The sequence below is a fragment of the Chanos chanos genome, chromosome 1 (genome assembly GCF_902362185.1).
Source record: "Chanos chanos chromosome 1, fChaCha1.1, whole genome shotgun sequence".
NCBI classification, from domain to species: Eukaryota; Metazoa; Chordata; class Actinopteri; order Gonorynchiformes; family Chanidae; genus Chanos; species Chanos chanos.
In genome coordinates this window covers 34,624,205-34,766,117 of record NC_044495.1, presented here as the reverse complement: position 1 = coordinate 34,766,117, position 141,913 = coordinate 34,624,205, and the positions used below count along the sequence as shown (strand labels likewise).

General features: G+C 38.9%; 10 protein-coding genes and 4 non-coding genes across 18 annotated transcripts; 8 read left to right on the top strand and 6 right to left on the bottom strand.

Annotated features, from left to right (window-relative positions):
• The first annotated feature begins 14,284 nt into the window (after positions 1-14,284).
• Positions 14,285-37,988, top strand: tasor2 (transcription activation suppressor family member 2). The gene is made up of 12 exons (XM_030773109.1): positions 14,285-14,310; positions 17,119-17,191; positions 17,330-17,401; positions 17,577-19,730; positions 28,488-29,328; positions 29,851-30,346; positions 31,000-34,008; positions 34,112-34,234; positions 34,313-34,466; positions 36,012-36,117; positions 36,349-36,530; positions 37,513-37,988. Exons 1-12 carry the CDS (start codon positions 14,293-14,295, stop codon positions 37,608-37,610), a joined length of 7,326 nt encoding a protein of 2,441 aa, XP_030628969.1. The 5' UTR covers positions 14,285-14,292; the 3' UTR covers positions 37,611-37,988.
• A 5,617-nt stretch (positions 37,989-43,605) lies between these two features.
• Positions 43,606-53,313, top strand: hal (histidine ammonia-lyase). 2 transcript variants are annotated; one of them, XM_030770073.1, is made up of 20 exons: positions 43,606-43,886; positions 44,155-44,199; positions 44,406-44,446; positions 44,536-44,610; positions 45,394-45,466; positions 45,625-45,691; positions 45,773-45,810; positions 46,619-46,744; positions 46,833-46,972; positions 47,163-47,210; positions 47,697-47,844; positions 48,990-49,085; positions 49,181-49,239; positions 49,315-49,395; positions 49,948-50,013; positions 50,165-50,330; positions 50,432-50,566; positions 51,186-51,294; positions 51,418-51,487; positions 51,579-53,313. In XM_030770073.1, the coding sequence occupies exons 1-20, from the start codon at positions 43,640-43,642 to the stop codon at positions 51,708-51,710; spliced, it is 1,962 nt and encodes a 653-aa protein (XP_030625933.1). In that variant the 5' UTR covers positions 43,606-43,639; the 3' UTR covers positions 51,711-53,313. The 2 variants fall into 2 exon arrangements, with proteins under 2 accessions (XP_030625933.1, XP_030625923.1); XM_030770063.1 differs by having other exon boundaries at positions 44,155-44,215; positions 44,419-44,446.
• A 1,647-nt stretch (positions 53,314-54,960) lies between these two features.
• On the top strand, positions 54,961-65,416 carry metap2b (methionyl aminopeptidase 2b). 3 transcript variants are annotated; one of them, XM_030770052.1, is made up of 11 exons: positions 54,961-55,117; positions 56,900-57,004; positions 60,004-60,063; positions 60,440-60,473; positions 60,765-60,926; positions 61,960-62,141; positions 62,255-62,349; positions 62,597-62,693; positions 63,071-63,174; positions 64,717-64,832; positions 65,066-65,416. In XM_030770052.1, exons 1-11 carry the CDS (start codon positions 54,967-54,969, stop codon positions 65,316-65,318), a joined length of 1,359 nt encoding a protein of 452 aa, XP_030625912.1. In that variant the 5' UTR covers positions 54,961-54,966; the 3' UTR covers positions 65,319-65,416. The 3 variants fall into 3 exon arrangements, with proteins under 3 accessions (XP_030625912.1, XP_030625897.1, XP_030625904.1); XM_030770037.1 differs by having other exon boundaries at positions 60,371-60,473; XM_030770044.1 differs by lacking the exon at positions 60,004-60,063 and having other exon boundaries at positions 60,371-60,473.
• Positions 65,417-74,628: 9,212 nt separating this feature from the next.
• slc25a3b (solute carrier family 25 member 3b) lies at positions 74,629-82,703 on the top strand. Its single transcript, XM_030767613.1, has 8 exons — positions 74,629-74,701; positions 75,018-75,167; positions 77,524-77,651; positions 79,162-79,341; positions 80,055-80,236; positions 80,956-81,128; positions 81,442-81,552; positions 82,328-82,703. Exons 2-8 carry the CDS (start codon positions 75,029-75,031, stop codon positions 82,486-82,488), a joined length of 1,074 nt encoding a protein of 357 aa, XP_030623473.1. The 5' UTR covers positions 74,629-74,701; positions 75,018-75,028; the 3' UTR covers positions 82,489-82,703.
• LOC115827278 (small nucleolar RNA SNORA53) lies at positions 80,461-80,694 on the top strand. Its single transcript, XR_004025932.1, has one exon. It is a non-coding gene; the product is annotated as a small nucleolar RNA SNORA53 (small nucleolar RNA).
• On the top strand, positions 81,828-82,059 carry LOC115827271 (small nucleolar RNA SNORA53). The gene has a single exon (XR_004025931.1). It is a non-coding gene; the product is annotated as a small nucleolar RNA SNORA53 (small nucleolar RNA).
• A 469-nt stretch (positions 82,704-83,172) lies between the features above and the next one.
• Positions 83,173-86,077, bottom strand: zgc:114188 (40S ribosomal protein S17-like). The gene is made up of 5 exons (XM_030771850.1): positions 86,055-86,077; positions 85,297-85,448; positions 85,006-85,111; positions 83,993-84,058; positions 83,173-83,620 (listed from the first exon to the last, which is right to left on the bottom strand). Exons 1-5 carry the CDS (start codon positions 86,055-86,057, stop codon positions 83,543-83,545), a joined length of 405 nt encoding a protein of 134 aa, XP_030627710.1. The 5' UTR covers positions 86,058-86,077; the 3' UTR covers positions 83,173-83,542.
• On the bottom strand, positions 84,302-84,428 carry LOC115827149 (small nucleolar RNA SNORA71). Its single transcript, XR_004025896.1, has one exon. It is a non-coding gene; the product is annotated as a small nucleolar RNA SNORA71 (small nucleolar RNA).
• Positions 85,549-85,682, bottom strand: LOC115827160 (small nucleolar RNA SNORA71). The gene has a single exon (XR_004025907.1). It is a non-coding gene; the product is annotated as a small nucleolar RNA SNORA71 (small nucleolar RNA).
• Positions 86,078-88,459: 2,382 nt separating the features above from the next.
• On the bottom strand, positions 88,460-91,607 carry pclaf (PCNA clamp associated factor). Its single transcript, XM_030771862.1, has 4 exons — positions 91,562-91,607; positions 89,956-90,039; positions 89,471-89,645; positions 88,460-88,496 (listed from the first exon to the last, which is right to left on the bottom strand). The coding sequence occupies exons 1-4, from the start codon at positions 91,605-91,607 to the stop codon at positions 88,460-88,462; spliced, it is 342 nt and encodes a 113-aa protein (XP_030627722.1).
• An 843-nt stretch (positions 91,608-92,450) lies between these two features.
• commd9 (COMM domain containing 9) lies at positions 92,451-94,704 on the top strand. Of its 2 annotated transcripts, XM_030780467.1 has the most exons (6): positions 92,451-92,501; positions 93,113-93,238; positions 93,741-93,880; positions 94,082-94,116; positions 94,258-94,361; positions 94,474-94,704. In XM_030780467.1, the coding sequence occupies exons 1-6, from the start codon at positions 92,451-92,453 to the stop codon at positions 94,609-94,611; spliced, it is 594 nt and encodes a 197-aa protein (XP_030636327.1). In that variant the 3' UTR covers positions 94,612-94,704. The 2 variants fall into 2 exon arrangements, with proteins under 2 accessions (XP_030636327.1, XP_030636335.1); XM_030780475.1 differs by lacking the exon at positions 93,113-93,238.
• Positions 94,705-96,292: 1,588 nt separating this feature from the next.
• fcsk (fucose kinase) lies at positions 96,293-105,835 on the bottom strand. The gene is made up of 23 exons (XM_030784596.1): positions 105,754-105,835; positions 105,338-105,489; positions 105,184-105,234; positions 104,937-105,062; positions 104,069-104,141; positions 103,890-103,987; positions 103,490-103,570; positions 103,134-103,253; positions 102,782-102,953; positions 102,497-102,603; positions 102,196-102,297; positions 101,933-102,103; positions 101,713-101,786; positions 101,142-101,509; positions 100,809-101,025; positions 100,270-100,436; positions 99,655-99,882; positions 99,248-99,391; positions 98,958-99,077; positions 98,189-98,376; positions 97,525-97,624; positions 97,221-97,444; positions 96,293-96,364 (listed from the first exon to the last, which is right to left on the bottom strand). The coding sequence occupies exons 1-23, from the start codon at positions 105,833-105,835 to the stop codon at positions 96,293-96,295; spliced, it is 3,237 nt and encodes a 1,078-aa protein (XP_030640456.1).
• Positions 105,836-111,536: 5,701 nt separating this feature from the next.
• On the bottom strand, positions 111,537-130,294 carry ptdss2 (phosphatidylserine synthase 2). The gene is made up of 12 exons (XM_030776233.1): positions 129,026-130,294; positions 125,567-125,668; positions 123,498-123,580; positions 122,079-122,146; positions 120,852-120,986; positions 119,588-119,638; positions 119,260-119,373; positions 118,318-118,436; positions 117,941-118,055; positions 117,668-117,813; positions 114,153-114,338; positions 111,537-112,976 (listed from the first exon to the last, which is right to left on the bottom strand). Exons 1-12 carry the CDS (start codon positions 129,265-129,267, stop codon positions 112,823-112,825), a joined length of 1,515 nt encoding a protein of 504 aa, XP_030632093.1. The 5' UTR covers positions 129,268-130,294; the 3' UTR covers positions 111,537-112,822.
• Positions 130,295-133,434: 3,140 nt separating this feature from the next.
• Positions 133,435-135,245, top strand: cdkn1cb (cyclin dependent kinase inhibitor 1Cb). Its single transcript, XM_030782626.1, has 3 exons — positions 133,435-134,032; positions 134,193-134,304; positions 134,751-135,245. Exons 1-2 carry the CDS (start codon positions 133,519-133,521, stop codon positions 134,300-134,302), a joined length of 624 nt encoding a protein of 207 aa, XP_030638486.1. The 5' UTR covers positions 133,435-133,518; the 3' UTR covers positions 134,303-134,304; positions 134,751-135,245.
• The last annotated feature ends 6,668 nt before the right edge of the window (positions 135,246-141,913 follow it).

Here is a 141,913-nt window from a genome sequence, read left to right as displayed (position 1 = left end):
GAACAAATGCCTCTAATACTTGTACTGACCAATATTATAGCAAGGCAGTACCTACTTGGGCGTCCCCATGGTGAAGTTGCTTCTGGGACCTCTAAAATATACAGGTAGGGGAGACAGTAAAGCGTTTGATTCTGTTGGAAAGAGAAAAAACATACAATGTTGAATTTTCAGAGTACAGTGAGTAGATGTTTTCAGAATTATGAAATGTTGTAGAAAAAAAGAATAATGTTTTAAGGAAGATAATAAACAGGCTGCAAGTAAAATAATAAAGAAGTGGCTGTTTTATGAGGACGTCGAAGATGTGATACCTGATGTCCTTTGCTGTATATTGATTGGTGGACCTTTATGTCAATCATTAGCCTTCGGCTAGTCAATTCTCGCGAGATCTGGGGACTGTAAACTAACATGAGTGGAGTGTGACAAAATGGACGCAAAGTTCGCTCTCGGTTGTGTTTCATTTTCGGCTAGTAATGTTTCACTTTCAGGAAATCTTCTTAAAGCGGTGGTAGCTTAGAATTATCCGGCCAGATTTCTTCCATAGTTCATTTTTATACTACATCTTCTTTTAAAGACTAATTTGAGTTCCAGCAGTTAGTTACCTAAATGTAGACGACATTATTACATTCTTCCTGGTTTCAGCTCCCTTTCCTTTGGTCTTGGAAGAACAGGCTTAGCTAGATATCAGGAGAGCATAGTTTACGTTCGCATGAGACAGTGAATTGAATAAGAATGGAATACGTTGACGTTGCTGCTGAAAGAAGTGAAAAACACAATGATGGGAATAAACAAACGTGAAGAAGAAGGCAGAATAAACCATGGAGAATGAGACCTGTGTGTCGAAAGGTGACTAATCTCACATTTTACTTAACATAGCCAAGTTATTCATTAAGTGCCTTACATGTATGTTTCGGGATACAGTCCTAATATTTCAACTGATGATGCTTCCCAGTGTATCTTCTGAACTACAGATACAGTTTTGTAGTACTGTTTTAAAGTTTTTTTTTTTCATGCATGCTAGCTCGCAGTTGGTCATGCTGTCTGGTCATATTCGTCTGTTTTCTAACCAACGTTGAGTTATGAGTAAGCTGGTAGTTTCCACATGAATTTGTTCCGTTTTCCACCATTTTGACGCGCAGTCGTAGTCAAATAGCAAAAAACAGCACTGCGCATGAGAACATATATTAATTAGTTGAAGTGAACGTATATTAATTAGTTGAAGTGTGCAAAGTTATTACCGATTACATTCGACGTCACTGAACAAACACATCAGTCCACATTATGGTTTATGCACCTTGTAGAGGGTTTAGTTGTGATCTCTTGGATGACAGCTAGTTTTCAGTAGCGACCAGCCAGTAAATTTTGTATTGCCCCTTTCTACATGGTATCACCTACGTTAAACCCCATTTCTCATTTGAATATGAAGTTTTTCTATCTGCATAATTTACCAGGATAACTTGCCATAGTGTTCCAAACTGTACAATTCAAGACACAGTGATAAAATGCCGTGACTCGCGTGTCGTCAAGGTTGAAGCTTGCACATGGTGTTTAGTATAGTCACTTGAAATACTACATTTTATACATTAAGTGATCGATTTTGACAAGTTGTTAAGGAACATCTGGATGGAGCCACCACTACAAAAGATATTTAAGCCTAATAGTACATGTATTGTTGAGAGGTTATATCTCAGGTTGAAATGATTTTGTATTATACCAAGCCTTATCAAAGGATGGTGCTTTTACTTATTCAAGTACCTGTCTTCTTCCTTTTTGGGTGTCCAGTACATTGACTATTTTTTGCAAAACCTCTCAAAAACACAAATAGCGTTTTGAAATTATTTATTTTGTCCTTTTGCTTTACCTATGAATGCAGTTGAAGTAATAAAAAAAATAAGAAAAAGTTCTATGTCAGGTGGGACTTTGCAAAAACACACCTGAAGTGATGAGAGAGAGAATTTTTGTAGCAAAATAACACCCTGTAAGTTGTCTGTCTGTCATTTAATGTTGTAGTCTCTTTTGTTCCCCCTCCCTTTTGCAGGTCTCCTGGAACCTGTTCTCCCAGGTTCGGTCACTTTTGAGGATAGCATTTTGCCTCTTCTTCGTAATTCCTATTTGTATGAGGAGTCTAAAGATTGTTTCATTTACAATTCTGCCCTCTTGATAAAAAATGAAACTTTAAGAACACGGGTGAGTGGTCTGTTTGAATTTGCTGTTCAAAATTGATCATTGTTTGATCCTATTCAATGAACGTCCCAAAAACTGTTTCTAATCACTATCTAATCTAACAGTATTGTGCATTCCGTGCTGAGAAGAAGGACATGGGATATTCTGAAGAGGAACTTAAGGAATCATTTGGCTTTTTGCTGTTTGATGATGAAAAAAAGGTAGAAATGTCATCATAAATATAATAATATGTCCTTAGGAAAGACTCCACTGGAAGTTAAACCTGTACATATGATGGATGGAAGCTTTTTACTGTCTTATTGTCATGTCAATTTCATTTAAAGGCAAATGAACTTGGTGATACTGGATTAGTCGTGGGACACAGTACATGCACCACACTCGGAGATTCCTCAAAGGGTAAAGTGATATTTTTCGTTGAAGCTTTAATCTAGTGTGAGTTATAGAAACCAGTGCCTGCTCCATCCAAAGGCCTGCTTTATGTAAATAAGAGTAATTTTTTGTATCAGTTTCAGGCTGAAAATTGCCATTGCTGTGTTAGACACAAAAAGAATTAAAAATAAATAAATAAATAAAAAAGACTAGGTTTGGATCAAAGAACATGAGATCAAAACAAGGTGCAATTAACTACTATATTTAAGACAAAGAGAATGTACTCTCTCTTGGTTGCCGTAAACATGCATGTGTCCATGACAGTGTCCCCTATAATGGTTTAATCACATTGTGAAAGGCAAGCTTGTCTGTTGGAAGGAAGACAAGACATGCCAAAACATGTATGAGAACAGGGATTTTGGAGAAAGGGGAGAGGAAGGCTGTGTGTTCCAAAATAATCATGTTGTTAAATACATTGATCCACTTAGATTTTTCTTTCTTATTTCTAATTAAAATCTCACATTACGTCTGGAAAATGGGTAGTACGTTTTGTTGCAGAACTATGTGTCCTTAAATAAAACTGAAAGTCTGTCTGTATGAAAGTTAACTGTCACCAAGAAGTGGGTTGGTGTGCAAGTGGTGGGGCAGACTTGGAAAACTTAGCTTGAACACTTTGGGATGACAGTAACTCAGAGCGTTAGGAATTTATAACAACAAGTGGAGAGTTAATTGTTTGGATTCCAAACAAGGCACCATGTTGACTAACTGGAGTACTGGAGGGCTAACGGTTCAGTCTGGTGGCTGCTGCTGTCATTCCCTTGAGCATGGTGCTTAATCCCACATTACTCTAAGGCAAGGGTGGGCAAATCCAGTCCTGGAGGGCCGGTGTCCTGCCAGTTTTTGTTTTCAACTCTTAGCTACCTGCTGATTTTCACTTTGAAAACAGGTGTGCATGCTCTTCAGCCAATCAGAGACTGTATTTAGTTGGTCGACAAGAAAAACAGCATGACCGTGGCCCTCCAGGACCGGATTTGCCCACCCCTGCTCTAAGGTGTTGTAACGTAGCACTGTCTCTCCTATCCTTCACTTTAGACAGATGGTCCTTAAAACATGAATAGTACGTAGTGGCACTACCATGGTTAAACCTCCAGTTTAAAAAAGACACATGCTAAGGCCCAAATGACATACTGTTTTCAAGCTTCCAAATCAAATGTATTAATTGTTAGCTAAACACTGCTATGAATCTTATTAAAAGGCCATGATCTGATTGCATTAAAATGTTTTAAACATATTTATTGTTGCTCTACATGCTTCAAATCTCCTAAAAATAGTAATAATTTTTTGTGTAAACATTTAAATATTGGTTATCCATATAAAATGTTGAGGAGTGTCACGTACGGCTCATGATCTGTAGGTGTGTGACCCCAACTATAGAGCAATAAATAGAGAAGAAGTGATTTATTTAGATTTATGGTAGAAAATATTACATGGACAACTATGTCTGATTTTCTTTTATGCTTAAAGACTTGACTAAATGGTTAGCATAGTGCTCGCTTAGCTTGCTCATTGGCTTTCTTAGAGGAGTTGGCATAGAAATGGAAATGGAACTGGCATCAGTTTTGATGAAGAAGATGACCTCCATGTTCAGATGTTCCAATGGTACTTTTTGTCATGGCTGTAGATTAGATGGTGAAGATGATATGCAGTTTTGATACTACTATTATAGGGATGTTACTAATTAACCGTTAACCAACTATAAGGATTTTGACCGTTTAATACGATCAGTTAAACAGTTAAAAAAACCCAAATATATATATATATATATATATATATATATAAATAGTTTAAAAAGTGGAGTGGTAGAAGAAAAATAGGCTATACATATCAGTCAACTCATGATTGAGACAGCAAGCCGCTAGCTCTGCGTTCCCGGGACATCGGTAAAATCTGAGCTGAGAAGGAGGTTTTTGTTACAGGAGGATTCAGTGTGTGTTTTCGTTTTGTTAAACTGTTTTGGAAAGACTTGCTACTATTTACTATTTATTTTCAGTTATAAAATATTTTCCTACATGGCAGATCTAGAGAGAGCGATCTATGCTGGTTCTATACATGTAAAAATAAACCCCTTTTTATGAAAAAAAAAAAAACCATTTGGCGTATTGGTATTTTTTTAACAGGTCACAGACAATCATCTGCTCTAAATAGTATATTTTAATCTTGTCGGTTAACAGTTAATGGTCGGTTAATGAGTGTCGGTTATCGGTCAGAGAAAAAATTCAAAATGGGCGTCCCTAGTAATATATATACACCCTGTAGGTGATGGTAGAAAGATTAAGAATTACTTGTTGATCCATAGCAGGGGTGGGGGAGCTCTAATGAATAGACCATATACACAGCTACTTAAAAACGCAACATAAATTGAAAGGTGATATGAGGCAGTGGAGGTTGTTTTGAGAGATATTGTTGTATTCACGTGCATATTTGCTAGCAGTTGATAGTGAGCCTTGTTGGATTTTTTCGAAAGGCTGACCTCTCTTGTAAGAGAAAACTTCTTGCTGAGAACACTGTCCAATATTGTCTTCTCATGGTGTATCTAAAGCAGTTCCTCATGTAGCCATTCACTAAGCAGATGGATTTGCTGCCCAAGGATGTGATGTTATGCTTTAACTCGTGGAGTGACTTTAATCCAGCAGCAACAATTAAAGCATTAACAGTGAACCCCTAGACTACACTTCATTCACTGTTGGTCTTTTTGTGCAAAATTGTGAGCTGCTGATTGCACATCTGTGAAGCATGGTCCTAGTGTCAGTGTTGTGTGGAGAGCTGCCTGAATGTGTACAATATTTAATTGTTGGTCTGCAGTATAATATATTTAATTTACTTGAAGCAGTTGAAGCAGTGAACGTAGTTATTTAAGAAAATGTGCTTTGCTCATAAAAAGCGTTTACCCAGGTATGGTTTGGTTCAGTATGTATTTTTTGTTTTTCAGTTAATATTTAACATTTTTGACAAAATTTCCTCAGTTGATTGTGTTCTTGAAATGCCACATTTCTGTTGATAAGGATAGGTAGATGTATGCAGAATCCTGAAGATTTTTATTGAAAACCACAGGTTTTTTTTTTTTTTTTTTGAGAAACAGCAAAGCAGCTTGACCTTTTTGGATCTTGCTAAAGTTTCCTTCTCTTCTTCCTTTTCTTTCTCTTAATACTACTCTCACTACTACTTTCATTACATAATGGGAGTTTGTGGCTCTCCATATAACTACATAGTCATTTTTTATGAAAGTTTATACACTCATACAAATTGCATTGTTTTCAACCGAATTAGCTATTTTTATAAACTCAATACATTCACAGGATTTTTTAAAATGTAAAATGACAGAATTAACAGGAAACTTAATAGGCTGGAGCCGTTCTCCCTCTCGCTGTTCTCTGGTGGTCAGGTTCCCATGCAGTTGCGGGTATCCGCACACAATCAGCACATTCTGCCAAACATATTATGTCAATTGATTATACTGTGTAGGGTGCAGTGTGAAAAGATGCAGTTGCAAGCTTCACATATGTCAGAGGGGTTGTGTGCCCACCTTACTAGCACTGACTGAGGTAGTTGTCATATGTTTTAAGGCAGGACTGCTGAACTTGCCTGTGAGGATAAGTACAAGTGCATGGTTGAAATCACAACAAAAATCAATATGGGATTGTAATTTCTTCTTCTGACAGGTGTCTATGTTGCGAAGTACTCAGACTGCCTCGACCAGAAACGTTGGTATCATGGAAAGACGGGCTACGTTGCCATCATCAAGCTTACGAAGGTTCCACTTCTCTGTTTTATAATTTGCATAGATTTACGACCTTTCAGTATACAGGTCTTCAAAATGATTTATACTTCAAACAAATATGAAGAGTTGAAATCCTACCCATCAGTTAAAATCCCCAGGTCATCAGTTTGCGTGAGTAAAATAGTTTGTTGTATTTAATGAATTTGGCTTCATAATTTAACTTAATATGGGAGTTTGGTTTTGGCTGCTCCAGGTCATTACATTTTTACTTACTATTTACAGATAAAAAAACATAGAACAAGACTTTATTCAGACAAAGAAATTATGCAAAGTAACACATGTTACAAAGTGTTATATTTGGCACAGAAATGTGTGTCATAGAAATAAGTAAGCCATAGAATATGTTTCAGGAAATAAAGTATTTAATCACATTGAATACACTGTTGAATACAACAGTTTTCGAGTTTAAACTCAGTAAGTTTATGAGGAAGTGATCAAATTCTCACCTGTGTGTTCCATGATGTAATTAAATGCATTAAAATTGTTTTATCAGGAAAGATGTTAATCACTGAAAAAATGGAAAATACTGTCTTCAGAGCATATATGCCTAAATCTTTATGACTCTAAACATTATTTGACCACAGCTTCTTTGCTCTTGTTTTTCCACAATTTGTTTTGTCCCTTTATGCAATCAGGGATTTTTTATTTATGTAGTTATACTTCATGGGGAAGAATGTAAGTACAGCAAGCAGCCTATTCCTGAGAGATATATTCCATAAATGGACTGTCCTTTTTGTGTGTGTCTGTTTTTTATTTTTAAATATAGGGCAGAGTAAGAGAGGTGATAGACAACTACACTCAGAATTTCACCCCTCCAACGGTGGGATTTGATTGCCATGTGTCAGAACAGCTCAGTGCTGTGTCGTCAACTACCAGCTCCTTTCTAGCATTTGAGCGAACTCAGGTAAGATCTCACGTGCTGCATGAGTGCAACAAGTTTTTCGTTGGTTTGTTTTTGTTTTTGTTTTGCTCTTTCCTATGAAATTTTTAATTTCTGTTTTCAGTAACACAATATTGCCTAAACGTGGTCTGCTAAAATGGGTGAAAATAAGAAGAGGACAGTTAAATTGTAATTGATTTTTGTATTGAAGGTAGTTGTAGAAAAGATCATAGTTTACATTTGTTCATGTAGGCGACTAAGTGCCATGTTTTATAAACCCATGTATTGTATTCAGACTGAAGAAGCTTTATCTACATTTAATGAATCTAGTTCTATATCATTAGACATGTATGTCGATGTTTTAAATTGCTAAAGTTGGAGGGGGATGTAGTCAAATTCAACTGAATGTTTTAGGCCTTCAAGATGCTCTTTAATGAAGTTGATAGTCATTAACTCCTGACTGTATAACTAAGGGTACTGCTATTAAATTCTTCTTTAAAGTGTCTACCAACATGCACATACTTATTAGAGCCCGACCAATATAGGATTTTTAAGACCGATACCGATTTTGATATTTGAGGATTTAAAAATCCCATAATGATATGTCAGCTGATATTCTTCTTTTTTTTCAGAAACACATGACAGAAACAAAGATGTTCCCTAGCATTTGTTATGTGTAGTTATTTAAGAGTCTTCACCAACATAACATGACATAATACAGTTCAAAAAAAACTTTTTTTTGCCCCCAATCCTGATCCGAGTAATTTAATATTGAGTATCTGCTAATACCAAGCCCCTATCCGATACTCGTACTTTCCTAGGTAATACAGCTGCACAGTGCACATTTCAAGTAGCCTACACTAAATTTATTAAAGCCAATTCAGTGTATATGCTTGACAGCTGAATAGCAAATGCATTAAGAAAAAAATTGCCTGTGGCCAAGCTGTTCCTTATTTTTTTTTTAAATTTTTTATTTTACAAAATAACAACGTGATCCTTCTTGTAAAGCTCTGATAGAGCAGTGTCTGAAATGTAGTGTCGCGAGGGTAAGGTGTACTGTCGGAGTTATACCAGAAAATATATGTAAGTGTTCGATTTTATTTAATTTTACAATAATTCAAGTGGTTAAATTGTCTAACTGTCACTTACATTGATACTTTTTCTGAAATCCTCTTTTTTTGTATGCTGTAGTTATCAATCCTTAGTGTTAGTTAAGCGACTGTATTGCTCTCTGTGGTTGTTAGTTTAGGCTAACTCGCATACATCACATACAGCTAAAGCAATAGGTGTTTCAATTTTTAAATGAGACCTTGGTTGTTATTAGTAGCCTTGAGGATTAATGTCCTCGGAGTATGCTGACCTAAAAAACGTTCAAATTTAAAAGTTAAAAGAAACCCGTTCGCCTCAGTTTGCTGAATTTGAACGCACCTCTGTATTCGCTACCACATGGGCTGGTCATCCAAAGCGATTAATTCAGTTACCCTCTCGGTAATCTTTTTGGCCTTGTCACATTGCAAACATTACAAGTGGCTGTTGGACTGCTTTTAAAACATAAGCTGATACCGATCAGTTACAAAATGCCTTGATCGGCCCCGATAACTGTCTTTGAGATTGGATCGAGACATCCCTAATTGTCATAAATAGTACAAAAATACAACAACGTATATTGAAGTTTTGATAAATAAGAGTCAAAATGTAAAAAAAGTTAAAAAAAAATCAGATCCATTATCCAACGTAAGCCATGAGAAACTTTTTTTTCGACTACCATTTGGCGCCTTCTAAAACATGCCATCTTAAACTATGCAGTAAACTGATGCAGTGACCTAGAGTAAATGCTGCTGTTAAATGCATCTAATACTACATGACTGTCTGCAATAAGGACTTGCGAGATAAAGTCATAATATTTAAAAAAAAAAGTTGTTATATTGCAAGAATGTAATTTTGTAATTTCATAATATTACGAAATATTGTAAATCATGATATTACAAAAATAAATTGTAAAATTTCAGTGGAAAAAAAACAAACAAACATAATTTTTAGGAAAATATATTACTAGCAACCAACAAAACGGGTGGGAGGACAGTCAATGGCAGCCTGAACCTGCATCTGGCAACTGCTGCTTGTCTCTGACGTCGTTATTTGTGAAACCTATACTAAAGTATAACCACACAAGATGCTCCACGTTCCTCATTTTAACGCAGGCGGCAGACTCCTCTTCTGATAGTTCCCCTCTAAAATAACACGGCTACAATTACGGCTTTATTTTCATAACAGTATGACTTTTTCTCATAGAATTACGACTTTATTCTCGTAATATTATTAGTTTTTCACTTGTAAAATTGCGATTTTATTCCCGTAATATTATGACCTTATTCTCGAAATCTCAGAATTTTTTTCCCTCAGTGTGGCCCTAATACTCCATCGTAAGATAGCATACATTTATTTATGTTCAGCCCATGTTTATTTATGTGTCCCTCTGGTTTAGTAATGTCCAATGCACCGACTGTAACCACAGACATGTGAGTCGCAGATATATTTACCATTGCTTCATTTAGGCAGAATAAGTTAAATGCTATAGTTTAACCGATCATTAACGTCAGCAGTCTTCCACTGATAAACATGGCATTAACTAGCTATCAGTGAACAGCGTTATAAGCTGCTGTAAGCGATGTTGCCAGAGAATTTTTAGAAGTGAGAAGGGAGAAATGATAGGATTGTTGTTTGTTTACTCGCTAGAACTGCCACATGACGACAACACTCATAACATGGTTGAAGGATCCATCTTCCATCTCTCCGTTTCTTTTTAAATGGTCATTTATCGGCCATTATAAACACAGATACAGATTTATCTGCAATTAGATCATACTGGCCAGTAATGCAGTAATGTTGGCACGCTGATTTATCAACTGGGCTCTAATACCTATATAAAAAGCCGCCCCTTTTCATCCCAACTAGGGATTAGACATAAACACATTTAACAGTGCCCTCACAAATCCACCAAAACTGTAGCCATAATGCACAGTCTGGAATTGTGTGATGTTATAGCATAATTTGTTTGGTGAGTATGATGTATATTTTATCCTGCCAAATACTGCTGCAGCGAGCCTACTACCTGCTGCCCTGAATGATTGGATCAGTCTCATACAAATGGAAGTCTCTCACAGAGTGTAGACTCTCAAACCTTCCATCGTAGCCCTGAACAATTAGAGTGGGTGTACGAGAACACACCTGACCTCCACTTTCATTAAGGAACATTTAACATTGTTGAGGCCACCCTGTGCTTATCAAGGCCAATAGTGGAGGCAGGGAAGATGAGATGGCTCTTCAGCCAGTCAAACTGTAGACTCCCTCCAGATTTGCCGTTGCTAAGTATCAGGCCTTGTCTGAGATGCAGCATTGTCAGGCCTTCTAGAGACAGACGCAGGAGGCCAACAGCAAATTACTTAGGTGTGCTTTAGTCAAGGATATACAGGTACTCAGACACACCCAGGCTATACGGATAACATCTTCTCCCTGTTTTCTACATGAGAAGTTTTGGCCCGTAAATTGTCTTATCATTTTATCAGTGCACTCAATCACAGCCGTCTTGACGAGGAATATTATGAAATTCTCAGTGTCTGATCACAGGTCCGCAATCTAGTTTTGAATGATTGCTGTTGTGAGCCATATTCTTTGACTGTTATCAGTGCTATTCAGCATCACAGTTCAAATCAGTAACAATACTGCATTGCTGCTTTGTATAAATGGAATGTCAAAATAAACCTAAGAAGGAAAAAGTTATCAGAAATCGATTGTAAATGAAAACTTAATCATGAAGCCTAACCTCACTGATGTACACTATGTGGTTGTTTGTTTTTTTTTTCTTTTTAACGTCTGTCTTCAGATAACCTCCTTCCTGGTAGAATTTAGTGAATCTCATACTATGCTTTATTTCACAGTATTATATGTATGAGCTGCTCAATGGAGGAGATAACATTGAGAGGTGCCCTAGACACGTTTGCCCATTTGCCATTGTGGCCTTCTCTTATGGGAAGACCACCTCGACCACATCAGAGGTACAGGAAGAGAGGTACTGACATGTCCTTATATTCTGTACAATGAAACCACAGATCATTTTGTTTTTCCACATTATTTTTGATGCTGTTAATCCCAAAAATCAATCAGTCAACAGTTCTAAAGCATATATCTACTTACGTAAGATGTTTATAGCAGGATTGTGCTAGCTATAGCTTCCCTGTTTATTGTAGTGGTGTCAGTTCACAGAATGTATGACAATAAAGCTCCAGAAGATCTGAGACCATCATTCCATCTTACATGATAATTACTTGGATAAATTTAACATCCACAGTGTTTACTGGCATAATACAGCTTTGTAAGGTCTCGTGCTGACAAAAGAAAATGTTGGTTTGGTATATGCACTTTATAGCCTAATTCAGTGTTATGTAAATTATACTTTTCATTTTTAACACCAGGACCTTGTGTGGTAATATTGTTGTGAGAAGTTGAATGTAGTAGCTCCCAAAGTATGTTAGTTTTGCTTTGGGTCAGTAGTAAACACTGTTTTACTGAACAGAGAAGCTAAAGGTAATGCAAAACTACTAGAGTCTGAGCTGTGTTCCATAGCTATACTGAAAATCTGGCTAATTCTGAGGTAATCTACTGCCTTGCCAGTATGTGCAGCATAAAATGCTCGTTATCTGGGTATACTATCATTCAGATTTCCAAGTATGGGAAACTCGAGATGTGTACTGTCATAAATTTTGGGATTTGGGAATTTTTTTGTTTGTTTATTTAGGGCTGGGTGATGGCAAACAATAATTTACACAAGAAATTAGGAGATCATTTATATGAAATAAAATACTTTTCCTTGTGCCTATTCCTCACCCTAATGTAACACAAACATGCAGTCATGCAGCAGAATTGGGCTAGCTTGCTTGCACATTGTTGATATAGACCTCACACCCACTCCAAAAACCACTGCTCCTAAAAGCGAAAGCCACAGTGACAGTGAGGAAACCTCCAAATGTTGAATTTGTGGCAAAAAGTCTGACAAAATCAGGTATCTGGAAGAGGCATTTGATGTGATAATAATGGTACAACAGTTGGTTTCTTATTTCCTGTCCCATTTTGTATTGCTTTGTTTCATTTGTTAATGAGGACTGAGAGAACTGAAACAGATCATATTTCCAGTGCCTGTGTGCAAAAGCTGTGTCACTCATTTTGTTGACTTTCTATTATGGCTTTATAGAGTCATTTTATTACTAACTGCAAGGCTTTGTTTGTTTTGTTGAATGTTTACATGCCAGCTTATTGATTCTGATAAATAGTTTTGTTTCAAGCCAAAATGCATCTTCTGCATCCCAAGACTCTTTTAATTCAGTGCTGTGGAGAATATTGTGATTAATGATACTGATTGGTAAAACATATATATTGCCACATATTTATTGTGATAGCGTTTCTGGCCATATCACCTGGCTCCATGAATAATGGTATCCTTTGTTTATCATCTGAGAGCTTTTTCATTTTCAGTAAAGTCCTTGCTGTATACCATTATACCATTAAAGTTTAAACCCTGTCTCCTTTTATTTTCAGCCATGAAAAAACAGGTGAGCTCAAAATTCATTTTTCTATCAATCAACCATTCATTGATTTATTATAGCAGGATTACCTTACCAGTGGATTTCCATTACAGCATTTCACTACCAACCCTGGAGTGGCCAACTCAAGATTGATTCCCTAGTGTGTCATGTTGGATTGAACTCCACCAGTGGAGCCCTTCCAATAAAACTGTATGTATAGACCTGCTACTCACTGGGTCTTAATGAACTGTCCAACAGATCTCTTAATAAGTAATAATAATTAATTTTCTAATTTCTAGAATTCTGCATGAAGAAAATTTGTTTAGATTTAATAATGTGAATATTTAGAGTCAATACTAACTTAATTTTACTTTACTTAATTTTACCTTACGTAACTTTAATTTTAAATGCTGCTGTGTGTTTCAGTTCAGACACACTGAGAGTTGACCATGTAATTGGAGTTTCACACCTGAAAAAGTTGTTGCCTCAAGCAATCTTTGAAACCCGACATACTGAAGAAGGTATGTTTATATTCATCTGACCATCAATCTAATATCGACTAGTGATTGCCCATTTTGGCTATCAGGGATGCCTGGATTCAATTTATATTTCTCACATAGAGGTGGTGGTGGCCTTGTGCAATAAATTATGTAAGTAAAACCATCAACCAGTGCACTGCCATGATTGGTTACCTGACGGAAGACATAAGTTTAAAGGGATGTTCACAAAAAAGTATGTATGAATACTCACTAGTAGGTGGTGCATAGTATATTTGCCCTCTCTGTTTTAGAGAACAGACAATGTCCTTCTACGCAATGATTTTACATATGGCATTTTTGAATGTTCAGCATCAGATGTTTTGTTACATTGCAATTTTGATCACCAGCTACAATCTTTTATTGAGCGTAGTCTTCAAAACTGAATACATGTTCCCCATAGCCATTTAGACTATTTAAGAAATTCTCAGTCTGTCAACATGCAAAAGACCTGGCATATGCCAAAGAACGACATCATCTGAGAAATGCAACATATGTTTAGATTCGATCTTCATAATATAAGACCAAGCTCCACTAGCAAACCAGATTGGCATTTTTTGTCAGGTTGGGGTTTTTGACAAAATATGTTTTTCTTGAACTGCAGTCTAGTGTAATTAAAATGTATATGCTTATTTTCTGAATAACTCTGGCTGTCTTACTGACCTGTGGTTTGCTCTACGTGAGGCTGAACTGAAAATAGAAAAAAATCTTCCTGAAATATTTTGTACGTTCTATCAGATATAGCTGAAATTGTGTGCTAGTTATGTGATCATTTTTATGGTTTCTATGCATGTGTGTCTGATGAAGCTATTTTTACTTTCAGTGTGTCTTGAGGGCAGATATTTCAGTCTGTACGAAGTTTGTTCCTCTGAAGCTGAAGATACCGTGCTCCCTCGTCTTTCTCAAGAGATGAAAGAGAAAAATCTTGTAAGTCTTGAAAATATATTTACATGCAAAATCAAAGTGTCGTTATGTGTTTGAAGGTTTTAGGACTTCTCTTAAAAACACAAGGTCAGCAGTGTTATTCAGAAATTTGAGGCACTAAACACTGAGTGCAAAGTTAACTGCTTGGGCAGCTATCATGGTTGTCTTGAATAGAGATATCTTAAAAGTAAGTGTTGTTAGAACTATTTAATCACTATAATTGTCCAATGTAATACTTCTAAGGCTGAATGCTGAGAGTTCCAATAACAGCAGCTGATTTGCTTTTATGGAAAAATATAATGTAGCAGAGTTTTCTTATCTGTGAAATTGTATATTAAGTGTAGTACTTGTGCTTAAATCATTCAATGAACCTCTCTGTAAGTCAGCTTCTGTTTTTTTGTTTTTGTTTTTTTGTTTTTTTTACTCACAGCTATACACTAGAGGTCGACAGATATATCAGTTTTGCCAATATATTGGCCACTATTGGCCCCTTTTGACACTTATCGGTACATATTGGTATCAGCCTCCTCATATTGTTTTTTCCGATATTGCAGCTTGGTTCTGCTGAACTGAGATTATTGAAGTTTTATGTGATGCATTAACTAGGGCTGGGTGACATGACCTATTTATATCACTGTATAATTTGAAGCATAGAACGGTAACAGTATATATATAGTGCTATATATAGCACAGAGTACTAGGCCTATATATTCATTTTTCCTAAAATTTCAATATAAATGCTTCTGAAGGAGTAAATCATTGGTACGGAAACTGCATGGTGGCTATTACTGTACTCTTAACTGCATTCTTCTTGTTTTACCTCAAGTAAGGTTTCAGCTACAGCACTCATGCACTCCCTGACAACCCCTCCGTCAGTAAATGTTTTTTTAGGTTGACGCAAAATTCAGGCGACTCCAAGGGAACATTCATTAGCACATTGTTGGGCAGTGAGGATTATGGTGGATCGATCATATTGGGCTCTTAGATCATTTATTTTCTGTGCCCTCAGTTCAGATTTGAGTAGGTATGTTTGCTCAAAAGATATGTGCTTTGTCTCGTAGTGGCACTTCACATTGTCGCTTTTAATAATCACCAAGGTCTCGAAACATATGAGACATTCTGGTTTTGAACTTCTCGTGGGAAGAATGAACACGTAAGAATCTGTCCATTCTTGATTAAAAGCTCTATTTTCGTTGTCTACTTTTCTCTTTTTAGAGCACGGCATGTGAAATTAGGCTACTTTTCTCTCACTCACTTATTTCTCTGAAATTAATCTCTCATGTCGTCTCTCCACTGTGTGTGTGTGTATCTCACTCACTGACTCGAGTCGCAATGCTTAATCGGAATGCACAGATTTGATTGGCTGAATAGCATTGCATGAGATGATTTACAACACATGCAACTGGTCTGTGAGTTACCTGGGCTGTTAAACCAGTGCTGTAAAGGCTAGAGAAGCTGCACTGGTTAACGTAGAAATGCTCCCATCAGAATTTAGTAATTCTCAGTAATTTATCAGTCATAGGTCTGGGTCTGGATAGGACGGCGTCTGGATTTGGACCCGGACCACGGTCCACCTATTAGTGACCTTGGGTTTAGTGCATTGCTGGTGTAGTTACGTCATTGCCACTTTAGATCTGTGAGGGTTCAACCAGTCAGCACAGTATAGTCAAAATCCATACCGTAGGGCAAATTCATATGGGTGTACTTTCTATACCGTTTATACTAGTCTTAACACTTTATCTACTTTCTTAGTTTAAGCAGTGTTCTTTTTTTCAAGTTTTTATCCACATTACATAAACAGATTTTTTCTACTTTTAAGTTTGTAAAAGAATAATTATTTACTCAAAAAAGCAGTATAGATCTGTATATTGCATGTTGTTTCTCATAGAAGGTATTTGCAAACAAACTCATTATGATTCCCTTTTTGTAGTTTTGCTATTGCAACAGTCAAATGTGATAAATGAATATTGGCCCAAAATATCGGCCAAATATTTGCTATTGGCCATCCTAAGCCATTAGATATCGATATCGATATTGACCCTAAAAAATGCATATCGGTCAATGCATACTATACACATGCTGTAGCTTGCCTTTGGCAAGCCGAGGCCAGTAGGCAGTATGAGGGGGGATGCCATACCCTTGTTAGCAAAATGACCAAAATGCACCCTCCTTGTTAACCTGCCATCCTCCCTCTCCATCCCCTAATACACAGTTATAAAAAGATAGTTGTAGTAGGGAGAGAAGGAAGGTAACTGGATAAAATGGATTTGTAGAGTCAGAAATGTCACCGTTATGGTTAAGGCGTCCTGCAACAATGTCCTTTGGGAGGTGTACATGGATGTGTGTGTTGGTTGGTGGTGTGGGAGCAGGGGGGTGCTCACATTGTTTAAGTATTGGGAATGGAAATACAGCTCCCTCCTTGAATTTTGTAACCTTTCCTGACATAGTCTGCAGGCTGGAAAAATCACTGTTGAGCAATACATTTATCCCCAGATTGTATACTTTTTGTTGTGTTATGGCTTCAAAGTGAAACATATTAGAATGTTTTCATTTGTTTTTTATGCATCCCATTCCATGGGAAAAAAAATAAACAGGAAAATTTTGCAAAATTAGAAGTAAAAACTAAAGTAGCTTGGTTGTTCTTCCTGTAATAGCAATACTTGAACAAAATTTTGGACCAGTACAAAACAGGTGTGCTCATTAGCGGATAAAGTTCAGAAATATTGAAAATGGATTCAGTCTTTTGTTATTTCAGTATGCCCCCTACTGAAGTTCTGCTCCTTTTAAGATGATTTTCTTCTTGTCCAACAGGCCCTTGTTGTACAGTTGACAGATAACGGGTTTCTTGTGCTGTTACACTCGTCTTACTTTCTCTCTTATGAAGGTAAGATGTCAGTAGTTCAATAAGTTTTACTCTGTTTCTGTTATTATTTGTTTTTGTCCTCCCACGTGGTTTGTATTTCAAGGTACTTTTAATAGTAGATTATGTGCAACCTGTTTACATGTTTCCATGTTTTTCTAGATGCAAGGTTAAATAAAACTGAGGCACTGCAAGGCATGTTCATATTTCCAGAATCCAGAGCTATACAGAGAGGTAAATGTTGATTTTGTGTTAACTTCCTCAGGTTTCCTAAACACTTCTTTTGAAACTCTGCTTTTGGGGAAGCCACTTTTCCAAACTGTTTGAAATTGGGACCAGTGTTTTATGTTGTTGCTACTCTCGGCCAGTGTAACCAAAGTGTTTAACAAGAGAAATATTTTGTCTGCAGATACCAAGAGCAGATGGACAAAGGTGGATCTGTCACCAGATATCATTCAGGTTCTCCCAGCACTAAACTATGCTGAAACTGAGGTTGCGAAATGTCCTCCCGTTCAGTCAGGGGCTCTCTGCAACACCTTTGAGCAGCATCTGCAGAACTACGCTTCTCTAATTCACCCAGGAATGTCATGCAGTCCTACAAGAGAGGCCAGCATATTTCCAGATCAGTATGATGTGCCTCAAGGTTTCACTCTACTTTTACCATCCCCCAGATGGACGACAGAGGCAAGGTCATGTCTGAAGTCATACCTTGAGCATCCGGGTTCCTTCACAATTCTAATGACAAGAGCATTAGAGCTTCTTGCTGCAGGCCGACAACAACGAAGTGATGATCAAGATGATGACGTGTATTACTGCCTCTCATCTCCTGAAGACATCTCTGCTAGTGTGCAGGAAGAAGATGATGTGAGGGACCAAGTTAATACAGTCCGTGATGAACATAATCACTGTGTACATAGTCCCTCTGAATCAGAGGTGCAGGGAAACCAGGAAGATATGGTCAGTGAAGAGCCTGTACATACAGCTTTGGAGAACTGTGAAACAAGTAATGCAGAAACAGTGACTGAGGTTGATGGTCTCGCAGAGTTGCCTGATTCATCATCCTCTCTCCTACCAAGTGACCTGCCAAAAGAAATCAATGCCAGTTTAACTGGAACTGAAGACGGTGTGTCTCCAAATTTGACGGTGCAAGTTAGTGATACTCACTGTGGGGACTATGAGACAAATCAGAATCCTTTGACAGAAAATCAGACAAAGGTACCTAGTATAATAAATCGGAGATACTCAAAAAGAAGACGGAAAAAGAGACACAAGAAAGGTTTGCATAAACTCTTTCAAAAAGAACCTGTTTTTAAAACAGAAGATTTGTCGTCTAGTTTACCACCATCATCAGCCGAAATTCAAACTCAAACTGGAAATAATGACATAAAAGAAGTAACTCCCCCCAAAAAAGACTGGAGGTCACTCCCAAGACGTAAAAAACATTGGACGTTTGATATTAGTGTGAAGAGGGTCTTGAGATCAGATGTGGGCAGGATAGATGACGGAGAATCCAATGCATTGGAAAGTGAGAGCATCTCTGTCAAAGAAAGTATAGCCGGTGCAACAAAAAGGAAAATGGATGGTTATAATTTGAGGAATCGCTATGGCTTAAAGACAATAATTACAGATTGTGGTCAGATCTTTGTTCCTCATGGCTCAGAGGTCCAGGACATAGAATCATTAAAAGAGAAGCTGACGGCAAAGACCAGTGAAAATGATCTTCAGGAAACAGGTATCGAACTTTCAGAAAATCACTCTCAGTCAACAGAAACAGAAAAGCAGGAAAGCAAATCTACTGAGATGGGAAAGCAAGAGAGCGAATCTGTAGAATACAAGGATTCTCAAGTTGTCCCTGAGCCAGACAAATCCAAAGAAACAATAAGTTGTCAGGGATCCCCAATGGAAACTTCACGTTCTCCACTAATAGAGAAACTAGGTCCTTTTCCTTTACCTGGTGATACATCAGACACACAACACTCTCCATTAAAGACAGAGACAAAAAGCCAGGTCTCTCCTGGGCTAAGCACGGAAATTGCTCAGTTGAGAAAAACAGACGGAGCATTGTTGCCTCAAGGAACTCTCATGGACTATTCTCAAAAAGAAAAGAGAAAAATCTCTCACTCTAATGACACTGTCCTGTGTGTAGACGGAGACTCTAAAATACCATCTCCTAAAAAACGCAAAAAGAAAAAGGATTGTGAATATAAATCAATACCCATAAGTAAACTGAAGACAATTCTCACAAGAAGGAAGAGGTCCGGTGATAATCACACGGAACCAGAATTAAAGAAAAACAAATGTGATGGTGGTCTGGGCAGCACACAGGGAACAGCTGACTCAAATGCTCAAAATGAAGGGCAAGATAAAGATGGGTCTTTCTCCAACAGTTCAGGGCATGTTCTTAGCATGTTAGAGCCTACTGTTGAGGCAGAAAGAAGATCTGATCTCGAGGTACAATTGAAGAAAGATGTTCAAGATTGCAAGAAGTTGACAAGACCTGTGAATTTGGTTAAACCACTGAGAGAACAACAAAGAAATCAGCTTGAAATTGCAAAAGAGAACGGTAAGAGAATTGTAGGATTATACTGAGATTCTTTTATATACAATTGTCTGTTTAATTGTGGGTCTGAATAACTAGTTTTATAATCATTCATTTTTTAAGACCCCGTAAACATATTTTCAATATGGTATTCTTACCGACTTGTTTTTGCCTTTGTTTTTGTCAACTTGCTCACTATAGATTTCAAGGTAGAATCACCAGTCCTGGGTATATAGGTTTAGATGAGGTTGGTTGCTGTGACCCTCCTCTATTTAATACTCCAAGCAGTTTTAAATGACAAACAATTTTGTAATGAAAAAGTTACCAAACGCTTGAATTTACACTTGTAAAATTACCATACACTTAACTAGCAAAACAGGCTAGTAAACAGTTGCCCAATGAAACTCAGACAATTATAGACTACCTCAGTTTATTTATTCATTCAGTTAATTTGCAACATAATAATACAGCAGTTTTCATGTCCAGAAATAAGCGTGATAAAAATTTAGCTGGGTAAAAATTTGATTGCCTTTAGATGTTTTGCTTGGCTTTTTAATACAGATTCTGATTCTGTCTACTCGCTTTGCAACCAGAAAAAAAAGCTAACTTAATGCTCTTTGACCCCTCAAGCTTCTTCACGTCTTAAAAAGACTATTTCTTCTTTGGCTATATGTTGCAATTCACCTCTTCTCTCAGATATCTGGCTAGAAACACAAAAATTGCAAAAACCCTCAGGATATACTGAATTCGGTGTATTCTTCACTATGCCCTGATCTCTTCCTCTTCATGCTTCAGTCTCACCCACAGTCTGTCTGTACAAACTATAACACCTTTTTAAGTTACTCTGCACTTTTTTGTGCAAAACCATCCTCCTGCCCTCTTTTGTTTAGTGTACTTGTTTTTCTTGTGCACAGCCATCCCAAAGTATGTAAGGCAAATATTTTAATAATTAAACCTTGACGTACTGCTCAAGGAAATGCAACCAAAGAAATATATTATTTTTTTAATAGTCAAAACGCTAATCAAATTTTTTTTTTAATAGCCAAAACACTAACAGCCATAGCACTACTTGAAGTACTTTAGAGTACCATTGAAGCACTTCAAGCACTACAGTAAAGAGGCCCTTACAGTGCTTATAGCAATACCAAATGGCTTCCTTAAAATCAGTCAGAAGCAGAGACCTCACTGGATAGATAATGAAATAGCTGAAGCCTTCACTTTGACGAGTATGTTCTATCATGTTCATCACAGAGGTAAATACAATATTATGTTTACAAACTGTTCAAAAGCTTTCATGAACTCTTAGGCAGTTGAATTATAACTAAAGGTCAAATCCCTACATGGCAATATTGTCCTTCAAAAAGGATAGAGTGCCCATTTTCACATCAGTGACGAGGTTCCCATTTACAAATGAGCCCTCCAGAGAAATGGCAAAATATACCAGAGACAGCTGTTGGGTATACGTTATAGGTATCAAATAAAGTCAGAAGATTCTTTTTTTAGATGAAGTAGGGATTTTGGTGCCTTAACTGAAATGATGAATGACTGTTACTTTGAAAATACTGGTGCTGTTGATGGTGCTGTTTGTGTCAAACAGAAGAGGGCCATTAATGGAGTCACTTGAGGGTGTGTGTTCATCATGTCCACCTTCATTAAGGTCCACAACCTTGAAATGAAAGAGCTACAGAAGCTCATAAAATCTTGCTAAAAATGCTCAGGTAGTTAATTAAAATGTACCTAAAAGAGGTGCCCATGTGAACTCTTTTACAGACACTTATCCACATGAAAAAGGTCAAAGAAAGTAAATACCTTGTGTTAAGTCTTCTGTTAGCGCTGACCCCCCCTCTTTGGCTAAGCATTTGTCAGTAGAAGAGCAGATCTTTGCCGCAGTGGACGCAGGGGATGGCTTGACAAAGATGGGATCCTCACACAGTCCTCTGAGTCCTTTAATCATGAATATGTGAATTAGCTCAAAGATATCAACTGAAATAGTGGCAAAGATTAAAGTTATTAGAATTTTGAACACTGAGGGACAAGCAAACAAAACTGAGCACAGACCTCTTAAATTGCCACTTACCCTGTCATGAGCAACAGGTATTACCACCTCCATTCAGCCAAAAACAATGACCTCTGGGTAGAAGTAGTTGGCTAGTAGAGATACATCTTTGTCCCCATAGGTTTTAAACCTCCATAGGTTTTTATTTTGTGTTAAAAAGGGTAATCTTACAGTGTAATACTGCAATAAATGATCATAGAATTATACTGTGTTTGGAATTTTAAGTTAAAATTCAGGGGGACTGATGCAAGAGTGCATTTTTACATTAAATATAAGCATAATAAGCTTGTTGCCTAGACACAGCCTGTGGACTGAAAAGCTAAAAAGCCACAAACACATCCTGGCACTTTGCAAACTGAGTATTTATGCTCTTTTGAGGGTTGCTTATTTATTTGGTTTGAGGTTCTACAAGCATCTTTTAATTTTGTCCATTCAGCTCAAGATGCATGCAAGTCAGTGGTCATAATGTAATGTTGTCCTTTGACTCTCTGACGGAGTCTCTGGGCTTAGAGGTCAAGTTGGACCTGTGCATGGGGGATGCTATCTTTTATGCTGGCATATGGTTATTGTTCCTTGTTGAAATGAATGCTTTGCGAAGCCTTGTCAACTAGAAGTCGACCGATACATCGGTTCTGCCGATATATCAGCCACTATTGGCCCCTTTTTGTGCCATATCTGTATCGGCCTCATATTGGGCTTTTAGGTCATTTATTTTCTGTTCACTCAGTTCAGATTTGAGTGGGTAAGTTTGCTCAAAAGATTTGTGCTTTGTTTTTTTCCACATTACATAAACATATTTTTTCTACTTTTAAGTTTGTAAAAGAATAATTATTTACTCAATAAAGCAGTATAGATCTGTGTATTGCATGTTGTTTCTCATAGAAGGTATTTGCAAACAAATTCATTCTGATTCCCTTTATGTAGTTTTGCTATAGCAACAGTCAAACATGATAAAAGAATATCGGCCCAAATATCGGCCAAATCCTGGCTATCGGCCATCCTAAGCCATTAGATATCCATATCAGTATCGGCCCTAAAAAATGCATATCAGTCGACCCCTATTTTCAACACTAGCAGCATATCACTTGTGTGCGCACGCACACACACACACACACACTGTTGCAATCGGAAATATTCAACCGCCTCACTTCAGAAGACGTTAAAGTGATATGAATCGAGGTTAATGAAAATAAATGACAAAAAGCCTCATTAAAGAACAAAGAATATTTATTGATACATATTTGAGTTATTTGGAGAACATAAATTGACTTTGAGTTCAAATGAAAAATGTGACTCTTCACAAATGTGCATGTGCACTATTATTCAACCCCCAGCTTCAGTACTTTGTGGAGCATCCTTTAGCCTTTTTAACTTCTATTAAGCGTTTTCAGTAAGTGCTGACAAGCTTCTAACACCTCTCTGTTGGAATCTTTGACCATTTCCACGGGCAAAAGCCTGCAGCTCATCGATGCTCGACTGCTTCCATACTGCAACTGCCTTCTTTAAATCCCATGGAAGATTTTCAATGGGATTTGAATCCAGGGACTGAGAAGGCCGCTCCACCACATTCCAGGATCTGTTTCGGAGGTGTGTTTGGGATCACTGTCTTGTTGGAGTGTCCAATGATCACTAAGGTTCAGTTTCCCAGCAGAAGGCATCACGTTCCTCTTTAAAATGGTCTGGTATTTCTGGGAATCCATGATGCTAGTGGGGATGGTGTTCTTCTGGCCATAAGCCTGGCCTTTCGCATGCCAGACATACTGCTGGTCCATGTGTCCAGACAGTTCCAGTTTGGTTTCATCAGTCCATAGAACTGCCTCCCAAAACTCTGCAGTCCTATCCAAATTCCTCCTGGCATATTCTAGTAGTTGTGCGTTTTGGAGTCCGGCCATGAAGTCCTTGTTTATTCAGTGCTCGTCTTATAGCTCCCACTGAAGCACTTGTCCCAGCCTTCATCAGATCATCCTGTAATTGTTTTGCAGTAACACGGGGGATTTTATTAGTTGTCCTGATTAAGTTGTTATGCGCTCTTGATGAAATTTTGGGCTTCCTCTCAATGCCAGGCAGGTTTGCAGCTGTGCTATCATTTTAAAGTTGCTTATAATGCTCCCAGTGGTGTCTCTTGGAATGTTACATTTTTTGGAAATCTTCTTATACTCAGTGCCCTTCAGGTGCAGTGAAATAACTTCCTCTTTCAGCTTTTGCGAAAGCCTTACCCATGATTGCATCTCACCTTGAATAACTTCTTGGGTTTGTATATGCATCACAGCTGAAGCAAATTAAGGATCATTATCGAGTTCCCAAAGTCTTTGTGTTTTAACTCCACTATAAGCCATAACAACTAGCAGAAGATTTTAGAAACAGCAATATTATATAGGGGTTGAATAATTGTGGCTAGATTAACAAAATATCCTGGTACTCACAAATACTACATCATACATTTTCTTTGTTGATTTTATGTATCACTAAATTGAAAAAGCAGTCATCCAAAGCAAAATCTATTTCTTTGAAAAAAAAAAAAACTTTCATTGGTAAATCCTTACAATCTTTTGGGGCTTGAATATTTCCAATTGCAACTACACATACACACAAACACACACACACACATACACATATATATACACACGCACACACACACACACACACACATATATATATATATATATACATACATACATACACACACATACATATATGGTTATGGTTCTAATGAATTTGAAATGAACATGTTCTTGTGCAACCCTCCAGCAACAGGACTGTCCTTTTCTAGTTCTTTTAGTGTGAGCAGTGTGTTGTGTAAATGGTACTCTTCAAGGATATTACTGATGTCTCAAAAGTTAGCCATGTGGTCTTGCAGGCTTGCAAGCTTTGTGGAGCTTTTTGGTTAAGCACAGACTTGTTTCCTTATTCTGTAATTCTGTTTCACCTGTAAATGCCGTGTTTTCTTTGTCGAGTTTTTAAGCATAAGCCTTACCTGCTGAAGCTAAGTGTACACATCCCTTATTTAGCAGGTGTCCAATAAATATGGCCCATGAGCCTAATTAGGATATGTGGCTTAGATAATGAGTGAGTGAGTAATAAAAATGGGTATCCTACAAGAATTATTCTAGCTCACATCAATATATCAGAGTGACGTAGTTGCAATGCACCGTATTTGTTCCAAGGCAGGCACCTCTGCAAGATTGTGTAAGGACACATTCAAGCAGGTTTCACCATTTGTGACCAATGTAATTAACCCCTCTATTGATAAGAGCAGAGTTCAATCTTTAAATACGCCGCTATATAACTAAGGCGGTGAATGAAATGTAGTAACTACGCACTGAAGCTATGAATCAGTTAATCATTGTCTGAGATCTTGACAAAAGTTTTCTGAGCAGATTTAGGACTGTGTCGAAAAAAGGCGCGAGTTGCCGGCCAGATTGAGGAAAATGGCTAACACTTCACATTTATACCTGACAAGCTTTTTAATGAGCAAACTGAAAACTCCGGGTTTATACAGCCGTCTTAGCGGTGTGTTAGATCATATTCATGTGTAGAAACCATGTGGCCAACATTGCTGCCCTAGAACAAAAAGGAATTTGCTGTGGTATGCCACAAACCATTTGGTTTCCTTCCTCTTTTTACTATTCATTATCAACACACACAGTCATTCTGTTCTTGTGATTCTATATGTATCATGTGTGTCTGTTGTAATGTCACAGCTGAAAATATCAAAGCTGTGCAAAAATGGGCAGGAATGGTTAATGTGTGGTATTTTCTTGACCTGTGGTTACAACGTAAAACTTGGTGAAACTTTTTGTTTTTCTCAGTATGGGTAATGATAAATGGACATCGTAAGCAAGATGATAGTCATTTTTAGTAAAAAAAAACAAAAAACAAAAACAGTTTTTAAACAAAATCCTGTAAAATGCCCCCAAATAAGATTGTTAGAGCAGGTCTTAAACTTCAGACATGTACCCACCTTGTTCCTGAGCATTATGAGGCTAGAATAGATTTGGGAGCTTAAGCTTAATATGGTTCATAAAATCAGTCAATGAACATGTCTCAGAAAATGAAACTGAACCACCTGATGTAGTTCTATGTTGTCTGTGTTTTTATTTATTTTGTGGCATGCTGTTACAAGAGGTGCCATGGCAAATATGTTTTTTTCAGCTGTGTGTGTGTATTGAAGCAAGTCCCAAAATGTTTCTTCCTCTGTATGTGAAATATTTCGTTCTTCCTGGTTGATTTTCCTCAGAGAGGTCCCGACAAGAACTGTTTTGTCGGCAGCCTTTTGCTTGTGTTTTTGAGACAAAGTTAGTCATTATTATTAATATCCATAAATACCAGAGAAAAATCAGTGAAAACACTTTGGGCACATTTTCAGTGGGCTGTACAGTGGGCTTGGAGACATGCTGTATTTCCAGAGTTTTGAGATTACCGTTACTTTGAAAGAGGTATTTTAGAAAGTTTTTGGATTTTTTGATGGGCGCTTCAAGATTCAGGAACTTTATTGTCATTGTGCAAGCACAACGAAATTGCAGTTGTGTCAACCTCAACTGGTGCATTTATATAAGACTCGCACATATTTACAAAAAAAAGTAAGAAATATGAAAAATATAAATATGATATAAAATATAATTCAGTGACTAGTCACTCAAACTAGGGATTTCCCGATCAGGTTTTTTTTGCTCCAAATCCCTGTCCGAGTCACTTAATATTGAGTATGTGTTGATACATAGTCCCAGCTCTATCTTGATATTTTCACAGATAATATGCTGCACAGTGACCACTTCAAATAGATCAGTTGCTAAAAAGTTGCTGGGATAGGCTCCAGCACCCCCTCGCGACCCTAATCAGGATAAGCAGCTTAAAAAATGAATGAATGCTTGACTGATGAGAAAGTAGCCTGCATCACAACATTTCTTTAATTGGTTTCATTATTTTAACAAAAAGTAAACATACTAATTTTTTATAAAAAATCTTTTGCAAATAAAAATACTGCCCAAAAACAACACTCCAAAGAATATTTCCACTTATAAGTGATGTAAGTGATGTGCAGCTTAAACATCCACAAAAAATTGAAACAACTTAAACATTCACAAAAATGAATAACATAAAATGCAATTTCATAGATGGTCACGGGGCTTATTGTTAAGCTCAAGTATGTCTGTTCGAGAGCATATGACATACCATGGTGGCAAGAATCAGTATTATTTAACAAAGATAATGGGCTGGTCATCTAGAGCAATAAATTCAGTGACCACCTCTGTGACTTTTTTTCTTATCTTTTTTTTTTTTGGCCATGTTGCTGTTTCAAGGAAAATTTTCTTGTCTTTTGAAAATATCCTCAAGTGTTTGTTTCAGTTTCTTTCTGAGTGACATTTGCAAATTCATTATATTCCTTTAGAGGTTTTACTTTTAGTTGTCTTTTCAAATTGGTGCTGTTGAAAGTAGCTCTACTACCACCTCATGAAACACTGGCATTGCAAATATTGCAAGTGGCTGTTGGAGTGTTTTAATTCTCAACTTTAAAAGTCCTGATTTTTAGCATGAACTTTTTCAAACATGCCTCATTGCGGCTGATTTTAGATGTTGGCAGTTCATATCGCCTCTACGATAGCTGGCATCAACAGAGCACAATAAAGTAATTTAAATGAAAAAAACGGATCAGAGTTTGATGGGGCTTAATGTGGCCAATATCAATCAAGTAATGTATGCCTTTTCGGCTCTGATACTGATCTTTTAGATCGACTCAGATCACTAACTTGGAAACTAAACTAAAAGGAAACTAACAGGCCCAAGTGCTTGCTTGCCACAGTGAAAGGTTCTGATTGTTCTGCAATAATGTGGCATGCGTTTTTTGGCATGGTTTATTTTGATTGGTCAGTTGCATTCCTTGTCCACAATAATACACTTTTTGAATTAGGTTACACTGTTTTTTAATATGCACTTCTGACTACTATGAGAGTAATCCCTAAAGAGAAATACCAATAGCTTCTTCCATTTACCACCACAATCACTAGAGTAGAAGAACATGGATAGGGTTGAAGGAACTGCAGGGAAAGCTGCCTTATCATTATTTAAAATTAGTGAGATGGGGGTGTATTTAGGATTTAGGCAGGTAAAGATTAATTGAATATTTCAGTCACAGATCTGAAGAGATATTTGAATGATTTGGTGTATGTTTTAGTCAGAATTTTTGTAGAATTCTGGTGGAGAGTCAGCTGGCGAAGGACACTTTCCACACTGCATAGCCCATACTGCTTTTTAATGGGTTTTTGTGACCCCCCTGATTTGGTGGATGGACTACAAACACGCCAGCAGTCTTTTTGTTTAAACTAAACATGCGTAGTCCTAAATAAAATACCCTGTTAAGCTTGTCAGTGGAGTGCTGGATTCAGCTTCTAAAACAAGTATGTGTGGAATACATTTGTGGCAACCATTACCTCACCTCCTTGATGTGTGTGCTTGGTTTCTTACGTTTCATTAGACAGAGGTGTATGAAAAATTTCTACTCTTATGAGAGTGATAGCATACAGAGGAAGGAGCGGCCCAGTAAAAACAAAATAATGTGAACACACCTTCAGTGCCCATCTCATAAAAATGCAAAGTAGTCAGCTGGAAAAGAAAATTAAATATTCATAATATGCATGTTGTTTTTCTTTTAATTAGTAGAATTACATTGTTTAACTTTCTGTGCTGTTTCTCAGTCTCTGTTTCTTCTCATTTTGTCTATTTTACAGGATGCCTCAATTTTGATACAACAGCCTCTTGTGAAATAATTAAACAAGCTGATTTCCAACAAATCAATGCTACTCCTGCTAGGGATGGGGTGGGAGGAATATGTATTGGATCTGGTGGGAAGAACTGCAATAAGGAAAGGCATTGTGCACATACAAGTCTGCCCCCAGATGCTCTAACATTACTTGCTGATTTGGCCCTCGATGCAAGTTGTTACAAGCCAGTGCAAAGCTCACCTCTAGAAAGTGAACCTGGCCAAAGTGGAACACACATTAGAGTCAAGGACAGTGGCTCCTCTGAGTCAGTCCTGCATGCTCTGTTGCGGTGCCCCTCTGCCAAAGACAAAACATCTACAAGATCCCCTTTACCTGAGGGTTTTATGGTCACTGGGGAGTTGATTTTGGTCATTTCAAAAGAACATTCTTACTCACAGCCCCGCTCTCTGCCGTTAGGTTTGTCAGGTGTACCCCATCAGATAGCTCCTTCATCTGGATATGCAGAGTCCAATCCCACCTTGAGTCTGGGGCCAACCATACAGCCGGCCACTCACAACAGTGAAGATGGTATGTCACTGCAAATACTGCGGAATCACACCACTGACCTGCTGTGCCATGACGACAGGAGCAAAAATGGGTGGAGAAACCTGTCATCCTTGAACACGTCACTGCCGTCATCTCACATTGTCAAAGCTCGGAAGGCCAAGTTCAACCACATCAGACAGATCACAGAAAAAGAGGGTCTCATTCAAGTAACAAAGCCTTGGAAGGAAAAATATGACTTTAGCTTTGACAGTAAGTTTACCCGTGACCTGAAGGAGAGGACAGTGTCAAGGGCTCTACATGGGTATGTACTAGTCTTTCCTTTGTTGTTGTTGTTGTTTTAAAATCAGTAAGTACACTGCTTAGAGATGAACATAAGCACTGCACAGTATGATCGACGCTTTTTATCATTCTCAGTATATTTTTATATATAAGAATATACAATTCATTAGCACCAGGGAAGATCAGCAATTTCATGAAGCAAAAATGTTTTTATTTATTTGCTTACTTCATTACTTACTTACTTACAATGGGGCCTTTACCTTCATAATGGTCTATCAGGCAAATAAGACCAGCTCAGACTGATTCATTTAAGCAATGTTCCAATTTGGGAAAGCATTGAACTTACTTTTAAAGCTGCATTGGTTTGAGGGTGATTAGTCTGTAACACCGAAATGGAGGTCTCCTACAACTGGTTCGTCCTTTTGTTTTTTAGAATAGGTGATCATTGTCTGTTTCAGCGGTACCAGTGATAATGTGATCTGCCATCCGCAGTTTCAGTTCTTCAGGTGTTTTTTTCTTTTTTTGTCTGCCTCAATTTAAATAGCCAATGGGATTTCAACATTGAAGACACCTATGAAGACGTCCATCTGATCTACCACATGTGGATTGGTCTGTTCTACAGCAAACCCACCTCAAGGTTTTTTCATATTGACGCAGACAATCCGCCACTAGAAGAGCTGGAAACAGTACCATGGATCCAGGAGCTGGAAGTAATCCACTCTCCCATGACAGAACAAAATTTCAAGAAATGTTCCTCGGAGAGGTCTTCAATTGCTGTTCCTGCTTTGCAGCCTCTAGAAACAGGACTTTTAGATTTGAGTGCTGAGCATGACAGAGATGTTCAGACTTTGCATGTTCAGTCTGAGGTGTTGGACCTTTCCTTGAAAACTTGTGAGATCGTGGATGTTGACCTTGACTCAAATAAAAACAGAAACGATCAACATGAAGGATTCCTTTCGGGACCCGAGCACTTACCAAGGAGGAAACATGTTCTCTCTGCACCTCATTCAAAACAAGTCACAAATCGGACAAAGCAGATGGTAAGCCTTGAACCTCTCTATATTAAAATCTGTTATGCGGTGACGATTATTGAAATTTTGTCCTGTGCTCATTGGGTGAACAAATACAGAAACTGCTGAAATCATGTTGTTTTGCTTGCGATTACTTGGGGTCTTATGAAAACATTCCTCTTCCACCTGTTGCTGGTTCTTTGTGAACTTTGGTATCAGATTGGACAGAAAATGGTGCTGTTCTGCCATCACATAGGGCTAAACTGTAAAATTATCAGATGCTTTCTTGCTCGAATCCACATTTATTTCTACCATGCTGGATTTTCCACCAGGATTTTCCCTCTTTTTTCCCCTGCTGCATTGTCGGGCATTGTATTTAATAGGTACAGGATTCAGGGGTACATTAAGTTAAATTTTGATACACAGTAAAGCTGATTTATCCAAGAGAACAAAAAAGTAGTATAGTGCAGACTTCATTGTCCATTTTTACAATGAATATGTATCTTAACAGAAAGTTGTTTTGGATACATGTCTTTTTCACATCTTTTGAGAGGGATCCCAAACTCCAGGTAAGCTCGTGGATGAATAACTGTCAAATATAGGCTCTAATATGTAGGAGAAGAAAGTAAATTTCTTTTATTTTAATCATTCAGATCAATAACTTTTTTTGCCCTCCTATTCAGGATCACAGAGGTAGAGTGGACTCATCAGATGGAAGAACCGATGGTGATAGTGATAACGAAAGCATTTCTGATGACAAAGTTATGAAAGACACTACAAATGATGGAGTCACTGAAAGTTCTTTCACCAAACACTCGGAAAGTGATGCTGATTACATGGAGTTGTGTGAACAGACATCAAACATGTGTATGAAGGAAAAGGATTTCTTGAAAATTCAAAAAGCCATTCACAATGCTGAATGCAAGATTTCACAAGATCCTGAGCAAAAAGAGAGCAGTAGATTTCATCGAGCGCATGAGACCTCCAGCTCTTCAGTGAACTTTGATACCAAAGCAGTAACTGTATTCCATCAGGTGCTGCATACCAGTAAGCCACTGATGCTCAGAAAAGCTACACCTCTGAGCAAGAGAAATAATGCGTCAAAAGCAGGATCTGATGAGAACAAGACACAAGTTGGACAATGCACAGCAGAGCATGATGGAAACGATTTAAGAGCTTCGCCAACAGACAATACGTATAAAGATGATAGCCCCCTGAATTGTGGAAGCAATCAGGAAAACAGAGTTCTCCAAGTGGCGCTTGAAGACAAAGTGCATAGTGGCAGAGACTATGGGAATAATATAGGTGCTGCAGCCGTTGCGGTGCTAGATATTGACATTTCAGATGAGCAAGCATGCAGTGCAGAATCTGACAAGAATAACGCCAGAGAGAAACCATGTACAACTACGCTCGACCAGGTTGATTCTACAATTATGGATGCACAGGATAGTCGTTTAACTGCGGGCAAGAAATCAGCAGAACAAGTTGTTCTTGAATTAGTGACAGTGCCAGAAAAAAATTACATTAAAGAGCCACAGATAGAAGTGCGTGATGGCATTGATTCTGAGGGCAGCAAACATGTGGAGAGACAAGATGAGAATGATTTGGAGAGCAGGGCACAGCAGGATGTTTGTAGTGATAATAAGTCCAAAGATGAGGTATGTTCTGCAGAGCGAGAAGGCGATTCCCTAATCAAGGCTGATAACATACTGGAAGTGAATAATTCTACAGATTTAGAACTTCAACCAATGGGTGACGATCCTGGAAACATAAATATCAGAGAAGAGGATAATTGCTGTGAAGGTGATGTTAACTCTATAAGAAATGACTCTGGAGCTTTTTCCTCAAAAGAGGATCTCACTAGAAATGTTGTAAATGATATGTGTATCCAGACAAGTTTCATGAACAATTCACACTCAGTGGAAAACGAGAACAGTTGTGAAACCCCAATGGTTCAAGGTAAGACTTATTTCAAGACTGAACAAGCTGAGAGTGACAGATTGCTTGTTTTAGATTCTGTCTGTTCAGAAATAAGCAGTGAAGATGCACAAGAAGGGAGAGATATTCGTCAAGCAGACAGTGTCAAAGCTGTTAGTAACATCGACTGGAGCTCAGATGTGTTACCCGCCTCCAGAAAATTCTGCGACTTGGATGAGGAACCTACTTCTAGTCGCACATACTGCACAGAGAATGTCATGGATAAAGGGGACAGTGGCAATAGTAGTTTGGCATCCAAGGAATTTGAGCAGCAAAGCAATGTTGAATCAGTCAACAAAAAATGCTACAATGGGCATCTTCCAGGGCAGTTTCTTAAATCAAAGGATGCAGAGACTTTGTCAGAATCCCATAGCTCTAACCTCCAAGATAAACCAAAAAATACATGTGACACTTGCCTACAAGACAGAGACTCAGAGGATTCATCTCTTGGTGGTATGTCAAAGAATACCTGTGGCATTACAGAAATGGCATCATTACAATCAGAAGGAAAGGGAGGTCACACAATTAATTTGGAGAAAATGAGTCACAAGTCAGTGGCAGTTGTTACTAAGGACCAAACTGATCCTTCTGATTGTCAGACAGGTTCTAGTCCTATGTCTGAAAGTATTCAAGAATCGGAGAATCAAGAACAGTATGTGCCTTATAGTAAAGAACTTCTCTCAAGTGCTGTATCCCTCTGTCCTGATACAGATGATCAAGAATGGGACATTTTAGATTACAGCATGAAAAACACTTGCTCTTTCAGAAGAGATCAAGCTGAGGAATTAGAGGCAAGTACATCTTCACTTTCTGTATCCCATGTAAGAGAGAGCAAGCAAGAATTTGACTGGCACACATACTACAACAGAGTGAAGGCACATAAAACATTGAGCAATTTGAAGGAAGTGGATCGTGTCTCTCATTTTCCTCCCTTATCCCTAGTTACTGTGTTCGATAGGAGAGGTAACAGGTTTACACGGCAAAACTATTCCACTGAGCCCACCAAAAATACATCGATGAGCATGCAAAACCGAACCATGTCAGAAAAAGGCCTTGGAAAGTTTGTCCAAAAATGGGAGGATCGATACCCGTTAACATCCGACGTTACCCAGTCCTCAGTGGATCAAGAGCACCTTATCTTTTCAGAAAAAATGAATCAGATTATCAGACGCAGTCGGACTTTCTCCGGGACCACAGTACAAAGTCACAGAAATGCAGATTCTGCTCATAGTCCAGTGACCATTGATTTCTCCTGTCTGGATGAGGAGAACATTTCAGAGAAATTTGATCTGTCTGTGCCCCAGCTCTCTCAAATTAAGGTGAAAGTGGACATGCCAGAGAGGATGGGAACAAGGAGAGATAAGAATGAAAATATGCCTCTCCGCCTCCGCAGAATATTTTGCGAAGACAACAGCGAGGCAGCACAGTCAGCAATCTCCGCTGTAACAAAAGAATGTGCTTTGTCACACAAGGCTATGATGGATGACGTTTGTGCTGGTAAAGCTTTATCTTGCCAAACTGACAGCACTAAAAATGAATGGGATCAGTCTATTCACACAAGTTGTCAGATGGCTGAAGTCTGTGGTCAACTAAAGAAGGACATGTATGCCAGACTACATGATAATCTTAACTCAGTTGTGAGGCAGGCTTGCAAGATAAAGTATAAGTTCTATATCTTGGAGACATCAGCGGATCCTTTCTTCAAAGAAACCAGGGTAAGAAATTGCCTGAGAGAAATCATATTCAGTTGAGTATAATGTCAAGAACAAAAACTTGAACATGAACACAGGTCAAAAAAGTCTTTTGTGTATATATCAGGACATTCTAGAAGCAGAAGGACACATAGGAGTTGAGCCTCATCAGTTCAACCTTAATAGCAATGCCTCTTCACCTCTTCTCATCATATTGAGAAATGAAGATATTGCTGAGCACATTTGCGAGGTAAGTGGGTGATGAACCAACAGGAATAAATGGTCCTTAAATAGTGCTTGCTAGTAATCGGTAATTTTGTTTCACCAGGTCCCTCACTTGCTTGAATTGAGAAAGTCATCCAGTGTCTTATTTGCTGGCGTTGACCGACCTGATGATGTTGTAAACCTCACTCACCAGGAGCTTTTTGTCAAAGGTGGCTTTGTGGTGTTTGATGGAACAGCACTGGAGACACTAAGTTTGGGTACTTATTAATTAATTGTTCCTCTACCCACTGTTGCATGGTCATTTTGTCTCATGAACCACGTTCTTTTCAAGACAATAACAGTCACAGGTAAACACCTGTGCAATAGCTGATTACATCTAGCACAAAGATGTTAATTCATCCTGATGTTCAAAATGGTAATCTGTAGTTGGGTATTGTGTTGCTAAAATGCAGAGTATGAAAACATTACAGTTCTTTTATTACACAGGTTAGGCTGTTATACAAGGTTTTGGTCCCATCACCCTAGGGGCCACTCCCACAATCTTTGTCAGTTTCATGAAATGCAGAAAATGCGTTGTAGATAGGCTTCACCTCTTCGCCAGCAATAACTCCTTGTTATTTGATTGAACTCCATATTGACCACTTTTAACCATAGCAACGACTCTCTTGAAAGGTAAGATTGGATTTGTTGATTTTAGTGATGAATAACCCATATTAGTCAGACTTACAAGACACAAAAAGAGGATTTTAATGAGTTTCAACACAATTCAAAAACTCAGACATCCCACCGCGACTACCTACAGCACCCCCCAGTCGTCAGCAGGGGTGTGCTCGTAGCCAAATACTTTACTCATAATCACACAAATAGCAACTTCCAAAATGGATAACAGATATTTTAACAGGCAACACCATCTTTACAGCACAGTTTATTTCATTTTCCAAATCCGAGGTGACAGCGTGAAGACAAGGAAGAGAATGAAGGGGGGAGAGTGAATCATTACCAGTGTGTATTTGTGTGTGTGTGTGTACATATGGTCAGCTTTTGGACTGGTTGTATTGTAAACTTAAGTAGCAAAAGCAAGACGGGTGACATTTGTTAAACATTCATTCAAAATTACAACTCACTGATGAATCTGTTTTGATAATGAAATACGATCAGAAGTGTCCCTGCAAATACTCCCTGTTAGAGCCAACAACAGTAACCAAACTTGCCCACAGTGTGCAAATATATCCCGGACAGAGTAGGAAGTTTCTTAGTTTTATTAATGGGATAAGACATACATGATGTCCCACAACTGGCAATGGATTTACATCTAAAATAGGCTTTTCTTTTGGCTTCAAACAACTTGCAGTTCAAACTTCTCTCACTTCCAGTTTACATGGAAGTGCAAATACAAATAATTTAATCAGCAAATACAAATACAGATGCAGATATAAATAGTGGCCTCTCTGCCCCCTAGTGGTCAATGTGGACACAGAGGTTCTTTAGATGGGAAACACTCCCTCATTAGTCATGTGTTCATATAGAAAATGGATGATTGCTCTGAAGTTGAATAAAATAAAAATAAAATAAAATTCAGAAATATACAGTAAAATTGACATGTGACCGTTTTATGGACTAACATATAAACCTTTTTTCTCAAAGTTTATGGACTAATGAGGGATAAATTAGTTGGACAGTATCTAACCATCAACATCTTCACATCTTCTATTCTGACAATGTATTTGAAATGATCAAAATATTATCCTGTGTGCTGTTCTTGATTTGGCAATTGTATTTCATTCTTTTTTAATGCCTTGAAGACAACATGAAAAAGATTGTGAGCTTCTTGGAGGAGTTGAGCAAAAAAGGCAGATGGAAGTGGTTTCTGCACTATAGAGACAGTCGCCGGCTTCGAGAGAGTGCACGGTATGTTCAGTCCTCAGCCTCATGGTGTGTTTGGAAAACACAGAAAAGAAGATGAGGCAACACAGTTTTGAGAAACTGTAATTTGTACTTCATTGTCATATTTCATCATTACTTGTGTTTCATCTTGGTAGTTCTGATTATTTAATCTGGAACAGAGAGTGTTTCCTCTTGTAAATATTTATTAAGTTTTGTTTTAATTGTTCTGGTTTCAAATGTAACTTTGTCCATCAGATCCAATCTAGAGATGGGTAATAGGATGCAGTTTATGGAATGCTGTCAAGAAGCAGGCATTGTGGAGGTTCTGCCCTACCATGAATGTGATGTAATTTCACGACCAGAGCCAGACTACCTCCCCTGTCTAGTGCGTCTCCAGGTCCAAAATGCCTCAGCACGGTTCCCTGTTTTCGTCACAGGTGAAGTACCTCCCCTTCTCATGTTGGTCGTCATCATTATGAACAAGTGCAGACATACACATGTTTATGTAATTTAGCTCACATAAACCACTTTAACTTTTGTGTCGTGGTGAAGGAATGAAGTTCATTATCTGTACTAACCTTAATCTGGCCTTGTTTTTTCCCATTTTACTGTAACTTCTGAAATTATTCATGCTCTTAATGAAGATTAGCAAAGAAAGCCACATGAAATAAACAGTGTTAGTTTTGAGTTCATAATAAAATGCAGTATCATAATTTTCAGTTGATTTTCATGTTTTTCAAAGAACTGTCACGGTTGTTACCACCACAATAATTGTCATATAAAATTTTCCAGAGAAAATCTTGCAATAATGTGCTTCTTTAGGTTCACCTCAATCTTAGGATAGTGTATTGTTGCCTTCAGTGGTTTCCTGTTTCACTGGGACACAGTAATGAAGTAGCATGCATGTAAAACAACCTCATTCCAGTAGTGAATTAGTTTTGTGGATCTGTGATCTTATGGGGTTCCTTCATTAGGGTCAGTACAGTCATGAACACAAATGGAGATGGAAGCAAGACTAAGTAATGTTAGTCATACCTCAGTATCAAAAGTGGTTAACTGACCATAAAATGCCCATTTGTGGTGGCTATTTCAAACTCTTGACTTAAACCCAACAAAGAATTTCTGGTTTTTATTTCAGAGGACAGGATACCATGCAGGCTTAAGAATTTTGAAAAATGTATTTAATAAAATTTGGACATATTCTCATTTTGGTTGATTCTATTGAATCATTATATACATTGAAGGTTTGAAAGGTAAAATATTGCTTAATATTTAAGGTCTCCTTGCACACCCTTTTGTATATATGTTCGTGATGTGAATAATTTAAAATAATTTTTGGTGAACGAGTTCCTTTGATTAACAGCATTTTTATATGACAAACTCCGAATTTTCCCTTGAATTTGTTTTTTTTTTCTACAGATGCACCAACAGAATCTTTTGGAGAGAATGGGATATTGACGATGAATATCAACACTTTCTCAAGGATTCTGTCAAATGACACATGTTGTATTTCTTAAATAGCATAAGTAGAATTTATCAACAGGGATATTTTTCAAAACTGTGTTTTGCAGTTATTCTTTACTCGTTCATATTCCTCCTTTTCTACTGAATGTGCTAGATTTGATATATACATGTTCTGTTTTTTTTTGTTGTTTTTTTTTTCTTTTATTTTGTTTTTTGCCTTAATTTATATACTAACTGCCAACAGATTTCCTGTTGATTTTAAGAGAGTTCAAGACAGCAGATTTTAATAAAATACATCAGTACCTATTTGAAAATTTTGATTTTATAGATAATATTGATTTATACAGATCTTATTAAAGCTGTTCCATATGTGTGGATGTATATGGTACATGACTTTGTTTTAGTCTACGTCAGACACAGGCAGTAATTTTCCTTGAACTGTAACTTAAAGGGATTCATATATATATATGTATAAATGTGTGTGTGTGTGTGTGTGTGTGTGTATGTATGTGTGTATGTATGTATGTGTGCATACATATATGTATATATGTGTGTGTGTGTGTGTGTGTGTGTGTGTGTGTGTATGTATATATATATATATGTGTGTGTGTGTGTGTGTGTGTGTGTGTATATATACACATACATACACACACACACACACACACACACACACACACACATACATACATACATACATGACCAGAATAAAGGGGCTGAATCAATAGTGAACCTTTCATTGTTCATAAAATATGAGAAAAGTAAAAATCTTACACATACATTGAGTTACCAACAAAAATTTTCTTTGATAACTTCAATAAATGTATTGGTTGTTGCTGCTACTTATATTTGTCAAAGATAGAACATTGATTGCAAAAACCCAGCCATTTCTTAAGCTGATGTTACAAAAGCAGTTTCAGACAAGTTAGTCAGGAGTGATTTTGGGAACGGAAATGGTACACACATTTGTCAACATAGCCATAACACTGTTGTTATAATAGATGAAACATGTCATATGAGGCTTATGGACATGATCATAAAGCACTGGTGCCCATCATATATAATGATTTTGTGGAAGATATTGAATCTTCTATTTCAATCAGGATCAGATCTCCAGTATGCTCGTGAACCACAGGACGTCAGGCTAAGAACTGTCAAAGGGGGTCTCCAGAAACGACCAAAAATTTTCAGGGCCTGGATATGTGCTAACTTCAAAGCATATGAATCATTTTTTAAAAGCCAGATCTGAGGATGTTTTTGTTTATTACAGTGCACAATATGTCATTGCTCATATGCCTTCACATTTCTCCTACCTACAGCGTCATATGTGCTAAAAGTATATTACTGTTCAGCTAGTGGGCTTATGATTACAGAGTGCTTAATGTAGTTTAAATATTTTCCACATTTGAACAAGTGTCATCTTTGCCTGGTTTTCTAAGCCTCTCCAACAAAGCAGTCCCTGTAATCTCCTCAGTTACCTTCCTTCCCAGCATGATTCTTGTGTTCATCTACTTTCTCTGTGGAGCTCAACAGAGCACCTAAGACAAATCAAGCATCTGACAGGTCAGTGCATGAGAGAAAAAATGAAAAAGAAGTTAAAAGTCACAGGCCTTCAGTAAGTAAGTATGCATCTAACTCTGCAGTTTGAGAACAGCTAAATGTAAAACAGGATGACAAAAACACATGCCTGCACCCCTCATGTGCTTGAAATCAATGGAAGTCCACAGTTAGTCATTATCTCTTCTCAAGGGCTTGCAAGTGCTTCTGCTTAAGGCTTATTTCTTTTGGAGCTCCATGCAGACCAGGGAACAAAATGTAGCGACTGTTGTCAGTTGGAAGTATATTTTGGGGAAAAAAACCCAAATCAATCTCTGTGTATTCCAGAGATATTGTGACAAAAGTAATTTGCAGACGTCTCAACAGTAAATCCAGGCTAGCTAAATTTTATTTGCTAACAGATTACAAATGAGAAAGTTGTTAACGTGATGCATCAACTCATGTACATATGTTCTAGTTGTGTCCCAAGTTAAATTCATTGCACGGAAGTAAGTGGCTCAGGTACCTGCAATGTGATGACCTGTGGTGACTCAGGGACATCACAAGCAGGATTAACTGTGCTAGCATTGTTGTCTGATTCCTCGTTCTGAGTTATTTGGAAAATGTAGTCCCACCATCATATCAACAGTGGATTAAGAGCATTCTTAAAACCCTTGGAGTGGGATAAATTGTATGCACTGCATGGATTTACCACTGTGTTTTATAAAATGAGCTAATCCATTATTTCATTTGTAGAAATGATAAATATTATTAGCATCTGAGAAGAGTGAGAATAAGTTATTTTCATCAGTTGCAGACTTCAAGAAAAGTCTATGAGGTTGACTTCAGATTGCGCCCTGCAGTGTACATTTGAACCCCTAAATTTCTCACAGTTTTGGTGTACCTTTCAGATAGACTGTTGGAAACATGCTAAAACATAGCTACGATCTGTAGATCAGCACATCTGTGCGAAATGTTATTTTATACAATAATTAGGGCAGCAGCTGCTCTACCCCAGAACAGCAAAGCTAACTAGCACAAATCTCTTGTTTACCTGTAAGATTGATAGTAAGTGGCAGTATTTTTGAGGCGATTGTGTCTAATGTATAAGGATGTGAGCAATAACGATTATGTCATTTTGTGCTTTTTATAAGCCTCTAAATAATTCTTACTTGAAAAAAAAGAGGAGAGAGGATTTGTCTGAAGTACTTTTGATGTATTTTCTTAAGTGATCAGAGAATCAAGAAGCACTCATTTAACAGTTGTTGAACTGAATGAATCAGTTCATTAAGAAATTACACATACACACTCTATTCTCTGAATGCGTTGCATTAATCAGTACACTGTGATATCCATTTTGAACTAATAAACAAATTGAACTGATGAACTTATTTCATAACCATGATTTCTAATCTCATTATGTGAATACTGTGTAGTGATTTACAAAGAATCTGTACACTGTAAATGCTCATGTACCACTTGTCCTTTTTCATCTTTGGATACAACAGCATCATAAGGACAGCATGTGCACATACCAATGTAAAACTCTTTGAATTTGTTCTTGATCTCTAGTGTAGTCACAAGTCTACCCAGAGATACTGTGCACTAGGTGGGACTGACATTAATCTTTTATGTCTGATGTCATCCTTTTTTATTGCAGGCTATTCTATAGGAGAGCAGCAAATTGTATTCATATGTGTTTCAAATGCACTAACATCATTCTGTGTGATTTCTGCACTGAGAAACTGGACTCTACTCCATATACTATACTAGCACTGCGACATATTTTATAAGAGATGCTGCCTATTTAGTACAGAATAAAGGGTCTAAAAATGTTTTTGTCATTGCAACTGACAACATTGTAACTGACACTTCACAGAAATATTTGTTTTGCAACAGTAATGAATGGAATTAATTGTGGTGTGACCTACTTCTCCTCTTGTGTGGAGTCCTGCCTAATTAGACAATATCATCTCCAGCTAATGTGTCATTCCTCAAAATATCTGAATTTTAAAGAGCCATGTAATGTCTTAAAATAAGGACTGATTCCTGAAATTTAATTATGGTTTGACCACTACAAAAATGGAATCCCAAATAATATTATAAATATTATTATATTTAAAAATATTAAAATATTTACCAAACCATTAACATTCCAAGTCATACATACACCACACTCACTAGTCATCACATTACCTACTTCACACTATGAACAATACACTTTATACATTACAACCCACACATACTACACACTCAATACACTATAAACAAGACACTATACACATTAAAACTCACACATACTATGCACTCAGTACACACTATGTACATTATTTTGTTGGTAAGATATAAATGGTGTCCATTTTATCAGGAGGGATATGATCATGAAGTCAGGTAGGACTATCAAGCTATTATTAAGGAGCATATTGGGAGGTCATGTTAGTCCCTGACTAAATTTATCCTCCTAAAATGTTCATGTAAAATTTGATATGTTTAGTTTAACATTAGTACAGCTATTTTTTTCAGTACTGCAGCACTTCATGGCATTTTGCAACAAAGGCCATTTGAAATTGCAAACTGAGTGTAAACAGTCATGACGTATTTCAAATTCCACTTTGGTGAAACAAAGCCATTAGGGTCAAATATTACTTGTGGTTCTCATGGTTGAAAAAAGCTAGGAGCTTGAGCATTTGTGCCAAAAAATACATGAGGATTTGTACTCAAACATACATACGTCACAGCCTCACCCTGTATTTCACAATAAGACAAACACGTACCCAGAACAGAAGTGTATACACACACACACCCACATAGTGGTGATGAGCCAGTCAAATTTTACCCAAACATCTAAGGAGGGTAAAAGCATTGTGCCTATGCTGTTTGATTATCAACAAACCTGCAGGTGTAACATTAGCCACATGATTTGAGTGCCTGACTTTTGACTTGGCACTCCACTCCATACTTCATATTCCATCTTAGTAACTATAAACAAAGCGCCAGTATTGAATGTAGGTCAAGGGTATGAAGATGAACAACTTGTCCTATTGTCAATATTAACAGAGCACGGTGGATTCAATGTGGATAATGACAACACAGCTTTTGCACAATACCCATGGGCAGTGAGCCAAAGGACATGACCTCCCTGGGTCTCCTCCATGGGTTAAAAGGGGGATTTACATAAACTTTGATCAATCTTTCATCAGTATTCAACTCTTCAGCTATACCTTCTGACTAGGTTAAAAAAAGCTATAAATGCACTTGCATTGAACAAGCAGCAGGATATTTGTGTTCTTATTTATTGCTCAAAAATTTCCCATAGTAATTACAAAGTCAAAATAGGCATTACACTGGGTCTCTTGTGATTTTCAGCGCTCATTGTCGATGAAACAGTGCTTCCTAAAATACCATGTGCATAAATTGTTCCATTCCTTCAATACAGCAACATTCATGTTTGTTGATTTAGACTGATACAGTTGAAGTTATTAAACAACATCTCTGCTCTCACAAGTGTAACTATAGTAAGTAATGTTTTGGTAATACAGTGTTTGCTGACACACTGTAGGTTTACTGGTGACAAGTCAGTGTAACCCTTTTGGTAATTTACTGAAGTATGTTATGCTGATGATTTGCTATGTTTGGCATAAACCACAAGTACACTGGCTAATACTACAAGTACTACATACATACACGCATACATATTTACATATATACATACAGACAGACAGGTAGACAGACAGAAAGAAAGAAAAGACACCTGATACCAATCTACCAATATATGAGGAGTGAGAAAAACAGAAATAGAATGGGAATATTCTGAATCCTTATGGTAAGGTGATAATGCTACACTGACTTTATATTCGTACACACAAAGATCCATATTTGGGTTTTTCTGAATGACAGAATTTTTTTAAACATATTGGAAATATTAACATATGTTTTAAATTGCTGTCAGATCAGAGATCTGGTAAACAAAAACGGTAAATGTAAAACCATTAAAAGTTTTTGTTTTTCTCTTATATTTTATTACGGTTATTCTTTCTTTCCACTTTTACTTTGCACTTGTATTGTAACATTTACTATATATAATGCTCACAATTACACTTTTTTCTTGCAAATAGACTTTTGTGGGTTTAAAACACATTTAATGTCCTCATTTTGCACTTAAACACTTAGCATATGTTATACTCCATGGTCTCTTTGAGATGTCTTACAGAGCAAATTACATTCATAAATAAAATTAGCTGACAAAACATATTGTCTTGAGTGTTTACTTGTTTATAAGTTCTCATTAGAAAATAATTTTTCATGCACAGCAACTGCCAAACCAGCTCATACAAGCCTTATCATAAAGATGTACCAAGAAACACATAACACTTACTTAACCACAAAGCCTAGGTTTGCAAGTCAAATACAAATGTATATTTAACAGTGTGTGACAAGGAGGGTGTTCCTTTGACTGCCTTTGATTGGTTAACCAATGCTGAGGTCCCCCTGGGTAGTGCTTTGAATAGTTGCTCTCTGTCATCAGTTTAGTGATTCTAAGCAAAACACGATGCCACGTTTTACTGTTAATGTAAGGGGAGAGTGGTTGACAGTCCCTTGTAAGAAACCCAGTTGCACCATACAGTTGCTGGGTCTTGAGGCTCTTAAACGGTATGTGAAGAATAAACCTGACAATGGGGGAATTGATCCGTTTGACGACATCCACTTTGTGGCGAGGCGTTGTCAAGGGCAAGGAGTGTTGGATGCTGATGACACAGTTGAAGATGTTCTTGAAGATAATGACTTCATTGAACTGGGTAATATCCTATCACAGTTATTTCTTGACAACAAGACAGAAAGGCAAAAGAAATGAATGATAGCTCCAATATAATTTATGAAGGCTGGCTAACTGTAGTTCATGACAAAGTTGTTTGAAGTCTGTGTTTTCAAACGTTTGACTTATATACTCTAACCAAACAGATTTAAATTTAAGTTTTAAATGAAAGATTTCTGTTAGTTAGCTGAGATGAACTGTTAATAGAATGTTTCTGACCTTTAATTTTGAAATGTTTTAAACTTCCCTAGTCATCGAGGGTGACACTATGTCCACTGACTACATGCAAGTCCCATGTGGAATTTCACAACTGTATCCTCAAACTGTAAAATAATGTTGCTGAAAATAGACAGTGTTGATTTGGGAATAACAGTACTGTGTAAGAGTAACCAAAATATTCAGAGTATATTAACTATGGCCTAAAGACTACCATTATGTAATTTCAATCATATACAAAAATCCATCCTTTGTTAAATACATGACCTGATCTATGTATCCTGAGTAAGCATACACAGAACATCAGTATATCGAGAGCCAGAGAATGTAAGTATGCACATTATGAACTTCTTAATGCGCACTGTCCTTAAGAAAGTGGTACCAACACAATGAGTAATGAAATTGTCACTGTTTAGTACATTTCTCTAGACGGCAACAATCTGAGCTCTACAGACCTTGTTAATTTGGGAAAGGGGCTCTATAAGATCAAGGTAAGAAACAGGAGTTGTTTGACTGAAACTTTCTCTCTTTTACATGAACTGATTACAGTTTACATGTAATATCATTAAAATGTGCTTGTAACTATTTCCCACAGAGGTTCTCAAACCAAAAATAAATTTCCACCCCAAAACATCCGTGTACAAACCAATGCATCGCACTTTTTAAATTAAGATTAGTCAGGTTGTTAGTGTGGGAGTTTGACATCTGTTGTCTACACAAAGTGAATTGATGTTTCATGTATAAATTTACAGTGAATACAGATTCTGAGAACTGCCACACTGAAAAGCAAAGTGCGCTAACATTTATTGCTGTTAAAGTTTATTGCTGTTAAGTGGATGAAATTTGCATAAATGCATGTCAAAGGGTCAGAGTTATGTGCTCAAGATCAAACCTAGCAGTGCAGCTCTGCATGAGGGAGTGTTGTATTAAAGTTTGTATATAGAAGTTCTCCCATTCTAATACCATATCAGTAAAGCTTTTGAGCAGCTATTTTGGCACAAACAAGTCCTGACACCTATCTATTCGATTATCTTGAGTTAGCTGCAGATATGCTGAGTTTTGATGGTTAAATTTTGTGCCACTAAATATTAATGTGGAGTAGTAAGAATAGTTTTTCAACAAATAATAGCTAATTTTGTCACAAACTACTGAAAACAACATCAGGAGACAATATCACTTGGATTATTTGACCTTTATTATGAATATGCTATATTATAAATCTGTGAACAACCATTTCAACATTTAAGAGTACATTCTCCTATGGCCTTTTTCAGTTGACTCCTGAGGCTGAAAATAAAGTTTTACAATCAAGGGAACTGTTGGACACAATTGTTAATGAAAACAAAGGTAAGAAATTATGTGAGCACATAAGATCAGTTTTATTTGTTTGTCTGTATGGTGAATTGGTCATTTTGACAGGATGGACTAAACATGCCAATAATACAATGGCTTTTGTAATTAATTGTGAGAATCTCTGATTGTAAAACTTTTTTCTTTTTTCCCAGTTGTGTATGGAATAACTACGGGTTTTGGAAAATTTGCACGGACTGTCATCCCTGTCAGCAAACTGAAGTATTATACTCCATTTCTTTAACACTTTATCTAAACTTTCAAAAGTACAATGATTAAATTTGCATTACTTTTCTGTCATAGGGAATTGCAGGAAAATCTTGTGCGATCACATGCTGCTGGTGAGATATGTTTTATCAGTTTTAAAAATTATTTCTATTTTTATCATTGTTACCTTGATTACTAGTGAAAAAGAGGCAACATAGATAAAAGTAGTGACATGCTAACATTGAGATCAAAGCTATATGCCTTGGCCATCTTCATCAAATTTTGATCGATTTCTATGGCTTTCACTAAATAGACACTAGAAGGCCACGCTTTGAAGTACAGTTTAACCATTGCAACCAATCAAAAATCAACTGGAGATCCATTATGATCTCAGAAAAAAGGAGAATAATTTGGTTGTTCATAAATTTGGTTAAGGTTCCAATTGAATCAATATGACAATTTAAATACATGACCTATTTTTCGTTGCCCCAACAAATTGCTTACTGTTGTAACATAGCTAGTTAACTGATCAGCCATACACTCATGAATTACACATGTGACAAAACACCTTGTTGCAGGACACCAGCAAATGAAAAACCTGGTAGGAAGGCAAACATATAATAAACAATTATTAACCCTTTTGAAATCTTACACACTGCCGGCCAGATATTTCATATCTGCAAAAACTGACAGGATTTATTGTAAGAGGATGCTGGCTTGCTATGTAAAGTTGGTCATAACTCAAATTTGAATTCAGTTGCTAGGAATCAAATTTACTTATGTTGCCATGCCGACTTATTTATTTGGTAGTTTTATGACTTGCATAAATATTGTGAAACAAGAATGAGGCTTGCCTCAAAACACATATGTAAATGTATTCTTGCTGCCAAAATGTTCTACTTTTTATTAGAGTACTGAATATACTATTTTTTGACTGTTTAGGCGTAGGCAGTCCTCTGAGTCCTGAGAGAATCCGAATGCTGCTGGCCTTGAGAATCAATGTCCTGGCCAAAGGGTACAGTGGAATCTCCTTAGAGACCCTTCATAGCATGATTCAAGCCTTCAACGGTAAACATAACAATATATGAATTGTCCATATTGGGAAATTTTGTTGATTGAGCTATATGTTTCAACCATGGCTTCTTTGTTCCTTCAGCATCCTGTCTGTCTTTTGTCCCTGAGAAAGGGACAGTGGGAGCCAGTGGAGATCTTGCTCCTCTCTCTCATCTTGCTCTTGGACTGATAGGAGAAGGCAAGATGTGGTCACCCAAAAGCGGTTGGGCAGACGCCAAATATGTAAACACCCGTTTAAAAAATTGTGGGAATTTTGCATTGAAAATGGGAAGGGAATTATTTTCACTGGCCACCATACCATGTGTGAAGTATCCTCTGCAGTAATCAATTGAAAAGGTGATGGAATACACTATTGCTTGTTTTCTCTCAAGCCTCTAAAATTTAACTTTGTTCTACTTTGCACTAACTGCAGGTGTTGCAGGCTCATGGACTGAAGCCAATATCTCTCAAACCAAAGGAGGTACTGGTCCAATACCTTTTATGGTGTCCCTTATCTGTACCTTTGTACTCTTTTATCTTCATGTAGCTGTATTGACTCAAAGGATTGTTGTTGTTGTTGTTGTTGTTAAGTCACTGATTGTTAGAGCTGCTGAACACACTGAACATAATCAAAATACACACAAAAAGAGTACATTTTGTCTTTTCTGTCAAACATCACTACACCAAAAATTTCATGTTAAGGTTAAGGTGCAACTTTCATGGGACCTCATACCAGCCAAGATTTACTCTCATCTGGAATCACCTATTAACTTACGGCTGAAATGTTCCTTACTTGGTCTTTGTCATTTACATAAATAACACCTTCAGGATTGTTCCTAAATTTTATGTCACAATTTGCCACCTTTCAAACACAGCTGCAACATGAATGTTCACTCTGTTGGGCCATTTGAGCTGGACCAAATATGGTCATGTGGTATTGAGATCTCTATTGCATTTACACTCATAGGGGTTGGCATTAATCAATGGAACACAGATGATCACTTCACTGGGTGCAGAGGCTGTGGAAAGAGCTGAGGCCATCGCTAGACAAGCAGATGTTGTTGCAGCCCTCACACTTGAGGTGCTTAAAGGGACGACCAAAGCCTTTGACAGCGGTAGGGGGAAAGTTTTGTTTTAACAATATCTAAATATTTATGAGCAAAAGGAACTGAGTAACACTTTGTGTTATACAAATTTTGAGTTTGAGTGGGATACTGAACCACTCCTGAAGATGGAAAACCTCCAGATGTTTTAGTACATTGCATGTTCCAGAATGTTCCTTTAAAAGTTGAATGATATTTAGTTCCAATGACTGGAGAAACTAAGGCTCATGTTCCTGTCAGTCTGGTGTTCCTGAGTCTTTTTAGAAGTGTACAGGGCAGTATTATCAGTTTGGAATGTAAACACATTTATATTAATTAGTGGTAATTCTACTATGCGGAGGAATACTAAAGACCAGTGACTCCCATGTGATGGCTGAGGACACAATAACAGATCCACCCTCATTTTTAAAAGATATGAGCAGTTGTGATTTGCAGGCTTCCGTTTGCTTGACCCAGACACAAACACAACCAGAGCCAAGATGATTTATCAGGCAATATTACTTTCATTCTTTCCTCAGAGAACCAGGTTTTGAGCTCATGATATTAAAGTTCTGCGTTGTCACACAACAGTGCAACAAGGAACTCCTGAATGGCAAGCATGAATGTCAGTTCTGACAAACTGTTTTTTCATGAGACTGTCACAGAGCTGTAAATTATAATATATTTTTTTCTATAACAATTTCTGTTGAAAATGCAACACTGATGACATTAAACTAGTAACATTTGTCCATGAACTCATCTTGCCCACTTGATAAGCTACATGGCATGATGGACTAGCAGTTTATGTGGCCATAGACATACAACCTGTGATGATGCTTATTATATGCTGCAGGGGTGGTTGGGATTCAATATTGTCAGTATTGTCATTCTTCAGACTGCATTTTGGATTCTTGGCCTAGAAGCAAAATCTGAAAAATTACCATTTACGTTAACAAGCTGTCCATATTACAGTTTGAACAATATGAAATAGTTTTCTTGGAAAGTGCTCTGATGTTATTTATTTTGAATTAGAAAGTTATTATTTTTAAGTTCATTATTACTCCCCAACCATTAAGACTGCTAAGCCCTTCCCACTTTACAATGGCCCATTATCACTCAAATTACCTATCTAACTTTTTTTTTCTAATATCCACTTGATAAATTCCCCCCTCTCACAGATATCCATGAGTTGCGTCCCCATCCAGGACAAAAAGAGGTTGCCTTGCGCTTCCGTTCACTCCTAGACTCTGATCACCATGCCTCTGAGATTGCCGGTAAGACAACTTTGTCTAATAATCTGTTGTAGGTAGCATACTTTGAATAGTATATTGACTCCTCTTTGTTTTTTTCTATGTTTTCCTCGTGTCAGAGAGCCATCGGTTTTGTGACCGAGTCCAAGATGCATACACTATGCGCTGTTGTCCTCAGGTAAGCATCTTAACAGAATTAAAAGTATTGCTCTGAAGAACTGAACATTTAAAATGACATGCCAATCTTTTCTAGGTCCATGGAGTTGTGAATGACACAATTGCCTTTGTCAAAAACATCATAAATACAGAGATCAACAGTGCCACTGACAACCCAGTATCCTTTTTCATATGAGTCTCACTTGTGTTGCAGGCTGGAATTCCACACTCTAAGCCCATCCTTTACTTCCCTTCCCTCTGCCTTCATTGTTGTGACATGTCGAGTTGATTAAGGGGAGCTACGTTTTATTAGAGATAGTTACTCACAGCATTCCACATATGCAAAAATGACAAAGTAGTCATTTGTAGCAACATTGTAGCAACAGTAAAGAAAAGGACTTAATTGTATCATCCAACTGGCTTACTTACCCTGGAGTTTCTGCTGGCTCCTTAACAGCAAAGTTTATGCTCTTTAAATCCATGTTACTGAGTAGTAACTCAAATGTAATTTTGCTGAAAGAAGTTTTACCCCTAATACAAGCATGTGCAACTTCTTCGTAGCAGTACATCTTTTAGATTAAGCTGAGCCTAGAATAATGTTGTTATTGCACCTAATAAGTTCAGTATAATTAAAAGTTGGTTTCGCGTGGTGTGGGCAAAACCTTAAAGCTATCTTGAATTTTGATGCTCCAACAGTTTAAAACAGTTGCGGCCTTAATTCCTATGTCAGATGGTATTTTCAGAGAGAGGCGAGACAATTTCAGGTGGAAATTTTCATGGGGAATATCCAGCAAAGGTAAAGGTGGACAGTCAGCGTATTTATGAATGAGTGTGTCACTATTTAGACCTAAACAATGCTCTTGCTATGAATCTTGATGCAACAGAATATTTTTTCACCTCAACCTATCATGTCTCCCTCTTTCTCCCTCTTTGTTTCACACTGCAAGGCTCTGGATTATTTGTCCATTGCTGTCCATGAGCTTGCGGCCATTAGTGAAAGGAGAATTGAGCGTCTGTGTAATCCCTCCTTGAGTGAATTGCCAGCCTTTCTTGTTAGTGAGGGCGGCTTGAACTCTGGTTTCATGATAGCACACTGCACTGCTGCAGCCCTAGGTCAGTCACACACTTTTTGACCTTGTGATTTCACTTTCTATCCTTATCAGGTTTACCATGTCTGTCTTCCTTACTGAGTAAAGTTTCTTATCTCCCTGTAGTTTCAGAAAACAAAGTACTCTGTCATCCATCGTCGGTTGACTCTTTGTCCACCAGCGCTGCCACGGAGGATCATGTATCAATGGGAGGATGGGCTGCCAGAAAGGCCCTGCGTGTGATTGAACATGTAGAACAAGGTTCAAAAATGTATTTAAGTATCCTCATATAATGTGATGAACACGATTTGTTGTACAATGAAAAGACATCTTACAGGAATGCTATCATGATATATTAAGAGTCTCTTTGGGGTGGATACCACTGTAAGCTATGATTAAATTCAGATTTCCAAGCAAATTTCTCAAAGAACATTAGACACTGAGTCTTCCTCATCTTGTTATATTATGCTTTGAGAGAAAAGTGTCGGATGTGTCACCAACAATGATATGAAGAAGACTACACTTAGATATAGCTGGCATGAAATACAAAATGCATCGTGGAATCTTTATTTCAAGATTAGTGAGCACATTATAACTGAATATAACACAAGCCGTTTCACAGCACTGTATGGTATTACAATTAGCTCATCCAAACTGAACGCTGTTCTGGTGATCTACCACTGGTGCTCCGCAGTCACTTGATTTTTGTTTGTTCCTTCACCTCTTGATACTTTTCTGTCAAGTCACTCTGGTAATCATGCTGGAATGTAGCTATATCTCCATCATAAAAGAACTTTGCAAAACCTCTGTACTGAAAAACAAAGACGGGAACTCTCACAGTCAGACTTGAGTAAAACTGTTCTCTTTTGTTTACCTTCAGTGCTGGCTATTGAACTGCTGGCTGCATGTCAGGGCATTGAATTTTTACGCCCCCTTCGCACCACAACTCCATTGGAGAGGGTTTATGACCTTGTGCGCACCGTGGTTAAGTAAGTCAAACAGTATTATCCAAACATACAAATGACAGTCTGTAGAAACATTGAATAAGCTGGTTAATATTCTTCTCAGGTTCATTTCCCTTTCATCCTTTCTCTATTTCTCTAAATCTATAGGCCTTGGATTAAAGACAGGTTTATGGCCCCAGACATTGAAGCTGTCCACCGGCTTCTTATAGATCAGAAGGCAAGTGTTCCTTTCACAACTGTCAACATCAGCCATGCAGAATGTTATACCAAATGTGTTGAAAAAGTGATATTTTGCAATCTTTCTTCAGGTGTGGGATGTAGCTAAACCATACATTGAAAAGTACCGTATAGAACACATTCCAGAATCCCGGCCCTCCTCTCCGACGGCCTTCTCTTTAGAGTCTCCACCATCACCCCGAAAACGGATGCGCCTTGAGTGACAGAGAGGTTAAGCTAATATATTGCCTTCTTTCCAAAGCAATCTTCACATGTGAAAGCTTTGGCTGAATACTTTATTTTCGACATCTACCCTGTGAAATTCTTTGTAGCACAGTGGAGTGTAATAAAAGGCAAAAATAATGAAACACATACAATAACTGTTACATACAATACGTACAATAGCTGTTTTTTCATTTAAAAAAAAATAATACAGTGCAAAATAATTCTCTTAATAGTTTACGATGAAATATCCTGAAACTTGGAAAGATTTTGAATAACTGTGCACTGGCACATGAAATCAATATATAATTTTATTTTAAAATCAAAGCATAATTATGTTCCTTCTCCTATTTCATTTATATTAATAAATCCTTCCAATATGCTTTAAAGTCTTACATATATTTTGTAACAAGTTGATTCATTGCATTGATGGTGTCAGACTTTTTATTCAGATCATTGACAAATGAGAACAAAAGATAGTGTCTCCAGTGAATAATACACAGGATGCAGTTTTGCAAAGTGTCCATGCAACAGTCAGTATATTAAACATGAAATATTTGTGTAAACAAAAAATAACATTTTTGAATGTCATTTTCAGTTGCACAAGATATGGTCCACTTTGTAATTTAATAGACTAGAGTTATGATTTCAAAGCTATTTTTTTTTTTTATTTTAAACCAAATTCATTGAGGATAATGTTTTAAGTCATGAACCTGGATCTTGCTGATGTTAGTTATTTAGCATAGCTGCAGTTAGCCTAGTCGAAGCCTCAGTTGACAAAATCATTGTTCCTACCCATCCACACATATGACTGGCTAATGTACAGGACCAGGCAACTCTAGCTGATGCATATGATCAAAAACCAGCTGAAAACAAAAGGTATGCTCAGTTAATATTGACACAAAAGCTTGGGTGCACCGAGCGGAAGAAAGGATAACAGCCTCGGCTGTACAGAGGTAAAAGCTGTGTCTTAGCCTAGTTATCAGGAAAAAGAGCTTTCTGAAGTCGTGATACTTTGCAGCTAGACTGAATCTTTATTCGAGGCTTTCAATACAGTGCATGCTAGTGCCACCCTGTGACCAATTTAGAGTAAGCAAATGGTCATTTAAAGATGATGAGCTACATATGCTATAGCAGAGACAGCTCTTAGCTTTCGATATACAAAAACTTGTACAATAGATGTCGTTCAGCAAAATGGTTCTTCTTTAATCATGACTAGTTTCTGGTGTGGACTTGTTAAATTTTTACTATTTTACCAGTTTTACTGTTATTCCTAGTTTATTCTCTCTCTCCCTGTACATCCTGTTTTTGTTTCCTATGCAAAGCACATTACCACAGTTATCCTGTGTGTATGGTAAATCTTTTACTAACATGCTTACTCCTTAAGGCTGACTTTTAGGGTCCATGTGTCTTCTGCTGATGTGCTGTATGACAAAGGGGGCTGACAGGTCAACAAGTCCTTGAAACTGTTTTACTGTTTAATTGGATCAAGTTACTCATCTGCAATGTGCTAAAATGTCTGCATGCAAACAACTGGTTTGAAAACCTTTATACTTCTTTCTATATCTCTCTTCACACATTGTATTAAACCTTTCTACCTCTTAAGAGAGTGAGTCTTTTGCTTCATCACTTTGGTTTGAGTCCACCGAGAGGGGGAAATTTAAAACAATCATCTGGTAACTATGACTGAGTGATGTGTCAGTTGGCAGTGCACGTATCAGACTCCTGCTGAGATGCACTTTTGACGTTACAAATGGAAGTTGTCACAGTGTTGACAAATATGACAGAACTGGAAACAATGCTGGTAGCACACACAGTTGCCCTACTGCACATGAGACCAGCTGAACCCTGTGTATAACAAATATCATGTAGTGATGTGGTAAGCCCATCAGTTCTGATGGGGGGTGTACCGACAGGCCTGGCGATTCATCACACTCAGGTTTTAAGGGATACATGTAGTTGCCTAGCTTGGGGCAGAACCTGCAGGGTTGGTCTCTATGAGCAGCCAGTGGACTGCAATAACAGTCCAGTATTTCTAAAGGAATTACTCAAATTTTGTTCTCTCCAGGTTCTCGCTCAGGCAAGCGGTTTTTATGTTTTAATGGTAATATACACATGCTTACGACCCAATGATCAGGAGGCACAATGGTTGTTATCCAGTATAGTTACCTCTGTTCCAAATGAATGGCAAAATTACGGAATTACTACTATCATGACCAAAGTCAAAATGGCCATATTGAAATGATGTCCTTGACCATAAATTAAGATCTCATAAATTCTGATTAGTCATAACTGGAATGGTAAATATCCTCAGTGGTACTTGGCAAGCCATATCTAAACTGTAACAGAGTTAAACTGTAGTCATTTCTACAGTTTAATTCTGGCTAGTCACAGTGGCATTTTTAATCTAAGAATTTGACAGTTTTGATGAGGCAGGCAATTGATATCTCAGCATTGTGACTTGCTAAAATAACATTCCTGGTCATACTTCAAGATATGAATAAAATTGTTGTCTTCTCATAATTGTCTTTCTGATATCTGAATCAAAAAGGTACCAGGTGGACATACCAGTGGTTCCATACCTATTGAACCATTGGTACATGGTATACATCACAAGTGTGGTGTGTAGTCCTGGAGGGGGGTCCAGAAAGCGGGTGAAGCCTAGGGGCTCACTACTTACTCTGAGTTAACTAACTGTGAGTTTTCACTAAACCTGTGGCCTGTAGAACGAAGCGAGGTAAAGGTAACTTCTAGTTAAGTTAACTCAGAGTAAGTAGTAAACTACCTAATAGAAGAGCCCTATGGCTTCATTCTCCTAGCAAAACAAAGCCATACTGGCCCCTCTATTAAGATGTTTACCAGTCGTTACCGTGATAAGCCAGTTACCTCGCTTCGTAGTACAGCCTGCTTTCTGGAACATCCCCTGAAGCCCTCAGAATGCAAAACAAATACATAAGCACACATAGGCACGTACATACATACATACATTTTTAAATTAAGCTACATTTTTTGTATTCATGCTGAAAAATATTAATTACTCCACCTTTCTAATTTTTTTTATTCTTTCATTTATTTATTCATTTATTTATTTATTTAATTTGTCGTTCTGACTCCTCCACACGTAGTAACTGAAACAGGACCCGTCAAGTTCTGCGCAGTAGCTGAGTCCTGCGAACGAGGCCCTTACGTTCTGTGTGTTCCCAGAAGTCTCCGCTTCATGCGCACGCCCAGATGCACACTTAGTGCATAAGTGCAATCATGGCGGATGCAGAGCAGAAGGAGCGACAGTGTGAGGAAGAGATCCTTCCGAATGGCGAGGCGCATGATTTAAAAGAAGAGGAAGAACATGCCGAAGAGGCGGCCAAGAAAAAGAAGAAAAAGAAGAAGAAGAGCAAATCAGCCGCCTCAGGTATTTTGCTGTGATATATCAGCCTTACTGACAGTGTTGGAGTTTCTAGCCACTAGCTAGCTATCTAGCTAACTAACAAATTAACAACTCACTTGCTGTCTTGCTTAACTTCAACGGCGAGGTACCCCTGTGCTAAGAAGATAACATGCTGTCTCTTGGCAGCTGTTCCACGCTTCGCTTTGCAGTTCTGCCTCTCGTTTCACCGCCGCAAACCTATTAGCATGCTCCCTTTCAGAAGTGCCAGTCAACTAGTAAAGTCTTACCGATCGAACTTAGAAACTAATAACTGATGCGCAGTGCTTGGAAGATCTGGACATTCAGATATATCGTCCATAAAATTGTAATATTAGCCTGTTTATTGGAATGCGAACCTAGCTATTAAGTAGGACAGTTTGGCCGCCTCGTCATTTTTTGGTTGTCAGAGCACTGTGTAGTGGTGTGGCGGAGTGTTCAGAAGTAGTATCGCCGAATAGTTACACGCTCAGTAACGCATGATTTTTTTAGTTCGAAGGCCCGCTGTGACTACCGCTGAGTTTGGTGAAAATGACGTTACGCAACAGTTCAGAGACAGCGCACATGCATCAGTTTCATCCTTTAAAAAGTATATTTAACCATAACCAAGTTTTCTGTTGTAAGCTGTAACATTTGAAAACAGGATTTTTACAATCTTTTCGCCACAAATATCCCCACCTCTATCGTGAAGTAAAACATGTAGCGAAACGTACAGTACTTGTGTTCTGTAAGTTCGTTTCCAGAACTAACTTGCGTTAGTAAACCTCACACTTCGATTCGGTTTAATCGATGTCATGCCATTGGTTAACAGCAAGATAAATCAACACGAGTTTCGTTAGTCCAGCCACGGCAGCGTTCATGGGCTTAATTGTAAACTGTTTAGATATTTAAATCTGTTAACAAATGTTAAGAGAATTCACTCCCTGCTGCCAGCTGCCCGCGAGGGTGTGTGAAAGAAGTATATCAGACTAAAATCATTTAGTGTTAAATTAAGTAATCTGCTGCTTTAGGAAAAGGCGTCCCATGGGGACTACTGATGTTGTTTCATAATCGATGTAAAACCAAATCATATGTGTAATCATGATTTTTCGTTAAGAATTTAAAAAGTCTTATTTTGTTCACTAACCTATGGATTCCACTTCGTAACACACCCCTCTGATCGGAATTTTTGGTACGGCACATGTACACAATTTTACCACATGTGCAGCACGTGCAGCGGTTAGGCCTGTACCCCCTGACCTGCACATTATAGTCTTTTGGGCTTAAACGTGGGAGGAGGGGGTTCGCAGGTCAAAAACAAATGAGTCATTTCTGCAGTCTATATGTCGCTTTAGTGTTACTTATGTGCCCTGAATTTAATCATAACTAGCTAGCGAAAATGACTACAGGAATAGTGGAATGTTTTGTGACCATATCATTCGCACCTATATTTTAGTTTCACATGATGAATGTGAATTGCTTATCATGAATCTGTATGATGTGGGATAAACCAAAATTTCAAACTCAGTCACCCACACAGGATGAAGTTAGTGTGCTCAGCGTTTTATCTGGAGGGTTAGGTGGAAACACCGAGATTTGGGCTTCTTTTTTCTGGGTGCTCCAAATGAAGAAGGTAAAGAGGATTGAACACCTCAGTCTAGTATTCAAAATGCAGAAATATGACTATTTTTTTGTTACATGTGCCAGTTTCTGTTCATAGCTTTAGTAAGTATATTTACACATGTAAGTCATCACCATTAATGCTAAATATGGCTTTGTTGTCACAATTAGGCAACAAGGAGGCAGACGGAGTTGGCGAAAGTGTTAAAAAAGTGACAGAACAATTGGAGCAGCAAGCCTTGGAGGATCATGATAAAGAAGATGATGCAGAAGATGGTTTGTCCCTTTCTTAACCTATTTTTTCATTGTTTTTACCATCAAATAAAGATTAATATTGGTTGGCCGGACAAGGATAAAGATAAGAAGTCAAGGTGTGCACCAGTGTAACCTGTTTCCAAAAATGATAAGGTAACAGTTAAATGAACTATGATCTCACATTAAATATTCCTGAAAGAGGGAGTTTTGGCAGACTTTTAGTGAAATTAGAGAGCATTTCCTTTTTAGTGCTGATCAATAGAAGTGGTAAATATACTTTTCCCAAATATACTGCAGACATGAAAGCTCACAAATACAGGCAAATATTAAGGCTCTTGGCTGGTGTAGTGGTAAATAAACACTGTGTACCATCGCTGAGATTCAAACCTGTGATACCTGCTGGATCAGTTGTCACAAGAACCTTCCCATGCTATGTTCTGAGAAGGTCAGTTAGACCGTGTACTTGCCCCATCATTGCAATTTAGACATTCCCAGCTCTGATACTGTTGTAAGTGACTTTTAGGGAAATAGCATTGGCCTCCCCATGTTCCCATGGAGGTGCCTCTGAAAATGGATATGTTTAACCAAAAAAATCGGAAAGATTTGGTATGTTAACATGTTGAGAGGGACACGGGGGAACTGCCTTTGACTTGTCTTTGAGGTTGGACAGTCATTGAAATTTATGATAGAGAAAAGAATCCACAATACCAAAGTGGACGTAAAGGTAATAAAAATTCCCTTAAAAAAAAAAAATCGGGCTCATAGTGATAACTGTTGCAGTGTCCTATGCTGCTATGACCTGGTGACAAGCACATTTCTGTCCCGTACGTGAAACAGCTAGTGGCAGCCTCTGGAGCCTGCTGCGGAGTCTTTGGAGGTGCAGCTATAAGCGATGCTTAATGAACTGTACTGTTAGCTTCGTGGTTTCATTCTCCAGGCCACTAAAACCGCACTGTGTAAAGGTACTTGAGTCATACTCTACACTACCCTATTTCATTAAATCATGAGCTTGCTTTATTTTGGGGATGAGCAAATTAGTGATACCAGGTGCTAACAGTCATGGTTTGGGCAAACAGCAGAAAGCGGAGTCCTTAATTATTGGAGTTTGACCCCCGTGGGATAGCTAATACCTGGTGTATAAAATCATATTGCTTTTGAATATTTTGGTTTAAATAATTTGTGGTTAGAAAATATTTTAATAGTTTTTACTCCAGCCTGTTGGCTGTGCCTCCAGGTCCGTTCCCACATGCCTTTCTGTCCTCAGCATTTCTAGTTTAGTCTCACATCAGCGCAGCTGACTCAACTCATCAGCCAGATTTTCCAAGCCCTTGATTAACTTAACCAGGTGCACCAGCAGCAGGCTACGCTAAGCTCCCACTGTCATCAAAGAGCAGCTTGGCCCAGGAGTTTTAATGCGTCTCAGGAAGATCAGCTCTAAAGCTTTAGGACTTATAAACACAATGATTGATTAAATGTTTCTGAAGCATTTAGCAAGTTCATCTGTCTGTAAAATGCACTTTTTACCAAGTGAACCGAAATCCCAAAATTTCAGTAAACCAGCAGAATTCAATGAATCCTGCCTTGTTTCCAGTTTGCAATGTCTGTCAAGCTTTTTAAGCTTATGCTTGTATCAAATTGATCGCCCCCTTTGACTTTGCCATGTGTATGTGAATTGTAGCTAGTTGTCATTAAAATGCAGTTCTGTGAAGTCCAGCTTATTGTGTAGATATGAAATGTCATGAATTACCAGTATGCATAGGCTGACACTGTTAGTATGTTTGGCATCACACACATACCCTCTACTAATACATTGGATGGATGGGAGAAATAAACAGAGGTGTGGACTCGAGTCATATGACTTGGACTTGAGTCAGAATCGAGTCACGATTTTGATGACTTCAGACTCAACAACATTAAAAATGACTTGCAACTCGACTTTGACTTTAATACCAATGACTCTAGACTTCTCTTGGACTTTACCTATTTGACTTGTTATGACTTGACGTAAAAATATTACATTTATTCATCTTATCAAGAAAGTGTGCAGCTATTTCCTGATAATTCTTGCTCACGCGGGACTTCAGCGGAGCCTACAATGAACACTGATGACATTGCATGCACAGCAGAGAAAGAGGCATTGGCGAGCGGACAAGAAAATGATGCATCGCATTTGGTTATTGCATTCGGTTTCAAAGACTACACTGTTGTAAACAGCAAAAGGATGGCAATATGTAAAACATGCGGGACCAAAATTACAAGGGGTGAAGCAGTGGTTTAAGCTAGCAAGATAAGAGCTAGTATGGGTCTACCTAGTTCTAGCTAGATTATCAGCCTAAAAACATTGAGCTCTCGACACGCTCGTTGTGGTAGGATAATCTTGTCTTAAATTGGTTGCCTCCAGTTCTCCTGAGGAGTGTGTGTCCAGCCACCGTGGCATCATGCTACGTCCTCATCGCGCACAAATGTCTACCCACACTTCTGCTTACCCTGAAATCCATATTGTAAAAACAGCTCACTCACACACTTCACTCACTCACTCATTCGCTTACCCACACACACTTCACTCACTCACTCATTCATCAGGCAGAAATGCAAGAGCAATAAGTTAGTCGAAGAGTGCACAATGACTTGATTAGGACTTGAATAAGGTTAAGCACTTGGACTTTACTTTGGACTTGGTAATCCTCGACTTGGGACTTGCTGGGGACTTCTGTCTTGACTTGGGACTTCTTTGTTAGGACTTGAGACTGACTTGTTACTTGCCAAACAGTGACTTTGTCCCACCTCTGGAAATAAATATTTAAAACATGAAGAAAATTTTTAAGAATTTTGTTGTTTATTCAGTTCCCAGTTAATCCAGTTTCGGATAGTTTTAGGTTTTTGATAGTGCCATCAGGATATTATCCAATCACTTTTGCCCTTTTTTACAGATTTCATCCATTACCTACTGAAATAAGACAGCTTTTTCACCAGCTGGGAAGCTTGTAACACAAGCTAAATCCTCTTTTATTTATTTGCAGATGGAGAGGAAGGTGACTCCGCAGGTAAAAAGAAGAAGAAGAAGAAGAAGAAGAAAGGACGTGAGTTTTATTTATGAATTTTTTCCTCCGCAGTGTTTCAGATGCTAAGTGTATAACTGGTACATTCCTTGATGCATTCTAAATCCTACTAGTTCACACTGAACTACAGTGGGTTAACATAAGTTGTTGCCACTTTTGTTTTTTTGCCCATGGGAATTTTGTGCATTACCTCCAGGAGTGGACCGTGTACAACATTAATATGCAAATGCATTTGCCTTTTTGAAGTGTGGACTGGTCGGCACTTTGGGAATGTCTTTGGGAGTCACAATGGTTCTTAATCTTTTTTTTTTTTCGGTCTGTCTCACAGCTAAGGTGCAAACCGATCCTCCCTCAGTTCCCATTGCTGAGCTGTACCCAAATGGCGTTTTCCCCAACGGGCAAGAATGTGAATACCCACCCTCACAAGATGGGTACAGACTTTTTTTTTTTTTTGCTTGTTAGAACTCTAGTCAGAGCAGAGCATATGTTCAGGTCTGTGAGTTGCATAGTTCATGATGTACATGTTAAGATTACACTTACAATGACTAGGGCCAGTTAGAACCTAACTGTATCTGTGTCTTACAGTATAATGTCTCAAGCTGTATTCATCACATTTATTGTTCATTTTTAATTTGAATGTCTAGATAGATAACACTTTCTAAAGCTTCTTTTTAGAGATGATTTCCATAAAATGGAGAGATTTTCGTTTGTCTTTGTTTCAGGCGAAGTGCTGCCTGGCGGACGAGTAGTGAGGAGAAGCGAGTCCTGGATAAAGCCAGTGAAGAAATTTGGAATGACTTCCGGCAGGCGGCTGAGGCACATCGGCAGGTCAGACGCTACGTCATGAGTTGGATCAAACCTGGAATGACCATGATTGAAATCTGGTAATTTCTTTCTTTCCCTTTGAGGCAGCCTCTTGATCTTGAAAGAATATCTTGATTATGAAATATACTGAGTAGTGAATTCAGTTTAAGTGACGCCTGGTTTTTATCCATTGTAAATTTGCCTTTTATTTAAAAAAAAAAAAAGCACTCTGGTCTATTTATGTTATGTAATGTGATGTTTTGTAAAACACAAAATTGGGCCTTTATTCTGTTCACATTACTCAGTGTTATTACATAATTCTGTTTGTTTTTTCAGCTAAATTTATATTTTCTCTGTACATTAGCATACAATAGTCTTTGAGAATAATGATAATAATTATTATTATTATTATTATTATTATTATTATTATAATAATAATTATTATTATTATTATAATAATAATAATAATAATAATTATTATTATTATTATTATTATTATTATTTACTGTGGGTTTTAACCTTCAGGAGCTTATCGTTTTTGTTATTGAACATCAGTGGTTCATGTTTTATAAGCAACAACCTGAATGCAGGGTAACACCAGTGCAAATAAGACAAGTACAGAATCTTTTTAAATCAAGTTAATAATGATGTCTGCGTTAGCAGGGCGTCCACACATTCCACTATATTCAAAGCTGAATTTTGTATTGCTTTTCACATTGTCATGGTTGTGAACTGACTTGTACCATCCACTTAATACCACTATTAAATTAGTACTCCTATATTCTTGCACCACATTTGCTGTTAAGACTTGTCTCTTGGCTGCCAGAGAAATGTGAGCATTTAGCGTGAAATGTGCTCTCCGCCTGCAGAGTAACTTGTTTCAGGACCAACGCACGTGCGTGTGTGTGTGTGTGTGTGTGTGCAGTCAGTAGTAGGTTACTTGCACATCTGGTCGCTAGCAGGATACTCTGTCAATGTCAGGTTGATACTTGCAAAGCTCATGGCTATTCACACTTATTCTGTCTTTTACATCAACAGACTAGAGCAATTAGTAGATCTAAATGTTTTGCTCTGTCCTTTCAACCCTTACATGTTGGTTTTTGTCCCCTGCAGTGAGAAACTGGAGGATTGCTCAAGAAAGCTGATCAAAGAGAATGGCTTAAACGCTGGTCTGGCTTTCCCCACGGGTTGTTCTCTCAACCACTGTGCTGCCCATTACACTCCCAATGCTGGAGATCCTACTGTGCTGCAGTATGACGACGTCTGCAAGATTGACTTTGGCACACACATTAATGGTATGCATCTCTGTATAGAGTGACACACTATGCATTTATTCTTGGACGACCTTTTTTGCTGGCATCATATTTCATCCCATAATGCAGGGTCCATTGATTGGCTGTTCTTGCAGGTCGAATTATTGACTGTGCCTTTACTGTCACCTTCAATCCAAAGTACGACAAACTGCTTGAGGCAGTGAAAGATGCCACTAATACTGGAATCAAGGTACGTCTGTCCCGTGAATCTTGAAACGTGAGCTGTTTGGTTCATTGTGTTGTTTAAGGGATATTACACAACAGTCACTTTGACATTTGATTCAGTTCTTCACTCCTTGGTGCATATAATCTACAGGTCTTCAATTTGATTGCTGTTACCTGTTGAGAGTGGGTTTCTGCATACGCAGTGTTTCTATGTTAGCACACTGCAGAATGTCGTGGTCTGTTCTGATTGGCTGAACTGCTCTCTGTCTCAGTGTGCCGGAATTGATGTTCGTCTGTGTGACATTGGAGAGTCCATACAGGAGGTCATGGAGTCATATGAAGTGGAGTTGGATGGGAAAACGTATCAAGGTATGCAGTCATCGGAGTGACATAGTGTAAAGCTGACACGCCGTGCCATAATTACTTAAAATTTTTCATTGAATTATTTATTGATTTCTGCACCTTGCTGATCAAGTTTGCATGTCAGTCTTCCATATCATATATATTTTTTTATAATGTCATTGTAGTTGTTCTGAGGCCTTAAAATTCAGTAGAGAATGGAGGTCATTTCCTGTTTCTTGGATCTGTGATATTACATCTGGTTCTTCATACCATGTTTTGGTGTTTTGTACTAATGTTATATAGTCAAATACCAGTAACAAGAGGAAGGAATAGCACTAATTCCACATCAGAATTTATTCAAACAACATTGGAAGTCACCTGTCCCCTGTTTACCTTCTCTCCAGTGAAGCCGATTAGAAATCTTAATGGCCACTCCATTGGACAGTACAGGATACATGCTGGCAAGACAGTACCAATTGTGAAGGGTGGTGAGGCAACAAGGATGGAGGTTAGTTCCCAATCAGAGTTCTCTCTGAATGTTTGAGTTTCCTCATTACTGTTCTGTCTGTGTTTCATGTAGTGTCTTGTCTATAATTTTGATCGATTTAATTTGATTTTGATTGGATCTGTGTTTGTCCAGTTTCGGCATATTGTATGTTGGGTTTTTTTTTTTAAACTCCTCCCAAAAAGAAATGTTTTGGAATTCTTGCTGAATTCCAAAATATTCAAATATCTTAATTCAAACTATCTCATGGTTCCAAAAATGCATATTTTGAGGGGTATGGTGTTTCAGATTTTGTTTCTAAGTTTATAGTCTAGTGAGAGATTGTCATTTATTTCTCAAACTGTCCCAGTATAACTTTAGCCCTAGTTTAGCATTTATCGTCAAATTAAAAATGACTTGTGTTTTCAGGAATGAGTGGAACACTGAGCATATGCAAGGTGTGAGTGTGTGTCTGTGGAACAGGTAGAACAGGAGTTGTCACACAACATGAAGAAAAATAGTGTTAAGAAGACTTTTCTGTAGATGAGCAGCAGCTCAAACAGTACCTCTAATTGCTAGATATGATTTAGTTCGTAGTTATGACTGTCACCAAAAAAAAACTATGACTCTGTAGGCAGTTGTCAGATGGAGTAACTTCAGAGTTGACTGACATCTAATTTGCTCACAGAGCTTGCAAGTGGGAGGTGATGTATTTTATTTCCCACCTCATAGCTCTTCTTTTAAAGGTTGCCAGTAAAAGTTAAAAGCCACACTGCAGAAGCAGCCCCTGACAGTCCGTTAACCACGATTTCATGGAAATGTTAGTGTCCCTCAGGATCGGCCATTAGTAATGATAAAAAAAAAAAAAAAACATGGCTCAGTGCTCAGGATTGTCTTTCCCTTCTTTTTTCAAGTCTGGGGTATTCACACACACACACACACACACACACTACTTTGGGCACCTTGGAAGAAGAATTTCATTGAGTTGTTCTCTCACTGAATCAGGTCATAGTCTTCAGCCATGGGGTATCCATTATCCCACTGCAATGTTATTTGATATTTGTGGTTGTCATTTTAGTCAACATGCACTGCACTCCACTTTGAGTCAGCTTCACTGTGAACAGGTGAAAATATGTAGTGTCTTCTTAAAGTATCATTTCATTTATATGAACCGCTTTGGTTCTTTTGAGCTGCCTTGTTTATTCGTGTCTGACTGTTTGACTTTTTCCACCTGCTGTTTTAGTTCCTGGTTAGGGTATATTTTCAGTGATGATTCATGTATCATTAAGAAAATTCTGATGAAAGTTTAAAAGTTCACAAATACTCTGTACCTCTCGTGTGAGCCTCAAAATTCCCAATGGGAATGGAGGCACACAAGTGAATTGTTGTGCAAAAATATTGCTGTATTGTCAAAGTCATATGTGTTAGACTGAACTCATTTCATGTTTTCCCTTGAGTTTTGGAATGTAATCTTACAAATGAAACTTAAGGGCTGTGGTAGGACACAGAAAGGAATGATCGTGATGGAGTCCTGATATGTGTGTTTCTTTGCCCTCTCTTTCACAGGAAGGAGAAGTGTACGCCATTGAGACCTTTGGGAGCACAGGAAAAGGCATGGTCCACGATGACATGGAATGCTCTCATTACATGAAAAACTTTGAAGTAGGACATGTGCCAATAAGGTTGGTACCTGTTTAATTTAAACATCATATGACGTTGTTTTACTGTAAGTGTCTCAATACCATTGATGATAAAATTTCAGGCTGCATAACGTTTATGCTTTTTTAGGCAAGGGCGTGTTTAGTATGCACTTTAAGACTTCAGCAAAGTATTTCACTTGAATGAATATAACAGGCTATCCTTTGTCATCACAATCAGATGACTATTATCCTTACAAGCGTATTCTTTTTTCCAGGCTCCCAAGGGCCAAGCATTTGCTGAATGTCGTAAATGAGAACTTCGGCACATTGGCATTTTGCCGTCGCTGGTTGGACCGCCTGGGTGAGACCAAGTACTTGATGGCATTGAAGAACCTGTGCGACTTGGGCATCATTGACCCATATCCCCCACTGTGTGACACCAAGGGCTGCTATACTGCTCAGTTCGAACACACCATCCTGTTGAGGCCTACGTGCAAGGAGGTGGTCAGCCGAGGAGATGATTATTGAGCATGCCGACTCGTCGCAGGGTTCAGGGACATATGTGGTTAAGCCAAAATATTAGACAACCCAGAAAGATTATTTGGGGTTGGGGTTGGGGTTGGGGGGTGGGGGGCGCTCCAAGCTCCTTTGCTTTTTTGCTGTGAATAGTTTGGCTTCTTCAGCATCCAACTGGTGCTGCTGTTGTTGATTTAACCTTAACCGCAGATGAGCATCAGCACTTGGGGGGGAGGGGGGGGGCGTAAAAAAAACAAACGTTGTTGAAAACCTGAGGATAGTAATGTTTCATGAGATGTATGGGTCATTAAGAAAATACAGACATATAAACACTCAGAAGTGCACTCTTGCCTGTAGGGAGGACACAGTGTAACGCTTTCCTGCACTCAAGATGAAAGCAAGTGATGTATAAACACTTGTATTTAGGCTGAAGCTTTTTCAATTATAGAGGCATGTCCTGAATCTGTTATTTCTCTTTGGATGAAGCACAGTGTTGTGCTTCATTTTGAATTTGAAATAAATTTGTAAGAAATTATTGATTATAACCCATAATTTAATCTGCAATCTTGCTATGGTTGATGCCTTTTGAAAACAGTCCAAAAGAAAATCACGAAATAAAATTACATCAAAATACAATGCAGTACTTTTTCATCTTAAGTGTCGTAGAAGGGTTCAAAGGTCCCAATAGTATGTGTTTTAGGTTCAAGAGACAAACAGGACAAATATCTTTATGCCATACTCTATAGATAAGATATGTTAATGTAAAATGTATACTATTTTCCATGGTAATTCTGGGCAAACCATGATTGGTTTTTATTTGGACTGTGGGAATATGTTTAATGTTTAGATTGCATCCCAATAATCAAACTTTAAGTTAATCGTTGTCTTTGGTAGTCACCAAATAATAATCCTTAGTAGAGAGAACAGGGACAGGTGTAAAAATCTTTACATTTTCCTTGTTTAGTCAAACCTTTTGACTGACTGAGCCTTTTTTCAGACTTGGGTCTTTTTTTTTGTTTGTTTTTGGAGTAAACTCACCTATTTGTGTCAATAAAACATTTCCACAACAACCATATTTAAAAATATCATAAAAAAAATATTAATGCATTTTACTTAAATAATAGTAAGCCCGTTTCTGTAACTAAAACATGTGACACTCAACTATGTGAAAGAGCTTTTGAACCAAAAAAAGTATTCAAATAGTTTTTCTGCGAGTAAACATACCTTAAAGGTCAGAACTGAGGTCATGAGAGGTAGACACCAAGTTTCTCATCGTCTATCCTGGTCTCCTGTCTCAGTCTTTGTGGATCACACATTCTGGATCACACATACCTGAATCTCCTTGTGTCTCTCTCGCTCTTATGCTTTCAGATGTGTCCCCTTTACAGTTTCCATACTGCACAGTTTCAGGGTGGTTCTTTCAGTTTGTTCTGAATCACTGTCCACATCTTGCTGTTTAATTTTTGTTCATTTTTACAAAATGAACATTTACCTTGTTTTCTAATGGTTAATAAAATTTTTCAAAATAAATACTTCATTTTTTTTTTTTGTAAATCAGAAGTTATATGAAGGGCAATGGCTGCAGAGGGCCTTAATTAAATGGTTAAACCTTGAAGCCTATCTCTAATATTGCAGTCTGAAGTTAAGTTTATAGTTGAGATGTATTTATTTAGAGTGGGTGTGGCTAATACATGGCTCAGAACTGTTATGTTTATTTCCCGCTATCCTCTATATTGGAATACACTCAGGCAAAGAGTCAAAAATGCATCAGCCTATGACCAAGCCATTAGCACCCATATGCATGGTGTTAACAATCAATAAAGTTTTAAAAAGTTTCCGCTCCTGTGAAGTGGAGCAGCCAGTGGCCCAGCTGAAGGTTTTTTTGGGGTGGCTATGGACAATGTTCACCTCTGCCTCTGTGTAAAGTAATCCAAAGGGCTCCATTAAAGTTTAAAAGATCGTTTTCAAGTAAATACTGTTTGTAGACGATATATAAAATCATCATATACCCATATTGTATCACACTACAGAAGAGACTTAAATGACAGATTAGTGTGAGGTTATAAGGGTTATATTTTTTCTTCTGTCAAAATAGGAGCATAGTAAGGATCACATTAATTAGGTTCTAAAAAATTGAAATGTGTAGATACAATAAGGCTTTTAATTAGGTATTTATACTCCCTTTAGTTTTCCTTTTCCAAAGTTCCTGTCTTGGTCAGCTGTCAACATCAGTAGTAATTAACTAATGGTATCAGTAGCTATGGCCGGTTATGCTCCTCAGAAAAAGTGTTGACCTCTCTAGCCAAAGTTCCCCCTGTACTTTTGAGACAGGACATCTTCTTGGCTGTCTGTCCTTATGACTTAACAAAGTCCATTTACAACCTCTCACTGTCACTACCACCATCACAAAATTAAAATTCCCTAGAGGGTTTCCATATACGGCCATTTCTGATGTCAGTAGTTAATTTAATAGTCTTCCTTAATGTATACTTTTGCAGTTTCATTTAGAGGGACAATACATCAGATGTACATGGTTATTTCTATTGATTTCTGGAGAAATAAAGGGAACAAGTGGAAAACCTTTTGGACATGAGTAATTTGGGGATTAGCATTGTAGCCTGGACAAAACTCTAGCAAGGGCACCCTCCTCATGGATATTTTTTAATTAGTTAAATACATGAGTCTGGTCAACTTTGAAATGAACATTGATAGATTTGATAAATAGAAAATAATAGCATTGTTTGCTACCAACTTGAGTATTCAAGTTTTTGATTTGTTTATATAGACCAATTCTATTTTTGGCTCAACAAAATACTTATTTGTGATTTAAATCACCCTTGGGATTCCACACTTAGCCTACATTTTCCTCAACATACATTGTCCGTGTTTCCAAACCCATTAGCAATGTAGTGTCATACAGCTGTTCATTTTCCATCTTCTTTCCACCGGTTTCATGAAATTTTGGAAAGATATGCTTCTGAACATGTGGCGATGCAGCTCCTGCTCAGTGATAGTGGGGAGGTGTTTGTCGCCTAATGGGGAGTGGTAGAGTCAACTGTGTTATCAGTGCTATGCAGCAAGACAGTCTTCACTGCAGCACAAAGTTACAGACACACACATACACAAAAATAGGTTAGCTATTGAAGACATGGAGAGCACTCTGAAACAAAACACTTTTTAATAGCTCTGTTGTCAATGACTATGATCAGCTTTTTCTAATATCTTCTCTTTTTTTGGTTAAAGCTATTGTGTTGTCATTTAATGACATTTGAGTGCTTCTCAAATGTCCAGTTACGCTGAAGTTAGGTTTTATCAATATCAGATCGCTTTCACCTAAGGCGTTGCTTGTTAGTGACCTGATCAGTGATCTTAGCCTTGACATGATGGGTTTGTGTGAAACTTGGTTAAAGCCAGACGTTTTTCTACCTTTAAATGGAGCTTCACCCCCTAACTATTCCTTTTCCTGTGCTGCTAGGGCAGCAAAGAGAGGTGGGGGTGTAGCTCTAATCTATAATACTAAATTTACTCCTAACACCCTTAGTTTACCTAATTTTTACTCTTTTGAGTTGCTCTCTGTGAAGCAATATGGTACTGCCTCACCTTTTCTCATAGCAGTGCTGTATCGTCCCCCGGGGCCCTATAGTCAATTTCTAGATGAGTTTTCTGAATTTATCTCTGTTATTCTTACTAGAGTGGATAAAATCCTGATCTTGGGGGACTTTAATATTCACATCAATAACAATTCTGATTCACTTAATAAAGCTTTTACACATATCATAGACACTTTTGGCTTTAACCAATATGTCCACGAACCAACTCATCACAGTGGCAACACTTTAGATCTTATTCTAGCTCGCGGACTAGATATCTCTCATGTTGTCGTCTCTCCTTACTCCGCTGCCCTCTCAGACCATTTTCTCATTACTTTCCAAGTAACTCTTCCGTTGACGCCAATTGTCTCTACCGCGGTTTGTAGCTGCCGTCGTGTTAATGCTTCCACCACTGCTGCGCTCGCTGATCTGCTTCCTACTACTCTCAACTCTTTCAATGATCAGCAGAGATCTTTGAACGACTTGATGGACAGCATAAATTCTACCCTTCGTAATGTACTAGATATGGTAGCACCATTAACTATAAAAAATAGACGTAAACACTTAACACCTTGGTTTAATAAAGAAACCCGCGCACTGAAGCAAGTGTGTAGGAAATTGGAACGAAACTGGCGGGCAACCAAACTAGAGGTTTTTCGCCTTGCATGGCACGACAGCCTGATAGATTATAAACGTGCTCTCTACGCAGCCAGATCCGCGTATTACTCGAAAATAATTAATGTTAACAAAAATAACCCCAGGTTCCTTTTTGATACAATATCTAAACTTACCCAGAATCACTCCCCTCAATCTAGCCCTTTTACCGCAAACGATTTTGTTGAATTTTTCTCGCAAAAAATAGACTTAATTCGTCGTAATATTCAAATTAATTTATCAAATCAGACTGCCTGCACGCTCTCTGTTACTGCGCCTAAGATTATTCAGAATGTGCAGCCTTTAACTCAATTTAACCCTCTCTCTCTAGACGCGCTGTCCAAATTGGTGCACTCTGCTAAACCAGCCTCTTGCCTCCTTGATCCCTTACCTGCTAAACTTTATATGGAGCTTTTCTCGGTTCTTGGCCCAACAATCCTAAACACTCTAAATATGTCACTTAAATCTGGTATTGTACCCTCCTCTTTTAAAACAGCCGTGATCAGGCCTTTACTTAAAAAAACAAATCTTGACCCTGAAGCCTTAAATAATTATAGACCGATCTCTAATCTCCCATTTCTTTCTAAAATACTTGAAAAAATTGTAGCTGCTCAGCTGATAGCCCATATGTCCTCTAACAGTCTGTTTGAAATATTTCAGTCAGGCTTCAGGTGTTTTCACTCTACTAAAACCGCCCTTACTAGAGTAACTAATGATCTTTTATTAGCCATGGATGCTGGTGCTACCTCTGTTCTTATTCTGCTTGATCTGAGTGCAGCATTTGACACGGTCGATCACACTATATTGTTAAAGCACTTGGAGAACCAAATTGGCATTCGTGGCCTGGCGCTCTCTTGGTTTAAATCTTATCTCTCTGAGAGAAAGCAGTGTGTCCACTATAATAATGTGACCTCTGAATACCACAAGCTTAACTATGGTGTTCCTCAGAGATCAGTCCTTGGCCCTCTTCTGTTCTCTATTTACATGCTCCCTTTGGGTGACATTATTCGTAGCTACAACATTAACTTCCATTGTTATGCTGATGATACTCAGATTTTCTTACCTATCCAGCATAATGACCGCTCTGAATTGGCTAACCTTGAGGAATGTCTTTGTGCTATTAAGGGTTGGATGTCTTCAAATTTCCTGATGCTTAACGCAGGCAAGACTGAAATGCTGGTCATTGGTCCCCCTACGCATAAGCATCTTTTTAGTGATCTAACTCTAAATTTTGACAACTGCATCATCTCTCAAAACTCTTCAGTTAAGAACCTTGGTGTGATTTTTGACTCTAGTCTCTCGCTAGTCTCTCATATCAAGAACACAACCAAAACTGACTTTTATCACCTCCGTAACACTGCTAAAATTAGGCCCTTTCTAAGTATGGCTGATCCAGAAACCATTGTTCACGCATTCGTCACATCTCGCCTCGATTACTGCAATGTTCTTTACTCTGGCCTGCCTGCCTCTAGTACCAATAGTCTTCAGCTGGTCCAGAATGCTGCTGCTAGAATTCTGACCCGAACGAAGAAGTTTGATCACATTAGCCCTGTCCTGGCTTCCCTTCATTGGCTCCCAATTCATGCAAGGGCAGATTTTAAGGTCCTCTTATTAACATATAAAATTTTACATGGGCTTGCGCCTTCCTACCTGTCTGGCTTAATTACACCCTATAACCCACCTCGCACCCTGCGCTCTCAAGATTCTGGATAATTAGTCATTCCAAGAGTTAAAAAGAAGTCCGCTGGCAACCGAGCCTTTTCCTACCGCTCTCCCTTCCTTTGGAATGGTTTACCTAAAGAAGTTAGAGAAGCAAACTCTCTCAATACCTTTAAAACAAGACTAAAGACTTATCTATTTTCTCGAATTTATGCGTGATATAATTTTGATTTGACTTTGTTATAGACATGCAAAGGCCTTTGAGACTATAAATAGTGATATTGGGCTCTAAATAAATATTATTATTATTATTCTCAGTTTGTGGTGTGAACATTTTTGTTTCAGCTTTCCCAATTTGTTCTCATGTTATTTTGCAGGGGTTGGGGGCCACTTATTGCTTTGTTCTCGTGTTTTTCGGTCCAAATTTGACAATGAGAAAGTAAATGTGTAAAAGTATCAGGGTCTGGACCACCCTGACAGTGAGTCAGTCCCTCAGGCTGCTGTACATCATCCTGTGCTCCATGATTGTGTGTGTTTTTTTAGAAGTCTCCTGAGTACTGAGTACTCACCTGTCTTCTACATTTTATAAGAATACACTTCATTCCTGTGTAACAGTAATTTTTTCTATCAGATAGCTTGCAATAGCCAATCATGTTCACTGTAATTTTTAAAGAAGAGAGCTAAAAGCAAATCCTAATTTATGTTTTTTTTTCTCTTCTGCCTTTTATATGAGGATCAATCAAGTATCTTTTACTGGAGTTTGTAAGTATCTCTGTTTTCCTTACCAACACAACCAAAGGACTGTTTCATGGTAATAAAAGCTGTTGTGAATTTTACTCCAAGGGATAGTAAGATGAAGAAAGTGCTCCATCTTGTGGTGTTCCTCTACTCTCACCATCACAAGAATCTGAATTACAGAGCTCTGGAGCTGCACATCCTGCTGCAGTCCCTTCCTTCCTCATCTTCTGCTCCTTCCACTTCTCCTCCAAGCACTGCTGTGCTCCTGATGGCATCGACACAATCAAAGCAGATCATGACACAGCCTTTGCAAAAGAAAGTACAGGAAAATATTTGCTTGTGTTTTCTAGACTTCCTCATCAGTTTCATCTTCCAAATGGAAACAACCCTTTCTCAGTCTAGTGGGGCACAAAACAGCTGGAGAAATAAGTCATCATAAATCATATGTTCATCACCAGTGTGCCAAGAAAATGATTTGCTGCTCAAACACTGTGTACATAGGCTCGATACTCCACAAACTCATCTCAGTGCTAGAGAAAGCAGCCTGTGGAACAGCTGATTGAGTGGTATATGAATGTAATTCTCTACAGTGGAATGTCAATGATTGCATTTTACCAGTTCCACTCTATCCAGTCCACTGGTGGAGTGAATGAAATCATTGTTTGCAAGGAATGGAACTGTTTTTCAGTTCATATTTTACATTTGCATCCCAATTTAGTTTGATCTTTATTTCAATCATAGAACTCAAAATATCTGTATTAAGTGTTTTGTATCGATATGTCTCTGACGTATTTGTTTTACAAAACTGTAGTTATTAAGAGCTTAACAGACTGCAGTGTGAAGTACATAATCCTTTGTGACATGGCTTTGGATCACTGGCTTCCTTTTGGACAGGTAGAGACAGTAGGTGCAGTAAGAATGTTGGTCCATTACATCCTATAAACAAATACAGGTCTATACTGATGTATTCATATGTATTAGCTTACAGAAACATTGTAGCAATGAGGCACTGATTAATGAAAAAGTTTGTAAGAGAGAAACAAAAAGCGAGGGAAACCATGATGTGTTTGATTCTTTTGTTTTTTTTCCTTCTCTTCTGCACTCTCCAGCCAGTATAAGAACACTAAGATCTCCAATGCCTCTTTAAAAGCATGATTGCTATGAAGATCCAAAGCAGTTGTGAGCCTCTCCAGTGTCCATACGGACAGTCTAAAACCTTTTTTTTTGTGATGAAACCATGAAGCATCCACCAGAGAGTGACACCAGAGTTCAGGTCATAGAGTGGACTCCTGTCTCTATCTGTCAGTAGAAAAACATGGATTTGTTACTTGTTTCTGTATTTGATATTGTTACTTGAAAAACAAATGCCCGAGTCATCGTAAAGTAAATCTGATCCACTTTACACTGAGGGATATCTAATTACTCAATACTAGCCTATCATTTGGAACCTTGGATTTGTCATTATAACCTCTAATCTATTGAAGGTGGAACTATTGGCCTGCACTTTTTTATTTTTTTACTTTTTATTTACTACATCACTTTTTCATTACATGTTACCCAACTGCTTAGTCCAGTACATGATTTTATAAGTCAAGATACTCTCTTGTTTCTTCAGCACCTCCTTATTTGTTACCTGTCATATTATTATTTTGTTACCCGTCATAGCCGGGTGTAGCAAAACAAAGGCACTGATATGTTCTCTGATATACGTGCATGCCCTCGGTGCTGGAGAAGTGTAGATGAGTTATGGTTCACTGCATTATTGGCTGGCAGTTTTATATCTGATACCACAAATACATTATTATCAAACATACTACAGTGTAATGAATACAATGAATGTGTAATGCACTGTTTGGATATCCAGCTACACTGTCAAATTAAAAGTAGAAAAAGGAGTGACAAAATTTCAGGTGTTCCAAAGCAGGTACACTGCTTTATGATTAACTGTCACATGTGCAGTTCTTGTAGTACAGCAGGATATAATTAGCTGTGTGACAGGCTGTACCAGCATTTCACAGAATGAAGCAGAGAACTCTCTTAAATAATGAGAACTCTCTTAAATACTAGTGTTTTATACTGTCCACATTCTGGTGATCTTACATTTGAATTAGAAAAGGTCCATGAAGACAACTATAATATAAATACAAGCTTTTTATGTTTTGAAATAGACACTTATTAGAGCAAATTGTTTCATTGTCAGCTTGCCATCCTTATTTTCAATTAGCCTCAGAGACGACATCAGTTATGTAGCTTGTGCTGTAGCTAGCTACGCTTCTCTGGAGGATAACTTTCAAGCAGCTGTCATTTGTTTTTGAAGCTGGTGGCTTAGCTTGCAACAATTTTAAGTAGCTTTCTCAACACTGTTCAAAGAGTGTCAGACATATAAAAAATGAAATGCTAAGCTTTTACCCTTGCCTGCTTGAAATCCGTGTGCCTGGATAAAACAAAATAAAAAGTATCACAGATTACATAATCCGTTATAAGGCTTTGGGCTATTTCCTTGGTCGGTTTTGGCCTAATATATTCGCTGTACTTCTCAGCTTTTTGGCACTACCCACACGCGATACCTCGAACTCGTTTCGTAATTCTCTTTGGTAGTTCCGCCTATTGCTCTATTTTGATTGGACAGACTACTGACGCACATAAGTATTTCCTGTAGCCCATGTCTAATACGAGCAGATCGACACTTCCTTCGGTCTCTGTGAACAGCGAGTAACTGAGGACGGAGGCGCCATTTTGAGAGAAGTTCTGAAGGTGAGGGAAGATTTATTTGATATATGTATATTCATACATATACTGTTGTCAGTATATGTTTTCTGTAAAGACAAAATGTTGTTTTCATACAGATTTTTTTAAAAATGCGCCCTGTTTCCTTTTAAATGTCATGTATGAGTCGGTCAGTCTAGCTAGCTAGAACATCGAGTCCCCGTCGGAACCGGTCAGGAAAGGTTAGACGTCATGCTAATGCTAGACATTTTTCTAACTCAGATCTCACTGGACTTGGGCAGCTTTGTCATTAACACATCATCTAAGACATGTCTAAACGTATATGTATCTGTTCTAAATTCAGCTACCATCAAAATGTACCCGTCCACACTGACACAGTTGGCCCGGGTCAATCCCTTCCATGCACCGCTGTTCACTTTGCAAGCAGAGGAACCGAAACAGAACATCAGAGCTACTGGACAGAGCCGCAGGCTAGCGGCCGCTGCGGTAGACGGTAAGTCGGAACACAAAGCTCCCTTTCTAGCTTCTCTGTACATCCCCCTTAATCACCGAAGTCCTGCTACTCAAAGAACCAAGATGCTAACCTGCATCAGATTACCTTTGATCATATGGAACAGAAAGATTTTTTGACGGCTGTATTTACATCTTACCTTCTCTGGAATCACGATGGATTGGATATCCAAGGCAAACGAGGGGAAACCCCGTACACTTCATAAGGTCAGAGTAATCGCAAGCTAGCTAGTCGCTGCTTTACTAGCTTGCCTCCTCTGCTAGAGAGATTTAGCCAGGATTGTAGTTTGGTAGTGCATAAGATTAATTTGAGAAATACTGTCCGTGATTTCTGATCAGTCCATGTAGTACTAGCGAATGTTTTTGATGATATTTGTGGTGCAGTGAAAGAGTATTGTTGCAGCTGTGAATATTAGACGCTAACGCAGGCCTCGTCAGCCTTACGATAGAGGGCACTGAAGGACAAAGATGGGTCAACAGGAGACTTTTAAATTGTTCGAAAAAGCGCGTAATTGAAGGAGCCCGTATTTACCAAGCAAATGCAGTGCTTGAGCAATGAACACGAAACGTTTTGTGGTAAACTTGCCTGTTATTCTTGTAATCTTCTGGAGACACGACCAGTTGCGGTGATCACGCGACGCTGCAAGGTCGTGGAATGTATTTGCTCGAATTTCATGGATATTTTTTTCACAACTAATCAGCAGTTCTGCAACCCCCAGTGGCAGAGGGACTGTAGAAATAAACCTGTTTCACAAGTTAGAAAATTTAACACTTTCACAGCGAACATTTGAATATTGAGTGTAAAACCTTTCCAACGTAGTCTTAACGATACCTATCAAGTCTGTGACATTGAAGTGATAACCCCTATTGTCAGGACTTTTTGCCGATAATTTGTTAGATATTTTCAGACGGGCAAGAAACGGTTTCACAAGAGCCTACTGATTAATATCGTAACAGTTATAGTCCCTCAGTTTAGTCGAATATCTGCTAGATATTATACTAGGAAGTATATGTGGAACTGATACACGCCTAGTATGTCTAGGAGCTAGATCAGAGCAAAGGCTATTCTGATAAATATTTTTACAATAGTGAGGCCTTTTAGCTTGTATAGTAGCTTGCTACATTCAGGGCCAATTGTGGTGAACAGAAATTAAGTCGAAGTTCACATACAAAGTCCTTTTTAGCCTTGATTGTAGGCTGTGGAATGTCTGCATCTCACCCAAGAAACAAAATTCTCTCCATGCTCACAGGGTAGGCTAACTTTAGCTATAAGATCTCTTAAATCTGTCACTCAGTTTTATGAGTTTTGAGCTGACCTTGCTGGTGTGGAGAGAATTTAGTTGTCAAACGATTGTGCACAAACGTACTTTCTCTTCAATTTAACATATTTAGGGAGTTCACTGTTTAAAATAAAAAAATGCATATGATTCTTGCAAGGCTCAGTGTGACTTGGGGTATTGTAGCCTGTACCATCACGTTTCAGATGTTTGTGTGCTATACTGTCTCAGCGTTTGCTTTCAGAGTATCAGTAAAATATCAACTCCTTGCTTAATGAGAACATGATGGTGCATGACTATGGCATAAACAGGACCGCACGTAGAAAACACGCTGCCAAAATTCCGAAGAAAATCAAAAAGAGGCTAAAACGTGTATTGCAGCATTGATTTTTGCATACAAAATCTAATGCCACCACATAAGCGCACAATTGAAATCAAATTTAACCAGAGTTTAAAATATTTGGCCTTGAAATTAATTTGTGGCTACAGGCTTAATCTCCTCTGTTTTTCTTTTGCCAATGTACAATGCCATTTATAGGTTTTTGAGGACCACAAGGTTAGTTTTCTAGCATCAGCCTGTCTTGTGCACTGCAGTCCATGTGAACTCAGAAAAAAGTAGTAGGTGAACTACTGTTAATACTGTGTTATGGAACCACAGACTGAAACAAACATTTGCACAGTATGTTCAAGTAGCACTGCAGTTGGCCCTCAGTGTGCGAAACGGTGCCCTTCAAATGACCCTTTCCGCTTTTCAGTTAAGCCAGCCTGACCTCGTAGTGTGAACCATGCTCCATTTTTCTTTAGAGGGAGACAGTTGTGAGTTTGGCTCACAGAAGTATTTCCTCCTATGTGGCTTCGGTGGAATTCTGAGCTGTGGCACCACACACACGGCAGTGGTGCCCCTTGACTTGGTCAAGTGCCGATTGCAGGTCTGTGTGCTGGTGTGCGTGGAGAATGTGACCCAGCACGAGTGTGTTTGTGTTTGTGTTCGTGTTGTCTTGTTGAGCATGAGCATGAGCATGTGTATGTGTGTGTTTTTGTCCCTGTGTTCCTGTGCAACAGACTCAGATGTCAGCTGTGAGTTTGGCTCTATGAAATACTACGCCCTCTGTGGTTTTGGGGGCATCCTGAGCTGCGGCATCACACATACGGCTGTTGTACCACTCGACTTGGTCAAGTGCCGTCTCCAGGTCTGTACACAAGTGACCAATCCAATGGTTTTTCCAGACAACTTAGAATTAGTGTAGAGTATTAGTACTCAAGCTTTGAAGACGGTAAGAGTTGTTCACTTTTAATCAAAACATTGCTAAATTTATTAATGTTTGATGTTAAAGCATATGAGTGATGAGTGGGTTATTTCAGCTCATTACAATTCATTTAAAATCATATCATTATTTGTACAGACAAGTACATTTGTTTGTATGGTAACAATGTGCTTCAGTTCTCTTTGTGGAACAAATAACTTTCCATTGAGATTTGATTATAGAGCAAAAGTGCAATTCAACGGCACAGAGATGGTTGTGTGACATGCCCGTGACAGCTGCAAGTAATCTTACTGTCTCAAACTGGAGTAGCACAGACCTAGTTAATTCAAAACTCAAATCCCAGTGATGTATTATTTTAAACAATAAGTTGGTGTTTAAGTTTAACAAAGAAGAACCATGACCAAAATATCATGGAACACATTAAACCAGTTTGTTAAAAAAAAAAAAAAGAAAAAAAAAACTGATTTAATTGTGCATCACATGGACTAATGCCAGGGGCTGTGAATCTTCTTAAGAATGAAATCAACTTCTGAGGATTTTGGTTACAGCACCATTACAGAGTTTAAACATATTTCAGAAATGTTTGCAGATTTTAATCTGCTGGAGGACTGGCAGTCGTTTGGCCTATGTTTGAATGGTTGGCATTGGGGCCCAATTAAGATTTACACCCTGATGTCCACTACTGAGACACAAACTCTTGTCATCAGTATGCATCAAGACATTCTTCATTTAATGTTCTGACAGCTTGATATACAGCTTAAGTGTTCTCAAGATGTCGCCCCCAAGTCAATCAACGGAGTAAACAAATCCAAGTGTCCGGATTTCAACTAGAATAAATTTCTAAAGGAGGCTTATGATTCCAAGTCTGGTCCAGGTCTATAGCATGAAACTGATTACCCCCCCCCCTTTTTTTTTAAGTGCCAAACACTGCTCTCAGTCTTATGTTATCAACAGTTTTATAATTGAGTAGTAGAATTTTTCAGATATTTGCAAGCCATTTAAGTTCCCGACCAGAACCATATATGGCCTGTGAATTTGAATATTAGGTTCCCAACCCATGAAAACACAAAGTTAGACTGAAGTTAGAGAAGTGAGAGAATGTGCTGAGACTTCTTGAATTATATTTGTCTAAGAAAACAGTCTAAACATGTTAGAGAACTAAAATGGTTTAATATTTGATTTGTGACTTACTAATGAATAGCTATAGAATTGAAAGTGATGTTTTTGGAATGCAGATGTGTGTTGTGATGGATCTTGTGAGTTGTGATTTTTTTTATTTAAATTGTGCATATATGTAAATATTCCCAGCTTGCTACCCTGCATGTTGGTGTTTTAGTATTTTGATATGGTGCACTAACTGATCCACAGAAGTTCATTCGGTGGCTGTGTTTGCTGTAGTGCTTCTCAATAATAAAAACCAAATCGATGTGTATAGGTGGACCCCAACAAGTACAAGAGCATATTCAATGGCTTCTCAGTGACTGTTAAGGAGGACGGTGTCCGTGGGCTGGCTAAGGGATGGGCTCCAACCTTCATTGGATACTCCATGCAGGGTCTCTGCAAGTTTGGCTTCTATGAGGTGTTCAAGATTCTCTACAGTGATTTTCTTGGAGAGGTGAGGACACAGACCTGAAGCACTGGTATGATGTTCTTATGGACTTCATGACTCTGTTCCACTTGTTTGTACCTGTGTTACAAATGTTACAAATGAACAATGGCTGTGAAGAGTGGTAAAGGAAAAACTTTGGCTTAATTTATATTGATGTTGTGATGATGGATGTCATTCACCTACAACAAGGGTTTTCACTCTGGCATTTGCAGCAGTACTGTAGGGAGTTCATGAGATTGATGGAAATGTCCGTGTCTGATTACATTCACTTAGTTAAAATCTCAAGGGGGTGCTCGAAGATCATTTGGGTTGAAGGGTTTCAGCTAACATGGTAGCCTCTGTGTTGGGCCGGTATACTTGATAGAACTATGTAGATATGTAGACCATATCGCTGTGTTGTATACAGGTATGTACAATGGAATTTGTGATTTTCCCCATTAACTTGTGGCGCTATTTATCATCTTAAATGGTTTTGAAGTGGGTAGCTGTGAAACTGCTCAGCAGTATTGCATTGGTAGTGTCTTACACATTCATTCCAAAGGCACTGCTTCTAGGAATGTGGAAGCTAAAGTGGAGATGAGCTGGTATAATGACAATCAACTGTTTTACCTAGCATTTACAAGGAAACTGTCTTGTGCCCATTAATTACATATCATGGAGCAGTGATTGCTGAGCTTACTCAGTGCAATTTTTTTTTTTTTTTTTTTACATTTTTTTAGGAAAATGCTTACTTGTGGAGGACCTCACTCTACTTGGCAGCATCTGCAAGCGCTGAGTTCTTTGCTGATATAGCACTGGCCCCTATGGAGGCATGTAAAGTGCGTATTCAGACTCAGCCAGGCTATGCCAACACCCTGAGAGAGTGTGCCCCCAAGATGCACGCTGAAGAGGGGCTCTGGGCGTGAGTAAACCCTTCTTGTCTCCTGGAAATTTTGTGCAAGCTGAAACGGTCAGAGTTCTGCACGTGGTCCTCCTCCAGGTTTTTGCCCTTTCACCAAGTTGTTCTGTTGAACCCAGACATTGCTTCATAGGACATGCTATACTTAAACAACCTGTAATGAATCTTAGGTTAATTATAGTTCGTATTTGATGTAGCTCCATGAAAGTGTCCATCTGCACTGGTGAAACACGTCCCTTAGATCCACCTCTGGGGAACTCATGGTTTAGAGCTGTTCTTTCTATCTCTGGAAAGTGCAGCTGAAGTCTTGAGATTCTCAGCAGCTTTTCTGGCTGTACAGTTGGAGGTGCTTGAGTCATTGACGTGTGAGAGCAGTCTACCTGCCACATCCAGCTTCACTGCAGCACTGGCCTCCTCTCAATGGATGACACCCAGTGCAGCAAAGGTGAAGGGCGGACAGCAATTTGAGAAAAGTGTGCTACACTGAAACTGAGGAGGAAAGACAAATTTAATCTAGTTTTTGAATAAAACTGCCATCACTGAATGAAAGATATGCGTCAGAAAGGCAACTGCAGGTCTTTCTGCAATCGTGTACATTAGACAACAAAGTCACTATTCACTCTGACCCGCACATTGCATTGCACTGCACAAAAGATTCTGGCCATGGAAATAGGCATGTATGACTATGAAGTACGAAGGCTGACTCTTGATTTTCTTGGCAGGTTTTATAAGGGTGTGGCACCTCTTTGGATGAGGCAGATTCCATACACCATGATGAAGTTCGCTTGCTTTGAGCGCACTGTGGAGCTGCTCTACAAGTATGTGGTGCCCAAGCCCCGCAGCGAGTGCTCCAAGCCCGAACAGCTGGTGGTCACATTTGTTGCAGGCTACATCGGTAAGTCAATGCAGCGATGACTTAGCAAAAAATAAATTGTGACTTTGGTGAGATGTTTGCTGCCAAAAGTACTGTGTTTCAAAGTAACACATGTAGTCAAAATTAAGGCACGGCATACCACACATTACGCATTAGAGGGAGTATTTTGTGGGTATTCATACTGTGATCTTCATTTTAAACTTCAACATTTATCAAGTTTTGTAGCTTTGGAAATCAAGTTTTGCCTCGGTTTTCTCAGTTGAGCAGCTGACTGTTGTGGGTTTCAGGGGAAAATTGAATTTAACCCATTGTTTACTTCATTACTGTATTACAGCTGGCGTGTTCTGTGCCATCGTGTCCCACCCTGCCGACTCTGTGGTGTCCGTTCTGAACAAGGAGAAGGGAAGCACAGCCATGGAGGTGCTGAAGAGGCTTGGACCTATGGGTGAGTGAGCCTGCCCACACACACTGTTCCCTGTTGTCACAGACAGATGTGGCAGGTAGCTGTCATGTCTGCGTTAAATGCTCCGAGACTTAAACGAAATGGTAACATTTTGACTAAATCTTGGCAGTGTGCACAAACTGTGGATTGTTTGCACATTGTTAAAAATCTCTCATCGGTAGACACAAGTGTTCAAACGAGTAGTTTTAAACCGCTCATAAATCTATCAGTCTTCCTGACAAATCATTCATTTTGATGTCAGTATCATTATCTGATTAGACATGCTCCTTAGATCCATCTCTGGGGAAATGTCCAAGTCTGAAGCTGCTCTCCATCTTTTAGATGTTGTGTAGTTTCAGTCTGGCAGTTCCCAGCAGCTTTTTTGCTGTACAGTTGGAGGTGCTTGAGTCATTGGCATGTCAGAGCAGTCTACCTGCACCTCTAGCCCCACTGCTGCACTGGACCTTCTTATGGATGCCACCAGTGTAGCAATGCTGGAGAGCAGACAAACACACCATCCTCTGCAGGCTCATGGAGTTTGAAATTTGTATTGTGATCAGGGTCAGCTGTGACAGTTCAGTAAGAGTAGTAAGAATGAGTCTGACCATGAAAATCATTCTGACAGTTTTAAGCAAGACAACATTCTTTCCATAAGCATTGAAGGGCATAGAAAAGTCATGAATGTGGGAGAACATGTCTATCTTGGCAAAAGTGATGGCAAAATAATGCCTTGGATTCCTGGCTGATTTCGGGATCTTTTGTGCGTGCTCTCATCCAGGTGTGTGGAAGGGTCTCGTTGCCCGTATCATCATGATCGGTACACTCACAGCCCTGCAGTGGTTCATCTACGACTCTGTAAAGGTCTACTTCCGCTTGCCACGTCCTCCTCCCCCCGAGATGCCCGAGTCTCTGAAGAAGAAGCTGGGTCTCACTGAGTAGAGCTACTTTTTCCAGTCTCCTAGTGTCTGCACCACTTCACACACCTGTTTTATATATTTAAACCAGTACTGCGGACCTTCCAATCATACTGCTCAACGGCCCATCAACTGGAGAGGGTGGAAGGTTTATGGAGGAATCAAGAGATGAATGCTATGTGTGGATTAAACTCTTGGTGTTATTTTGTCAGTAGTAATAATAAAACTAAACCTCCAAGTTATCAGTACATCTGTCTTTATTTAAAGAGAACATTCACCATAACTGGTGTCCTTTTCCATGGTGGTGAAACAGTGAAGGCTGAAGAGGGGTGTGTTTAATTTAAAATAGTTTTGTGAATTTTAAGCAACATTACAAAAAATTGCAGTTAGCAGTTTCATGTACTTTTAAATTATCTAAGCCTTAAGCCATTTGGACATCGCATCCACTTTTTTAAAGGTAATTATGCATTAAATTTACAGATTTAACACTTTACACCATGTCAGTGAGTGTGTAATTATGGATAAAGAACAGCCTAGCTTTTTCAGGTAGGTAAGTTTTGACTTCTGACAGTTTTGGTATCTCAATGTAAAACTTAACCATTTAAATCTAAAGCTTTTAGTCAAGAAAAAAAGTTCCTAAAACAGTACTAGTGAATTTCTCAAGTTTCAAAAATGTGTAAATGAGCCACACATGAAAAGGTAGTACACAACAAAAATTTAATGAGGAAATTTGCACATCACTTATTGCAAATGAATCAGGCAGGTGTTTCCTTACAATTACAACTGAGAATTTCTTTAAACAGAACAAGTAGTCATGTAACATACACATTTAACTTAATTCACCTTCATGCATTTTACACGGAGAACACATTTCTGTAACACTAATCTACAGTTGGCTTGAAAACCACTCATTGTTGAACAGTTTGGTATTCTAAATCTGTTGCTTGATTTTAACTCAACTGTTAAATTTCTTACGCTAAAAGTACAGTTCCAAAGCAACTGTCTAACTGGAAACACACAATGGAAGAAAGCGAACTGAAGAATGATTTTACTTGTTTTTTAAAATATATTAAACGTGTCTAGACTCCCCGGGGTGTTTTGAAGTTCATTCCAACAGGGGGCTGGGTGACCTGAAGGTTGGACAGACTTCCAAAATCCTAAAAGTAAAGGTTAGAGAAAAATTTCCTTGTCATTTGGCTGCACCATGCAGATATAGCTCACTATGTTCTTACTCATCACCAGTTACAGTGCTTAGGCAAGTCTATTTTACCAGATCTATCAATTTTTGAGTTGCACCAGAGCCATGCTTGATGGGTTGGGTTATGTTTTTTTTTTTTTTTTTAAATTTCGACAATTGAACAAAAATTTATATCCCTCATGTAAAACATAAATGGTAGTTGAAACACCTAATAGAAAAAAGGTTCAATGTCAGTTAATCTCTGTACCATTAATGATGTCACATTCAGTCAAGCCTGGTGTGTACTTCAGTTAATAAAGTTAAGACTCATCCCAAAATCTGGCACACTCACCAGCAGTTTCAACATTTCTTTTGTGTCAGGATCCACTTCAATGATCTCTTGGTCCAATGCAGAAACCTGAAACAGAAGATATTCTGATTTACTAATCTGACCAACAACCTCCAAACACAAAAATGATAGATTAAAAAAAAAAAAAGTAAATTCAAAATTTCACCTATGGAGACAAACCAAAATCATTAGTCAACCTAAACGATAAACATAACTAACATACAAACTAAATGATCACAAGATGTAAGGAATCCACAAGTTCTGTCGACAGATCTTCTAAAGGCGACAGCCATCTTAGTTTTCACTGGGGATTGTCTGAAAGATTCAGGGTTTGGCAGGAACAGGCAGTCCAGCAAACACGGGAAAGACTTTCAGTTCATTCTCCCTGTACTATCAATGACCTGGCAACCAAATAACCATAGTCACTTTCGATACAGGGACGTCAAGAGCAGATACACGCAAAACTAACTTGTAGAGATCACTGTACAACATGTATTCTAATTTTAAACACTCAAGCATACAGTGTTGGTTCTTGTTCTGATTGCCAATGGTATGACCAACTTGACAATTTCAAAGTGTAAGGCTGAGAATATACCCTGCTGCGACCAATGAATGTCTAAAATACCAGTCTTCTTGCAAAACTGGGCAGGTAGTAGACCTGTAATTTAAAGATATGTTTCTGGTCTTTGGAAAAATATTTAAAGTAATCCCAAAGTATGCATTTCAAAAGCTAGCAAGAGATTCTCCATAAACTATGGTCAACCTCCATCAATCCAACAAGGCAAAAAGATATTCTACTTGAACAAAGATATTGGTATTTTATTTATTTATGAATTTAGTTGCTATCAGATTTATTGATGTCCAGTATTTGGTAAACTGCTCATTGCATGGATACTTTTACACTGTTTTATTGTTACTGATGCCTGTTAGAAAATCTGATGTCAGATCTTCAGTGGAGGAGTTCAACACTAAAGTAGACCAGGAAGACCGAGTTCTGAACAGTTTTACACACTGACCTCTGGAACATAGTTGTCCCTCCTTTCTCTCTCTTCTTCCTGGAGTTTAATTGAGATTCCTCTGACGGGCCCTCTCTGGATGCGCTTCATAAGGTGGGTTACATAGCTGACAAAATAAAACATCAAGTTCAGATTTGATCGGGTGTTGGAGAGAATATTTTGCATGTGTGGAGACCATCACATACCTGAAAACCACACCATGCCCCAAGGAACATGACTTCTGACAAAGCACTGAGCATCCATCAATGGTTTTGACAGAGTGGCATCACCAAAACAGGCCACCGCACTCACCCTGCAATCTTGTTACGCAGCTTCTTGCTCGGAATGATGGCAATCTCCTCACACACTCTTTTGTTAGTGTGGAAGTCATTGCCTAGTCGAGTGTAGTATTTTTCAATGATTACCCGCGCTGCTTTTTTCACTGTCTTGGTCCTGACCCGTCCCTGGTTAAACAGAGATAATCGATTAACAAGATGTACATCTCCTGTACCTTTTAATGAGGTCAGCATTAACCTGAGGTACAGTAAAGCTATCTTCATGAGATGTCTGAAAGATACAGGGTTACACTGGGCTCAAGTTCCCAGCGAACACGGGAAAGACTCTCAGTGTAAGTTTTTCTACCTGCACTATCAATGACCACTAGCAACAGTCATGCCACAGTCACTTTCGATACAGGAGACCAAATAAATTGAGACTACATGTATGAGGCTTTAAAATCATACCGACGATTGACCACATCGCTCAAAATAATTTAGCTTGTTCAGCTAACTGCCTCTATATCTAAATGGGCACCAACGCATAGTAAAACTAAAAGGTGGCTGGCTGCAGTACCAATGCACGAGGTAACTATCTACGACTGCAGATCGGAAAAGACGTTGGTTTTAATGTAACCACAATGCATTGTAAAACGTTCGTTTTGTAATTCAATACCTTCATATATAAATACGAAACACAAAATCAAACATTTCCATAGAAACCTATCTGTTGGCCAGAATATACAAAATTAGGATTAACGCAGATTTGGAGCAGTAAAAACCTCCAACACTTACCATGGTTGCTGTCTGGGCGAGAGGGGTGCGAAGGGCGGAAAACGGAAGCTAATGGGATTTTATAGCCACGAAAAAGACGCATTACCGCCACCTCCTGCCCTAGAGTGTTTCGACATCGATGCAGCGGCCACTCTCTTAAGGTTTTGACGCACGTCAGTGTCTTGAGTTTATCCTGCAGTCTTTTAAGACATTAAAAATATCGAGTCACTGGCAGTCTTTGGGGCAGACATAGCTTGTCCATTTGCTAACGGACGGACTGCAAACAAGAAAGTAGTGGTGTAGTATAAGAGTGATACGCAGAACATGTCAGGATACGCAACTTGTTGAGAGGAAAAACATGCCTTGGACCAATGAATCTTGGTTCGCGTTGAGTTTTACTGACGGCAGAGTCAGAATGACAAAAACAGCATGAATCCAGGAACCCATCGGGCCCAGTACCCATGGTACAGGCATGATGAGAATGTTTCGATGGTACACACTAGGCCTCTCGATAGAAACAGAACAGCCCTAAATCTCATGAGAACACCGGTGCTGAGCAGATCCATCCCTTCATACAGTTGTTTACCCTTCATCACATCACATAGATGAAGGGTACGCTGTCATAAAAGCATGTTGTCTCGGAATGGTTCCAGGAACATGAAACCAACTTCATTTTGAGTGGCGTGCACAGATTTCAACTTGGCAGAAGCCCAGAATTTGAACGTAAAAACGGATGCAACAACACCCAGTTTGACTGATGCCTCACATCCTGCAAAAGAAAAATATATCTGATCACACTGCAGATTTAGATTTTCTCATACTTACCTGACGAATTTTGCACGTTCAGAAGCACAATAAAAATCTCCTGATCTCTTTAACATGCTTAAAGATAATGCTCATTCAAAAAATGTTTTAAGCCTTCTCAACATAATGTTGAGCCATTAAATGCTGACAATTTAAAGTAAAGCACTATGTTGCACTGGTACCCTCTTTTGGAATACCAAGTCAGCAAAGCTGGGAACAATGGCTCTACCCGTTATTCAGAACATCTCTTTGAAATAGTAGTTGTATGGGAGTAAATCTTCAACTGGCAAATGGTTCAAGTGATCTCACAGCACTTCAAGAATATCATTCTTGCTTTGACAGAACTTCAAAATTTTAGCAAGAACAGCATCTCATATCAAAGACTATATCTTAAACTTCACATCAGGTCCAATCGGTACTCTTCAAGACCAGACAATGCTCAGGTCAGTATTACAATACTGATCAAGGACCTTTTTTTTTTTTTACATTATGGACCTTCCCAATCAGCTACATAACTGAACCAAGAATGCAGTGAGGAGTCCTAATAGTCCAATAGGAGAGTTTTTTTTTTTTTTTAAACTTATTCTATTCATTTCAGAATGTGTTACAGAAAACAAAATGAAGACAAGAACACCTTCCTCACACTGAAACATGGGGGGGTTCAGTGATGTTTGGGAGTTGCCTCGCCACCAAGGTACTGCCTTGAATGTGTGGATGGCATCATAATATCAGAACACCAAGGCTTTTTTTGAGCAATGTCATATCCAGGGTCAAAACTGGGTTTCTGCTGAAGGTCATGGACCTTCCAACACAACAACTCCAAACACCCCTCCAAAAGCTCCCAGGAATGGTTCGAGCCAAAATGCTCAATTGTTTTGAAGCAGCTAGCAATGAATCCAGACCTAGATCCAACTGAAAACTAGTGGAGAGATCTGAAAACAGCAGCTGGGACAAGTAACCCCTCAAATCTGGGAGAACTGGAGCAGTTTGCACAGGAATGGGCCAAACTGCCAGTAGAGAGGTGCAGAGAGCACATGACTGCAGTTCTTTTGACCCAAGGCTGTGCTACCAAATTGTGTAAAGGGTGCAAATTTTTTTTATCAACATCGTTTTTTTCTACATCCTTTTCAATCAGATATGTTTTGAAAAATGTTCTGAATAAAAAACAAAGCTTCTATAATATCAATAGTGAAAAAAAAAGAATTGTAAAGACCAAATTCATTCAAGAGCTTAATCTATATTAATACAGAATACTGAGTTATCTGCAAAAAGTGCAAGGGTGTTTTTGGCCACGACTGTATGGTTATTAAGGTATCCAGCTAACTTGAATGCTGTTTCCTAAAATCATCTTTAATATCATGTTGTGTTAATAAAACACAAAACCAGCACAATATTTCTTAACTAAGAGGTCCTCACAGAGACTGTAAAGGGATCATTCATTTAAATACACTACAAATCAAATTTTGGAAAACATTTTATTAAACTACTGTACAAGAAAAAAATGTTTGTAAAATAATTTATGTACAAAGATTTACAGTCAAATCATTAGGTACCTCTAACACAGAAGACCATGGCTTTTCAATTGATAAATTCATTAAAAAAAAGAAAAAAGAAACAGGGATTCAGTCATCATCTTCGTCTTCAGGCAATGGTCTAGATCTGAAAGATAAAATTGGTAAATACTTAGCATTAACATTTCTGTACCACATCTGTTTTTTGTTTTTTTAAGTTTTGATAATTCCCTTCATGCTCAAGCAAAAGAAACACATGAAAAGGGTTCTGAGTGAGACATTAACTCTGCAAGAGTGAACACACCCATCATCACTTCATATACAGAAAACAACCTGAAAATAAGCCAATCCCAGGGCTAAAAACAAAAAAAAAGCCTTGGAACAAATTTCTTAGCGGACAGACTGCTTATAGATCAAGACATTTCAAAACTGTATGCAACACCAAGACTTGAGCAAAGTCAACCAAACACCACTGTTTTATGTTAGTCAACCAAACAAGGTACTTTGTAACCCAAACTATTTTCATACATTACACACACATGCAAAAAACCAAATACAAAACAAAAAACAAAACAAAAACCCAAGCCTATAAGCATGAGCTTCCATTAAAATTCAAACTGAAATCATCAGTCAGGAATCAAGTGCTATTTTGGCTCTTTCATACACAGACTAATGGTTTAGGCAGAAGAACATGAGACACAACAGTGGAAACCAAAACACACACATGAATATGAACAGATACACATGGCCTCATCTTTATATTCTGCTATTGTATGATCAGCGTCAGTTGTGAAAATGAAACCACTTGAGGCATATACAGAGAGTTGACAGGAAAACACCCTACTTAATATGAATGAAACCATTAAGAATGGCACCAGCTTAAGACCGCCATACACAGTGAATGAGGAATACAGGCAAAATGCAAGTATCAGTCTGGCCCAGAATTTTGAAGTTCTACTACATGTATTGGTTACATTACTGGGTGGGGAAAAGGTTCCTAACATTTTAGAAAAGAGGCTGAACTTTCCCCCCCATTACAGTTGTCTTTATTCAGTCTTAAACTGCATGTGTGCATTTTAAAATTCAGATTAAGCAAGGGTTTATCAGGGTGGTAGTACTTACTTCCGTGGAGCCATTGACAAACCACTGCCTCCAGCCTCTTCCTCATCAGAGACTGGGCACTGATTCTCCTTCTCAGGCTTCCTACTGGGTCCACCAAAGAAATCTCCAATGCCTTTCTGCCAGGAAGGGGTAGGGCGTGGGCAAACTGGATTGCCCCCAGCATACTTATTTTTGGCTGCAAAGACATGCAAACTCCATTTAATTGCAGTTTGAAGAAATTGCAACAATGCAGAGAAATCAAACAATTTGGTCAGTTCAAATGGGGTTAAACTCAACTCAGAATGCAAGCACAGGACCAAACTGGTTTGCTTTGACAATATCCATCAACAATGTCATACCGATACACATTGAGGTGGTCATCTTTATTCATATAATCCACGGCTCCAGGGTTCTGCGTCCGTGTTCACAAATCAGTCACAGAAAGCAAATCTGGTCACGATTTATTCCAATTTAGTGAATTACTCCTAATAAAAGCCCTGCCTTACCTGGGGTCCCTGCTTGAGAATTATTCGGTGAATTTGAAGAACTTGAAGCTCCAAGAGACTTCCTGGGCGCCGATGCAGCAACAGCTGAAACGAATTAAACGTAGTTGGATCGTGTAACCATATTACATCAGATTAGCAGATGTACGAACAAGTTTGTTTTTAGGAGCTGGACTTTTAACGATAGAAACATTCAGAGAAAAGGCTGGCCTCATTCCAAATGAGCTAAAACGAACCTTCTGAACTTCAATAAACTGAAAGTTACTACAAATAAACAATAACTCTTAACTCTTATTTTCGATTAGTTTCTTCAACTGACCACCCATGTTCCTGGTGTATATACCCACACTGCTCAAATATTTCGTGCAAATTCGAAGCGTTACCTCCGCTTCATCGGTACATTTTTAGCAAATTACATTATTCGCTGCAGCTTCAAAGGGTGTTGCAAAGTGCTTTTTGGATGGATTGGGTGCATACATGTCGATATATCTCGAGAGCAAGCGGCTTTGATGGAAAAACATTTCTTCCCGCCAAATGCCCAACATTTTGAGCAAAATTACATTGATCAGGGTCTCTTTAAATTTTTCATAACAAAAGCTGCTCACGAAAAAAATAACTGTTTTTACGGTGACTGGATCCGAGACAATGTGTATACTTTTCTCCGGATTTACGCCATTTGACGTGTTAATATTATTAAGTTTTGATCATTTTGAACAATCGTAACGTTTCATTTGGTTTAAATTAGCTGGTTAGATAAATTCGCAATGGTATAATAACTATAGCACAGTAAGGGCCACTGAAACCATCAGTGAAATCATGTTAACCAGGTAATACGCCTATTTTCGCCTATGTCCACAAACTGAAATAAAAACGGAGATGTCCTTTTTCTTGGCAAAACAAAATCAATGAACTCAAACAGGTAGATTTATTGAAAAGAGTTGGCGCCAAAATTTCAGCAGCAGACATCCTCGTCCGCCTTCATAGAAAAACTGGCGCCACTTTGGCACTTACAACCAAAGCCTTAACCTTAGGTTCACTGATAATTAAAGCGCGTGGGATTTAGATAGTTAGGACTGATCTCCTTAACATGGAATTTACTTCAGAGCGTATGTCTTAAGCAATGCCTGTCAGCAATCCCCGGCTGACCGTTTAACTTCACCAGCGTAGGTCATTTTCCGGTCTATAGACCACACCGGTTATCATTACAAATGGTCAGCCAAGTAAATTAGACGTAAGTTATGCATTTCCACTACATTTTCAAAGGAAACTAGGCTTCAAGCTAACGCTATGATTTCTAGGTGTGCGTCTCAGTTTCACATTGCGGCAGTTTCAGACAGAAGAGCGCGCGCAGACATTAAGCCTGTCCTTAAGTCGTATTACTAGCAAGTTGAGTTTGAATAATGAACTTTTTTCATATCCTTGAATCAGCCGCTGCAAGTCCATAATAGAGGCAAAACAAATAGTATTAAACAGGAAATTGCAAGAAAGCGGAACCATCCACTCACACGGGCTTCGTTATCCGGCGTGCCTGACACTATGTTAAAAAGAAAAAAAGAAAGAAAAAAAGAGTAGACTTTCCATATGATAACATTTATTCTGAAGTACGCACCTTTTCTGTATGTGCTAGGGACGCTGTCTGCCTTTGTCCGAACCATGTTATCAGGGGTGTTCTGTCAGCGTACCTACAATGTTCTCAATCACTCGGTCAAACCAGACTGCCTAGTAAAGATTTTCCCCGCCAGCATTTAAAAATTGATAGAATTACCGCGGCGGGTAGACCATCACTGGCACACCATCGCCACCTAAGGGACTGGAGTACAAACAATTAAATGTGCCTGCCTTTTCAGATAGCGTGACCATGTACACTGGAGACCGATCATCTAAATCAATGGTTCTCAATCCTGCTCCTGAGGGACCACTACTCTACACTTTTTCCGTCTTTCCCTGCTTTACCTACCTGACTGAGCTCGTCTGTGGCACTTTTGATTGGCTAAGCACACCTGATTGAATCTAGAGTACGTTAATCACACGAATCAGTCAGGTAGGTAGAACAGGGAAAGATGGAAAATGTGTAGAGTAGGGGTACCCCAGGAGCAGGATTGAGAAACACTGTTTTAGAATATATGTATGTATTTGCATTCACAACTGATCCGAGGGTTACCCAGAAAGACCTGCAACACAATGTTATACTGCTAGTAATTTATTATAAAATTGTTTAATCATATGAATAGGATTGGTAGATGTATTTCCTTGTTACATTAACTGATGAATACGAACACGGAAATATCTCTAAATTGTCTGACACGGCTTACACGGATGTTAATGCCTGTCCTCAACATAATTTTGCACAGAAGTTAACTCTAACACTTACTAACCTATGTACTAAAAAACTCAGCACAGAATTTGCGTTGACCTAGCCTTACACTGGCAACCGTGAACGAGCCCAATATCTGGTGCATCACGTGAGAGTGTTAAGTGTTTCACTTCCGTTAATCATCATGGCTGTGCTCACGACAGAGTTGTTCGACTGTTTGCAGCTGCTTTTGAAGGTAAGGTGTGATTTTTACAGCCAGACTATCCATTCGTTTCAAGTGCAGTGAGCAGCTGTTACTGGAAAGTACCACTCCAAGCAATCGAAAGAGGTACACCATATGCGTGCATGTAATTGTGAAAGCCAGTAGAGCTCCCCAGTTAGACAGCTTCCTGACATGTCCTTTGGTCAGCTGACTAAATTTACAAACATATTTCTCAAACTATACTGACCAGAATATTTGACACACACAAATAGTTTAAATATCCTTCGTTTTTTGATCATATCAAGGTCAAAATTGTTCAGGGTAATTAAGTCACAGTACTCACTAACTAAGTTCACCTCAGCTGAAAGGATGCATTTTAGCCCTAGCCTAGAATATATAAACTCTAAGGCAAATGGAAAGAAAAGAGGCTACTTTAAGACGTGCCTTACATGAATAAATATTCAGAGCCCATCTGCCATTACTAGTTAGTCTGTCAAAGCCGGCTGTGAGCGGATGTATCAGTAAATAATACCTGTTGTATGAGCAAGAAAAACAAGTGTTCGTGTGCCTTACTTCTTCTGAGGTAGTTACTTTAAAATTGCTTAACTATAGCATATATCTGTTTATACACCTAAACGAAACAGGCACCGTCGAAGGACACAGTGCGACAGCTGTGCACGGACAGTTTTTCGGCCGGAGCGTTGGAATCACAACAGCTTACTGAGAGCACTGCAGAAAACCTGTCAGTGTCAGCCCCCGAAGCAAAGCAGGTGGGATTCACGAAATGACGGAGTGAAACCATCTCCCTTGTGTCTTTTTGGTTTGATTTAGTGGAGTGGAAGCTATCGAAAATGTGTTTTTCTCAGTGTGTTGGAGCGAACGAGAAAGCCTGATGCATTAAAATGGGATCGTGCAAAAGATTCAGTAAGAAGAATACTGAAGTAGAAATTTTTAAATGGTAGATTTATTTATGTCTCAGGCCGTACCGTGTTAAGAGTAGAAAGTTTGCATGCTAGAGGTGTTGACAGGGAGCTGAAGGAATCCTCAGGTGAGTGCTACGAAATGCATCCTGTCACTTTACTGCTGCCAGTTCATACTATAGTATGAACCTGACAAAGTAGAGCACTGAATGTAATAAGTTGATCCAGAGGTACTGCAATGTAATGTCTGTGTCTCTACAAAAGGGAAACTAGTTTTCATTGTAACTTCCACAGTTAAATTACAGGTAAATTTAAAAAATGTAATTAATACTTTTTTTTTTTTGGCTTTCAGCTACTAACAGCATTGCACACACTGTCACGTCATGTCATGTTCCATAATCTGACAACACCTGAGCAGATACTAGGGGTCTTTCCAGACACTTTCCATTCAAACCTAAAGAACCTCATCACCAAAATCTTGCTGGAGAACAGGTAATTTCCAAGCAGCTCTTTAGGATTAGCTCTCTAGGGTGTGCTCTAACTTGATTTACACATGTAAAATTATACTGACTGAAGAGAATATGGGTCATTCATATTCTCACAGACACAGCCTGTCAAATAACCTAGCATTTTTTATGTAAACTATTAAAAGAAAGTACTGTAAATAATTTTTTATTTTCTTTTAATTTGCAGCTCAACTTGGAGAAATGAAATTCTTGCCAATCAAAGTAGGTTTGATACATTCATGTGTATTCTCTTTATTGTTCTGTGGATTTCAGCAATCTCAGAAATCTGCCCTTTCTTAATGTTTACACTATATGGGTTGTTCTACTATTACACTGTGGTGTGTAAATTTGTTTGTCCTGCAGTTTCATTGCCTCAGCTGGTGGAGATGGACTGGAGAGTGGATATGAAGACAGCTTCTGACTCTGTCAGCCGCATGGCTGTACCAACCTGTCTAGTGCAAATGAAGGTAGGGTGATAATGATGCTATCCATATCACATTTGAAAAACATTTGTACATAAAGGAAGAATGGATGAACTGTTTTTTTTTGTTTGTTTGTTTGTTTGTTTTTTAAAATCAGGTTCAGGACCCCCTGTGTGTTGGCAGCAGTGACTCTCTGTCCTCAGTCACCATGGAGCTGAGCAGGGAGACTCTGGACACTATGCTGGATGGCCTAGGTCGTATCCGAGACCAGCTCTCTGCAGTGGCTGGGAAATAGACACTAACCTGCCAGTGACACAAGAATCTCATTCTCTCTCGCACTTCCAAAGGCCCTGTTTTGGAAATGTTTGTCTGCCCATTTCTGAACTGTGATTCTGATATAGCTGAAGATTAGCTCAAACTAAGGAGAGGAGGGTTCTTTGCGTCATTATTGCACTCTACACACATGTAACCACACAGTCTCTTTCAGATGTAACAAGGACTCACAACATGAAGACCCAGATGCTTTATTTGTCAGGACAAAATCTTGTTCATAGTCACTGTTGGCCTTAACAGCTCCTCTGCAAATTCTTTTGTACATGTTGTATATACTGAAATGTATGAGAACTGATGAATATCTGTGGCGGTAGTGGGACTGTTTTAATGCTTTGACTGTTCGGGCGCCAGGTGATATCCACCACCACTTAGAGTAGTTAAAAATAAAATTATGATAATAATGAATAATAATGATGTTGACTTTAGCTGAAGTAAACCAAACACCACAAACACAGCTATTTATTTATCTAAAGAAACACATTCCAGACCGGAAGCTTCAAAAGATGTATTATATTCCATCATTCGGTGCGCGGTAACAAAGTCTCTTTCGGGTTAAACGAAGCGGCCCTCCGCTTTGTGAAAGGAAGATGGAGCGAGACAGGACAAAAAAAAAGAAAGAAAAAAAAACCCTTTTCTTCAAGGTCCGTTTCGACAGCCTGCTTCCAAAAGAAACAATTTCAAACAATTTAAGATAAAAAATTATCATACGCAGGATTCCGACTTTTAGAATTTCCGTTACATAATTACATTAAATATAATTTAATCGCAACAGTAATAGGGCAACCCGGGCGCCATAGGAAAATAAAAAAGAAAATAAAACAAAATTTAAAAAACGAGAAACAAAACAGCTATCCCAAGGTAAAACCCTCCCGGACGAAAACCTCAGCAGTAACCCAAGGTTGCGCTTCCTGTATGAGCGGTCAACTATAGGATCGGATTAAAAAAAAAAAGGAGGAAAAAACACAAAAATTTACCACACCGGTGGCGTGTCACATGCTAAAAAACAATAAACAATTCACAATAGAATCGTAAGCAGAAAATGATCACGGCTTACCGGTGGAAAAATGAAGAATGAAAAGGCCGCAGTATGAAAAGGCCGCTCTCTCTACAACGCTCAAACCAGCTAGCGCGTCTGGACAGCGCAGCAGCCCAGTGTACCAGGAGCGCACAGGTGCGACACACCAGGTAGAGGAAGTGAGGGAGAGAGCGCAATGTTACCTGGGCCGTTATTTATAAACAATGATCATGACTCGTATGCAGACGCCATGTTTTTTTGTTTTTTTTAAATATTTTATTATAAGGAGACATGGCTCTTATCGCCACAAATAAATGTGTGGGGCTTTTTTTTGTTAAAACAGATCAAATGTAACAGCAGCATTTCATTGTAAAAGAACTTTATTGTGAAAAGTCTGATTTGTAGTACAAACATAATGTCTTTTTTTTTTAATCAGCATAAAAATAACTTTTTAATATACTAACCATTATTGATTTTTTAACCATCTGTACAGACACATGTATATGACTGATACATTCAAAGATTCAGTGATATGTTCATTTTATTAAGTAACCCACACCCACTTTACTTTCAAGACCCAGTCAGGCTCAGAGAGTTGTCCCTTAATGAACGAGTTTGTCTCCTGTTTTCATGATGGTTGTGAGAGACAGATCCCTTCCATATCCAGTTCCACTGTGTGGATGCTGAAGTCCCCGAGGCACTGTAAAAAAGTGGGATTTTTTTTCATCTCTTTCCAGGGTTTTCACAGAAATCAGCTTTGAAATTCCACACATCACATGAAGGCAAGAATCTCCCTACTTTTTGGCTTTGATGCCCCTAACAGAAATTCAACACCTTCGGCCAAAGTGGCCACTGGGCCTTGAAAACATGTCCCTTCTCTCCTTGTCTGCCCTAATATTTTGCCCTCCTCTTTCCCTTTCCTTCTGGGCCATGACACAAATATCATATGTAAGACTTGGTACTTGGAAAATATCATTCATTAAACCTGGCATGTATCCTACTCTTAAGTAAATGCTGTTGGAGCAATAACACACCCATGTCAGATACTTCTAGAGCAGATCTACATGTACTTACATTAAGGTTGTGTCACTCTTTTCCATTCACACAAAAGATGTAGGAACTGTTTTTAATGGATGATTTGGTGTTAAATCTAGTAGTGGCTTTTCTGTTGCATCATTTTCCTTTAATAACATATTGTTCAATAAACATTAAATATTAGATATTCTTGAAGGGATAACACGATTTAATAACGGTATAACATGTCATAACCCTATGAACATGACTATGTATTGAAGTGATTCGGTAATGTGCACTGATGATGTTAATTCTTCCTGAAAAATGAACAAAGGATATATGGTTTGTTCTGACCCATTCAGTGACTGGCACAGGTAACCGTAACAGCACTCACACATTACTTAGAGGACAAGCTGCTCACATAAATTTCAGAACTCACATTGAGCTTTTTTCCTATCCCCGTATGCTCGGTGCACATTTTCCCCACGCTCCTGCTGCTCACCTGTGTGTTGTTTGAAACCTGTCTGTCTCTTCCTGCTCACCTGTGTGTTGTTTAAAACATGTCTCACTGTCTCCTCCTGCTGGGCTTCTTTGGTCAGTAAGAGTAGGAAACCTCCACCTCCTGCCCCCGTAAGGCTCTGTCCTAAGGTCAGAGGTCGAAGGGCATTCATCATGATCCGCACAGCCGCTGGCTCACACCCAGGTGCCATTACTTTCTTCTGTTTCCAGTAGTTGTCAAGGCAACGCCCTAGTTTACAGAGGGAACCTGAGGAAAGACAACAGCCATAGATTTAGAAGCTTTACAGTAAGGATCCTGAGTTATTATCCGCTCTACTTGTGGCGTACCCTCTCTGAATGCCAGACCACATTCCTCTGCATTGGACACTAGCTGCTCAGCATTCTCCACAATGGAGGGCAGGCGACCATACCAGCTTCGCACCACGTCCTAGAAAACATCATAAAAAGATTAAACTTTCCAAACTGTATTACACAGAAAAATGAATCTTGAACTCCATTCATATTCATGAAATACTGATGCAGAATTAAGGTTGACAATGAGCATTTCTTTCAGTTTTTCCTAATTGTTTGTACACATTTCCTGAAAGTGTACCACTCTCACTACAGCACATATAACTACACATAACCGTTGTCAAAATGGACCTGTTTTGGAAGTGTTTTCAACACCAAAATCACACTTTGCAACCAAGTAATACAGACAAACTTTATGTCTCATAATGATTACATATAGGTCCCACTTTGAAATGCTTCAGTACATATAGTGGGAGTACTGACTAACAGAATTTGTGCAGAGAGGGAAACTTAAGACACGCCTTAGGAGAGAGGGAGTCAACAGGAAAATGTTTGATTAAAAGAGGTTAACATAATTTTCTAACAGAGAAATTCTGCTTCAGTGATAGGAAAGCTTTGTCTGAAACCATCCAATTGAATAGAGACAACATTCACTCTTAGAGCAGATTATAATGAGAATGAGAGTGAATTGAAATGAGACCTGAAGAAGGTTACGCGCCAGCCGTGTCTTGCCTGTGTACACCAGTAAAAGGTGCTGTTGTAAGGTAGACAGGAAGTCTGTGGAGAGCGAGAGATGCTCCACTTCCACTCTGAGGGGCAGACATGCTTTGGAGCGAGCCACCTTCACTCCCCCCACCAGTCCACCCACCTGGTCCTGCCAGCCACCACCTGAGTCAGAGAAGAGAGAAAACATCTCATTTAAACTCTCAAAGCACATGGAACATGCTGGATGTTTCATTACACTAGGATAACTGTGCAGTTTATACCAACATCACTGAGTGCCTTAATTCCTTCACTATACAGCTGGTTTGTATGTTTCCTTTCATAAACTACATATAATTTGTTAATGTAATTGTGGTGCATGTACCTATTTGATTCCTGTTTTTTTCTGTTTTTCTCATTTCAAAGGTTCTTTTTATCTATTAGAGGTTCCTCTGGAGCAAGAGTTTTGCAAAAAAGGCAAAAAGGTTCAAAGTAACATGTTAATCTAAACTTTGCCTCTCTCAATTAATCGTCATGAAAGTTTCGGAATTCATTTTCCACCCCTAAAGCACTTCATCACCTCAACCCCGTTCATTTTTCTTAGTCTGTGGAATTCTAAAACTGCACTCAGGTCAATATTGTGCTGAGGTCATTTTTGCACTGCCCTAGAATGTCACTGTCAGTTGCCCAGATCTAAATCTGTATTAACAGAGTTGTTAAATAAGTGTTGAGTTTCTTCAAACGGAGGTTTAAAAACCAGTTGTCACCTGTGGTCAAGGTCTGCTCCAGGTGCAGTACTGCATGGATGAGAGAGTCCGTGTCATAGGTCTGTCCAGTGCATCTGTATACAGCAGCCAGGACGGCCCCGGCCAGGATACTGCTCGTACCTGAGTATGAGCAAGAAGAGGCAAAACTAAGTACTGTGGTAACTGCTTCCTGTTCTTCTGTCCATGTAATCTGTGATTGCATTCGTGACAGAATAAGAGAATGATGAGTATAGACTGACGGTTTAAAGGGCAGGCCATATTTCATATCTTATTTCATAAAGGGCGCTTACCCAGACCAGAACCGTGAGGCAACAAGGACCAGCTGTGGATCTCTAGTCCTCCACCCCAGCGCTGTGACAGCTGTTCCTGCAGAGACTGCTGAGAAGGGAGGCTAACCAGACCACTGCACACACACACAGCCTTCAGCAGTGCACCTACAGGTATTTATATCAGATATTTAGAGTGAATGCATATTATTTTTAGTCTTCCCAGTCATTCTAATAGTGTCAATGCTATCCATAAAATATAATTATAATAGCTTTAATGGAAATATTAGAAATGATCTGGGTAATCATAAGTATGAGGAAACATACATTAATCATAATTATGAAAAAAGACCAACGTCTTAAGTATTGATCTGGTATTTTCTTTACTACTAGTCAAAGATTCAAAAGTGTAGACTAAAGTCATTTCCAACCAGGAGCATGGGGTTGACAGTGGTCCTCTAGATCCTCCAGCACTTCACACACTGTTTCCATAGTGACTGTGCAGTCTGGTGCCCCACTGGAACTGACCAAAACTAGACGACATTCTGGAATACGGCGGACCTTGGCTCCAATTGGCCGCTTCCCATCCACCTTTACAGCCACATTCACCACCGTCCCTCCATGTTCAAATGCGATGGGAGGGGTATCACTCCAGCCACCTGTGTTTAAGGAGGTTTTCTGATGTAATTGAGGATACTGACGTTATGTCTGGTGTAATGCAAGCTTGAGGAGAAACAAGAATTGCAAGAATGTTGTGGCTCTATGTATGATTTTTTCCGTTTTGATTGACATTTAAAGCCAGGGCTAAAAGTCTGAGTGTCAATAAGGAGTCAGTTTAAATGTGCAGTTCAAAAAGTTCTATTAAACAAGTTCTACTAGTCCATTAAGAGAAAACCCACAGTAAATGATAAAACAGTTTTTTGAGGCCATTAATGAAGTATGCACATCTATTTTCTAGTGCAAATCTATCATGACAAAAAGAAAGTTGGCATGTAAAGATATTTATGGAATGAAAGGCGGACGCTGTTATATGGAAATGACCTTACCTGAAAGGTCCAGTCTAGCAGGGCACTCCACCTCCTGCCATTCCCCCATAGGGGGCATTATGCCCTGACCGATAAATACAAATTTCTGGGCTGACATCACTGCCTGCCGCAGCAGTATCTGCCCCGCCCCTTCATAATGCCTTGCGGCACGTACCAGAAGATCTGGCCTAAACAAAGCAGGAAGAGCCAGAAACAGTCATGTTCTCATGAGGTCATTTTTTCCAAAATCAAGTGGTCTCGACCACACTCAGACCGATTTTTAGGTGAGTCTCACTACAATCTTTGATTGGGTTGTTTAGGAAAAAGTGACCTAACCCCCTGTGGATGCATCAAATGAGGACATTACATTAACACTAGAGATGAGGGCTCTGCAATTATCAGATAAATGAAAGATAGAGGCACAGGTATACCATCATTTATATAAAACATACATTCAAATTAGCATCCTTAAATGGCCTGAATGCATACATAATCAAAACAGATGAAATTAAGTCAATCAACAGACACAATCTGTATTGACCTCGATAAATCATGCTAACCTGCTCAGCCACTTGAGTCTCTCACTGGCAAGAGCGTGTATGCCAGCCTCCAGTTTGCCCTCTTTCAGAAGGCTAAAGGCTGGAGCCCAGGCAGGATTAGCAGCAGGACCACTCCTCAGACCCCCACTACCCTCTCCAGCAAGACAGCCCAGCACGTCAGCTATACTGGCCAAAGTGCGCGCAGCCACTCCCAGATCCTCACTGCTCCCTGCTGCAACTATTAGCATGAGAGCCAGGAGATGAGGAGAAGAAATGAAGTTGCTTTAGTACGTAGACCCATCGAGTCTTGTGGAAGCAAAGCTTGGAAGAAAACTCAACACCCCCTCTACTCACCAGAGTCTAGCATGCGGAGGAGTTTTTCTTGCTGGCCACCCAGCACTGCTGCTCTGATGCTTGGCAAGAGGCTGAAGTCTAAGTGACCCTTCAACGTGTCTGACACTCTCCTCCGTGCTGCCTCAAAGAACAATTCTTCCCTCCGGCGTAGCTCCCCGTCCTGGTCTGTGAGAGCCAGTACCTCCCTCAGGGAGAGCCTCCAAGCGCTCCTCCAGCTTTCTAGTGATCCTTGCCCTCCCAGGAGCCAGCAAACCCCTTCCAGACCTGCAGCACCCCCTTGTGGCTGGAACACTGGGAAGAGACGGGCATCTAAAAGACAAGGAGCTGTGCTACACTCACTTTTCCAAGATGCCCACAGCTCTTCAGGTCTGACAGAGAGAGAGAGAGAGAGAGAGAGAGAGAATTTTAAAATTCAGTGCAAAACGAAATAATGTATCACAACTGCTAAAGAAACACTGACTTTAATCCGATACCACAGATTTGATGAAGTCTCCATATGATGAAGTCTGTGCAACTACCGTGGTCATTTTCCGACATTAAAACAGTTAAATAAAGGGAGATGAAGTCCTACCGAATCCCTGTACAGCTGTAGAATTCCGTCCATTTTTGATTGAGGAATGTGGCACTGGCATCTTCACTGCGGACCTGAGGGTGTGAGAGAATGTCTTACAAAACAATTGACAATAGTTGATAACAATTCTCTGTTTCAGATTTTTTTTCTTTTTTTATGACTGTTCCATACAAAATTAGAAGGAAGAAGAAAGAACTAATGATAAGACATTTAAAATTACTTCTAGATTGTCATGGGCCCCCAGCACTGTGAAGACAGTTAATTTCAGCTCTCCAAGCTGCACACGATGTCCCTGGATGATGATGTCTTTGGTTAGAGGCAACTGATGAATGTAGGATGAGGTGTTCTCTAAGCCTGAGAATAAGCATCCAGAATTCACTTGGAGTGGTCCCTAAGGAGATAAAATTAGGTTGGTTTATCATTGACTCAGTTCTCAACATATTTGAGTGCCTTTATCAAACTATGTTTTGAGTTCATCCTGACCTGAAGGTGGCAGTGTTGAATTATTGCTCCCTCTGCCACGCTAACGTCTCCTTCCAACACACTGTTGATTACTCGGCCACCTGAACTCACACACTGGCCATTCTGTGGAAGACACAGAGAAAATTAAACACGTTATCCCAGCATATCCCAAAGGGACATCATTTATTAAAAACTTAAATAAGCCTGTTTTCCCACTTGTAAGTCATTTTGGATAAAAGTGTCCGCTACATAAATGTAAGGTAATGTAATGTAAATGCAAATGAAGAATCTTTAAATTCATTTTAGATAATGAAAATCTCACTTGAATATGAGAGAGAGTGTCTCGTTGTCTCCCTTTTTCTGCAAGACGTTTAATGTGCTCCCAGCCTGACAGGGTCAGATAGTCATAGCAACCATCCGGAATGTAAACTGAAAAAATGAGATGACCACCATTTTTGCAATTTAAAAACAAAAAAATAGCACTTTCTGTCAATAAATTTCAGAAGGTATAACATTTTTGTGCTGATCACAAATGTTATATATTCAGATAAACACACATGTTGAAATTTAAGGTATAATTATGTTTCTAGTAAGTGCACTGAAATACCCATGGTGAGAGGAGTCCCTCTCAGTGTCCTCCATAACACAGATCGCGCATTTCTCACAGTGACCCCCTGTGGTCCAACAGGGGAACTGCAGCCTGGACGCTCCTCGTTTACAAACTGAGCCTCACTCACGTCCGTGCAAAGGCACATCAATATATCCAAGAAAAGAGAAATCTTCATAAAAGAACACAAACAAGCAACAGAAATAAGTGAAGAATGAAAATGAGAAGAAAATGACTGACACAGGCCTTTCATTAGAAAAACTGCATAAATACACATGCAACTAAATTTCAAAGAGAAAGTCTGGGTGCAAATACAGACCCTCAGATGGGAAAACAGGATTAGATGACAGACCTGCAGAGAAGGGGCTCCAGAGTCCATACCCAGGTAAGTACATCCATCCAGTGGAGGAGTGACATGTGTTTGAAGGAGACGTTCTGACACCACTTTACACAAGAACACTGGTCCTGACACCTGTGCAGCCAACACAACATGGATCTACTCTACATAATCACCACACAGCGTATCTAATGCCACGAAAAGCTGTTCAGGAACAACGCTGAATGCATTTCTTCGTCTTCAAAACTCTTTCACACACAAATAAGAGGCTGAATGGCTTTGGACCAATATCTCACATCTCAAATCTCCACCTATGATTAGTGTATTTATTCTAAAAATCCCTCCTTTGGCCAATCCCAACCCTGGCATACCAGTGGCACTTTTCCATCAGGCAGAACAGCTTGACGGATCCTTTCTTCTGAGCCTTTGTAGATGATATTACGCACCCCTCCCTGCCAACAGAAATTTGTTTTAAAAACAGTTTGGAAAAAGAGAACTGTCAAATCATTATTTAAGCCAGATCTACTATTCAGAACTTTGATTAAACTAAGTGCTGAAACTAAGTGTTGCATAAATATAGCCACAGTATAAGTAAATGACTGTTTTATGTTCACAAAACTTTTGCAAGCCCTTTTTCTTACTTAACTGATAAGTAATTGAGAAAATCAAACGTTACTTAGAAAATTAAAAAAAAGGAGAGGTGTCCCCAAACTTTGACAGGCAGAGTAAGAATATCAACATAATGTATGTAATACATTTCAGAGCATGTACCTGTCCATCAGTGATATACACTCCATGGCTCACAGCGTAAGGTACATCACCAGGCAGTGCCAAGACACGGACTCCAGAAAATCCCTCCCATGACATCTCTGACAGAGATACAGTAAACCCCTGAGACATGTGTATCAAGCATTCGTGTGAAAGGGTGTATGCTGGCAGGGTGGACTCACCAGGTGTGCTATGGAGTGTTAAGATCATGTCAGTGCTGCACACCCATACTCCTGGAGGAGAGCCAGGACAGATCTGAAACAACACCAAGAGGCAACATATGACATAGTAAGTCACACTCGGCAAAAGACTGAACAGACTGAATAACAGCAGTATTTAGCTAAGGAGGCGCAAGGTTTTACAGTGTGTAATTGCTTTTTAAGCCAGAATCACCATTTCTGTCCCAGAAGGATATTTTTATCACTGACTTGCCTCTTACCACCAGGGTGGCATTTGATTGTAGACTATGAACAAGGCCGGTGGACTTTTGCCAGTTGAACCACCTTTCCCACTGGGTGGAACAACATACATTTGCATCATCTACCAGCAAAGTTTACTGCTGTTTGGAGAGAGTAAATTTTGATTTCTTTAATTGTTACCTTAATAACGGTAAGTGGTATGCTGGGGGGAGGGGGGCGGTTATCCCCCAGTCTGGCTTTTGAAGGTAAACAACTATTCATTTGTAATAATATGTGAGTCTCTCCCCATAATGGATAAAGGCAGATTTTACATATATGTTACCTCATTTTCCACCCCAGTGACAAGAGAACTCATGGAAGATTTTAGTCTAGCTCCTTAACACTGAGACGTACTTAAAAAAAGGACAATGGTAATGCTGACTGTGTAATCAGCATACCTGGCCAAGCTCCTTGAAAATAAAACCAAATGACTTGAATTATGTCCAAGTAAGAACGACTCTGTTTGTTTGAGGGTTCATCTAAAACCAAGGTTATGTTCTCAGGATCTGAGGACTGTGTGTGCATTTAGCACAACATGAGTGTCAAGGTCAGTCCCTTTAACTGTGTGTGTGTGTGTATGTGGGTTTCTAACCTTGCTTGAGAGGCACTCCAGGAGTATATCTAGGCAACAGACAGGACCCTCAACTGTCCCCTTAGGTCCTGTAATTGGCATCCAGCAAAATGCCCTGCTACACCCATCCCAGGGGAAGTCTCTTCCCTAATGAGAGAGAGAGCAAGAATCAGAGTTATTCTAAATAACTTCTTGTGCCGTGAGTACCACAGACGTCTTTAATTTGCCATGTCTCCTTTCCCAGCTCCACCCTGACTTTGCTTCTCACCGTGTGCAAGATGAGAATGCGAGCATCATCCAGGACATCTGCAGTCACCACCTAAACATAGCGTGACTGTTAGTGCCTACATATCATTGATCTATAATCACAGCTTGACATGACAAGTAAGTGATGACTACAGACTAAAAATAATACTGCTTACTGTATGCCCAGCTCTGGCACTGAGGTGTTCTGCAGCCACTAACAGGGCGTTAAGAGTGGCTCCTCCACTGCCCAAACGTTCCTGAGGGTCTGACACAACGAGCAGAAGAGTTCCTGATGGAATAGTTCCACGCTGCTGGCGCACCTCCAGCTCTAAAACGCAACAATTAGAGTGTGTCGGTGATTAAAATTAAATTAAATAACAGTGAGCACTGAAGTATTAAACCTTTCGCCTGGAGTGAGTGCAACACCCATCTTTCAATAATGGATTTTCAGTTCAGAGTGTTTACTTAAAAGAACGAGTTTTCCACCAGTGCACCCTGCACGTGATACAGGAAGTATAAGGAAAAACGTTGTCACACGATCTTTCTATGCAGTTATTGTGCTATTTTAGGCGCTACTGCAATAATATCTCACCCCTCTGGAAAGAATAGACACTGTCTTTATGCTGACAAGTCAGTACGATAACCGTCCAGTTGAAAACCCCGTCCTTAGCCATGCAGATATGTTTCCGATATAACCTAGGTACAGCGAGAATCACAGGACAGCGGATGATACACTGAATGTATGTTAGTGCACCTGAAACTCCAGATAAACGCCAACACGGATCACAGGACACAACAGGAAGGTATGTCTATCGAGAATGACAGCTTCTCTCACGACTTATAGCATTTAATGACCATAGTGCGCAAGGATCCCTAAGCGCCCCTATCTTGTGTATAACCAGCGGCAAATATGGCTAACACGACAGCGACTGACGACAAAATAACTGTATTTTTATTCATTTCCCAGCACATGAGACTTCAACACAAGTTTTTTTTTTTTTATCTGCTTCCGAAGCGTAATCTCCGATGCACCGGGCGCCCAAGGCTTACTGGGTATTGTAGTCTTTGTTTGAAAATAGTCTTAAGTTTGTCATTTTTGGTTCAAGCACGCCTAGCAGAATAGCAGAAACGTTACATTAATCAAACACACAAAGATATTATTAAAGGTTCTTATATTCATATTCATAAAATAATATTACGGATTAAGCAAACACAATAATGATGTAAGGATGAAGCAAACATTTATTTATTTTTAAGGAACGACAAGTCATTTAAAACAATACTTTCCACTTTCCACTATGAGGAGCATTTTGTGATTACTTGGAATTTATAAATTTACGACATAAAAGTTATGGTCATCACACACCAGCATTTACAGTAGTTGTTCTGTATAGCCGCGTACCCTACGCCGTGGCCTGACGCGCACCTCCCCAGAAATGTAACTACACATCACGGCAACGCAGACAACAACAACTGTGATTGGACCAAATCGAGGAGAGGTTAACTGAGAAGTCCGTAAAAACGTACATTTGTACGACTCTTCTTCGCCGTAAAGGGGGGGGGGGTATTCCTGATAATATGTTTAAGACACTTAACTAGAGTAATTTTAATTTTATTTGGAAAAATAGACATCATTATAATAGAAAGGGAGACATTGTTAAACTGCTGGAAGAGGGGGGATTGAGTGCCATTGATTTTGATCCTATGAATGGTACCCTAAAGTTGAAGTGGTTACAAAGTTTTGTAAATCAGAATTAAAGCTTTTTGTTTAACCTACCTTCAAAATTGTTTATGGATTTTGGAGGTTTACAATTCCTGTTGAAATGTGATTCTGAGATTAGTAAACTGCCTGTCAAGTTATCTACATTTCACCAACAAGTCCTCCATTGTTGGAAACTGATCTATAAACATAATGTCTCTCCCCATAACACACCAATCTGGAATAACAGATGTATACTGATAAAGAAAAAGTAATTTTATTGTAAAGAATGGATGGAACATGGGATATGGTCTATTAAACATCTAATGGATGACAGAGGCAGTATGTTGAACTACAATGAGTTCAGTTGTTAATACAATCTAACATATGCTAATAGAGAATACTGTGCTGTGATTAGAGCAATTCTACAAGCCCTTGTAATGTGTGTAATTTATTTTGGGAGGATTTTAACGATTGGATACTGAATAATAATTTAATTATGCCAGCCCTTATGTATAGCAACATTGGATTTGGTTTTATAATGGAGGACAGAAAATTGGAATTCTTGTTCAATAACTTGATAATACTCGCCAAATATTTTTTACACAAACGTAAATTTCTAAAATCCACGCCACGTTTCTCTATATTTTTGAGTTGTCTCGTTATTTAGATTCAATGAAATTGATTAGATCTAAGAATGCCCTGTATCTGTATGAGCTTTTGTCGGTTTTTTCATTTATTTGGACCCCAGACAGAAGTTGAAATAGATTTTTTGTACATTTATTTTTTAATTTATGTACATTTACCAGGCTGAAGTTTAATGCCATGTTGCCACATCCGGCAAGGCACTTTTCTCAAGTCCTCAACATGTTTGCTAAATGTCTTGGAGTAGCATAAGAAAATAGTGGAAAATAGTACTCATCGTGAAGACCCTCCTGACCAGTCTCCATACACCTCTGGAATGCATCTTGGGTGTTAGTGAAGCCAAATGGTATTCGAATCCACTCATATAAACCTCAGGGAGTGCTGAAGGCTGTGACATGTCTTGACCTTTCATCAACAAAGCCTGGATGAGAAGCACTGCCCTGGTCGAGGATGGAGAACCAAGTGAATCCTCCCAGGTTTTCCCGTAGATTCTGTATTCGCGGGAGCGCATGTCGATTTGGAATGGTCTTGTGATTTAACTCTCAGAAGTCGACACACAGCCATAGACTACTGTCTTTTTTTTGCACACAGATGATCGGCGAGGAGTATGACGGCGTGGATTTCTTAATCCAGCCTCTTTCAAGAAGGTTTTAGACATAATCTTTCACCTCTTTCCACAGCGGTTTAGGAATTGAGTCGTAAGCCTTTTGAACCAGAGTTTCGTCTTTCAGATTGATCTTTAGTTGCAAATTTGGAATACAACCTATGTCTGCATCTTCGTTAGCAAAGACATCGGATTCCTCATAAAGCATCTTCCTGACAATCTGTTGCTCATGCTCATGGAGTTGAAGGGTGGATGCCATTTCTTTTTAGTGAAATGAGATTTGTGGTGCTCACTTCTGAGATCTGAGTGTTTCTCACTGTTAGTTGCAGACTGAACTTGTTGAAGAGCACTCTGACACACTGTCTATCACCCATGTAACAAAATCCATACCCCAAAGCATGGCTATGACAGCAGTGTATTTGTAGTGGTAGAGAGAACACTGAGCAGAGCCAAATACAAGCAAATTATTGAGGATAACCTGCTTCACTGTGGAGAAGACCTTACACCTAGGGCAAAAACTTGTATTACAACATCACCCTAACCTAAAGCAACACTGCTGTACTTCAGAAAAGCAATGCGATGTAACTCAAGTGGCCGAACCAGAGCTGAATCCCATTCAGAATCTGAGGCAAAATGTAATTTAGAATTTTATTTTAGTAACTTTTGTATTTTAATTTGGAGCTGACAGTATCTGTGACATTTTTAAGTAAATCACCACAGCTCATTTACTTGATTAAATAGATGGAGATATAGAGTAAAACACAGTGCTCAGAATGATTATATTTAATGGTTATAATATATATATATTTTATCCTAATCTTATCTTAACCACATTTTATGGGCTTATATACTGTATGTGTAAGACATAGACAAAGGCATACAGTTTGACATGATTTTTAAAATCAGATTCAGCACTAATCACAGCTGTGTACTGGTAGTGTTAGCTGTTTGTTACTGTCATTCTCACATTCCCACCCCTATACTCCAAGAAACGATACAGGTGCATTCATATTGTCTTAATCAGTGAGTTGCGAGGTGGTATACCTACTAATAGAGAGTGATTAGTTTTTGTTTTTTTTTTTTAAACAGAATCAACTCTTGCAAATTGTGTCTCTTTTTTTGTTTTATTGAAAACTTAATAAAATATCACATTGTTCTATATTTAACTTGGTTTCCCTCTCCATCACATTCATGATTATCCAAAGAAAGCAGAAAGTTCTCTGTTTTGACAGAGAGACACCTGACAGAGAGAAGCAGACAGACGAGACTTACAGCTCTCATGAGGAGTTGTTAATTGATCTCACTCACATTAGAACACAGTTACATCATCAGTGAATAGCATGGTCCTGTCAGGAGAGCCTGGAGCTTTAGCATGCACAGTCACAGAAACCTAAGGAGTCACATTCCCATAGCAACAAAGACAGGGGTTTCTGAACCTTCCATTAGACAATTATGACACAGGACAAGAAACAACTTTACAGAATGCCAGCTTGATGTTTTAGGAAGCAAAATTTGAAGGAATCGGAGCATCTGTTCAAAATCAAAAACAGAAATTCAGTGCATGACAGTAAACCTTCTGGGCTATTTGCAGTGCAACTTGAAAGCATGGCACAGTCTTCTACTGCAAGTCAGGGTTTCATGAAATGGCAGTAGCATGGGCTTACCCTCACCCTCTTCAAAAATTTCAATAATAAAATAATGTAAACTCTTTTTTCCTTTCTTGGCTTTAATTACTTCAGTCCTAATGATTTCAAAAACACCACTGCCCTTCTTACTTAATCTGAATAATAATAACCAATAAAACTGACCAAGAGCCAGCAAATGTAATACTAGCGGAATGTTCCAGTAATAATGGATGCATATGAGCTGCGGACTGAATCCGAAGATTCTGTTACACATGATTTTCACTAATTTATGCGCACAGACTGTTATTTACTCCCACTCCCCTGGCCACATGACACTGTAATCAAGCTGAGGTGTTTTAGCCTTGATGTCAAAAATTTCATCCAGGAATATGTCCAAACTCAGAATTTGAAACTCTAACTTCAGAACAGAGTTTTCAGTGCACTGCAATAGACCCAAGGTATTTCCAAAGGCAGGTCTGGCGGACAGACATTAAATGAGAGCATGTATTCTGGACATGATTTCTCCTTCTACTCCAATGTTTATACATCACACAAAAGGCCCATTTAATACCTAACACAACACATAACCATATTTTTGAACAGTCAGCAACACATGGCTTTGAGGGAGAACTAGCCCTCATCTGTAAACATTTAGGCTAGATATGCAAATTTCCCTACACAATCAAATTTATATTGGCATGTAGCTGGTACTAGACAGTAGTAGTTTTGGAACAAACAAGTGATCTCTTTGTCTGGGGCAATGACGCTCAAGACAAGAGATTTACTTTGCGTACAACAAGATCTGGCAGAGCGACTGAAATACAAGTACATATTATACAAAGCTTCCAATTTTAACATCCCACAATTACATTGAGTTTGTCCAATGGGGTAGAAAAGCAGAAGCACGATACCCCACTTGCATTGTCATTCAGGCATATACACATTTCCTTTATAAAGTAAAGCCACTGTTCTAACTGTGTGACCTGAATGCAAAAAATAGAAACCACGAAATTAAAACCCAGCCGGTTACTTACATAAACACAAGCTGCATCACAATCAGCACTGGCGCATACATTTGAATTTCTCAGGCTTTTGGATGGCATTTCTATTGGCTAAAAAAAAAAAAACAATTGGGTCAAAAACTAAAGCAAAACAAACACAAAAATAAAAACAAAGAAAAGAGAATGTGTTAAAGGTAACTCTCAGCTTGAGGCTGACTGGCATTGTGTGAGGCAGTCCAACGGACTATGGCTTGAAAAGAGAAAAGAGCTTATCTTTGCATGTTGATGACTCAGTGTGGAGAGGCCAGGGGCATTAGCCTAAGTCCATCTGCCCCTTTTCCTATATACCAGCTGTAGAGGTCACTGTTACATTTTGACAGTCACAGAATATTTGAGATGACTGGACAGGTAATATGGCAAAATAACCACCCAAGGTAAATGTAGAGCCAATTTTTCCGTTTTTTTTTTTTTTTTAACGTCTGTTGGAGGGTTTAGGTAGAAGGCCTATGGCTTAGCTCTGAATAGGGCCTTTGGTATCTTTGCCTTGGCTGAGACAAATGTGATTGTCCATTCATTTAGAATTGTACATGTATGTCAATGTGTTTTTATCCATGTAGCCTGAAGGTCCTAAAGTGTTGTAATGACCACAAAGAGCCTCAGACAACACCTTGTGAGCACTCCCCTGTCTTTGTAAAATATACTTCTTACTTCTAAGCAATAAACTTGATTTGGAAAAAAAAAGAGAGAACATTATACCCCAAATATCATAACTCATTTAACTACTTAGTAAAATGAGATAAAAAATATAATTATATAATTATTACTACACTTTATTACATTATAATTAATTCTACATTTTTGTTCGTAAAAGAAATGCGTGTTGTGGAACACGTTCCTGACTGTTAATATGATTTGGACTGTTTCACGAGTTACATCCTCCCTGTCAGAGCATTACGGCCAAGCCGCACACATTACTCTTATAGACAGCATCTACTAAAACACTCATAACTGACCTATGTGAAAGACTGTAGAACAAACACAATCTCATAGAAAAGTATTACGGTGGAGTTACGGACGACGCTCCAGTCTTACGTTACATATCGTTGGCATTTGTGTCAAGGCCGTGAGACTGTCTGTAAAATATCTTTCCATGTCTGTGTGAATGTAAATGTGGCACAAGCACACGACAGCCACATGATTCGTACTTGACTGAACTGAACTGACCGTTGCGTCAGTGAACAATGTTCTGACTGAGAGTCTGGGTCTCTGTGGCTGAGGTCATGAATAGCACCGCAAAGCAGAAAAACAAAAAAAATGAACTCAAAACCCCTCCCTCTCACCTCCTTAGGGACACATAAACAACTGTATGCAAAACTGCATGTGGCATCTCTAGTGTGAAAAGGAAAAAAAAAAAAAAAAAGATATTCTAGCCAGAAATATCTTAAAAATGCAATGTTTGTGTTAGGTTTTAATAGCAGAGGTGAAGCAAAGATTTCCTTTGCAGCCTCCACAAACAACAAATGTGTTCTGATGGCCCTAGAAACTCTAATTCTCACATTCTTGTTTTCTCACCATCCCAATGGTCAATAGAATTCTCCCAATCCACCCAGTTTTAAAGGATATACACACACACACACACACACACACATATATATACATATATAGACTCAGAGGCACAAATTGCACCATAATGATTTATTTCCCCAAAAACGCTTAAACAAAATAAAGAGGTAATTCACGTGATTTTAATGATTGCCAACTCCCCACCACCCATCTCTCTCTCTCTCTCTCTCTCAGCCCTACTTACTCTGTGACTAATTATAAGAGTGAGTAGCCAGCATAGGAATGTCTGAATCCCATTCAGACAGACTGACAAACACACACACACACACACACACACGCACGCATGCACGCACACTCAGTCATCACAGTACCAGCACTGCGATGTCAGCTCTCGTCTGCATGCGCTCTGACAGCTGCAGGTGCAGAGTTGTGCTTCTACTCCTCTTTACTGCTTGTTTTTTTTTTTTTTTTTGTCCCTTCCCTCATCCCGTACAGACAGGCTGCACTCCCGAAGAGAGTGAGGTTCAGGACTTCCTTTGCCGGACTGATTCCGTGTTGCCGTTGAGTTTGCTCCGGCCCGAGTTGGTCGATGTGTTGCCGCTGCCATTGGTTCTCTCTCTCTCTCCTGCCCCCTCCTGTTTGCGACGACGGGTCTCCTTGTAGCGAAGCGTAATGTCCCTGGAGACACAAGTATGGGTCACTTCAAAAGACAAAAAACACCCCCCCCCCAAAAAAAAACCCCACAAACAAAACTCTCCAAACTCAATCTGCTTGTCCACACTCTTAAGCCAGTGACCTAGAGACAACTGGGCAATGTGGTGGGCATGTCCCTATGTCCCTTTTTCTCTCCAGACCTCATGCAGCAGTTTTCAGCAAAATGACTTCACTTCAAATGATCACTGCTGTGACAGGGGGCACACTCTGATGTGAGAATGAGGCGGCCTTAATGCAGATGACTGTCAAAAGTGGCACATTTCAACATTTGGATATTCAGTCAACTGTTAGAACTTGTTGTTGTGTAGTGACAAGCAAAAGAAGGGCCAGAGAGAACATGCTGACTGACAGGCTGGGGAGGGTGACTACAGCCTAGCTGTTGCAACTGTTGCTTGGTGACCAAAACCTTGTGCTGGGAAGAGAGGCAAAAGTGCTTGAATTCACTTTGCGCAAAAAAAAAAAAAGAAAAGGGAAAAAAAAATGGTGATAGAATCAAATGGAATCAGGAGTAAGTAATAAATAAAATCATTTTAAAAACACCGTGGCAAAAGAGAAAACAACACACACACACACACACACACACAAAAAAAACAAACAAAAAACAAACCAGCATGCAAGGTAGATCCTTTTGGCCATGCAAAAAAATGAGTGGCGATAATACCATAGCAGACATAACTCAAATGGAAAGACAAGCCTTCCACACCTACCTCACTGTACATGGACATTGCCGCTGAAGGAATGGGAAGTTTAGGGGAACAAAGGGGGAGAAAACAGACAAGACGCTTGAGCATGCAGGGCTGTATAACTAAGCACTATCTTGCAGGTTTGCTCCGAGAGGGAAAGAAAATAAAAGAAAAAAGCGAGCTTCGAACAAAAAAAAAACGACAATAATACAACCACGAAGAAAAGCACATATGAAAATCTACACAAATAAAAAAAAACGACATGACACAATAAAGAAAAAAACAGTCACTCTCATCTTGAATTCCATCTTGAGGACACACCAATAAACTGGTGTTGTATAGGTAATGGTAGTCTGTCGACCTAAGCCAAGATGTTACATTTAAACCAGTGAGGCAGTGCCAAAGCACAGAGACTGGCCTCCCGTGACTGTGCGATGATCCTGAAAGAATTGCTTACCGGATGAAAAAACGCCATATCGTCCAGGTGAGGATAAGAACGATGCCCAGGATCCAGAACTGAATGACGAAGACAGGAATAGGAAGCATGATGGTGTTGGGATCGTACTTGACAACTATGAGGAACTCAGTCACGGTTATGGCAGCCACCAACCATGCCTGCTGACCAAGCTTCTTGTGAAACTTCCTGATGGAAAGTAAAAGTAAAGAATCACAAAAAACCCATACTATAAACAGACATGCTGGCTAGCACTATGACTTTGACTGTATTCTGAGTCTAACTTTGACTTAAGTTGGATTCATGGAACCATAGAACACAATCGCTCTCTCGCTCTTTCTCATATATATATGTGAATGTGTGTGAGCGTACTGTGACTTTGAGTGATTTGTATCTGTCTCTGTGCGTGCACACACACAGACACACACACAGAGAGTGGCAAGAAAAAGTATGTGAACCCTTTGGAATTACCTAGTTTTCTGCATTAATTGGTCATAAAATGTGATCTGATCTACATCTAACTTACAAGTATAGACAAAACCAATGTGCTTAACCTACTACCACACAAACAATTTTAATTTTTCATGTCACTACTGAACACATCCATTAGACATTCACAGTGTTAGTGGAAAAAGTAAGTGAGGCCTTGAATTTATTAACCGATCGAACCTCCTTTGGCAGCAGTAACGTCAAACAAGTGCTTATGGTAGCTGCTGATCAGACCTGCACAATGTTCGGGAGGAATTTTAGACCATTCTTCCTTACAGAAGCGCTTCAGCCCAGCCGTATTCTTAGGATGTCTGGTGTGAACAGCTCTCTTGAGGTCATTCCATGGCATCTCTTTTGGATTCAGATCTGGGCTCTGACTGGGCCACCCCAAAAGGCTGATTTTCTTTTTTTGAAGCCATTCCATAGTAGATTTACTTCAGTGTTTAGGGTCATTGTCCTGCTGCATCACCCAGCTTCTCCTGAGCTGCTGCTGGCAGACAGCCACCCTGACATTGTCTTGCAAGATACCTTGATGAACTTGGTAATTCATTTTCCCCTCGATGATGGCAAGCTGTCCAGGCCCCGAGGCAGCAAAGCAGCCCCACATCATGATGCTCCCTCCACTGTACTTCACAGTTGGGACGATGTTTTCATGTTGGTGTGTGGTGCTGTTTTTATGCCATACGTAGCGCTGCGTGTTCTTCCTGAACTATGCATCAGTCTACAAGACAATTTTCCAGTAGCATTGTGGAGTGTCAAGGTGCTCTTTGGCAACCTTGAGGTGTGCAGTGATTTTTTTTGGAAGGCAGCAGCTTCCTGGATGGTGTCCGCCCATGGACACCATGCCTGTTCAATATTTGCATATAGTAAACTCTTGAACAGAGATGTTGACCAGTTCCAATGATTCCTCCAAGCCTTTAGCTGTTACTCTGGGGTTCTTTTTTACCTCATTGAGCATTCTGCATTGTGCCTTGGGAGTCAACTTGGCTGGGTGCCCGCTTCTAGAGAGAGTAGCCACTGTTCTAAATCGTCTCCTTTTGTAGAAAACTTGTCTAACTGTGGACTGGTGAATAGCTAAAGTCTTTGATCATAGGTCTTCGGAGATCTCCTTTTTGCAAGGCATGGTTCACATCAGCAGATCCTTCTTGTGAATAGCAAACTCAAAAAGTTTGAGTGTTCTTTTATAAGTCAAAGTAGCTCTGCACCTCGCTCCAATCTTGTTACTGATTGGACTCCAGGTTTGCTAATTCCTGACTCCAAATAGCTCTGTTGGAGTCATTAGCCTAAGGGTTCACTTACTTTTTCCACCAGAACTGTGAACGTTTAATAGATGTATTCAAAAATTACATGAAAGATTATGATTGTTTGTGTGGTATTAGGTTAAGCACATTGTGTTTATCTATACTTGTGACTTAGATGTAGATTGGATCACATTTTATGACCAATTAATGCAGAAAACTAGGTAATTTCAAAGGGTTCACATATTTTTCTTGCCACTGTACATATATATATATGTGTAGGGGTTGGACAAAATAATGGAAACACGTGGTATTTCAAGACCTATAAATTTGCTGACATTTAGCCATTGACACGATTCCCAGTGATATGTAAATCTTATGTATATGCACTGCAGACTTCCTGTGCTTTATGTATTACCCAAGATTTTTCTTTCTGTAGAGGTCTGTATATTAGTATAAGTCAAAATGTGTGACCTTTCAGACTTCCAAAGAGGGCAAATTGTTGGAGCACGAATGGCTGGCGCTTCAGTAACAAAAACTGCTGAGTTGTTTAATGTATCAAGAGGAACTGTTTCTAAAGTCATGATGGCATACAAAAAAACTAGGGAAAACTAGTTCTGGGAAGCGTAACTCTGGACGGAAGCCAAAACTCTGTGAACGTGACTGCAGAGCACTAAAACGCATTGTGTCAAAAAATCACAGCACCACAGCTACTAAAGTGACTACAGAGCTAAACCAACATCTTACTAACCCAGTATCAACCAAAACAGTTCATCGAGAGCTCAATGCAGCTGGATACCATGGGAGGGCTGCCACTGCCAAACCTTTTCTTTCCCCCATCAATTTTTGAAAACGCCTAAAATGGTGCAATCATCAGAAGTGGACAATGGACCAGTGGAAGAATGTCATCTTCTCTGACGAATTATCCTTCATGCTTTTTCCTTGTTCAGGACGAATTTATGTATGGAGGAAGCCAAAAGAAGCCCTTGATTTCGATTGCCTGACCCCAACCATTAAGCATGGAGGCGGTTCTGTGATGGCTCAGGCCGCAATATCGTGGTTACCTGATGACCAAAATCACCCAATGATCCAAACGGCGGTGCCATCTTTCAAGATGACAATGCACCAGCGCACACTGCTAAAACCATTAAAGACTGGCATGAAGAGCACAACAGAAAAGTTGAACACTTGGATTGGCCCCCACAGTCACCAGATCGTAACATAATCGAAAATCTCTGGTATATTTTGGATCGGCAAGTAAGGAGCCACTTCCCTCCACCATCATCTCTGAAAGACCTGGAACAGGTTTTGCTTCAGGAATGGATTAAAATTCCCTTAGTCACTGTCCAAAAGTTGTATGAATCTATTCCTTGACGTACTGAAGCAGTTATTGCTGCCAAAGAAGAATCAACTCGATATTAAATAATAAAACTGTTGTTTATCATGGTGTTTCCATTATTTTGTCCAACCCCTGTGTACATATATATATATGTGTGTGTGTGTGTGTGTATGTGTATCTATATCTATATCTATATCTATATCTATATATATATATATATATGTGTGTGTGTGTGTGTGTGTGTGTGTGTGTGTGTGTGTGTGTGTGTGTGTGTGTGTGTGTACACACACACACACACACACACACACGCAAAAAACTGCAGCTACACTTCTGAGCAGACAGGGACATTATTTTTTTGTGATAATTGATATTTGCAGAAACAAGCTTTTACTGTGACATAATTATAATAAATGTATAGAGGCCTACATAAAAACAAGGTATGTTGGACTTACGGGTCATCCATGAAGTCATAGATCTCTCTCATTGCTACACCACCCACATTCACAAAGAAGACCAAACGCAGCAACACCAGGTAATGTTCAGGAGGCATCCAAAGCACAAATTTCAGGTAGAATGTGTTCAGCTCAGCCAGCAAGAACTAGGAAGAGAGAAAGTGGGACATGGATGGAGAAACACAGACGGAAATCACGAAATGAAATGCAATAAAATCAGTGTCCTGAGAATGTGAGTGTGTGTGTGTGTGTGTAGGGTTTGACAAAGCTCACCACAAAGATGATGCCAAGTACAGCCAGCCACCTACGCAGGTTGGACGCTGGCCTCCACTCAAACTTCACCCAGCTGTAAGGGGTGAACTGAAATGCAATACGCTTGATCTTCCCCCTAATATCCACAAAGGTAACGATAAATATAACATCTTAATACCACACATGAGCAGCAGTGAATAAACGTTTCAGCCTCTGTGGAGCTCTGTTTTTTAAGAAGTACTAACACACAGATTAAAAGAATTTGAAAGAGTTTAAAGAATACCAACATCTTTGCTTGGAGATACTCTCCTATTTTATGACACATAATCCATGCACATCTATGACGTGCAGGCTGGGTTCCACGTCAACCATGTGATACAGTCTGAAAAGCTACTCACTTGTATGTTGGAATGTTCCAAAGTCCCTGCCACTGATAAGGTTTCATTGAAAGCCAGCCCAAGGTCTTCATGCCACAGTAGATGCCCAAGCCATTACACACTAGTACATCCATTATCCACTGTGACAGACCGACACAGACACAGATACAAGCACACACACACACAGATTGTTTATTAAAACATTTAATTCTGATCTTTTTCTATAGTGGACATGACTTCTGCTATAGAAAGAAGACGATTTCTGTATCATCATATGTATATATGTAAAAAAGTCCATGGAATTGGATATTGTTAGATCCTTTTTTAGTATCACATTCATATGTGATACTAAACCAGGAGAAATCTGATTTCTGCTAATTCATTTTACATCCAATTACCCAGAATGCTTTGAACACCTAACTGAAATGATTTAATGCTGTATATGCCCAAGCAACAACCAATATTTTCCTCCTTGAAAAATCATTTTGCTCTTGGTTGCATTCATGTCGAAATTACCAGCCTGGCTCGACTCCAATCTCCTTTGCTGACTGTTATTCAACAGTGCATTCGGGACATTTAGTCATCTTTAATTAAACGCTATCTAAAGATAAACATGTAGTTAAAACTCAAGCAGTAGGAAGAGTTGCGAAATTTATTTGATAAAATACATGCCTTTCTTAATTTGTAAAAGGTCTTGTGGTTTTTCCAAATAAGTCTGTCTGTGTGAAAGGCATTAATAATCTGTAAATAACTTGAGCCTGTGTGTATCCTATCTCAAGGTCAGTTGGTCAATATGCATGTGAGTTAGTCAGTGTGGGTGTGTTTGTTTTTGTGTGTGTGTATGCGCGCGCGTGTGTGTGTGTTTGTGTATGTGCACATGTGTTGGTGTGTGTGTGTGTGTTTGTGTATGTGGGTGTGTGTGTGTGAGTGTGTGTATGCACTGTAAAAGAATGGGAGACATACATGGTCCCACCAGCACTCTGAGAAGTTGGGCAACTGGTGCTCCAGGCTGTACTCCAGAAACTCAAACATCACACTGATGATCATACACATCCACCAGTCTCTGATCATCAGGGTCTGACAGAGAGAGAGAGAGAACACAGGACAGCCCATCACTGCCTGTTCGTTTATATCAAAACAACTGGATTCAAGTAATATGCCATTTTGGTTTACACACTCTACATTACATACAACTGAGGTGCAGGTAACAGAAATGTCACAGGCATTTAACAGGAATATCACATGGACTATACTGTTTGAAGAATAGAGGACTTTAATATTATGAACCCACCTTTATGTACCAGCCAAGAAAATGAGCAGGAACAAAGCCATCCATCTTGTCCTACAACACAATGTTACTTTTGCAAGAATTAATTATGGATAGACACTGCACAGTATGATTCGAATATAGACCTGTGGGTATGACAACACCATCTCTCTATTCTAGCTCCACTGCCCAGCATTAGGAAAGACAATTTAAATAAATTATAAATACATATTATGCGAATATTACAAAAAAAGAAATAATCAGGATTTTAGGTCAGTCTTAAAGGAGTTCGTACACAGAGCAACAACTGTTACTGGATTTGGAGGACAAGGAGAGGCATTTGAGTAATGGTACTATGTTTAAATGGGTCACATACAGTCCCAGTTTTAAGGGACTGTTTTTTTTATCATGCTTGCCACAGAAGGGGAGAGCTGGGTGGGGCACACACACTTAAGGAGACAGTATGGATGAGGTAAAGATCTCACTTTTGCAGCTGTGGTGAGGATGTCAGCTGGAACAATCTGACTGAAGCTGCTAACTGACGGGTTTTACCATTACACAATAATAATATTGATAACAACAGAAAACGAAAATCAGTAAAGTGGCTTTTTCAAGCCAACTTACTTAACGACTTATGTTAAAGTCTGTCAGAGTTGGGTCTCATTTTATTGTGTGAGACACCCACTCAGACACAGAACGCCACACACTGTGGAAGACAGAACCATGTTGTGGGATCAGTGGGACTGCCAGCAGGGGAGAGTAGGTTCCCACAGGGACTCATCACACCACAGGTAAAAGGTGAAGTGTTCCACAGAGAGCACTGTTGTCATAGAGAATGTCACTGATTGTTGTTGGGGATAAATGACGAGAGCATTCACTTATATCAGTATGGGAATAGGTTGGTTCTTTAAGAAGGTCCGTCATGAACAGTTTTTTGGAACACTTTTTTTTATGTCTTTCACATAAAACAACTGAACTGTTCAAAACAATGACAAGGCTCTCAAGGTTATGTTTTCCCAAATATGGACACGTCTTCCCCTAAAGAAACACTCTTGATCTCCAAAGGACAATAACAAACAAAAGCTTTGTCAAAAAAAAAAAATAGAATAAACATTCCAGTTATACAAAAGGTTACTTTTGTACAACTGAGAAATGAAAACCTCTCACATGTTAAAAGGGAGGAACTTCCACTAGGGAAATTCCTGTCAGCTCACCATTTCCTCCATCTAGTCAACCCTGGCTAACTTGCAACCTTCCCTGATAAATATTGTCTCCTGTAGGACCTTACCCAGATGTTGTGGAAAGGATCTGTCTCATTCCCTGGGTCATAGATGAGGCAGTTTCCTCCATAGTCTCTCTCTGGTAAGGGAACACCCAGCTTGGGATCAATGTACTTCATGAACTTCCGCCCATCCTGTACTGTCTGTCCAATCAGAACACAGAAAAATGCCATATATTCACAAAGGCGTCTAGGAGAAACTAAAGATTATAATACATTTTTTCTCGTCTTGGGAATGCATTGAGACACCGAATCTTTCTCTGTGAAAAACACACCCATTGTTCAACACACCCATAACTTAACAAAGGTTTGGTGATTGATGGATTATTTAATATAAACTGTGTTTGCGAAAGGTTTCATTAATATGTGAAATATTGTTAGTCCCAAAGACAGGGATTTGGAAATTCAGTAAAAAAAGTTGAGACAACATATCAAAAATTTCGTGATTTCACACTTTACAATCATTTGCTGTCCATAAAAGTATGTTTTATATATATATTTTATAATCCTGCACTAATGTCACACACAACTCTTTAATGACTTTATGCTTGGCTTGGAAGTGTCCTTAGATTAAAGTGTCTGCCAAATGAAATGAATGCAAACGTAATTTTTTTTTTAAAGCATTTTTTTATCTTTAACATAAATTCTACTAAGCCAGCAAGCTTTTATTTACACCTAACCTCTTTTGAAGACATGCTTTGGAGGGATCTGTTAAAAAGATTAGTTGTTTCTTTTCTTTTTAAATCATGACTGAGCCTTTTTCAGTGAATGCCCATAGAGACTATGGTACTGCACTCAGTTTCTGATTAGCTTGCCTCCTCTCTCAGCAGAACAACACACCTGATTTATCACTGTGGGTGGACAGAACCATACACAATGAAGCAGAGTGCTGTTTTCCTGCACTTGATAAAGCATTATGCACCGGTCTTTCATATGCCGGCTGCATGTAATTATGAAACAGTGAGCAGCAATATGAACGTGACACCACAAACTGTGGAGCTGTGGTTGAGGAGACAGTGAGCATGTCGTGTGTGTTAGTTATTGTGTGTCTTGCTGCTCCATCATTTACAATTGTTTGCGAGTGTATGTGGCGATCTCATAATATACCCAGAAGCATGTTTGTCAAAGAACATTAAAAAGTACATGCACTGTCTAAAGCGCTTTTTAACAATCTTTTTTTTATTATTTTATATTTGTACGTATGTGTGAAGGAAAGAGAATTACAAATACACTGACCTGGAAGAGGATAAAGATGAGGAAAAGCTCATAAACAACTGAAACACACAGCCAGAAGCGCCAGTACGCTACAAAAGAGGAAGGCAACAGAGTCAGATATCAGCCACAGTAACTGAGTTATTTTGTAAAGGCCATACAGAGCACTCATTGTCAAATAAACAACAGAAGCTCTTTCTCCCAAATAAAGATTGGTGATTGGGGACACATGACAACAGATTCAATGTATGCACGCTCGTAGGCCACAAAGCAAGAAGCGGGAGTGCGCTCAGTGGTGTAAGAAGGAATGCACGTCATTCAGCGTCGTTAGCATAACCCACGTGTCTCAAGCAGACTGAAAGCGAGTATGAACTTTCTATCAAACGCAAGGTCACCTTAGAGCTTACAGTTATTGCAAGACCGAGGGAGCCAAACAGAGGATGTGTCAGTCAACTCCTCGCCAACCGACCATATATGACACTCCCTGTCATTCCCAATCAGACAAGGGTGGGTTGCTGCTCCCAGTTTACCATCAGTACACAGAACCAGTCCCACTTGTCCATGTTAGAAGGCAGGAGGACGAGGTGCACAAACTGGTTCTGCGAGCTGAGCAAGTCTTGTGATATGGTTGCCACACAGTTTTTGACTGATCTGGTTTACATATAGACTGAAAAGATCCAAAAAATGTACACACCTCTAGACAACCACCTCCAGGCTCTTAGTTATCAATGGAGTAAAAACAATGGAGTCTCTCTTTCCCTGTCAAACCCCTTTAATTCTTCTTCAGGCTGCTTCACTAAGAGGCATTTGCTAAAGCCATCCTTATGGAATAAAGAACTGAGTAAAATCTCTACTGCCACCTATTTTTCCTGTTCTCTTCTCTTCTGCCCACACGTGCCACATTCTTTCACATTTTAGGCATTCTGTAACCCACGTCGCTAGTGCTATGCTACAAATACCAACAAAATTGTTAGGCAGTTGTCATTTCTGTATCAGGTGATCTCTGCTAATGCACATTAAGTAGCAGTGGAGGCAGACATGGGTGTGGAAGTGGAGAGGGGCAGACCGTGCTCCACTAACTGACACCATCTGCTTGGTTTGACTGGTAGAAAGGAGGGCTCAAGCAATGTGTGAACTGCATCCATTTTAGCGCAAGGCTGTGTGTGCAACGCAATCAATGATACACTCTTGTGACACAGGAGCATAATTTTTTTCTCTTCTTGTTTTGTGCCCTCGTGGCTGTAAAATGCCCGAGGCAGAGACTGCCTATACGGCTTACACTTAGGGTTGGATCTGACTGTGGAGGTTCCAGTCTTTCCATAAGCCTGAGCCAAAAAGCAAAGAGTACTGGAAGGGATCAATACTTTTACTACAGGGAAACAAGAGCAGTTAAGTGCTTCCATTACCCTGATTCAGAATGAAAATTCTAACACTGCAGCGTACCTGGGTGTGGTCGTGTGAAGGGTCCATCTTTTGCCTGCGTAACTCCAAAGCAAAGGAATACCAGGATACTTGCCACAATCCCTCTGCGGAATGACACATAAACATCCTTTTACTGGTGCATATATACTGAAGAATTAACACATCTGTTATAGATCAAACTAAAATTCTACACAAAACCATCACCATAGAAACTGAACAAATATTTGACATTTTCTCAGAAGGGTGCCTGATGTCTGACCCTGCCAAAAAGCTCCCACCTACAGGTCACATTCAAAATTCGGGGAGCATTAGATTACATCAATAGTGTACAGCTTGATTCTTCAATACTGTGGTCTGTTGTCATTTAAATTTGGTTTATCCCCTCTTGCTGTCTTATCTGAACAAAAAGAATACATCTGTCCATCAGCTGGTCAACAATATTACCTTTAATAGCTTTTGATCTTTTGACTTTTGACTGACATAGTAAATATGTCAATGTTTTGACAAGGTGAAAAATTAAATTTATTAAACAAATAGTTGTATTGCTCAAGCTTCCTAATGTCATTATTAAATATTGCATCTGTACATAAACATGACAAAGCATTGTGCCCCAGAGTATCATTTGCTTCACTGCTTAATTCTCAGTGTTGACCAAAATATTATGGGAAACTTGTGTCTTTCCTGCAAGTGGGTCAATGTTAACTAAAACAAAGGCACAACCTTCATTATCCATTTGTCCATTAAAAACTGATGGCTTTCTGTACATCGCCCCAAATTTAATTTGAAACTAGAACAACTATTGAGCAGCAGACTGATCCAGCAAATCCTCCTTACATTTGGAATGATGTGATTATAAAATAGCATCATAGAACAGCAAACTAGTAAACACTATTCTATTGCTTCTTCTATTGCTAAATTCTTTAGTCAGAGTGCATCGCGAAGACAAGAACGATTTTGACTGGTTTGACAGAAAAACACTCTAAAGAATTTCAAAGGCTCAAAAGAGGCACGGATCAAAAACATATCTCTTGTATTTTTCAACAGATAAGAAAAATTTTCATTTGAGAGTCCAATCTAGATGGAACCAGCTGTTTAGCTAAAGATTATAGAGCACTTTGTATCTCTGTACATAGGTAGGTGTGTGTGTGTGTGTGTGTGTGTGTAAGTGTGTGTGTGTGTGTGCATACTCATTTCCAAAAACGGGACTGAGAGAGAAACAACTCAGACAAGCAGATCAACTATGTCACTCCCAAAACACTCAGACATGTGATTTCTGTCATCATCTCTGTCTCCAGCATTCTCTCACAGGGAAGACAATCACGTGAACTGACTCAAGATGTCACAGTAATACGCAAAGTCACTCAGCGCAGGCAAACAGTCACAGGTGAACTCAAAGCTAGGAGTTCCCCATGAGGTCTGTTCAAATGAAAAAGAGAAGAATGTTGGAAGTTCAGAGATAAGGGGGAAGTTGTCTCGTTGGAACAAAACTGTGATCCAGCCCCTGAACCTACAACGGCAGGGACAGGGGCTGATTCCTGAACATTAAACCAGATCAGACCATGACTATGGCAAATCCTGTTAGCTAAATGTCGAAAGACACGGGTCAGTCCCGCCCACGTGCCTATTTCTGTCTACTGTAACACCCACATCTTTTCTCCTAGTGCACAGTTCTCCTTCTGCTTTCTTTTCTGGTTACACATCCACAGAGGAGGCAACATGTACAGGGAAGAACATTCTGCCAAGGAATATGAGCCATTCTGGGACACTGTTCAAAGACCATTATTTTCAATATGTTTGTAGTCTGTGTTGTTATTGAGGAAGGTGATTCATAAATAAACAGTTGCCGATGTGGAGGCTGAGTTTGTTTGTGTATGTTATCAACATATGTGCTATAACTGTTATCTAAATCAGCCACAAGGACAGCTGTGTCATACAGTTCTATATGGTCTCATGTTATCACTGGACGTTTAAGGACACAGAACACCATCCAGTCTATTTCATACATCTGCACAGCCTAATGTGGTTTATTCCCTACATGTCAGGTCAGCTTCAGCTTCAAAGATGAGGGGGAAGGGGGTAAAATAACAGACCTTTTAGTGTTGAAAGCGGTGTCCTGGGGTGTTTCTTCGAGCAGGGTAACATAGACCAGGGCGCAGGTAAGGATGAACAGTACAGTCAAAGTGTGTGCTCTCCTGCAGAGAAAAATTTTTTTTTAGCTAAATGACATGTCTTCCTGGGGCATGGTTGACTGAGCAAAACAAACAAAGAAAACATAGAACCATTGAACATTGACTTGTTGCGCAGAAATGTCAGTTCTTACTGGGTAGTAATTTTTTTTTTTTTTTCATGTCAGGTAAGTTAGGTAACACTGATGGTTGTCAGTCAGTAAACTAGAATGGTACACAATTACCTAATACAAAGGGCAGAGTGACCGGTGATCGGATAAGATGATGAGCAAAGCAAACTATCTGAGACAAAAAAGTCAGGCCAATTTTACTTTTCCAGGAAGAACTGTTAACCCTTCAGTGCACATTATTAAATTCAAATGCAAAGAGAGTTTAAGATGTCACATTTAATAGCCCAAATCAACATATGACTACAGAGAGAGTTCAAACCTGTACCATATTTAAACAAAAATGTGCTTGGTTATCCCTGTCAATCTTTGAATGACTTTTAACATCAAACATTTCACTCAATCTTTCCTCAGTGGAGTTTGCACTCCAGTGCGGGCAATAGTTTGGTTGCATTTGTGTGTCTCACATTGTAAAACATTCTCAAAGCTAAATGTAAATCCAGAGATGACAAAGTGAATTTTCCTACACACACACGCGCAGACACACGCACAGACGCACACAGAAAGCAGTGCTACTGAGAAGAGCCAGCCCAGCTCTGTGCAGTTTAAGGTTATGACTATAAAGAGCAAAGTGAGGAAGCATAATATACATGAAATGCAATAAACTCAGAGGAATGCAGAGGATAGGCAGGCAATAACTACAGGCTATGCTGTTATGGAAGTTTCCTTTCCAGTAGTGACCTTGAAATCCCGCTGGCATGGTGACTTCAGTCTCTCCTTGCTATCACTACTACTGAACCCTCCTCTAATTAGCAGATAACGAGCTGCGCTTTGGTAACTCTCCACACAGGACACATGACCTCTACTCAAGGCTGATGTGCGTACTACATCTGGGATTCAGGGTTCAAATTCTAGCCCCTAGTCTGAACTCCTCTGGAACCCAACTGTTCACGACCCTTGGGCAGGTGAGCTGATCAGGTGAGTTTGGTACCTCTTGCTTTGCATAGATATGAATGTTTCCGGTAGAGTCAAAGGCACAACATGCTGTTACAAGCAAGTTACCTCACCTGATAATACTATGCAACCTGAAAAAATATACAGCAATAGGCCTGCCATATAATGGAGCAAGGGCCTGTCTCACGCTGCTGCGAAAAATAAAAAGGGTGATCAAAGAGATGGAGAAGACTCACAAGGAGGGGGAAGGAAACAGAACAGGAAACATGGGTCAAAGGATACGTTGGAGTTGTGAAGTTGTCTGATTGCATTCTGTGAGGGGTAAAAGCAAATCACCTAGCTGGTTTCACCAGTATCAGGAGTCCTACACACAAAAACATCTCTAACAGTATTAAAACCACAGAGCTCAGCTCAGATTTTCTTTGCTTATCACAACCAGTTCTGTGACTTGAATCTGAGCTGCTGCCTAACAACAGACAACAACAACAACCACTGAAGCCTCACGAGGGACTGGAAGTCTCAGACCATGAGAAATGCTCAGGTCTTGACAAGCCCCGAGCAATCAAAACACCACACTCAAGGCAATCACAACACCCAGTACCCTTACAAACAGTCATCTACCTCTAAGATCTCTGTAGACAGAACTCTGACCAATCTAGATTTGTTGGTGCATCCTACATCTTGTATTGCACATCTTACATCTTGTATTTATACTTACATTTCTATTTCAATGTTTATATTTTCTACCTCTTTTAATATGCTATCATACTATATTTGCAGTGTTCTCTGTACATTGTACAGCTCCTTGGACTGTTTTTTGATTTTTGTTTGTGTTTCACTACTTGTTACTTGAGTGTTGTATTTGCATGGCGCACCAAAACACCAAGAAAAATTCCTTGTATGGGTAAACCTGCTTGGCAATAAGCCAAATTCTGATTCTGACTGATTCTGGAGGTGCTCTGAGATATTAAAATGAGCTTATTAAAAGCACAGGAATGGTAAATATGTCAGACCTTGAGACTGCAAAACACAACTCTGTTAATGCTTTATGCTACTGAAATGACATGTGACTACGATTGATTACTACAGATGTAAATATTGATTTATTTAGATAATTTTCCATAGCCCTGAATATGTTGATAAATATGCTATAGTGCATTTACTGTGGAGTGGGGATGCTAGCTACCAACCTGAGTCTAGCACAACCCCCACAGAAAACCACATACGCAAAGGGCACAGGTCTCTTATGCTCCAGATTAAGGGTAATTCACACAGCCTAAACATCAAAAGGCTAAGAATAACATTAAATTCACAAAACTATGGTTTTGACACACTGGGCTGGATTACTTATGCTTGGTCTTAGTTATGTATATTGAAAAAAGAAAAAAACTGGACCTGCAGCTCCCGGTATAAGCAAAATTGTCTGTACAAGTGTTTGGTTGATTCACTGTGCGGTAACAGCACTCCCTCCAGCCCTACCTCCTTCTCATCCAGATTAAAGTCTTTAGTGCATCTGAGCTAACCCTTTCCGCTGAGGAGGCACACATGGAGATACAGCCAAGGGAAAAGCCTGACTCAACACATGCTTACAGCAACACTACTTCAACCAGTCAGTGTACAGCAAGTTGGAAAAACAAGATAAAAAACAAACAAATGTGAAACATAACAAACAAGATGAACAAATAAGTTGAACTGCACATATATATCCCCTGCCTTTATTTGTTTTAAGGATTTTTAAGTAATAAATTCCTGTGACACAATGTTCATTATTTCTCAAAGGTCTTTTTTTTCAGTTTACTTCATAGTGGATATGAAGTTACTTCTTTGAACCTATCATTTGTACGTAATGCAAATATGTTCCATAAGCCATAAGTAGCTACACATTCATGGAGAAGTCTGTCACTGCGTTGTAGGGAAAGATGCAGAAGGAACTGCGATACTTGCAAGTAATTCTTGACAGCAGGTCCAAAGCATGTTGTCTAGAAAACAAAATCTGATGTTTATCCGTACCCTTTTTTTATCTAGATAAATATAACACACCATCTAAGGCCCTAACTTGATTCAGATTGTTCTGTTTGTTGAGAGGCCTTGATCAAACACATTTGCATATTTAAAACAATCGCTCAACCACCAAGAACCCCATAACATGTAGGGTTTAACCTTGCTAATCAATATCCAGTGAAGTACTTCGCATGGTGTCTGACCGATAACCAGCTCTGTGATTTTTACAGGTATTCTTCCATAGTACCACAGACTTTGGAAAAAAAGGCCTACGCAATGCATCAAATTAAAAGCTGCTTACCAGAAAAAGGTGTTGGTTCCGTCGTCGAACACCACACTCTCTGTAGTCCGTCGCGGCATGTTCTCGCGCGATGTTTGCTTAGCAGATTTAGATCGGTTTGGTGCAGTTGAGGCGGTTGAGTCGAGGGACCCGGTGGATGGAGACAGGTTGACTGACCCGTTGTTGACCTGTTCCTCTGATGCAGTGGTCGACCGGCTAGTGTTAAGAGGCAGGGCACTTCGTTTCGACTCCGGTTTAGCCATTGTTCTCCGTATCAGAGATTTCTTGTCAAGGGACCGACAGCAATTATTGCCTTGACTACAGCCAAAGTGTTATTTTCAATCATCCAACGCTTTAGCCCCACCCGGTAGCTGCACGCATCCGAGGCCGAATTCAGAGAGTTAGAAGACTGACAGCTCTGAGCATAAGGTAGAGATAAAATATTGCCTCGTTGGTTACAACAAAGCAACGGTCTAATTTCAAAATAGTGTTTTTCAATGTTTGAACAGAATTTCAAACTATTTTCCGCCTAAAATCTATAATATACAACTAACTATCTGATAGGGGTTCGCCTTGGAAATCTTATTTAATCATTTGGCGTTCCATGAACTATGTATGAATATGTCTGACTAACTCTTAACTGACATCCAATGACTGAAACATCGATTAATTAAGTCCACATTTGACAGGTAACTAGACCCTGGACAATGACTACACTGCTACCCCCACCCCGCAGCGACTTGACCTTGTAATCAGTAACTGTTTACAATGTTTTATTACAGTGTCACCCTTACATAGAAAACTGGTTCAATTGAAGTGGTGAATCAGCTGTGTTTCGAATGTTACAAATGATCCAGCTACGTCCCAAGCCGTTTTGATTTTTATTAACTACCACTCTTTATCAGCTAGACCACTGTTTAGCGGGTAGATGTAGACACAATTGCAGTAAGAAGGTATGACTTTGACCTCGCCAGGGTTCAATCACCAGCTAACTACAAAACAGTCATGGTACGTTTACAAAAAGAATAGCCGACTAGTCACGATAACAATACAACATGTCCAGAAAGTGGCTCTCTCACAAATAGCAGATGCATGCAGCGGGCACAGCATTAAATCACGTCACTGTTGTAGCATGTTTCAAAAAACTCAGACGACTGCACAAAGTATGCTTATGATGACTACAACAGCCCTCTCAAATAGGTAATGATATCCACACAAACCGTTTCTCTCTGCGGCAGTCCCGAATTTAAAAATTAAATATCGTCAGTAGTCAGTCCGGTGCATGTGAGGCAGTCATTGCAGTTCCTAAGCGTCGCTTCCACTAGCGTATAAGAACAACATAAGGTCGCGCTAGTTTTCGTCACTTCCTCTAGCCATACAACTCTCATGTGTCTCGCGCATCGTCACAAGGCTTTTGTGTGTATTCGTCATCGGACCATGCTCACGTTATATCAGACTTGAATATTACTTTATTTAAAATATTACTGTTTTTTACAGCGTGTTTTATACTCATATAACGCCACAGCTGTTTTCGGGAAAAATCAACATTCATGCGAAAGCGAGTTTATTGGGGGGGGGGGGGGTATTAATAATGAAGTATTAATTGGTATTCTTAATAATATACTAAATCATACACTGAATCGTTTTTCCATGCAAGTAATACTTCTGCTTGTAAAATTCTGGTAAAAGAATATTACATTTTATTTTTAATTGATTAGTGTGGTATTGATTAGCCCTAATGCTGATATGATGTCAAAATAACTTCCAGCACTCATTTTGTACTCATTTTTTGGACTTTTTGACCAGTTGATGGAAAATAATATAATATGCTCATGTACTTGTCAACATGACAGTTACATTCTCAAAATAACAGCCAGCAGATACACAGATCAAATCAATTGTGTCTTATGAAGGTAGCTGTGACAAGGAGAATATCACAGCTATGTTCCAGCCAGTTTAATCATATTCGTTTTAAGGGTAGGTACATCATGGCTGAGATGAACACATCTGTGAATTTGATTAAAATTCAGTGGGTAAATTAATTGGTTCTTTTGAATAAATATTGTCTTCAGATTGACCTGTTGTGGTAATATGTCTTATGGTGACAAAACAAAATGTATTTGTATTGACATGAGCACCTTAGCAGCTGACACTAGACAATAAACTCACCGCAAAAAGTAAGGCAACAGTGTGTCCAAAGCAATGGACTGAATAATAATTATGAAAAGGTACTAGATCAAGAATGACGGTAAAGTCTGTAGAGGCAGCCCAGACTCCACAGAAAGCCTTCCTTCTAAACTTCATTCTAAACTGGTCTTAGACAGCCCACTCATATGAGACAGCAGGTTTGCATGGTGCTTTGAAGTCAGTCACACCTAGACGAGATGAGCTGGGGACACAGAAGTGTGGGTGCATGTGAATGTCAATGAGTCAGAGGAGTGGAGTTAGGAAAAACTGTTCCACACCCAAAACCTGCTACAAGAGCTGGTTTGTTAATGCTCCAAACAGCTGAAGGTGGCAGACAAAAAGTCCTCATAGTGCTCTTGATTAGAAAGAAAGAAAAAAGAAGAGAATGATCAGGTGTAATGAAGTTTGAGGTTGAATATTACTAGGTTGAATATTACTAGAAACCATTCTGTGAATTAAAACTAGTAAGATATTATATACATACATACATACACACACACACACACACACACACACACACACACACACACATATATATATATATATATATGTATATATACACACACACACACACACAGATACTTGGAAGTGAAATCTTTTTTTAAACTGAAGAAATTTATTTTCATTATCAGTGTTACAAATAAGAAACCCAGAACAATACAGTATGATTATTACAATGATCAGTATATATGTATAGATCTGCATATATGACATCTTAACTGGCATCTTAATTCTTTTCATTCTCTCGGTCTCTCTACATATATATACATGTGTCTGTGTAAAATAGAGAGAATTAAAGCAGATTGGAACTGGAACTGAAACTGGAATAATTTACATTGTTGTATAACATGTCCACCGTAGGCTAGATTATCTGTATGTACCAAAAAGGTAGAGGCAAGGTGCACAATAACTGCTATTATGCTCTATAGTTATTTGAAATAGCTATCTGGGGCAGCAGGTGTGTAACACCCACACTTTCACTCCTGTTTCAGTTATGCTTATTCTCTGTTTGTATAGTTTTTCGAGAGAGATAGCACTGTTTCGTGAGTTTACTTTTCAGATTTAACATGTACACTTTATTACTTAAAATTGTGAATTATTATTGTTAAAAACCATATTATTGCCATATAAATTACAATTGTATGAATATTGGTCTGGTCTACATTCTAGCTTAGAAAACAGAACATTAAGCTCCTTATTTTTTTTTTTTTAGATTATAAATGATAACCTTGTCTGGAGGCATTATTGAGAAACACACCCAATTATACATCGGATTGTTCAACCAACGACAAAATTCGTATAGATTTGAACACAAGGTGGCGATATTGCCTATAGTTATCTATCCCTTACACCTTGGAACCACCGTGTTCGGAGTAAAAGCACCACGCTCTTTGGGCATCAAATCCACCTTTATTGTTTCAAACTTGTTCTGTATTATACAGAGTATGTGTATTGTATTTATACTGACATAAGAACACGATGAAAAATTCAGCGCATGTATTTGAAGAACATCAAAAATTGTTTGTCTTTCTTAGGAAGTTTTATTACGTAGAAATACATTTGGAAGTTGCAAGCTGAAAAGCAGCTTTCCTTGAGGGGTTGGACAGTTGTTTTAGGTTTTTGTGCTATTGCTGAGATCGACAAGTGTCAACTTTTCACTGTCACATAAATTAGCAGTTTTGTCATTTAATATATCCTTTTTAACATTAGCGTAGCTAAATCATAAAGAGGATATTCTTGGTAATCCGCTGCCGCGCGAACGTTATGAAACCATAATTCATTTTTGCTTCTTTGATACTAGCATTTTTCGCCTCTATTCGGTTCTTTTACCATTTTTTAGAATTAGTCTGTTGCTATTGTGGGACGTGGCTGTTCTAATTACGAACCAGAAAGCAGGGTGTGTGTGCATTTGTGGGTGGGGGACAAGGAAAAACTCACAGTAAGCAAAACGTTCCACCTAAAGTGAACTAACATACTACTTGAGTAGAATTTGTCTCCGCCTCTTTCCCACCCCCTGACTTAATGTATAGGTCATTGCTAGCTTGGCGCCAGTCCAAGAAGGCTTCGGACCAATCGAAAGTGAATAAAGGTGGGCTTTTCGGGGAGGGGCGGATGTGTCCTGACCAATGGAAAGGTTGGGCAATGTGCTTTCACAAATCTCCAAAGGAATAGGGCTTTAAAACCTAACCCAAAACTCAACCTGACAATATTTAAAGAGCATCCTCGAGTGGATGGATGTCGGCGACCATTACTGATACACAAAGCAATTTTCATCATCCAGGATTCAGACGCATTTATTTCTGGTTTATTTACTTTTCTTAAATACAATGTCCAACGTTCAGCTTTCTACCAGTGCCTTGGAAAGGCTAGTCGCGAGGAGAACCTTCCCTCTCCATGCACGCACCAGCGTTTGTAGAAATCTCTTTGGACCGGTTGATCACGACGAGTTGAATCGAGAAATAAAATCAAAGCTCCGCGAAATATCTGAAAGGGACCAGCAGAAATGGAACTTTAACTTCGAGACAGGCACACCACTGTCTGGAGACTACGAGTGGGAGGAAACCCAAGGAAAATCTCCAGCCTTTTACCAGGAATCTGTTCAGATCGGGAGAACTAGGGTTGTTTTACCTGTAAAACCATGTGTAGACGTAACTCAAATGGATAGTTCTGTGAAGAATGCACGTGTACATTGCGAGGACCGTCTCTCAACTTCCCAGAGTAACCTAGACTTAAATCAAGAGAACTGCGCAGTCAAACATAACTCAGGGAAACTGACAGGAAAAATCCAACCTTTCACACGACGAAAAAGAACCACGGAATTTACCACAACATATATTACAGGTAAACTTACTTTATCATGTCTGGACTTTAAAGTGCCAGCTGGCTATGAACTTTACTAATTAAAAATGAAGGTTAAACTCTGTATTCCTCACCGTTATGTGTCATTACTTTATCTTTGTGGTATTTATTCCAGACTAAATGTGACACTCTCTTCTTACAGACTTCTACACAAAGCGGAGGAGAACGCCAGGCGTAAAGCAGGGTGAAAGTTGTCTACATCCTTCAACCCCTATTCCAGTTGAACAAACTCCGCGAAAGCGAATGCGTTGAAGGTACGTATTGATTAAATTTTGTTTTGCTTGACATTTACATTTCAGTATGAATCTGAGACACTGCGATAAAGGATCTTCGCAATTGTTTTAGATGCACAGGTAATTTGTAGTATAACACACTGGTAAACCTAAGCTCACGGCGACTCTCGTTACCTGTTTGTGTACGATACAACTCCACACTGATTTGTGGGGAGGTTCAGTAGTGTAGTGATTGGTTGGGGGAGGGGAATGTGCGTCACAGTGGCGGGAAAAGCCTTGACTAAATGATGACGTTTACAGGCGTCGTCTTCTTGCCATGTAAACTGAGTCGTACTTTTTTTTTTTTTTTATCATGAGTGAACGATTATTATAAGTGGACGCCGTATTGTTGTATTGACTGTTGAAGTCGACAACTGTATAATTAATTGAATTTACAAACATTTAACAGATTTTGATTTCTTGTATAGGTTTTTGCACTGTTTGGTGAGGATCACCTCTTGCTGTCCGTGTCTGGTGAAGTCGCCGACAGGGAGTGAAGGCGGACAAAGATCCATCGTCTCTCGTAAGACGATGCAAATCGAGGCTGAGATGCGATGCGAACCGAACCCTGAGACGGTCAGGACTAACGGTTGAGAGAACGTCTTGAAGGACAAATTCTGATAAATGTAGCATAAATGGTTGCTTTCCGTACAGCCACTTGACAGTGTTAAAGTTATTAACAACTGTGCAATTCTAAATTACTTTAAATTGTCTACACTGGCTAAAAGTGTACAGCTTTAAAAAGACATCATTAACGTTTATTACAGTAAAGTTTATCTGGGATTTGTAAATACATAGGCTATTATATTTTAACTTATAATTTATTTATGTTTCTACATCTGCAAATGCTTGGTTGTTCTAGCCAAATCACAGGCTTATTATTTTTGTTCTTAAATGTTTAAAACTTTTTTTTTATTGTGTTTTGCAATCAGTTAGGCTATGTAGAATTCATAGTAGTGAACACTTGAATGATATAGGGCCTCTTATCTCTGAGCCGATGTGTCACAGACGTACACATTGTTACACAAAAATAAAATAATTTTCTTTGTTTACGAAATGTTCTCTTGATTTTTTTTTCGTTGTCATGGTAGGCTATCACTTTCAAAAACCTGGCGGTTCTGGGTTCGCAATTATAAGTCACGGTTATGCGAGGAAAAACTGTGCACAGAGGGGCGAACAAAGGTTTTGGGAACCCCAGACCTTGTAAATCAATAGCGCGACAAGTATGGTCGGTTAAGATTTACAAGAATAGATTCACCAAACCCTGTACTTGCCGATTCGGGAAGTCCTAGAGGACCGCAGTTTGCCATCGCTTACTATGAAACCCTCTGTGTTCTGTGCATATTTCCACATATTTTATATAAATTCAGTATTGACCACTTTAAAGTAAACAATATGAAGTCTGAGTTGTCGCTCAGTACGCAACAGGTTGTGACAGGTTACTGATAAACTGCCGTAATCCGCAAAGCTGTTTTGGAAACTAATGAAAATTGCGGAAAATGTCAACTGGTCTTTCTGGACGTTAAAAATTTATTTATATAGAGACGAACAGCATATTATATATGTGAAATCCTGCATTTATATTTTATTTAGACGTCTGGTCCACTTTCAGGCCATTTATTGTGCAAAAGTAGCTATATTGAAATACAGGCATGTGGAGCGAGGACGGCGTGGCAGCTGTGTGATATAGTCTGGGATTTTAAAGCCCTTTTACTCTTTAAAAGAATTGCAGCAGGTGCCTTTGGAACCATGCATTGTCCTCGGGTACACCCCCACATTCACTGCGCCCTCAACAACTTCTTTTAAGGACCTCTCACTCACTGTTTATCCTGTGGAAATAGTGAGTCTTCCCCCCTTAGCAGTCGCTACCTCCACCATAAGCCACCTGCCCCAAAAAGGGACACCATGTAATTTCACCCAGTTATGAATGTACATAAGAATTATCCAAATTTCAGATTTACTAAAGTAGTTTAATAAATAAATTATTCCCAACCAAAAGACACACTATCCCATGATCAATTGAATCGACACAACAAACTAAAATTCTGTTTCTGTGAATCGTTAAACATCTAAAATAGTTTTAATTTTAGGACACCTTTAGCAAGTTAATATGATGAGTTGAGGACGCTGTTGATGAGAATAACAACCTGACATACACTACAGCCTGCTTCGCAGACGCGAACAGAGAGCCCGTGACGGCCTTGTTCTCATATCCAGCACAATACACTCTCCGTCACCATTCGCTCCTTTTTGTAGCCATATGGCAAATCCATGTAGACATAGCCAAGACCCATTAATTCAGACACATAATGTCCTGCAATGATGAACAATAGAAACTTTGTTTGCTGCTTCTATTGATACGAATGGGCAAAGAAAGAAATCTATAATTACTCAAGCCGATATGCAGGTAATGAAGAGCCAAGTCCACAAAGATATTAGGAGTCAACAAAGGCAGCACTATCCTGTATTTTAAATTCTTACGTTTTTAAATTGACAGATGTTCACTAGTTCTTCTGTAGAAGCAAGGCCCATTTTCATGTTCTTCAACTGTATGGCTATCACCCACACTTGTCCACTGGTAAGCCTATGTGCACCTCCATTTGTGTATTTCACGTTCAACCCTGTAATTTTAAGTGAAGTCAGACGTAACCATTACAATCAATACAGGAAACCATGCCTTCCAAGATATATTTTAACCCAGGTTACTCCTGCAAAATCCACAGTGCCATTTTATTATTTATTTTTAAGACACATAGGCTATTACATATTTGAATGTATGGCAGTGCCTCGAAATTAATCCGGTGTGCCATAAATAAAAATGGGAAAATGCATAAGGTATCAAGATCTGTTAAAGTAAGATTTCCTCTCAGTAATACCGACTGTGCGGACCGATTCATTTACCCTCATCTTTAAATATATGTAACGAAACGAATGGCTGAAATAGGAGTAACAATTGTTTATTACCAACGTCTGAGTAGCCTACCGTTTGAAAATGTATGACCAAAGGCGTCAATAGTGAGATCTAGTTGGGATCGGCGTGGAATGTGAAATTAATTTCGTTTTATATCATTTTAATATTGACTGTAAGCGGTGTGTAGTAGTCAACAGGATATGAAAATGTAAAAATGAATATGAAGGAACACAACACTCCGGGACCGATGAAGACATCAACACACTAATTTCTAAAATAAGGCCCTAAAATTCCAGTTATCTTGAGGAATATCAAATACCAAATCCACATCATCTGGAAAACTTACTTTAATTTTTTTTAACCAAGAGTTTAAATCTCACTGTAAAAGAGCTGATTTTTTTATATCGAATCTATGCCTTTCAGATATAATTTGAAAAGGACACTTTTCTCGCATAGCCCCGTTCCGTCACCTGACAAAGGCTGTCTGTATGTAATGTACCAATACCATGTAAGCTGTACAAATGTTTAATAAGAAAACCACACTTACTTCAGAACAGTACTAAAAGTGTTTATGGTGTGAGTAAAACACATGACCGAAATCATTTAAGTTTGCAATACAGCCTACATGTTATATTGTTTGCCACAAAACGACTTTGTAAAACTACCATGCCTGTGCACGACCATTATAGTGAGAACTTGTCAATCATATGTCAAATCGTCCTGAGGACTCATATTACTATAGTCTATGGGACTAGAAGCGCAGCCGTGGTAAAACTAAGAGGGGAACCCGAATCCTATTTAAAAACCCAACAGACCCATTGGCAAAGAAGGCAATTAAATACCAAAAGGGAAAAAACGAGTCTAGCCAAATTAGCATTTTCCATGGCCATCTGGCATCGATGCAAGCGATGAGGAACAAAGCGGAGCTCGAGTGAGAGAGGAGACGAGTGTGCCATCGCATTGACCTGCAAATGAGCCTTTGTCACCAAATTAAATCTCCCTGACCCTCGTGTTCCCCCCTTTAGCTTGCGTTTTTTTTCTTAGCCAGCATGACGAATGGACGGGTGAGTTCACGTCTGTGCGGTTTAAGACTGTTGTCTGTCTATATCACATGTTCAGTGTGGTAGTCTGCGTACAGGAGCGCATGAACTCGGTGCCTTTATAGCCTAAGGCTCAGTGATCAGAGAAAGGCATCGTGAGAGCCTCCTTAACAGTTTACATCTAAAGAATCTTGCGACTCTGTCGAAAAAGGGAGCTCTCCTCTAAAATGACAACAGTCGCCCGTCTTTGACTAAAATGTAAACGCAGTGGTGTAATTTGCATCCATTTTGGTCATCAGTAACTTCGGTGAAATGAGAGGAAACACCCTTGTTGTAAAACATAATCAGGAAAAAATGTTGGTGCAATATAAAAGGCCCACTCTCATTGATGTGCACAAGAACACCTGTGGATCTCGTCCATGCTGCGAGGGTGTGCCACAGGAGAATGACGCGTGGCTACTGGCTTTGATGAAATTGTTTCATATTGTGTGTGTGTGTGTGTGTGAGAGAGAGAGACGGATTCGTAGTCGCTTTCAGATGAGCTCGTCTTGTAAAGGCTTTTCTGCTCAATATTCATGCGTATGTGCAACAAAGGGAACAGTTCCTTTCACAAAACTGACAGAGAACTCGTGGCAGCCTTTCAGACGTCTTCTTTCTGTCCTCTCTTTTCTTTCCATGTGAGTTAATCTCAGCTGGGGGGCTACGCTACACTGTAAAAAGTTCAACAAAAGTTCAGAGTTTTATTTCAGTTTTATTGGAGGAATAGTGACAACGTTTCAGATCGTTTTTTCCGGGCCTAAATGGTAAATTATTGGGCAAGTAAAAAGTAAATTAGTTGAACCAAAATCAGAATAGGAATCAGAATGAGAATGAACTTTTCGCAAGCGCGTGTGCATCAGTAATCTGTTATAGTTGCAGGCGTCTACATTCAAAACAGAGGACAAGGCATGGGAAGCATAGCACATCAGAGTGCTTATTAAGATTAAGATACAAGAAATAAGACACGACAGAAAACACAGTATAGCAGAAATATGACACAACTTACATGCTAAAAAACAACAGATAAAGCGCAGACTGAACAGAATGTGTCTGTCTGATTTCATCCTTGGCAGTTTTGTCCTGCCCAGTTCAGGGTACCCTTTTTTCAGAATGATACAGATAAACAAATAAACTGTGTAAATGATAACTGACAAAAACATTTAACTGACCTGCATTCAAACAATGAGTACAAGCTGCACTATGTCAATACACCTTTGTCCATAGAGGTTTTACGTAATGCTGTAGGTACCTCGTCCAAAATACATTAAAAAATACATAGGCGACTCCATATTTAGTTCAGCTTCATATTTAGTTGGTTGTCCTTGTCCAACATCATAACAAAAAGTGAACCCACCACGCTTTCCCGTCCTGTTCGGATTTTAAGTGTCAAATTCGCAGGACGAAAAGGAAAGATTATTGAAGAATGCTCTGCTACTGTTACAGCGTCCTGCACCCAACTACTTTAACAAATTCTTTGATGAGAATTGATAACTAACTAAATAAATTTAAAAAACAGAATGCAATGTAGGCTATATAACTATAGGCTACACGGAGGAATGTAGCCTTCCACGCCGGATTCATTTTTGGGTGTAGGATCTGGTGCGTGTATTTGCATATGCATGCACGTAGACCGATAAAGAGCTGCATAAAGAGAGTTTGGATAGTTTGCCGTTAAGTAGAAATGAGAGGAGGTCGTCAAGAGTTTGAACATTAAAAACGTAATTCTGTATTTTTATCCCAAGTGTAGGCACATTTTATAAATTCAGCTTTATATTTCGAAGTTATTATTTTTTCATTAAAAACCGTGGCTACTCAGTTCGTATGTAGGCTAACAACTAGCATATAGGCCTAAAGTCATATCTCGTTACATTATGTACAGTTATTATGCAACCTTAACATATGTTTTACATAAAGACTACATCAACTACGTATGGTGATTTGTACATTTAGTGCTCTGTGTGTTCCCTGGCTAAACGGGTTGCTGTATGAACTGCAGATTTATTAAATAGTTTGTTGTTATTAAATCATTTAAACAGATTATGATTCTTAAATTTTTCCCTGTTTTCTAATTTTTGTTATTTATTTGATGGAGATTAAGTGATGGAGATTAAGTGTCTCATCAGCACAAAGTGAAATACTCAGTGTAATTTTGAGCATATTACTATGCAGCTTTCATTTGTTCTTAGGCTTGTGCTATAGATTAGAAACTTTTGAGCTGTGTCCTTGCCAGTTAATTTTACATGCAGAGAAACAGGTGCTGCTTTTAGACATCTTTTGAATTTTGTGGTTGACAATGGCATAGTTTCATGAAAAGTATAGAAATATGTTTTTGGTTAATTTTCTAAACAGTTGTAGTCGTACCACAGTGGAGCATGGACCAAAGACAGTAGATGTGTATGAGCTCCAATTACAAGACTACAATTTTGACTGGTTGCTACATATTTCAGAAAGATGTCAGAAAAGCCCCTACCTCACACACATGTATGTACACAGCATCCTCAGCCTCCCTAATCTAAAAGAGATAAATTTACAACTTGTTTTTATTCCTGTGGTCATCTGTTTTCCACAGTTAAACTATCATCAAAATTAGGAAGTGATTAAACACAAGGTAAGAGGTGAGTGATTTGCTCTATGAATATGTGCCTCAGACATATGCCTAGTTTTTTGTGTGTGTCAGTCAGAGGGAAACATCTCTGTTTAGGCCTATATGGGGCTGTATCTGCTAGTTGGGATAACTGATAACTAGCAGTTTTAAGTTAGGTCAAAAAAGCATTGTTAAAGATTTATTAATTTATACAGGAAAGCATCTTGATTAAACATATGCATGGTAAAACAAAAAAGGCTACACACTGTTACTGTTACACAGAGTTAATGCTTAGATAAATGTTATCTCAAATTTATATCAAATTTGTTTGTCTGTGTCCCATTACTGCCCTTTTCTATTGTCTGTTATCATCATAAAAGTGTTCTGAAACATGGTATATGAGTTGATTTTGAGATGACATAGAGAGTTGTAAGGTGACATTGAGAGTTGTGCATTTAAAGAGTTTATTGCCCTGGTGAAATTATGCTTTAAGTAAGCCAAATTTTTATCTGCCTATAAATAGTTGTCTGATAAATAACCTATCACTCAACAATTAGGTAACTTTTTTGGGGGAATAGTGACAGTTTTTGACAGTAATCTGTCACAAACAAACAAACAAGCAAACAAACAACAACAACAAAAAAAAGTAATTTAAGGCCAGCCAAATTTGAACAATTAATTAATTTTTTTAACTAAGGCAAGTCAGATTTTTCTTTAAGATTCAATGTTGTGAACTATTTAATTATATGGAAAATAGCCTTTCTCTTTGCAAATTCTGTTTTATTTCAGTATGGCTCTCTAACAGGCAATCTGCACACACAGCATCTTTAATAATATAAACTGTGATATCTTGTTCCAGATAATGGTGTTGATAGCATGGTTGTTATAGTTAAACTTTTCCTTGAGCGTGAATATGACTGACGTCCTATTCCCCACCCATTTTATTTTTCCAACCGCACTCTCAACAGCTCTCATATATCCTCCACTGATTCCATCTTGAACCTGTGGCTAACTCTG

What these genes read in the sequence shown, in the direction of transcription:
- cdkn1cb (XM_030782626.1), top strand. Translation starts at nt 133,519, where the DNA reads ATGTCCAACGTTCAGCTTTCTACCAGTGCCTTGGAAAGGCTAGTCGCG. An exon ending in TACCACAACATATATTACAG is followed by an intron (nt 134,033 to 134,192) that starts GTAAACTTACTT and finishes CTCTTCTTACAG; the next exon opens with ACTTCTACACAAAGCGGAGG.
- commd9 (XM_030780467.1), top strand. Translation starts at nt 92,451, where the DNA reads ATGGCTGTGCTCACGACAGAGTTGTTCGACTGTTTGCAGCTGCTTTTG. An exon ending in CAGCCCCCGAAGCAAAGCAG is followed by an intron (nt 93,239 to 93,740) that starts GTGGGATTCACG and finishes TTTGGCTTTCAG; the next exon opens with CTACTAACAGCATTGCACAC. An exon ending in CCTGTCTAGTGCAAATGAAG is followed by an intron (nt 94,362 to 94,473) that starts GTAGGGTGATAA and finishes TTTTAAAATCAG; the next exon opens with GTTCAGGACCCCCTGTGTGT.
- zgc:114188 (XM_030771850.1), bottom strand. An exon ending in CTGCGTAACAAGATTGCAGG is followed by an intron (nt 85,112 to 85,296) that starts GTGAGTGCGGTG and finishes TTATTTTGTCAG; the next exon opens with CTATGTAACCCACCTTATGA. An exon ending in GGGACAACTATGTTCCAGAG is followed by an intron (nt 84,059 to 85,005) that starts GTCAGTGTGTAA and finishes CTTCTGTTTCAG; the next exon opens with GTTTCTGCATTGGACCAAGA.
- hal (XM_030770063.1), top strand. Translation starts at nt 43,640, where the DNA reads ATGCCACGTTTTACTGTTAATGTAAGGGGAGAGTGGTTGACAGTCCCT. An exon ending in AATTGTTAATGAAAACAAAG is followed by an intron (nt 45,467 to 45,624) that starts GTAAGAAATTAT and finishes CTTTTTTCCCAG; the next exon opens with TTGTGTATGGAATAACTACG. An exon ending in CATGATTCAAGCCTTCAACG is followed by an intron (nt 46,745 to 46,832) that starts GTAAACATAACA and finishes TTGTTCCTTCAG; the next exon opens with CATCCTGTCTGTCTTTTGTC.
- pclaf (XM_030771862.1), bottom strand. Translation starts at nt 91,607, where the DNA reads ATGGTTCGGACAAAGGCAGACAGCGTCCCTAGCACATACAGAAAAG. An exon ending in CCCTAGCACATACAGAAAAG is followed by an intron (nt 90,040 to 91,561) that starts GTGCGTACTTCA and finishes AATTCGTTTCAG; the next exon opens with CTGTTGCTGCATCGGCGCCC. An exon ending in TTCTCAAGCAGGGACCCCAG is followed by an intron (nt 89,646 to 89,955) that starts GTAAGGCAGGGC and finishes ATGTCTTTGCAG; the next exon opens with CCAAAAATAAGTATGCTGGG.
- tasor2 (XM_030773109.1), top strand. An exon ending in TGAAATTGCAAAAGAGAACG is followed by an intron (nt 19,731 to 28,487) that starts GTAAGAGAATTG and finishes TCTATTTTACAG; the next exon opens with GATGCCTCAATTTTGATACA. An exon ending in CAAATCGGACAAAGCAGATG is followed by an intron (nt 30,347 to 30,999) that starts GTAAGCCTTGAA and finishes CCTCCTATTCAG; the next exon opens with GATCACAGAGGTAGAGTGGA.
- fcsk (XM_030784596.1), bottom strand. Translation starts at nt 105,835, where the DNA reads ATGGCTAAGGACGGGGTTTTCAACTGGACGGTTATCGTACTGACTTGT. An exon ending in GGGCCCATGACAATCTAGAA is followed by an intron (nt 101,787 to 101,932) that starts GTAATTTTAAAT and finishes TCACACCCTCAG; the next exon opens with GTCCGCAGTGAAGATGCCAG. An exon ending in TGGCGCGTAACCTTCTTCAG is followed by an intron (nt 97,625 to 98,188) that starts GTCTCATTTCAA and finishes GATGTTTTCTAG; the next exon opens with GACGTGGTGCGAAGCTGGTA.
- ptdss2 (XM_030776233.1), bottom strand. Translation starts at nt 129,267, where the DNA reads ATGGCTAAACCGGAGTCGAAACGAAGTGCCCTGCCTCTTAACACTAGC. An exon ending in TGGAACATTCCAACATACAA is followed by an intron (nt 118,056 to 118,317) that starts GTGAGTAGCTTT and finishes TGTGGATATTAG; the next exon opens with GGGGAAGATCAAGCGTATTG. An exon ending in ATATGGCGTTTTTTCATCCG is followed by an intron (nt 112,977 to 114,152) that starts GTAAGCAATTCT and finishes TTGTGTCTCCAG; the next exon opens with GGACATTACGCTTCGCTACA.
- metap2b (XM_030770037.1), top strand. Translation starts at nt 54,967, where the DNA reads ATGGCGGATGCAGAGCAGAAGGAGCGACAGTGTGAGGAAGAGATCCTT. An exon ending in ATGACCATGATTGAAATCTG is followed by an intron (nt 60,927 to 61,959) that starts GTAATTTCTTTC and finishes TGTCCCCTGCAG; the next exon opens with TGAGAAACTGGAGGATTGCT. An exon ending in CTTTGGCACACACATTAATG is followed by an intron (nt 62,142 to 62,254) that starts GTATGCATCTCT and finishes CTGTTCTTGCAG; the next exon opens with GTCGAATTATTGACTGTGCC.
- slc25a3b (XM_030767613.1), top strand. Translation starts at nt 75,029, where the DNA reads ATGTACCCGTCCACACTGACACAGTTGGCCCGGGTCAATCCCTTCCAT. An exon ending in ATTTGTTGCAGGCTACATCG is followed by an intron (nt 81,129 to 81,441) that starts GTAAGTCAATGC and finishes ACTGTATTACAG; the next exon opens with CTGGCGTGTTCTGTGCCATC. An exon ending in GAAGAGGCTTGGACCTATGG is followed by an intron (nt 81,553 to 82,327) that starts GTGAGTGAGCCT and finishes GCTCTCATCCAG; the next exon opens with GTGTGTGGAAGGGTCTCGTT.